The sequence below is a fragment of the Lacerta agilis genome, chromosome 6, assembly GCF_009819535.1.
Source record: "Lacerta agilis isolate rLacAgi1 chromosome 6, rLacAgi1.pri, whole genome shotgun sequence".
NCBI lineage: Eukaryota > Metazoa > Chordata > Lepidosauria > Squamata > Lacertidae > Lacerta > Lacerta agilis.
The window spans coordinates 59,066,054-59,208,464 of record NC_046317.1 but is presented as its reverse complement, the minus strand read 5'-3'; the positions used below and the strand labels follow the sequence as shown (position 1 = coordinate 59,208,464).

Below are 142,411 nucleotides of genomic sequence, written 5' to 3'. Positions count from 1 at the left end.
GTATAAACTTGAGTGTACATGTATAGGTCCCTGTGCAAATGAAACCAAGATATATGAAAGTCAGGAGAGGTGCCAGTGTGGACATGATACTTATCTCTCCAGGGATGGTTTTTCTGGGTCACAAAGATTCTGATCCGTGCTGTCAAGCGGCATGTTTGTTTTCTGTAAAGCAGCTGATGAAACAGTAAACCTAATATGAACCTAAACATTGTCTCTATAACAAGCACTTCATCAGAGGCAGGCAAAGAGCAAATGCAGGAACCGCGCGGAAAGAATATAGAACTCATCAATAATGTAAAATGATGAGATGGAGTCGAGAGAAGAGCGATCTGGAGGTGTAATTCAGGCTGTTTCTCAGCTTGATCTCTGCCCTCCCTTTGAACTCCGTCTGGAGGTTACTCTGGAAGCTAGGTAGCTGATGGTTTAAGAATGTCTAGAACCTCTCTGTTGCAATTCAACATACTATCTGAAAAACGGAGGTGTCGTTTAGCCTTACCAGCTTATAGCTCTTGACAGGGGTACCCTTCATGAAATTGTTCTGTCCTTCCTCAAAGCCTTCTGAGCTGGTAGCCATCAGAACCCCCTTGTTCTGTGTTAAATGTGCACTTGGTCAGGGGTCATCAAGACAGCATCTTGGGGCACCAGAACCAGTGTGCCCACCAGAATCTCCTGTGTCACCTGTGAGGGTATTTGCAAACATCCCCTCAGAAATCCGCTGTGCATGAGAGACTGTTTGCTCTCTCTGCTCAATTTCTCTTTGCACTGGTTTAGCCTCTCCTTAAACATGCCCACATTTCATTGGATGGAAGAGGGGCACAGAGCTTCTCCCTGGGAGTGAGCACTGCACTAGCTGATATAAGTGCTTTTTCCAACACGCCTGTACCATTTTGTGGCCACCTCTTTTTCTACCCTTTAAGATATGGCAGCCATTTTGAGACTGGCACAAACACTCCAAATGTACCAACTGCATTAGGGCAGTTTAATGTGTGTTTGCAGGCACAGGAGTGCACAGCGGGCCAGTAAAAAAGGTGACACCCTTATTTATAATCCTGGTGTGGATCATTTCTTAGTTCCCATGACTTCATCCCAAGTGTGTGTGTGTGTGTGTGTGTGTGTTTCTGGGAGGTTTGTTGCCCATGTCATTTCTTATGGGCACATTACTAGTTGCCGCAGGCTTTGAAAAGGGTTGACAAGACAGCTTGTTAGTTAATCTGGAAAATATGTCTTGTTAGGAAACACCCAATATTTTTCACCTCTGTGAGCAGCTTTAATGTATACAGGAAGGCTGAGAACCATTTTCTTTGCAGTTAGGTCCTATGGAGCACTTTGAAAACAGAAACAGAAAAATAGTTAAAATTTGGATTTATTTTATTTTATTTTTGCTTTATTTATCTCCTTTATTAGCCGATGTATATCTCAGTGTTTCTTAACCGGCGTGACTCAGCATTATTTTTGCTATCTGAGCATGGTTCCAGTTGGGCGCATGTGAGGGAAGCATAAGGTACACATGCCTCTCAGCTTACGGTCTTTGAAATAATTCTTCAGAACGTTAAAATCATGGCATGCTATTCTAAAGAGTGTAAGTTTTCTACTAGAGCTAGGGTGGGGGAAAGTTTGCAACCCAAGAAGCTATTTCCCTTCCGGTCCACTTTGCAAGGGCTGCATGCCAGTGATGGCAAAGCAGCTGGGACATCAAATTTAAAAATTGCATTTATATAGTAGACTTGTTTCGAGAGTTGCCAGGTCAGGAGCACCCCAGCCTCTGAAAGTTCAGGGCTGAAACCTGAGGTCTTGGGATGGTCCCTGGAGACAGAGGTTAATTGGAATGGAAGAGTGTCTGTGCTATAATTTGAAGCAAACTCCTGCTGGACTGAGGTGTGCAAGCTGCACACTTGGTCTTCTTAATTATTTTTATTTTTTATTTCAGGCACCCTTGCCCACCTAGAGATTCAAGCACTCCATTAGCCACCTGGATTTAAAAAATAGGCAGAAAGTATGGTAACTGGCCATTTGCTCTGGTATAGCATGCCCTCTGATACTGTCAAAAATAGGGGCATGCTTGCAATAATTCTATTTTCATAACAGCGACTGCTCCCTGACACCCATTATTAGACATTGCTGGAGGTTCTGCTGTAGCCTGATTTAAAATATGCTGGTGTTTGTTCTTTTAGCTCAACAAACAGTCAAAAAGCAGAACTGTCCCACAACAGTTGGTAGTACCCTCACAGCTGCAGTATGTGAAGTTGCGGATTGTGCTTAAGTGCCCATGTACATACATTTTCTTGCACCAGAGAACAGACGAATCCTTCTCATAAAAACATTATGCTACATGCCACCCCAAACTCCAAGTGGTGAGACTCCAGGGATACCAGCACTTTCCTGGGGCTCAGGTTCCTTGGAAAGACAGCAGAGACTATGGTCTCTTTGAGTTATATGGTTTTATTTACACATATATACAACCTGAGCATAGGATGCAGGGTCTTATAGCCCCAAAAGATCTTGCTTCCCCATTAGTCACAGCTTTGGATTCATTACAGAGCAAGACATATGTATGTCCCGAATTCTTGTAGCATCTCCCCTCCAATTTTCAGCTCACTCACATTGCAATTCTCTAGCCCAGGCCCATTTTTTTTGCTCTTTTGGTTGTTGCAGCTATTGCAACCCAGCTCACCCCTTTGGAAATCCCATCGGGGCATTATGTGGCCAGTTGGTCTTCATCTCCAAATAAACTTTATTGACTGGTTGCCCAGCTTCCTCCAAACACAGTACTTATTTCGGGGGGGGGGGGTTTACTCCGTACCAGCATCTCTTTTCTGTTGTTAAAAAGGGTGGCACTTACTGTAACAACTTCATGGCTTTGTAGAGAAAAAGCACTGCCCAAATGTATAACAATAAGAATAGGCCTGTTAAATCCGGCCAGTGACCAGTCTAGTCCAGTATCCTGTTCTCACAGTGGCCAACCAGGTGTCCATGTCACTCTCCCCTCCAACCATTTCCAACAACTGGAATTCAGAAGCAGAATGTCTCCCAACAGTGCAAGTAGAACATAGGCATCATGTTTAGTAGCAATCTCCAAACTTAATGATTAAATTTTGGGGGACTTGGGCAGTAACACTGAAGAACAACTGCTCTTAGCATCTCACACTAAAAACAAATCCCAGTGGAGCATTTCTGAAAAGGCAAATAGGGACAAAACAGCCAGTGATTCGGTTTCTCAGACACAGGTGCCACAAAAGAGGGTTTGTCTCAAAATAAAAATAGGAGCATCTGATGTGTTTTGATAGACAATGAAGCCCTGCTAGGATAGCTGGTTATATTGTGAGTGCATTTTTTGTGAAAGTGAAGAGCTTCCTTGCAAGAAGAAATCTGGATCCTATGTATCTGTTGCTTGATAAACCATTTATCTGAAAAAGGCTGAAGGCTCTGTCCCCCCCGCTTGGAAGAAACTGTTGGTTATTTCATTGCACTGACTCCTTTGGCGTCATAGACATTCAGTGATTTACATGAATGGTTGCCGATTCCCCTTGTTACAGGATTAATAGCTTTACAAGCCAGTGGACAGAGCCAGATCTAGAGGCCTAAAATAATGCAGCCTAATGGGCTCAGAGCATCATGGAAAGTAGAAAACGCGTTAACAGAGTTTAAAAATAAGCTCAAGTGCCGTCAAGAGTTTAAACAGGATAATCGACACCGATTTCCATTCAACAATTACCTGGAGCACGGGTGTCACTGGCAATAAATAAAGTAGCTATATTGGAACTAACTGGTTAAGTAACAATTAAAAAATAGTTCTCACACAAATATTTCTCTCCAAATGGCTGGCACTAATAGAACCGGCACTTGAATTGAAGAAAGAGACAATTGGGTTATAGAATTGCTGGCTATTATTGATTATTTAAAAATCATGTATGCTTATGCACACTTGTCATCAGAGGAATTTCTGTACCTTCAGTTTGGAAAGATGCATTTTCTTCTATTATCTCTATTCTTTTTGTTGATGTTAAGTTCAAAATGCTTTTAAATCTTCATCTAATTCAATTGGATATGAATTCAGGATTGGGCCAGGGGAGAGGCGTTGATTTGTGGGGAGGGGGCAATTAGATACCGGGGGGGGGGGAGCCCTCATGCAGTTCCCTTTATAACAAATTGACTTAACGTGTCCTCCTTCCATGTGGCTTTTATCTCCACAGACCAAACCATCCATGAAACCCAAAGTATGTATCTTGTGCCTGCAAGATGTCACAGGAGAAGAATGCAGCTAAAGCTGCTGCGAACAAGCACCCGAAGCCGTTCCCAGTAGCTCTGGGCTACAAGGTGGAGCAGGCTTTAGTTTCTCAGTATGTCCCTGTTGTCCTCCACCCTGGGGGGCACAAGCGTGAGTCTCTCAGATATGCTTTCTACAACCCTAACTACTCCAACACGTACACACCATTTTACACTTTGCAAAAACCTACCTGCGGTTACCGGTATTGTCGAGACACAGACCACACGAGGAAGGTGATGGATGTGGAAAGAGTGGATTTCTCAAAGTGGAAACCCATTTTTGGGAAGAAGCCAGGCTTGTCTGCAGCAGGCTCAAAACACTGAAATCGCCATGCGGTTATCCCAGGACTTCCGTTCAGAGGCTTGAGCTCACTCATTTTCTAAGGCCACTCAGAAGGAGATGCTGTAGGAACTTCAGAAGAACTTCAGATCTGCCTTAACAAGAGCTTCTGGGATAAAATGCAACACAGTCACCCAAGTGCCACCATAGAGCAGGTACCAAAACCAGGTTTTAGTTGGCACTTTAAGCCAAGGCTCATCCTGGAGAGAAACAATAAAGGCAGCTAGCTGGCTTTCCACCTTTTGATGTGGGTCAGCAGAATGCGAAAGGTAGCAAAGCAGATGATCAAAAACTGTGAATAAAACACCAAAATGCAAAGCCTGTTGCTCTGTGTTTTTGTTCCCCGCAGTAATGGTAAGGGCAGAAGCAGAAATTATTTATGCTGTGCTTTCCTCAGTTTTGCTGTAACATGGGGTGTCAGTGGGGGCTTTTGGATCTCACGCATGGAGAGTTCTGTCTTCTGAGTTTCAAACAGCCTCTGGAACAGGGAAGGTTGATACACAACTCTGTTATACCTTCTCCACTTTGGTGTAGCATGTGAATGGACTTTCATGCTCTGAAGATGTCACTTCTAAGGCAGGCGAAGGAGGTAGGCAGCCAGTTTAACGATCTGGGAATTTGCTGCGGGCAAAGGTGTTAAGATGGTGGGTGGAAGCACGAGAAGGAAACACGGTACTGTAGTCTAAGTAAGCCGACGGGTCATTTCTACAGCAGGGTTGTGTATCTCCACAGCTTCGTGCTATAAGAACTACCCACCCTTCTCTTGAAACCTGGACTGCACCTGCTGTACTCTTGTGACATGTTGAGAGCACTGGACTTCACACAACCTATTTGTGTGTATCAGAAACATCTTTGTTATCTAGGATGTTAATTGAGGAGCAGAATCAGTATGTGCTTATCACATTTGGATGTAAGTGAAATGATGCAGAGTACCATATGAAGAGATTTTGTGTGAGTGTGTGTGTGTGTGAGAGAGAGAGAGAGAGAGCGTTAATCCCAGAGTCTAAAATTATCTGTGGGCCCACACAAGTAGGACATCTTAAGTACTGCAGGGAGGAAGAAAATACAACAACACAAATGCCTGGGACCTCTAGGTGTGCACTCATTTTGCAAGGATGAGACTAGAGTCAGGATGACTCCTGCTGGGGAAGTCTCCAGCTTCTATCCTCTTGCAAATGCTGAGCTATTTATTTTTCTGTTTGTTTTACAGTATGTGTGTTTTCCATCTGCTTTAACAAGGTTGAAGATATTTTAGATGATATGCTGATGCTGCATTTCCTTCATGCAGATGTCACAGGGCTCCCACATATCCCTGTTTGCAAGGAGGAAGGAGCACGAGAAAGCACCCATAGTTGGTTGCAATTGATCCAGGTCCAGTTATTTTAAGAAGTTCCACAAGGGCTGCCTGCTGCACACACTATAAAGTATGCATATCAGTACTGATACTTTATCTGCATGGACATAGGCACAGGGGCGTAGAAAGGGGGGGCGGGGAGGCGGGCCGCCCCAGGTTCCATAATGGAGGGGTTGACAAATTATCAAGGAACAATTTTGGGGGGGGGATTTTGGGGGATTTTTATTTTATTTTATTTTTTAAAATTTTCTTTTTGAAAATGCCTTCTCCGAAGGTCTTATCCTACTATACTAGGGATTATATAGCTATATATGAAATTTCATGCATATCAGTTAATATCTTGACCGTCCTCCACCAAAATAGCTGTTTACTTGGCTGTTTTCCTATGTCATGAAGGCTGAAATTTGAGTTCAGTGGAGCACTTACTGTTCCCAACCCTAACCCTGTGGAAAGCCATCTAATTACCGTAGACTTTAATTTGATTTTGAGATGTTTTTAGGAGGTAATTTAATTATTGTTTGATTTTATACCAATGTTATGTATCTGATGTTAGCCACCCTGAGTCCGACTTCAGCTGGGGAGGGTGGGATATAAATAAAAGTTTTTCATTATTATTTCCTGTTATTATTCCTTTGTAAGAAAATATGAAATAACGTAAAACCATTTTTGCGGGGGGGGGGGAGGAATCAAGGTGGGGGGGTTGACAAGAAATTTTCCACACCTGGTACCACCTGACCTTCCCATGCCTCTGGGGGGGGGACAAAATTTTTTGCCCCCCCCCGATACCAATTTACCTTGCTATGCCCCTGCATAGGCAAGTTACACTCATGCATTGCTAACCATTCCACCACAGCTCAGGAATCTTACTAAGTTCATTTTATGCCAATATAACACCAGGCTAGGTTATGCAAGTGACCATTGCTGCTATAATATTTATTTTAGGAAAACTGAAATAACCCCAAAGCAAAAGGAAAAAAAAAACCCCAACCCCAGTTGCACTCATTCCATGGGGCAAAATTTAAAACTGTCCCCATCTCTGAAAGAACAGGCTAAATGCCAAGGGGCTTTCTGAAAGAGATGAAGACAGCCCAGGAAGACCAGAATTAAATCCTTAGATGTGTCAATGCAGAGTAGCTTCTAGCAAAAGCCAAATTTAGGTCAGTGCTGAATTTCAACACTTAGCGGGTCTGCAGCAGATTGGAGGGAATCCCCTGAAATCCTCTAATTGCGTAGGGGCTATCCCTGGTGCTTAGCAGACATGGTATTTCCTCTGCTATAAACAGGTGTTTCCTCCTTGTCCTTAATATTAATCCACTTACACAAGCTGCAGAAGTGTGTCATGAACTGCCTTGCACTGTGCTGAAACTGATTCCTTGATCTGACTTGCTCTTTCCAAAGACACAGTTTCTAGAAACATATAGAACAAACAACTGAGATCCAGGGTTTTGTGGGGAGTGGGGGGTGGGGGGAAGTGGAAAGACTCACAGAATTTAGAACTGCGTTGTTTTGCTCTGGCGACCCGGAAACTTCTTGGCAAAAGTTAGCTTCAGTTCTCATGAATTCCTGCAAGACCTGTTAGCTGAGATCTTCTATAATTTTATGTATTTGTCTCTTAACTTCTATGGGGGGCTGCTGGAAAAGCATTCCATGTGGGCATATATGGCAATAAATGAAATAATGTGATCATTGGAAAATGTGGGTGACTTAATGGCACAATCCTATACATGTATACGCAGAACTAAAGCCCACGAGTCTCATAAAAGTGTACATAGGATTGCTCTTAAAGGTAAAGGTAAAGGACCCCTGACAGTTAAGTCCAGTCGCGGATGACTCTGGGGTTGCGGCGCTCATCTCGCTTTACAGGCCGAGGGAGCCGGTGTTTGTCCGCAGACAGTTTTTCCAGGTCTTGTGGCCAGCATGACTAAGCCGCTTCTGGCGAAACAGGAACAGCACACGGAAATGCCGTTTACCTTCCCACCGGAGTGGAACCTATTTATCTACTTGCGCTTTTTGGTGTGCTTTTGAACTGCTAGGTTGGCAGGAGCAGGGACCGAGCAACAGGAGCTCACCCTGTCGCGGGGATTCAAACCACCAACCTTCTGATCGGCAAGCCCAAGAGGCTCAGTGGTTTAGACCACAGCGCCACCCGCGTCGCTTCTGGGATTGCTCTTAGGGTTGCTATTTTAATAATATTTCAATCAGATTCAGGGCAGGAGTTTTTCTAGGCACTTCAAGGATCCCGGCATAGGCCAGTGACACCAATGTGCATATAGTTAGCATGTGTTAGTGCATAAGTGAACCAATTCAGATCGCAGGTGCCAGGGCCTCACCAGCATTGGGCTTTTAAAAATGGAGAAAAATCAGGCAGGAGACTGGGCTGGTGCAAAAGATTCAGAGCTCAGACCTGCTAGGCCACCCCTTGAAGCATTCCTGATTCAGGGTAAACTGCAATGGAGTGAAGATGGAGACAAATGGGAAAGGGTTCTAAAATGAGCAATGGAGACAAGTTTGGGAAGTAAAACTCTGTGCTCTTTTTCTAAAAAAAATTTTTTTTAGGGGTACTCTAATTTTCCTACTCATATTGAAATACTGCCCCTCAATGAGGCCAAACTTAGATTCACAAAATGTACACACTAGTAGCTTAAAATACAGCAAGGTCAACCCCCCACCACTGTGTTTCAAGTCTATTTGCATGTTGCAGAGAGGGGGCTGGGATGTCTTCGCCAGATGAACATTCCCTGTTTGATTTTCCCATCACTGAAGAGGAAGAAAACCCTACCAACTCCTATTCGTGAAGATATCACATGCTGTCATCCATGTATATACCATGGCTGTCTCAAATGTACACACCTCAGCTTAACTGCGAAATGAATGTGGCTTGTGTTTTCTTTTTGGATTGGAGCTGGCTTGAGGGAAAACACATCAAATGATAGTATTTCTCAAGAAAGTTGACAAGACGGAGGTGACATGATAGAAGTTCATAAAATTACTCATGGCATGGAGGAAATGGACAAAGTAAAGTCTCTCTCTCTCTCTCTCTCTCTCTCTCTCTCTCTCTCTCTCTCTCTCTCTCTCTCATAACTTGTGGACACCCAATGATGCTGAATGTTAGAAGATTCAGGACAGATAAAGTACTTGTTCACACAGCACATAGTCAAAGTATGGAGCTCATTATGTCCTGTATGCCATATCTGCACATGGCTGATAGAATCAAAAGAGAAGTGGATTAGAAGCTTACGATGTCTTCAGGTAAATCCTGCCATTTTAATCCCCTACTGGGTCCCATAATCTGCAAGACGCTTTCCCATTTTACCACCTTTCTATTTTTTGCCCTGAACTTCCCATGCCCCTTTTGGGATCCCATCATAGGGCTCTTCTCTCATTGGCTGGAGGAGGATTTAGTGGGTACTTAAACATCAGGTGCTTCTTTGAAGAGGCTTTTGCAATTTTAAAACTCCATCAGAGAGTGTGAAATTTTCTCTGGAAGCTCCCCCAATCATCCCTGCTCTTTAGCAAGCCTTAGGAGGTTTGCTGTTTTCTTTCCCTTTCAAATCCCACACCGCCTGCTTCTGAATTGTAACAAGGGGAAGCCTCTAGAAGTCCTCCGCTGTTTTTGAGAGACGTGTTCACCTCTTTTGCTTTACAATGGGGAACATGGATGGAAAGTCTGTTGAGGAACTGAGCGCCACCGAGTGCCACCAGTGGTACAAGAAATTCATGACAGAGTGTCCCTCTGGTCAGCTGACCTTGCATGAGTTCAAGCAGTTTTTTGGTTTGAAAAACCTGACTCCAGCATCAAATGAATACATCGAGCAGATGTTTGAAACATTCGACTTTAATAAGGTGGGTATTCAGCTGCGGTCAGACAACATTCTGTTTACAAATGTAATGCCCATACATATAAGAACATGTGGTTCTTATCTAAAATACTATGAAATAACATCTATGAATAATCCTCACGATATTGATCTTTGCCGTTTATACTTTGCTTGATATAGAACAGTAATTTCTGTCTGTCTGTTATGATATTGCAGACTTTCTATTTTTTTTTTAATGCAATGTGCCTTTCTCAGTTTTGAATTGCTGCTTATGAACGTGCTATATGTGTTGGATCTTTTTCAGAAGTAGTCTGGTCATTATGGCTAGTTTAATCATTTACCTTTACTGTTGGGTTAGATGGAAATTTCAAAGCCTGCCGTTTTCAAAGTCCTGCACCCAGAACGCCGTCACATGAGCATTTCTGAACATTTGGAACAAAAAAAAAAACTCTGTTACCTGCACGTGCAAAGCAATTTTCCTATTACAGTGGTACCTCTAGTTACGTACTTAACTCGTTCCGGAGGTCCGTTCTTAACCTGAAACTGTTCTTAACCTGAAGCACCACTTTAGCTAATGGGACCTCCCGCTGCCGCTGCACCGCCAGAGCACGATTTCTGTTCTTATCCTGAAGCGTTATTTCTGGGTTAGCGGAGTCTGTAACCTGAAGCGTATGTAACCTGAAGTGTATGTAACCTGAGGTACCACTGTACTGCTGATGCTCTACAAGAATATTCTGATCATGCAACACTGCTTAGGAGCTTTTAGTCTGGTGATCTTCTCCAAGCCTTTTTCAGGGGGAGCTGGAATATTGGTTACTCCTGCCCCATGAAAAATACTGCTATTCTGATTATATGCCGACAGTGACCTGTTTAACATCAGTGGAGTTGATACAGGGTCATAACATGTGGTGTGCTGGCAAACCAGGAGCAAAGCTGTATAAGAAGCTTTCGGGACCTAGGGGCATGTAAAGCTTATTTTCTAGGTAAAAGGCCCTAGGGTCAAATCCTGCTGTCAGCCAGCAGGTGCTAAGTATAGAATTGATCTGCAGATGTCAAAGGAGGCAGCCCTGTCTTTACTCTTGCATCAGATGTGTTCTAGATCTGTTTAACAGGGGAGCTGCAAGGAACCCAAATCTTTTTCTAAGTGCCCCAAGTATTTCTGGGTATAAAATGAATCTGGGGGAAATTGTGTTGTGGGGTGATCTGGGTTGGGGAAATCATTTAAGATGACTTCATCTGGAGATAATTTGGGGGATAATGAATGGGGTTCAGGCATGGCGTGTCAGGTGGGGTGCCACATTTCATCTGCCCTGTCTGGCAGGGAAGCACTGGGTTCATGGCAGCAAAGGCATACCCTACAACATTTTGCTGATGAAAATAGGGACATCCTATTTAATGATGATGATATTATTTATAGCCTGTCCATCTGACTGGGTTTTCTCAGCCACTCTGGGTTGCTTCCAACATATATAAAAACATAACAAAACATTAAATATTTAAAAAACTTCCCTATACAGGGCAGCCTTCAGATATCTTCTAAAAGTTGTGTAGTTACTTATTTCCTTGGCTTGGGGGCTGCATACTCTCCAACATTTACCTGATGAAAACAGAGACATCCTACCACACCCTCCAATATTTCTTTGATGAAAATAGGGACATCCTAAGGAAAAGTGGGACACTCCAGGATCAAATCAGAAACCAGAACGGCTTCTGTAAATGCAGGGTTGTCCCTGGAAAATAGGGACACTTGGCGCGTCTGCAAGTCATTACAGTATATGCCAAAATGACATATAATGACTGAACCAATAACTGAGCCAGAGAAGTGAAGGTTAGTTATAGAGGCATGGATTATGATTGGTTATTCAGTAGCTCATTAAATTCTGAACCACAGAGTCTGTAAGTATTTTCTATACCTCTCTGCACCACCCTAGTTATTTTAGAAAAATAGGGCAACAATGTTCAGCGGTGTTCAACTGTGAAATATTTAGGACAAATATTAAATGATATATTGTAAACATCCTGTGCTTGCAGAAAGTCATAGTTATTAGATAGTATTTCATAGCGGGGAGTGGGAGTGGGAAAGAGAACTTTGTCAGAAAAGTATCACCAGAGACAATGGATAAAGAGATTATTTAACTGACCCCAAATGCTTCATACCTGTACAAGAAAGGCTGCCCCAGATATTAGTCTTCCCACAGTTAGACTAAAAAGATGGAAAAGATGTAGACTGTGAGAGTGATCCAGCCAAAATTGAGTACTTTATAGTCTTACTCATTTTATTGTAAAATACTTTAAGTAAGTGCTTAACTTTCCCACTGCCATCACTATGCAGCTAAAAGTGCCCAACTTTGGCTGAACCTGTGTGTGAACTTAAAATGTGTGTTAAGTGTGCATCCTTGTGTTAATTATAAAAGTGAGTGTTAAGCGTGTGCTTCTGTGAAGTGTGTGTCTGGGGTGTGCGTGTGTGTGTGTTTTCTCTGTAGTCATTAAAAAATTGCTGTTTGGCACTTAAGCAGTCATCCCTTGTGTTTGTGTGTAGGTAAGTATGATCATGTTTGTGAGACTGTGAGTGTTTCTGGTTCTGTCTACTTTGGGGCCAGGGCCACAAACCTCTGGAATGCAACCTCCAATTACTTTCCACCAGAGGACTGTAGCTCTCCGCCTGAAAATGCATAACATCTATTCACTGTCCACAGTCATTTGAAAATATTAGGATTTGAGCTATTTCATACTACAGAAGTCAACAGAGCAAAACTGACCTTACTTCAACTACTTTAGGCTAAAGGGTGCTGCTAAGGGCACATAATATCAGAGATGCAAAACCAAAGTTCTGCCTTCCACCTCTCATTGTCTGCAGCCACTATGGCTAGTTGTCAAGGTTAATAGGAGCCATAGTCCAACAATAGCTAGAGGGCAACAGGTTCCTCATCTTTGCCTAATATTTCCCGTTGAGGAGATCGGGTATTTAGTTTCAACAATTGGGGAATGTCCCAGGAAGGCAATGTTTTGTTCCATCTGCCTCCCATGAAAACAGAAAGTCACACCAAATGAAAATCATCCCATACTTTCTCTTTAGACCCTCAATTGAGTTTTAACTTCAAAGCAAAATGATTCAATGATATATTGTCTCATTTTGTTGCTGTAAGAGCTTGTCAGACATTGCTTCTAATAGAAACAGATTTTAATCATGACATTTCAAATTGGAAAAATGGTTTTATCCAGTTCACCTTTTGGCTCAGAATGATCAATTACAAATATTCAAACCGACAATGATAATTTTGTTTAAAAGAATGCCCTTATCAGTAATTCCTGCTTCAGTTTTCACACAAAGCAACAATAAATTTTAATCAGGCATTTATTCTACTTGTGTCTAAGCAGAGATGGATGAGAAATTTCATTCTGTTTTCATTTTAATGTGAACCTAGCTAATTTGCACTTTATAAATGTGCATATTAGGACAAAGGCATGCTAAAAGGCTGAAGAATTTTCAGGTGAATGTTAAAAAAAGTGCAACTAATGTGGAAATGTGGCAAATTGAATTTAAGATTTTTTTTAAAAAAAATGAGAAACTGAAACTGACACAGATTTGTCCATATCTAGGAACAGGGAAATCTGTTAGTCTCTGTTTCTCTCAGTTCCTCCTCTTTACAATCTTAAATTCTATTCTCCAAATTTCCATATGTTTGTGATCTAAAAAATAATAATTCTCAGGAAGATGCATCAGTGCAGATTTCTCTTCAGATACATTTGTTTTCATGCAATTTTGCCTATTAAACATAGCGATTTCCCCAATATAATCCATTATTCCAAAGCAATTTCCCCAATATAATGCATTTTTGTATGTTATTTTCACAAATATATTAATTTTATGCACATTTGCCCCTAATATATGCATTTTTATATTGCACTGGAAAATTCAGAGAAGTTTCAATTCTTGTGTTGTTTCAGTCAGTGCAAATTAGGTAGATTCACCTTTAAATGCAAAATGAATTGCATTTCTCCTCCACCTCTGTTCATCCCTACATGTGAGCAAACATGTGAGGGTGAGGAGGGGGGGGATTCTTCTAAGCCTCACCTTTCTACTATGTCACTGTCCTCTGGTTTACTGCCCTCATGGGTTTGTGGTAGATGGTCTGAAATGGGGAGCTTCAGCAATTTATGAAGGTTCCTTGTGTGATATAGACCCCAGCACAATCATTTGAGGAATTTTTGTTTCAGCATAGAGCTTTTCCTAAATTGCAGGACTTCATTTGGAAATGAAGCAGGTTAATATCCCGTTTTGTATCCAACATTTGGCATTTTGCTTATTTTAGTAATGGTCTCCATTATTCTTGACAACAACTATATATCTTACAGGGCCAACAATAATTTACAAATGCCCAAAATTTATCACTCACCCTCTGCATATCTGAGAATTTACCGTATGTATGCACTGAATTGAGTATTCAGGATTATCTAATCCACAGTGTTTGATAAAACTTTCATTAGATGCTATCACTTACAACTACCAAATTGAGCAAGAATTTGTGGAATAGAGCTTTTGTTTGACTTGTTGTATAATGGGTCAAACTAATGCCTTCTAAGAAGCATGATCTTAAGCATATTTACATACTGTAGAAGTCCCACACAGTTCAAAGGGAAATAATCTCTGTTGGTACATTTAAGACTACAACCATAATTCCATATCAGATTATTTGTGTTTATGATTAAAGGATGCACGACTTGGTCTTTATTAATTTAATAAACTCCTAGGATTTGATGGATTAAGGAAGTGTTTGTGTCAAGCCATTGAGCACACATTCATGTGAATTTAGTTTCCACCCATGATTTCCTCAATGGGTGTCTGCAGATTTTTCACACTCTTAAGGTTCATTGAACTAAATTGGACATAAAATGTATAGCTGGTTATAAAATAGTATAATCCCATTATTTTGAGAGAAGTTGCAATGGAAATTCTTGGAGGCAAGGGTTAGACAGTTGATCAAAATCAGGATTTATTTCCTGTTCTTACATAAGAATTAATCATGAATGACTGTGGTTGAAATGAGAAAATAACCAGTTTTTTCCATATGAACGCTTCCTCATGCAGTGACACCTGCCTGTGATTAAACATTTGCACTCTGCCTGCATTGCCACGTGCAGTAATTTAATTATGCTTTCAGCATGGGGCAGTTTCATAACCATAGATCCAGCCTCCTACTCACAACGTCATAGGAATAATCAGCCTTGCAACTCACATTTAGAGTTACCAGATCTTTAATCTTGCCAAAGCAAAAATTCCATATAAAGCAAGTCTTGATTTCTCAATAAGTCTTTAAGATAAGAGAGAATTATGATGAGAAGAAATAATAATAATAATAATTTATTTTTTCCCCCAGCCACTCTAGGAGGCTCCCAACACCAGGGCTGCCTTCAGATGTCTTCTAGAAGTCAGATAGTTGTTTATTTCCCTGACATCTGATAAGAGGGCATTCTACAGGGCGGGTGCCGCTACCGAGAAGGCCCTCTGCCTAGTTCCCTGTAACTTTGCTTCTCGCAGTGAGGGAACCGTCAGAAGGCCCTCAGTGCTGGACCTAGTGAAAGGCATGACTAACATGCATACTCAAACATGGATATTTGTATGAAAATAAATTCCATGGCTTTTAATTTACTCCTTACCAATAATTGCCGACTTAGGTTTCTGTTAGCCAAAGTTTTGTTTCTCCCTTTCAACAGATTAGAAGAAGAAGAAATGCAAGAAGTGTGCCAGGTTGACCCAAAATACACTAAATAAACTTTTAATGTGGGATCCAGAGCTGCTTTGTGCTTTGCACAGTGGGATTATTATTTTTTACCCTTCTCCTTAATGAACAGCAGATGCCACCCCCATGCCATATCACCATCTTACAGTATTTGGAAAGTCTCCTTGGTTACAAATGTGGCTATGGCATGTGGGATAAAGAACTGCTGTTTGAGCAATGCAAGTTGAAAGCCCCCTTGGGTTTGTGCAATTTAGCTGCATGGTTCTTTGAATCCCAGCCCTGATGAACAAATCAACATGCAGGAAATCCAATCCGGTAATTGGGTTCAGTGTTGTTAAACCCTAATCTGACTTTTGCGCCTGTAGAATAAATCAGATTAGCTGTTTGTGATCCAGAGGGAAATAGTTTGAGTTGCTGTAAGAGAACATCCCACAGGAATCTATATTCCCCTTCAAATTGTACTGTTCTGTCATTGAAACATAGAGATGAAACCATACAACTATCCAGTGTAGTGGTTGTTGTTGTTGTTGTTGTTGTTGTTGTTGTTGTTGTTGTTGTTTAGTTTTTAGCAGGTCTATACAGACATGATTTGAGCAGACTATTGCAGAAGCACCTGCACTTGCATCTTAGGTGTATAATGCATGCAAACGTACATTAATCCTGACACATAGCTTCTTAAAAAGCACCTGAATCTCTAGGTAGCATGGCAACAGACAATCACAAAACAAAATGAAGCACAAGGACGAAGATACAGATAATCGGGGCTCAAAATGAAATTAATTTCCATGGAGACAAATCTGGACAAATAATTTGGCTTGTCAAGTTCTTCTTGCCAAGGATTGCAGCCTTAGGTTTCGGTTAGCAAGTGTATATACATTTGAGATCTGCACAAAAGTCGCACTAGAAGGCAGCAGCCGTATGAATTTCAAAAGCACTATTCTCTAGCATCCATCTATACATTCCTAATTGACATTGTGTTCCAAAATGCCATTGCACCAGTGATATTTAGCAGTGAATGGACCTATGAAACAGAAATAGAGGATCCTGCAATTATTTTTTACCGTTTACCACTGCAGAAAAACTTGAAGAAGTATGTAAATACAATAAATCTATTTGTTACTTTGGAAGGTTTTTCTCCAACAGGGTCTCTCCCCCCCCCCACACACACACCCATTTTTACATCAGCTGTTTTGTAGTAGAAATACATAGAAATACAATCATTCCCTTAACTTTTCAGGGATTTGTCAACATTATTTTAACAGCAGCTTGAGAATCACAGAGGTACAGAGAATATACACAAGCAGTCAATGAGCCCATGAAAGGCAATTCTCTAGGAAATCTTTGTTCCTATATAAAAGGAGGACACCAGAAAGTAGGTTCATCTGAGGTGGCAAAACTATCAGAGGCTTCATTCTTTTGGTGTGGTGCTTATTTGCGTGTTTTGAGACATCACTGGTAGTTGATGTCTAAAAGTACCACCTCTTTTATCTCCCAACACTTCAGAGGAACTGTGAAAGGCAGCAAGCTGCGATATTTCTATTTGTCAGAGAGCATCATAAAATTAATATAAACAAAAACCATGTGGGAAAGGATGCCATACACAAGATCAGCTTTTGGCTTAATTCATTGGAGAACTGGTGCTTGTGAGCTAAGGGACCCCGTTTCAGTTTATTTTCCTACTGTAAGTGTTCTGTGTAACGCTGCAAACATTGACTAATACCTCTGTCCGACTTTAAAGCAGGGTTGTAATTGTACTTGCATTACAAAAGTTGAGATACTTACTTGATTGTGACAGAAACAGTGCCTATGGGAAGCAATGGTAGATGTTACAAGGGAGGTGTGCAGAAAAAGGATCGCGGATGAATGGTAGGATGAGGCTAAGGTCCCCAAGAGTGTGTTTTGGTAAGAGCAGTTCTCTTTGATGATTTTCATGCAAATGCATTTTGCCAGGCTGTTTGTGTGCACCCTGTGGTTGTTCCAATGTTGAAGGCCCGGAAGCATTCAGCAAGAATGGCTGTGGCTTACTCATAGCATCTGACAAGCTGCCTCTTGTATTTCAACAGGATGGCTACATTGATTTTATGGAGTATGTGGCAGCTCTAAGCTTGGTCCTGAAGGGGAAAGTGGAACAGAAGCTGAGATGGTACTTCAAACTGTATGATGTGGATGGAAACGGCTGTATCGACAGGGATGAGTTGCTAAACATCATTAAGGTGAGTTATTTTCCTTGGCCAATTGTTGTATTGATGGTGTTTGGCAGAAGCTTGTGGAAGATTTCATGACACAGTTGCCCTTTACTGTTTTAATACAGGAAGCAACCATTTTGCACGTGTCCAATTGACGCATGACGACTGACATGCGGGGGTCTAAAGAGTGCAGGGTGAGGGTAGCCGTAATGGAGCAAAGTGGACTTATGTGTGCTCCACTGAAGCACATAGGGGCAATGGGGGGATTAATTCATCCACTGTATACAAATACATAACTCTGCAACTTGAGCTCATTAAATGTTCTCCATCTCAATTTCCTGCAGGCGATTCGCACCATCAACCCATGCAATGAAGTAATGTCAGCTGAGGAATTCACAAACATGGTGTTTGATAAAATCGATATAAATGGAGATGGTAAGAATTTCTCTCTATGCACTGACATTTATAGGCCAAAAATATAGGCTGGGACCTACCAGTGTGTGGTCATAAGACTCTTGTGTGAAGGTTTCAGATTGACATCAGTTTGCACTAGAGAAAATTCAGTGCAGGAGGGATGGCTGCCAGGGTTAAATGCTAAAATTGATCAAAGAGGGGTGGGGTACTACCTCACATTCCTTTGGTAGGAAGAAATTAAATAAATAAATAAATAAATAAATAAATAAGACTACTTCTTTTCGGTTGGCCCTCTGACCATTATGCTTTTAAGGCAGACATAACTGACATTCCATTCCATTCCAAACATTCCACTTCCTTTTCTGAATCTTTGAAACTATCCTCCCCTCACACTCCACTGCAAGTTGGTCCTGAGAAATGCAACAAAATGTTAATGTGAGAGGGGAACAAACCTCCAATGCAGGTCTATAGAAAGACTGTGGAGTTAAAGTCAGTTAACTAAGCCTGAGGTCTGCAAATCATGTACTCCTGTGAGATGCTTAAGACATTTTGCTTCTTCAGGAGAAGAAATAATTTAACCAGGGTTGAGATTAGTCAAAAAGAGAGAACTCATCAATTGAGTTGAGAGATTTTAAATAGGAATTTAAAGGGGTGAAGATAACGGAGTCAAATCTGATATGCTATAGACCTTGAAAGTAGGTTGATCAGCTATTGTGACATCTTGATGTAAAGAAAGGATGGGTTCTCTCTTCTTTGGAAGTGAAACAAAATCCTGCAACTCCGACTTGGGCAGAAATGGTGGGCATGACGCAGAAATAGCCAATTCAGTTTCCATGTCATCCCTTTGAAAATCAGATACCACACCATCCATTACAGTAGGCTATACAGTACATGAATTGAGACCTTTTCTGCTTTTGTAGGTGAGCTGTCTCTGGAGGAGTTCATGGACGGAGTACAGAAAGATGAGGTTCTACTTGACATCCTGACCCGTAGCTTGGACCTGACGCACATTGTTCGAATGATCCAGAATGATGGAAAGAATCCCGAGGAAGCGGCAGGAGCTGCTGAATAGACAATTTGTTTTTAATTTTTCAAGGGGAAAGGAAAAATGCTAAATATATGTAACACTGCATAAACAAAAATCAGGGATACAAATTGGAAAGGGGTCCAGGGGGCTCTGTTTTAGAATAGTACCCTAAAGAGAAAAAAAAAGTATCAGCTTTTAACCTTATTTCTGTGTAATCAGAAGACGTCATCTGTTGTGATCACAATGAGTAATGGTTACTGGTACTTTATAAAGATGTCCAGGTTGCTTGGGAAGTAGAGGCAACTGGCAACACATCTGCTGAAGGGAATGTGTTAAAATGTAAAAAGAAGCTCCTTTGTTGGCTGAACCCTCCAGGATCAGTGTCAGAGGAGGAGGCCAGCATGATGGAAATTTCTGAATGGTGCCACAAGAATCCCAGTGCCATCTTGACTGCCTCTGAAGGCTGTACGTTCTAGTGAGGGATACAATCTAGCTGGGAGAGAGCTGGATCATGTAAGACTGAAAAATATAACTTGGAAAATGCCTAGGTGCTGACCTCCTTAGATGCAATGGAGCTCAATGATATCCAATATCTTCTACTTGTTCCTGAGAATCTAAACTTGGTTCCACTGAAGTCAGAGACCAAAGTCTCATGGACTCAAATGGTTCTATGGTCTAGTGATGACCCTTTCTGTATGTCAGACTTTGCATAATTGTTTTGGTCCCATCGATGGCAAGTGGGAGCCTGGAAAATGCAGGTAAGGCACATAACGATTTGCCCCCAAATCAAAAGAAACACAAAATAACTCATGTGTTATTTTAGTGAACCAGGCTGGTTGCCATTCAGTCTTTCAAAAATATATTTCACAGAATTCTGTTTCTAGTCTGATGCAGAGTTCTGCATAAGCAATAGATGCAAAGATTTGCAGATAAGGTTTGGTCCAATGAAAATATTATCTCTCTCTTTCGTTTGGAAATCATCAGGCAAAGCTAAATATCTAGCTACAGTATTTCAGTTAAGAAAATTGAGACAATTTAAGAATGTGTCTGAAGCAAACGGGCACTAAAATTCAGCCACACAGAGAAAAGCCATGGAGGCTTAATTCCTTCACAAAAGTATTACCGGTAAGCCACATTTACTTAGGATATCTGTATTAATGATGCATTTTGAACATACCTTCAGAAAGTATCCAACGTTAATTTTAGTAAAGAAGATTTTGAAATTTGTTTAACTTTAAAATGTTTATATATATTTTTTGCAAAGAGAAACAAAATGTAAGCACCAGTATACACACATAGATTGGTTACACACTTGATAAAATGGTTTGTTGTCAAAATGCCGCTAATCAGTGCTGATCAGATTTCACAAAATATTTGTGGCAGTGGCCGGGGGTGGGGAGCCAAGCTATGCTGAGTTCGGCTTGCAGCCACTGGCCAACCATTTCAGCATGGGACACTATGGCTGCAAGACTTCTGCACAAAATGAATCAAAACTGCATATCTCAAGAGGTTTGGGAGAATGGGCCCAAAGGCTCACTCCACATGAAAAAGCTAAGAACCAAGCGTGCATTTCACTGGGTTTGATAGTAGCCCCATTTTTTGTGGGAGAAATTGCAACTCTTTAAGCAACAGTCATAAAATATGCAACGGGGTATGAAAAGTATTTCAAGACAGTTGCTCAGAGTCAGAAATGCACAATATTGTCTGCATTCATTGATGAGATTCATAGTAACGGTGACACTGTTCACGTTTGAAAAAAATCACAGGCCCCAATGCCAGAGCTAGAGAAACTGAAAAACAATACCACTGACAACAGTGTTATTTTCTCCCTCTTCCTTTCAAGTATTCAGCATGTGCCTTTTAACATGTACCAGCCTAATCAAAGTGGTTTCTGTGGGAGCCTCTTGTTGTTGCAGGAAGAATCTCTAAATGGCAACACTGACATATTATGGCTCAAGAAGTTTTAGTAGAATATTTTCTGTACGTAACAAGAGCACTAGCTTCTTTTTTTTATTTGCTGGTCTTGAAAGATTGTAAACTAATAGCTATTTTTGTAAATTTAGAAAGTGTGTTTTCTTTTTTTAAAAAAATAGGCATTCGTGCTACCTGCATTATTCTCTGACAAGTGAATATATAAAGCTGCAGTCCTGTACATGCTTATTTGGAAGAAGCCCAAATGAACTCTATGGGACTTCACTTCTGAAGTAGATTTCTATAAAATTATACTGTTAGAGTGTGATTTGTAGCATAGAGGATTTTTTTGACTATTTTATTTCACAAGATCACATTAACCAAATACCTGCAAAAAGAAAATTAAAAAACCTTTCCTTTGGTAGGATTTCTTTTTTTTTTTAACTACAAGTTGAGCTTTTTAAATGCTGGTACATTTTCACATAATCATGGTGGCCAAAAATTTTAGGTCCATTATGACTTATGATAATTAAATGATGAAAAGTTAAGGCTTTGTATTGTGGTCTAGAGCAGGGGTAGGCAACCTAAGGCCCATGGGCCAGATGTGGCCCAATTGCCTTCTCAATCCGGCCCATGGATGGTCCGGGAATCAGCATGTTTTTACATGAGTTGAATATGTCCTTTTGTTTAAAATGCATCTCTGGGTTATTTGTGGGGCATAGGAATTCGTTTATCCCCCCCCCATATAGTCCGGCCTGCTACATGGTCTGAGGGATGGTGGACCGGCCCACGGCTGAAAAAGGTTGCTGACCCCTGGTCTAGAGGGACATACATTACAATTTTCCATAAGAAAGCTGCACTTTAACTCCAATGATCACACATTTTCCTGAAAACACAAACAGCTCTGTGTTGATGATTGTTCGTTTCACTGATGAAAGTGGATTATATATTTTATTAGTGTCATTAGCTCAACCATGCATATGGCTGTGATGTTTTGCAGGAACTCTGCAATATGTTCAGGTCCTCCATACCTCTACATCCCTGCCCATTTGCACAACTACACACTCCCTATCTCAGTTAGTGATTACTGAATTAATTTTCCCCTAACCTGACAGGGACAGGAGACAGGTATGAGAGAGAGTCAGGTGATACTGGAAGCAATAACTTTATCAGCTTTTATCTATTGCACATTAGACATTTTCCATGTACACACTCTTTTTTATTTTCTGAAAATGTATATTTCCGTTCAAATGTAAACTTGTAAGTTTTATACTTTGGATGTTACAATGTAATCAAAGGGCAAATTAAAGATAGTATTTTACAAAGCCAGCTTTCTTTGGTATTTTTATTTACCTGTTTGTATAAATGCATACCTGTATCTTAGTTTTCCAGAATGCTTGGCTTTAAAGAAAGATGGTGGCTGCTTCAGCAGCCAACGAATGAGTTTCAGAACCCACGGCAGGGCGTAATAACGCCTTTTTGCAGTCATATGCCCAAATGTGAAAGAGATTCAGGATTTCTATCGATCAACAGCTAGACTGTAATGCAAGCAAAGATAAAAGAGGAATCCCTAGTATGTATATCACATATCTGTGTTGTGCTATTCTGGGTCCCCATATGTGGCTGGACTACAATTCCCATCACCCTAAGCTGGGCCTGGGGACCCAAGGTTGAAGAACACTTGTTCTAGGCAACTGCTGTTTTCGTCATCGCACGTACAACTACTCACTCAGGCGCAGAGCTAGACTTACCATGAAACAAAAACGAGATTCTAGTGGAGGCAGCATTCTTTCTGTGTGTTTCATTAAAAGCCATCTTCCATCCAGAATGAGGGTGGAGATGTGAGACTTACTTTGACGTTGCACTCATGCAAAAAATAAATAAAAAGTTACTCAGTCTGTGATGAAGAGAGAAAATTGACTTGTTTTTCATCTTACGAATTTTAAAGGTGAGTGCACAGAACGCATTCCACCTCTGGATCTGAATGTACTCTGTGTCAGTATCTGAGCATGAGCAGATAGTCATGTCCGCAAGCTCACAAACAAGAAGTTACTTATTTGGGGAATGAAAAAAAGAAAGGCAAAAAGATCAGAAATATTTCACAGATCAAATACTGTAGCCTATCTGTTTTGTGTAGTCACCGCTTGTAAATGATACGGGCCGGAATTAAGAGTTTAAGAGAAAAGGTTCTGTTCTTTGAAAACCTTCTTTGTTGTTGTTGCTCTTGCCAGTTCTTCACCTGAGCACTGGTGCTCCAGGAAGCAATTAAATTCTCAGGTCCAATTTCTCATGAACATTATTCAAAATAAATTAATGAAGATTAATTACTACTTAGCATAACTTAGCTGCCTTTATAGTCATGCAAGCAACTGCTTGGTAGCTAAAAAATCTTTGCACTGATGGAACATGCTACAGTATTTGAATACTGCCCCGTTGCTTGTACCTCACAAACCTACAACTCTCAGCACCCTTAGCAAACTACAGTTCTCAGTATCCTTTTTGGGGGGGTGTATTCAAATGTATGGTCTGTACGCAGCCACTCCTGCTGCCCCTGGCTTCCAGATAAATAGGGTTGGTCAAATAACTGTGATGGGAAAAGGATGGAAAGGATAAACTGTTGGGGTGGTGACGACCACAAAGTTGTTTTCAAAGAGCACAACTCTGTTCTCTAGGTCTCCACTTCACGCAGCAAAAGTGTTGTGGGACCATGCTTTTAGTCGCACTCACACGGTGCACAATCAGGGTTTCAGGATCCAGGGATGCCTCTGCGCAGCAGGACTTTTTTATCATATAAAGTACAAGAGAAATCCCACCAGTGCCCTTTTAATTCTGCTTGGCCCTAGTTTGGGGGAAAGAAAATGCAGATTATGGGAGGGGAGAGTGCTCTCGTGCTCATACTGTATTCTGCTTGCTTGTTTCCCACAGACCTCTGGCTGTCCATTGTGAGAACAGGATGCTGGACTAGATGAGCCATTGGCCTGATCCAGCACGCTCCTCTTATGTTGTCAGGATTTGCCACCCTGTTTATGCTACCCATATGGCTAAATTAGACCTGTTGCTTTCAGTAGATTCAAGGCTGTCAAACTCTTGAATGCAGACTGGGGCGTGGAGTGGGAGAGGCATGAGAGAGGAGAGGGAGACTTCCAGGGCTTTGGAAGCCATTTTGACTAAGATATTCAGGAATGGAATTCAGGGCAGGCCCTGCCTGCCTAGCTATTTTAAAGGGTGAGCCCTATTTACTTAATTATTATTATCCTGGGGTCTCTCAAATTCGTATGGAGGGCGGGGCATACTTAAAATAAATTTGTGAGTGTTTTTAATTATAACTGTTGTTTCCGGAATATAATAGAAATAGTGAGTCAGGAATTCCATTTCCTATCTGGCTGCCCTGCTGAGTCTCTTCCCCTTGTTGGGAAGTAAAATACAGCAATGCTTGCAATAAGCTACCTGAATGAGGCAGGTAGCTTATTCTCCTTACAGATTCTTTTAGCAACTACTTATTGGTAAAGTAGATTACTGTACTTCCTTTCAGCCTTTTCCTCCTTCCTGTTTCTTTGCAAAGTTCCCTATGACTAGGAGCTAGCTAGCATGTGCTGGCGTTAACTTACTGGCTCCACGCTGGCCGCATGTGAAACCTATACTTAGAATGGCTAGTTCAGTTGCTGGTTGAAAGGATAAAGTTTAAACCTTACCTTTTCATTATCCTTTCAGCCAGCAGGCTCCGTAACTGACAGTCTAATGGCCGGTTAAGGGTCACATCAGACAGAGGACAATACTTGCCTGAAGGGAAACCATTTCCAGTTAGCGTACCTCAACAAAGATGGGGCTCTGCATGACAAAGTGTGAAGCCATGACGGCATAAGGGTTTTCATGATGGTTCAGGGCATTGGAGACTATGATAATCAGTGCCAGATTTACGTATAAGCTAAACAAGTTATAGCTTAGGGCCCTACTCTCTTGGGGGCCCAAAAATTATTTAAAGGAAAATAAAAACTGGATGTACGTTTCCAAAAAATAAGATAAAAAACAAATAAAATAATACCTACATACAGCAACAGTGTTTTGTGTTGTGTAGGCTCCTATGATGTAAGTAATGGGCCCCGCCTGCTAGCCTGCTCCCTAAAATATCACTGGCCAATATTGCAGTTCAAAAGCACGTCAAAGTGCAAGTAGATAAATAGGTACCGCTCTGGCGGGAAGGTAAATGGCATTTCTGTGTGCTGCTGTGGTTCGCCAGAAGCGGCTTAGTCATGCTGGCCACATGACCCGGAAGCTGTACGCCGGCTCCCTTGGCCAGTAAAGCAAGATGAGCACCGCAACCCCAGAGTCATCCTCAACTGGACCTAATGGTCAGGAGTCCCTTTACCTTTACATTCTTCATGGACACGGGTGGCGCTGTGGTCTAAACCACTGAGCCTCTTGGGCTTGCCAATTAGAAGGTCAGCGGTTCGAATCCCCGCGACAGGGTGAGCTCCCGTTGCTCGGTCCAAGCTCCTGCCAACCTAGCAGTTTGAAAGCATGACAAAAAGTGCAAGCAGATAAATAGGTACTGCTCCAGTGGGAAGGTAAACGGTGTTTCTGTGCACTGCTCTGGTCTCGGTGTTCTTTTATACCAGAAGCGGCTTAGTCATGCTGGCCACATGACCCGGAAAAACTGTCTGCGGACAAACGCCGGCTCCCTCGGCCTGTAAAGCGAGATGAGCGCCGCAACCCCAGAGTCGTCTGTGACTGGACTTAACTGTCAGGGGTCCTTTACCTTTACATCCTGCATAGACTGGTTGCATGGCAACATGTGCAAATAGCTTTAGAGACCTATTAGGTCCATAATTAATCATAGCATATATTCAACACACAAAAAAGTGACAATTTGTTGTTGACAAATGACAGCTGGACATATAAAGGGCCCCATTACCTTCAGTAGCTTAGCGCCTCATCAAACTTAAATCCAGCCCTGATTATAATGTAGTAGTCAGCTGGATCAGGCCAATGGCCCATCTAGTCCAGCATCCTGTTCTCACAGTGGCCAACCAGAGGCCTGTGGGAAACCAGCAAGCAGGATTTGAGCACAAGCGCACTTTCCCCCTTCTGCAGTTTCCGGCAACTACTTATTCAGAAGCATTGCTACCTCTGACTGTAGATAGAGCATAGCTATCAGGCTAGTAGGTATTGACAGCCCTCTCTTCCATGAATTTGTCAAAGCCCATTTTAAAGCCATCCAAGTTGGTAACCAACCATTCCCTCCTGGGGGAGTGAGTTTCGTAGTTTGACTATGTACTGCATGAAGAGCCAGTGTGGTGTAGTGGTTAAGAGCAGTGGACTCGTAATCTGGTGAACCGGGTTCGCTGTCCCCGCTCCTCCACATGCAGCTGCTGGTGAACTTGGGCGTGTCACTCTCTTTGAAGTCTCTCAGCCCCACTCACCTCACAGAGTGTTTCTTGTGGGGAGGAAGGGAAAGGAGAATGTTAGCCGCTTTGAGACTCCTTCGGGTAGTGATAAGCGGGATATCAAATCCAAACTCTCTTCTTCTTGTATCTGTCCTGAATCTGCAATATTCAGCTTCATTAGATGTCCATGAATTCTAGCGTTATGAGAAAGGTTGAAAAAACCTTTCACTATCCACTTTCCTCCAACGCTTGTGGCAACTGATACTACTTCACAAATGTTTTTAGGATGGATGCCATTGACTGCAGGGCGGTCACGATGTTAAAAAACTTCATTTATAATGGGTCATCAGCAACTGTGTTTTGATTAAAGGTTGCCACATTGGTCCAGAGACAATATGGCATTGTGTTCAGGCATTGTGTTCTAGATCTAGCCAGGGGAGAATCATAGCAGCTATCAAATTATATAAAAATACAAGATGCTACAATCCATGACTTTTTACAGGATTAGCAGATTAACGCCATATGAATCTCTAGTGGAACTATGAGCCCTTATAAACTACATTTCCTAACATTCCTTGAGACCAGCTATGCAAACTATGCATCAATATAAGTATATGCCATAATTACATGTTCAAGTCTCTGTTATCTCAGACTCACCAATACCAATTTGTTCATTGCCAATTATAATGCAATATTAATGTGCATTCACCATTTTGTTAAGAGAGTAGAAACAGGAGGGAGAAGAATACAAGAACCAAAGCTTGTTTCCTGGGTACATGTGTTATATTTGGTAGAGTGTCACAATTCAAATTTAGACTGCAATCCTAAACACATTTACTTGGGAGCAAGACCCATTAAACAGTGGGAGTTACTTCTAAGTAGACATGAACAGGATTGAGCTGCAAGTAACAATTCCTAACCCAATGTAGCTTTCCTGGGCCTGTTCACATAAAGGGCCCTGGTGCCAAGACAGTAAACTTGCCAGTTCAGCCCAATTCTGCCCATACACGACGCAAGGAAATTTAACTCCTAATATAGGTGTGAGCATCCTAGAATAGCTGTGTGTGTGTGTCCTACATTACTCCACATTGTTGATATAGGATTATAGGTGCTCCTATAGTTAAGGCAAGTTGAAAAAACTGGCAGTTTCTTATGTTCCCACTCCCTATATTACAGTTTCCATAATTTTTTATATAACTTGAATTTGAGTTGTGGAACCATAACCAGGAATGAGAAAAATGTTTTTGTTTTGTTTTTAAGAGATGATAAATCTGACTTTCTCCAAGTTTTATAAATCTAGCATGCCACCATCTGGCCATTGCTGTAGTTACACTTATTGTCTTAGCACTCTGCTGAGCAGGCTATTGTGTAATTCCATCTTTTTAATGCAAAGCGTGTTTTACAAGCTGAAAATATGCACTTAGAAGTAAGCACCTCTGAATTCAGCTGAGCCTACTCCCAGGTAACCATGAACAGGATCACATCCATGCCACGTGACTGATCAGGATTGTGAACCCAGCTCTTCCCAGCCAAATTCCAGGCTCTAACAGCCTACACCAGAGGTGAGGAACCTCTGGCCAATGTGCCAAAGGAGACCTGAAAGGCCTTGCAGTTGGTTTGCCACATGCCCTTTTGGGAGTCTTTGTTCTTGCTTATGATTCTCCCTTATGAGTTCACAGCTTTAACTCAAGCCAGGCTGCAAAGGAAAAAATCTTCCTTTGCAGATGTGGCTCATATTCAAGCAGGAGATGCTAGGGAACATATTTCCTTTGCTTGACTTCAAGATGGGCTGAAAAGGAAGAAAAGAATTAGGAACACCTTACAGTTTTTCATTCTATAATTCTATTAACTGTTGTTAATTCCTCATTTTAAATTGTTGTGACCTACCTTGGGACCTGCTAATGAAGGGCAGGTAAAATAATGTTAATAATAATAATAATAATAATATAATAATATAATAATAATATCCACAGCAGTAATTAGAGGAGAAATGACCACTGGAAGGAATGTAGAGAGAGTTTTCTAGCACAAAACTTTGGCATAAAACCAGAATTGGGGGTTGTAGTCAAAGAGCTTCAGACTACAATTGGTTGCATGGCATGTCTCTTCAGACAAAAAAAATTAATGTGTAAGGAGCCCTTCCTTCAATCAGTTTGGAAGTTCTGTGGGAAAGACATGTGTTTGTTCAGTATCCAACACAACACAGAACTTTTACATATTCCTATGAAACACTATTACTGCACATTCTCATCTCAATGCAGCAGTCCATAATACTGTGCTCTAGGAGGTGTACTGGGTCTCCTCCTTCTTTCCCCATGAATCTATCTTCAATCCTCTCTTATTTGGGGCAACATCACAAAGAAGCACCAGCTATGATCAGCTCATAGCCTCAACTGGGATTTGCTCCTCCTAAGCTTTTGATGCCCACCTCCCAGTTTCCGAAATTAGCCTGATGAGAAATCGGATCAAGTCAATCCAATCTTAATTAGGCTGTAGGTCTGGAAAAATGGATTACAGAAAGTTTCTGACATTGTAAGTAGCACAGGGGTTAAATCAAATTGGAGGGAGGGGGGTCAGTTTCCTTCTTAGAGAACTAATGGCAAGATTCAATAAGAAGAAAACATATCTGAAAAGTGCACCCATAGATTCTTTTTTTTATTTTTTTTGCAGAATCCCTGTTTCATAAACGAATTTAAAAAGCTTTCAGCTGAGGCCCTTTCTTCTCTATTTTTAAATTTTATTTTATCCCACTTCAAAATGTCTTATGCCCCAATTCTGAGTTTCTCAAACACCTATGGAGAAGCATTATTTTACAGTACTTGTTTCACTCCCAACAAACCACCATTTGTAGGCAAGGTTTGTTCTTCCTTTACTCACGGTAGATTTTGAATCAAATGAAGCTATAATCTCTGGTTTGGATGTAACGCAGAGGCAGGGATCACAGGCTGCTTCCTCTGCATGGGAGCTGCAAAGAGTGGAGAGGACCCACTCCTTGGGCACAATTTCACTTGTGCATGGTGAACCTCAGGGCCTCCAAATCCCTCTGTCTGGCCGTCAGGACTCTCCTCAGGCCACACCTCTATCTCTCTAGGCCACACCCCTGACTACCCGGTTCTGCAACCTCCTTGAGTGATTTTGCTTGGCTGGAAAGTTTCCATGAACTATGATGGTGTATTTTACTTCTTTGGATGAAGGATGACGAGAGAGGTGTATAGAAACTGACTTTTGTGTTGCTGGAATGAAACCTCCTGCACAAAGTGAAGAGCCACATCCACTGCTCTGACCACTTTTGCCTCTGGCCTCACCTGAAACTGGAACGCGGCCCCTGGAAGGTTGTCCATGAGGGAATGTAGCCCTCAGACGACAAAGCCAAGTTTATGGTTTACTATGAAGTGTGGACATGGCCTTAGTGTCCTTCAAGGATATCCAGCTTCTTTTGTGCATTCCTCACTCCAGTGTAGCTGAACAAGGAGCTATTCCCAGGCACAGAAGAAATAGGTCCTTTTGTCCCATATGTGCCCACTCGGCCACTTTGATCAGAGGAATTGGCACTTTTATAGGTGCCACATAAAACCTGCACCGCATCTGTAAGGACTCAGTTATCTAGGACAGTGACACCGACACTTTGGAACTCCCTGCCTATTGATATCAGGCAGGCATCTTCACTGCACAATCGTACCTTGCAAGTCGAACAGAATCCATTCCGGAAGTCTGTTCGACTTGCAAAACATTCGGAAAGCAAAGCACAGCTTCTGGTTGGCTGCGGGAAGCTCCTGCAGCCAAGTGGAAACTGCAGAATCTGTGCTGGCCGTTTGGCTTCCAAAAATTGTTCGAAAACCAGAACACTCACTTCCGGGTTTTGATCATTCGGGAGCCGATTTGTTCGAAAGCCAAGGCATTGGGGATCCAAGGTACGACTGTATCCTTTTTGGTGCCTGCTGTGGACATTCTTATTTAAACAAACCTACCCAGTTGTTCAGAGAGTTTGCATGTGTTTTATTTTAGTCTACTCTATTGTGGTTTTAACTTTATGTTTTAATTAATGCTTGTAAATCTTTAGTGATAGTTATATTGTTTTATCATTTGTGTAAATCACTTTGAGGGTCCCACCCTACACTGAAGCAGTATAGAAGTTGTATGTAACAAACAAACAAACAAACAAACAAACAAACAAACAAAATGCCATTGCAAAAATCCCATATTTGAAAAAGTTTGTTTGGTTGCAAGTGAATGAAGATGAAGAAAGTTAAGCTTGCCTCTACTATCAAAGAAAACATATCTTTTATGAAAAGTGTCACTAAAGGTGTTATTATGTATAACACCTTTAGTGACACTTTTCATAAAATAAAATGCCCCTAAATGATAGTAGAGGCAAGCTTATTAGAATGTAGAGACATGTCAATCACACTTGTACTGGATTGCTGAAAACACTGGTTTTATTTCACCCACCCATGTACCAACCCAATGCCCCTAAATGTAAGAAAGCAAACCAAGTATGTAAAACTCAAACACTAAAGAGAAGCAAAGGGTTTATAACAAAAGGCCACAGAAATATATATACATATTATTCCAACCTTGTACAGAGCGGATTTTGTCTTATGAGTCTGAAGAATAAGAAAATGGCAAATATAATACATTCAAGGTGAGGTGAGAAAATTATTCTTTGGCTGGTTTAGTTTAGCATTTGGGTCTTCTTATTGTATTACACAATTCTACCAGAATATGATATCTCTGATAAATGTAACAGACACCCCCCCATAATTACATAATCAAAAATATTGCCTATATGAATTTATTTCTGGTGTTTCCACATGCTTTACAAATTGAATGTGTAGCCAAACAGTTATGTGAAAATGGGGCTATTGAGTGATCATGAGTACGATGGGTCTGTTGTGTGCATTGGGCCAGACCATTCCATGCTATTGCTATACCGTCCAATGACTGGGCTCAACACCACCAGGCCATTGCTAAGGGCCTGAGCCCTCACTGAGGAAGCACCATGCACCCTGTCAGCAACCCCAATTCTGATTTGGCCACTCAGGCCTGGTGGTCCTCTCAGCACTGGCTCCCGCATGGCTGTGGGTGGCTCCTGTCATTTTAACCCCCCTCAGTGTCTCTGGGGCTCCAATATAGCATCGCTTGCTGGCTGGACCAGCTTCTTCTGTTGCTGTGCCTGCAGGTTATGAAGGCAAGAAGGGCACCTGTGCAGTGCCAAGTGCCCCACTAAACCTGGCACTGATCATGGCTTGTAGTCTCTGGAAAGCTTGAATGTAATACAGGCCACTCCAAAAAAAAATGAGTTCTCCTGTATATGGAGGATTTTAATAAATATAATACAATGTCACCTATTTGCTAATGAGCACTTATACCTAGTATTCACAATGTGCAATAGGCTCAGCAAATGGAGCCTCACCTTATTTGTTCACTAATTCATCTGCAAATGTTTAGTGCAAATGTGACAAATCTGCACTGCTTATTTCAAAATTAGCATCATTTCTCACCAGAACATGCTGCCCTGCCACCATTCTCAAATTCAGGCCTGGGCAGACATCATGATCTAGTACTCCAAACCATGGTTTGGAAGTTTGGGAAGGTACCAAGTGTTCTTGCACTTTCTCTTCCCCCTCTCACATCCATTGATGCACACTGAGCCACTCCATTATCAGGTTTCCACTAACCATAGTTTGTCGTGATGTCCAAAAGAAGGCAAACTAAGGGTAATACTTGCCTGCAAACTATGCCTTGAGACCATAGGCTTGGAAAGGAGTGGGAAGAAAATGGAAGAGGGAGACAGCTACTGTATCTGTAAATTATGTCACGTTTCTGATTTTTCAAACCATAGTCTGGAGGATCATCTTAACCAGACCAAAGTTTCCTCAATGACACTAAAATGCCTAGAAATGGGTTTCAAAGAAGGATCTACCATGTAGAGGAATCTGCCCTAAGACAATCAGCGAGTTGACAGAGGGAAATAGACTCAGAACACAATAGGTGTATGATGCAACAAGTCCAGTATTCATAATATTCTGCACTTGGTCTAGTAAGAACCTGCACTCCTCGCAGTCTCATTGCAATGCATATAGTAAATAGGTTCTTTTCCTGTTTCCAATTCCATATATGCTTGGCTGTGCGTTTGCAATGTTACAAAAAGCTGGAACATCTCACTTGCGATGAAACAGCCTCCAAATGGTTTAGGTTAGCAGCAGAATATTAACATCAAGTAAAACCCTTGGAACACACAAACTCAGAATCAGAACAGACTAACCAGCCATATTCTCAAAATCTGTTACCAAAGAACTTCCTTTGTTCCAGCCAGTTCATCTCTTTCTCCTCAGACATAAAATAGCAGACATACACCTACAAAGAAAGCATTGTGACTCACTAATCAGTCCCTTTGTGCACCTGAGCATCAAATGACAATCAGTGTTCACTTTTGAGACTCTTCTAAGTCAGTCCCTTTTGATACCTGAACCAGCAAACAGGACAATATTTATGCATATGGTTATTTCCTAGCATGACTGGCCAGCCATGGCTCACATAGGTTAGTACCCTGTGGTACTTTCAATACACGTGCTTCACGGAGTTGCTGGATAATGCTTTTGGTTATGCAAATGATTCTAGAATGAAAGGAAGCACTCTCCGTTTGGTTACAACTGGAAATGCAACACACTCAACCAGCCGCTGCCCCACATCACATCCTCCCGGTCACAGAGATTTCCTCCTCTGCTCAGCAATCCATCCTCCTGGGTTCACATCCATTTGTAGCATCTTCATCACCCACTTGTCCTTCCGGGCCCCGTCAATGAATTCATCCAGAGAAAGCTGCCCTAAAGAATCAATGCAAGAGAGACATTTATCAAAGATGGAGGTAAACAAAGGAAGCAAGACCTACCTATTCTGTAGATCTGCATGCCAGCACTTGGATCACTACACCTCTTTGCCAACATGTGCTATCAGAGAGTCTCCTGCCACCTACCACCTGCCATTTTCGTTGTGGGGAGAGAAGGGAATGGGTATCCTCATGCTAGTGGGTCCCAAATGGTGCTTCTGCACTTATTCAGTGTAGGAAAACAAGTTATCAGAATGTTCCAATACAGTCGCTTCAGATTCTTACCAACGAGGACTATGAGTGTTGAGAGCATTTACTGTAAGTCAGCCAGAATCTCCTTAAGAGAGTTTCACTTTCAGATACATTATTTGCTGTGTTCCCCCCCACACACTCCACCCCACATGCTCTTCAAACATTTTCAAGGGAGTCATGAAGTGCCTGAGCAAGTCTAAAAAGGGAAAGCCAAGAGAAGCTGCTCAGGTGCAAATCAAACATTCAGATTTGGCTCAGCACCAGCAATGATTGGATATGATGGTCCACAGAAAATCTGAGTAAAGGTTCAAAAATGTAGAAGCTTTTATGTAGACCAAGGTTGGGGGGGGGAGGAATCTGTGGCACTTTGGATATTGTTGGACTCCCAGCTCCAACAATCAAAAGAAGATCAGTCTTAGCCAGCATGGTCAAGGGGCAGAGATGATAGGAGTTGTAGTCAAGCAATGTCTGGAGGGCCACAGGATCCCCAACCCTGATCCAGAAAATAATAAAATCATAAAACTGTAGAGTTGGAAGGAACCATGAGGGTCATCTAGTCCAGCCCCTGGAATGTAGGAATATTTTGCCCAACATGAGACTTGAACACACAACCCTGAGATCAAAAGCCTCATGCTCTACCAAATGAGCTACCCAATGCCCTTACATTTTAAATGAGTTTACTTGGGCTGTACTAAAATGCATACAATGCTCCTTCCAATGAGTTTTGGTGTAACCATTAATCATTGGAATGGCATAAGTATAACAGATCCAGACAAAAATATCACCCAAGGTGTAAATTTCTTACCATCTCCATTCTCATCCACTAACTGAAATATCCTGTCCACAACTTCTTCTGGAGTAAGACGAGGTGCCCCTCGATCTTCATCAGGCTGGCATACTTGCTTAAGCCTGTAAATAGACTGGAAGACAGAAAAACAACCATGGTTTTTAAAAACAAACAAACAAGCACTTGCTGGTAAGAGAAGACCAGAAAAGAAAGCAATTTAAGCCTCTGAGACAGAGATGCAGAAAAATCTAATGAATATTTTGCTCACATTTGTAATCTGGGGATATAATCTGTGCATGTCAGGATCTGAGACATCAGAAAATGACACAGCAAGAGGCAGCATGTCAGGTGGGTTGAACATACACCTCCACCTCCTGAATTTCCTTTAGGTAAGTTTTGTTCATGGTCACTGAGTCAGAACCACCTTGAGGATTAGCATGTAAAGTTTCCCTGTCTGCTTTGCTGGGACTTCAGTGCAGTGTACCTTGCTTTCTCCTGTTGGTTGCACAAGGAAACATGCACCCAGGATGCTCTGAACAGAAAAAAACAGCTGGGAGGTACTATTTGTAGAAGGAAGGGAGTGGGCAGGGAGAGAGGTTAAGGATTTCCCCCTTCTCTGTCCATAGGTGCCCTTCCCAAAATGACTTTTCCAGGTCTTTTTTTAAAAAAGACCATTAGGCTATTATGACATGCAATCACATGTAATGTACACCATTTGGTCCATGCTGGTCTAAACTATGATCTAAACAAAATGCATTGCAATGCTGTTCCTGAGCTCCTTTATTCATTGCACTAGGAAGGAAACAAACCAAAGACTTGCTTGCCATTATGTGCAAACCAATGCTCATGATTTGTTTTTCTCCCAACCGGCTGCAATGGAAAGCTATGGCTTGTTTTAGGCTTACCATCATGGTATGTTAAGAAAGAAACAAACTATGAGTGCTGGTTCACGCACAACAGCAAGCCAGTCTCTGTTTTTCTTCTTCCCCAGCACACGGAAGAAAGGAGCAGAGGGGAGTAGTGTTATGGTACACCAGCATGCTGCTCATTCACATTAAACCACAACTTAATTTAAGCAGTACAGTACTTTAATGTGGTGTGCAGATTGTTCTTTGCAAACATGACAAATTGATGGAGCTGTTGTGTGATTAAGGACTAAGCTCAATGGCCTTTGGTCGCTTCCCACTCTGTAATCATCCATCCTCCTCTAAACCACATATTCTCTTTTTGAACACTACTTTTTCTTAGCCTTGTGCTTAGGATAGCAGTTCCATTAAAATGTAAGTGAAAATATAACTTCTGTATAAAATAGAAATGGAATGTGTCATGTGACAAAGAGGTCAGTCAAGATAGTGAGGAGCTTGGGGAACAAAAACTAAAAGGAAAGGTTGAAGGGGTTAGGTATGTTTAGCCCATGAAAGAGATGATTAAGAGGCTTTATGATGATCGTCATCAAATATTTGAAGGGCTATTGCACAGATGATAGAGCAAATTTGTACTCTCTTGCTCCAGAGAGTATGAGCAGGTTCAAATTTAAATAAGGGATTTAGACTAAACATCATATGTTGTTCAAAAGTGGGACAAACTGTCTTAGAAAGTGCTGGGTTCTTCTTTGTTAGTGGTTTTTACAGCCAAGGTTGGGTGCAGGGCCGTCTTAAGCCTTAAGTCCTTCAAACTTCATGATTCTACATTCTGAAGGGTTTGTGTTTTTTGCACTTTTGGGGATTCTGAGTCATGGCCTCTCTTTTCCCTTCAGGCTTAAGAATTAGAATTCTCTTCTCCCCTCCTTGGTTTTCTTTAAATCTTTCAACAAGGGCCAGGCATCTCACTAGACAGTGGATTAGCCAGGGCATGACCCAGCTATGGCCAATTCTCTGCCGACCTTAAAACTGGGACTGTGAATCTGCCTAAAGCAGACCTCTTTGTTGGCACAGGTCATTGGCTGCTTATCTTCCTGATGCTTATGACTCACCAAAGGAATTATGGCTTTGTTTTACTTGAAGCAATTAACTACTGGATGCAGTTGGTCTTGGAAACAGGAAAGAAAGAATGGCTGGTGTGATAAGTGCAATGGCTTAGTCCTGATTTGTCTTACATCTTTTAATACTAGCTGAAGCAAGAAATCTTTCCAATAAATTTCCAACCACTCCTTTACACTGTTCGCTCTTTGTTATGTATGTTATGTTATGTATGCCGTGTGTATAAAAAGAGCTCCTCAGATCACATAGCATTGTTTTTCTTTTCTGGTATATATTACCAGGGCCGTCTCAAAGGGATCATGCGCCCTGGCGCAACGATCCCTCGGCGCCCCCGGTGGGCCGCCTCTCCGCCCACCTCCCTCCCGCGCTGGCCGCCCCTCGGGAGGGGGGGTGGGCGAGCGGGGGATGGGGGCGTGGCGCTGCAAGCCGGCCACCCTCCGGAGCCCCAGCTGGAGTGCTGGGAAGGGCGCGCAAAGCCCCGCGCTGCTCCAGCGCCACGTCCATCATCCCCCGAGGGGCGGCCAGCGCGGGAGGGAGGCGGGCGAGCGGGGGATGAGGGGCGTGGCGCTGGAGCAGCGCGGAGCTTTGCGCGCCCTTCCCAGCACTCCAGCTGGGGCTCCGGAGGGTGGCCGGCTTGCAGCGCCACGCCCCTCACCCCCCACTCGTCCACCTCCCTCCCGCGCTGGCCGCCCCTCGGGGGATGATGGACGTGGCGCTGGAGCAGCGCGGGGCTTTGCGCGCCCTTCCCAGCGCTCCAGCTGGGGCTCCGGAGGGTGGCCGGCTTGCAGTGCCAGGCCCCTCATCCCCCGCCCCATAGGGGCGGGGGCAGGTTGGGGAGGGGGCGCCCGGTATGCCGGCGGGCTCGCGGGGGCGCCCCTGGGGGGCCTGGCGCCCTGGTGCACCGCGCCACCTGCCCCTATGAATGAGACGGCTCTGTATATTACAAGAAAAAGAGCAACCTAGCTGCATTTTCTCCATTTGGATTGACACTGTTCTAATCTCCAGGGACCTTTACTTGTTCACTGTGAACATAAGAGAGTGCTGAATCAGGCCAATGGCCCATCTAGTCCAGCATCCTGTTCTCACCGTGGTCAACCAGATGCCTATGGGAAGCCCACAAGCAGGATCTGAGCACAACAGCACTCTTCCCACTTGTGAATGGAAACCCATTACCATCTCCCACACTCTGTTCCTTCAGACTGTCTGGAATCTACTGCTATCTCTCAAGATTGTGTTGCCACCTTGTTCAAATACAGTTTGAATACCTTGGTTTGCAACCATTTTGGATTACAACCACGTCAAACCTGGAAGTGCGTGTCCCTTTTTTTTTTGTTTAGAACCCATTTTTTTATTACAACCATTTTTTTGGGGGGAGGCCCCATTGGCCCCTGGGTTACAACCTGTTTTGGTTTACAATCGGACCTCTGGAATGGATTATGGTTGTAAACCAAAGTACCACTGTACTTTCATCATGATCAGAAGTATTATAGGAAGGCCACTGCATCACACCCAACTTGTCACTCTTTCATAATTTAGAAGAAGCTGGATCCTTTCCTTGATATTGAAGCCCATTCCTTGTCACTACTCTTTCTGGCCATGCACATAAAGTTAAGAAAGCATGGCATGTGCATATTCACATGATAGGCAAAAAAGTTAAGATTTTTACTCTTTACTGTCAATAACATCATTTGGGAAACCTCAGTGAAAGTGAACAGAGCAGAACAAAGGCACCATTAAAAAAAAACAGATTTCAAAATCCCAGTCCGTTTCCAGGTCCAGCTCCAGTTAAAGTGCCAGTTTTAACCTTAAAGCCCTAAATGGGGTTGTCCAAACTACCACATTCTCCCGTGTGTATCTTCTCAAAAGCTTAACATTTTCATTGGAGGCTTTGCTCCTCCAGTGAGGGCCTTTTCGGTTGTGGTACCCTAGCTCTATAGTTTTTCCAGGGAGCCTTTCTGGCACCATCTTTGTGGGCTTTGGGGCACAAGAGGAGGATCGTTTTGTTCACCCAGGTATTTAAAATAATTTATGTAGCCTGGGCCAGGCTGAAATTCATACCCTGGGTGCTCCTACTGCAGCTTAATGGTGTGATGGGGTCATTGAGGCATCTGCAGCCCTGATACTCCCATGATGGGAGGAGGCAGGCAAGTTGCTTTGGGTGATTGTATGATGGCTCTCCTTGGGAGTCCTCCGGGCAGCTACTGCTGCCGCCCCTGATCTCTAAGATTCCTTCCACCCCTGCTCCAAAGAGAGGCCTGGGAAGAGGATACCCCCAGCCTTAGTGGGCCAATGGAGAATAGCCAAAAGTGAACATGAGGCCAGCACCTTACATTGGGAGGCAGCAGTGGGCACTCATTTCCCAGGCAGGCCTTGCACACAGCAAGCACAAGAAAGGCCAGAGCAGCGCTTATCTGCCCAGCCTCCCACTAGTCTGTCCATGCCCACTTGCTTGCTTACTCTGAGGACGCCTCAGCTTCTGGTAACCAGCACCCCATGGCCAGCCCCAGAGGCACCATTCGCTTGCAGAGTTTGTAGCCAGGGCTGCTGCAACCAACAGCTGTGCAAGCCTTTGGGAGGCAGAGACGTGAGAGGGCATCAGAGGAGGGAGGGAAAGAAAGAAAGAGGGGCAGAGGCCAGTGTTGCCCACGGCACCGCTGACCATCCTTCAAGGCACCCCAGGGTGCCACGGCACACTGGTTGAAAACCACTGCTGTAGGCAAAGACTGGCAGAATCAGGTGAAGGGATACCCCCCTCCTAGCTAAATGGGATTTGGATTATGGTGCCCATTTTTCAATCTGTGTGTTAACTTTGAGGGTATTTCTTTATATGTACTTTTTGTTTTTATGATTTTATGTCCTAGGTTGCATTTAAATTGTTTTGTCTTGTCTTATGTATTGTAAAAAAAAAAAGATACGTTATAAAAATGCTACAAATAAATGAAACAATTTAAGAGGGAAGGTGAGTGATCAACATCATAGGTCTCTCACTCACAGCACCAGATCTAGTGTCATGGCACTCAGGACCGGTGCTAGGGCTTCTTGCGTCCTAGGCGACGAGACCACCTTCTGGCGCCCCCCGCCAAAGCCTGCTTTAGCGGGAGGTGGGGGTGGTGGAGAGGCAAGTGGCAGTTTCTCCGCTGTAGCGGAGAATCTGCTGCTCGCCCATCCCGCCCCCTGCCCCTGCCAAAGCCTGCTTTAGCGGGAGCCGGGGGGTGGTGTAGGGGGCAAGCAGCACCTCTCTGCTACAGCGGAGAAGCTGCTGCTAGCCCGCCCCCCCGCCCAAGCCTGGCCAGCGCCCCCTCCATTTTGGCGCCCTAGGCAATCGCCTAGTTCGCCTTAATGGACGTGCCAGCCCTGATGGCACTGCCGAAAACTAGGTTTCCCATATCTCTATAGAAGGCTGAAATGTCCCATTTTTGAGAAACCCTGCAGCACTTCTTCAAGCAGGACTGGGTTTACAGAAGCTTCCAAACTCGAGTTATGAAATCAGACAGAGTGTCTGGCAGCAAATACTAAATTCCTACTCACCTCAACTATTTCTAAGAGCTCAGGTTTGTCTATGCAGCCGTTGCCATCCTTATCGTATATTTTGAACGTCCACCTCAGTTTGTGTTCCAACTTCCCTCGTAAAACAAGATTCAGAGCAGCCACATATTCTAGGAAATCAATGGTGTTGTCCTGTGGATTAAAAAACATGCAGGGGTTAATTTGGAAAGAGTGAAGCAAAATGTAGAGCAAACTTGTCAAAAAGATCTGAAACTAATGGAAATGGAGTTAGAACGATGGCTGCATGCCATAATTTCAATTCCCTGATGAAATATAAAGTAGTGATTATGATATTTACTCATGTGCTATCTACTTTTGTTTTCTGCTAATCTTAAAATCTCTTAGATGATCATTACCAACCAGTTGTGCCTTACGTCAGGTTTCTATATTTCCAAAAGGAATCCATTCCTCACTTAGTGCTTTGTCCCAGGAAGCATTTGTGCACCTTGAATCCTAATTGCAAGAAGTCTTCGTGGCAAAGTCCTTCCTGAGGCCACATCCCATCTCCATTTCTGGAGGCAGCAGCTGCCAAACGTTTTGTAACAGAAATACAGCTTATGTTATCAAGCACACTACCTTGTGTTATCAAATGAAGTTATCAAGCACACTTCTTTATGCTTGGTACCGTGTGTCTACATGCACACATTTATCCACACACCAGGTCTTATTATTGTGTCTAGCATATGTTATCTTCTGGCTTGTTTTCAGTCTTAGGATAGAGGGAGAAAGCTGGAACCCTTCACTACATTAAATGCAGGCTGTAGCAGTAGGCTTTACTTGAGTTATTTGTAAAGGTCTCCAAGAGAGAGCTTATGTGCATAAAGAAGCATCTGTGGTCACCACCCCTGGTGTAACGTAAAAGATCATTCACATTTGAATCAGGATGTCTTCTTACTTTGTGTGTGTGTACTATATTACAAACGATCAGCATGGCTACAAATACTTTGTTAGCTATTTAATGGCTGACAGAAGGCAATATTTATTGCCTCCCTACTGTGTTTCCTACTGAGAAGAGAAGACTCCCTGGAAAAGACCCTGGTGTTGGGAAAGATGGAGGGCACAAGGAGAAGGGGACGGCAGAGGATGAGATGGTTGGACAGTGTTCTCAAAGCTACCAACATGAGTTTGACCAAACTGCGGGAGGCAGTGGAAGACAGGAGTGCCTGGCGTGCACTGGTCCATGGGGTCACAACTAAACAACACTATGTTTCACTCTCACAAGCTTCATTCTTGCCTAATGGTTTTTGTTGTTGTTAAAGACTATATATTGTTTGAAAACTTACTTTAAAAGGGGGGGAACCTTTGGAGTTGAAAGAGTAGTTTCTACTTTCTACTCTTCCCAGTGATCCTGTGATACAACCTATTTCAGGATAATCTAGTCTAAAGAGTTCCTTGGGTGTGGCAGTAACCCTACAATGGGTGATCTAATGTCTAAGTATTTAAGTTTTAGATTTTAACAAGGATAACTTGAAGATCTTTTAAAATAGATGCTTATCACAAAACTCAGCTAATAAAAAGTGACTTTAGGTAAAGGTAAAGGACCCCTGACCGTTACCGTAGGTCCAGTCATGGATGACTCTGGGATTGCGCGCTCATCTCTCCCTATAGGCCGAGGGAGCCGGCGTTTGTTCGCAGACAGCTTCTGGGTCATGTGGCCAGCATGACTAAGCCGCTTCTGGTGAACCAGAGCAGCACACGGAAACACCGTTTACCTTCCCGCTGGAGTGGTACCTATTTATCTACTTGCACTTTGAAGTGCTTTCGAACTGCTAGGTTGGCAGGAGCTGGGACCGAACAACGGGAGCTCACCCCGTCATGGGGATTCAAACTGCCGACCTTCCAATTGGCAAGCCCTAGGCTCAGTGATTTAGACCACAGTGCCACCCGCGTCCCTTAAAAAGTGACTTTAATTACATCTGAATTTTGACAATAGTTGAGGATTAGACCTTTAATCTCAGAACAAAGCAGAGACTAGTGGTTTCTGTGGAAGTGTGCAACGATTCCAGATGGTGCAACCATCTTTTGTATGTTTGAAACAACAGATGTGGACTTGGGCTATGTGAAAACTATACTTTAAAAGCACATTTGAGCACATTCTTTCCATTAAAGAATCCTGGGCATTACAGTTTTCTCTCACAGAGTGAAAATTCCTTGCAACCCTTAACTAACTACGATGCTTAGATTTCTTTGAGTGAGGGTGTGAGGGATGTGCTTTAAAAGTTTAGTGTGTGGTACACAAACTTAGCATTTCTATACTACATTGTCACTGTCATTCTGTCCTCATTGCTCCTGTGTGGCTGTGCTGAGGTCATGTTTCCCTTGTTTATCTAATCCTATATGAAGCATATAATCCCTGTTTACACTTTTGACTCTCCTTTCCTTACTTAGCATATCTACTTGACTTTTGACCCTGTACTATTGACACCAAGTTTCCTTGATCTAGATACTCCTGATTTGACTTCACTATCTTGACCCTCTTCTGGTGCTGATACACAACTTTGCTTCCCATGTGTGACTTTCTGGGTCCTATTTTGATGTCAGTTTCCACATCCCTCTCCCTACTCAAGAGTACCAGACACCTGACACCATATTCTATATTGACAAGTACATGAACTGTCTGCATGGATTAGTTGTCCTGAATGGCTACATGAATGGAGAGTTATTCTCAAGAATCTTCTCCACCAAAGGTTCCATTCAGACAGCAACTGAATTGGCTAATTCAGATGGCAACTGTGCCATACATGCTGAGTGACCCAGAAAAAGGGGCACCCCATTTTTTAAAGCAAGATTGAGTGCTGATCTCTCTTGCCCTGAAAAAGCAGTTTTTTCAGGGCAAGATTATGATGCAGGTCATGTGACTCACCTGGGAGCATGTCACAGAAGACGCGTGTCCTGGTTTTAGAAACACTTCATACAATTATTTGTTTGTATTAATATGTTAGATAGAAATCACAGATTGCATATGCTATATTAAAAACCACATGTTCTGCCATTGGAGGACACTATGTAAATACAGAATATAGTGCATTTTTCTTTGGTTTTAAAGGAGCACTGGAAGTTTGAAAACAAATGTATTTTTGCTTATTCTAAATCTTAATTGGCCCTCTGCTTGTCAGCTTCAAATGTAGCCTCCATTTTTGTTTGCCTTAATCCGGCCCCAAGCATTGGGAAAATATTGTAGAACTAATGATGAATCAAAATGAATCCACCACTAATGCACTATTATTTTGTCAAGAATATGTAATAAAACTCCTAAAGATAGGAGGTGCCTACAATCTCTATGTCTGGCTTTCCTATCCTTGTCCTGCATACCATTTAACTATACTGAACAGGAACAATGGACAGTATCCACCTTCTCAAAGCCAGTCTTTGGCATCCTGACTGAAGGAAATCAGAATCAGGCTTTGTAAGATAAGGATTGAAGCTCAACATAAAAAAAAAACTAAGATCATGGCCACTGGTCCCATCACCTCCTGGCAAATAGGAGGGGAAGAAATGGAGGCAGTGAGAGATTTCACTTTCTTGGGTTCCATGATCACTGCAGATGGTGACAGCAGTCACGAAATTAGAAGACGCCTGCTTCTTGGGAGAAAAGCAATGACAAACCTAGACAGCATCTTAAAAAGCAAAGACATCACCTTGCCGACAAAGGTCCGTACAGTTAAAGCTATGGTTTTCCCAGTAGTAATGTACGGAAGTGAGAGCTGGACCATAAAGAAGGCTGATCGCCGAAGAATTGATGCTTTTGAATTATGGTGCTGGAGGAGACTCTTGAGAGTCCCATGGACTGCAAGAAGATCAAACCTATCCATTCTCAAGGAAATCAGCCCTGAGTGCTCACTAGAAGGACAGATCCTGAAGTTGAGGCTCCAGTACTTTGGCCACCTCATGAGAAGAGAAGACTCCCTAGAAAAGACCCTGATGTTGGGAAAGATGGAGGGCACAAGGAGAAGGGGACGACAGAGGATGAGATGACTGGACAGTGTTCTCGAAGCTACTAACATGAGTTTGGCCAAACTGCGAGAGGCAGTGAAGGATAGGCGTGCCTGGCGTGCTCTGGTCCATGGGGTCACGAAGAGTCGGACACGACTGAACGACTGAACAACAACAACAACAACAAGATAAGGATTAGAATAAGTAGGGTAGGCAGTGTAGCACCTTCCATAACTACTCTTCAGACAGCTTTTGGTTTTAGTTTTTCATTACATCCACTCAGCTCTCTGTATAGCACAATCTTTATTTAAATTTGTATATGGTCAAATCTGATTGAAGCCAACTTCCCTCAAGAAGAAAAGTTATAGAAGCTTGCTTTTCCAGTTCTTAAGCGCTGTAGGAGCTTGCTCTTCCAGTTTCTTAATTGTGAGCCATGCAGTGATAGGTCTACTATAGCTTCAATTAGCTGGGCTTGATCTTCCTGCCATTAAGATATATCTGAACTGACCTCAGGGCTGAACATATACTTATGCTAAGTAGACCATGATGTCCTGTCAATCATACAATGTTCTCAAAATTGGAGCATACACGTATGACAGTTGGGATTTTGCCAAACCCCTGGAGTTTCTATTTACTATGAGAAATAGCAGAAATAGGCCACTAACACCCTTAAGTTTCTTTACAAAGCTTAAAGTGATTGCCAGCCCAGTCTAATGGGTAAGGCTTAAGCTAGAGGGGTGCAAGCAATAAATTCCTCTGCAGTCCCTAAGTGCATTTCATCACATTTCTTCACATAGAATGCACTGCTTTCATTGCTGTCAGCTTTGGGAAGTGCAGCTCTGTGCTCTTCTTGATTCCTATGGGAATTTTTCTGCCTCTGTTCCCCAAGCCAGTGGCTCACGTCCGGCCCAGAAGCACTTAATACAGAAGACTGTATGGAAACTCTTGCATGGCAAGCCAGTTTGAGCTGATACCAACACTGAAACAACCAGATCAAATTCTACTACTCTTAAGAGTAGAGCACTTTTTCACAGGATTCTAGACTAGATGGGCCTTTGGCCTGATCCAGCAGGCTCTTCTTATTGTCTTAACTTCTTCTTCCTCTCCTCCAGCCCTTGTGCACCCTCGAAATCATCTCTGGAGAACTGGGGGCAACTAAGGAGCAACTCCTGCAGCCAAGCTGGTGCCAAACGTATTGCTCTGCTTTCCTTTGGAGCACATCAGCAAGGCCAAGAGGTGGGAGTCTTGTTGTCTGGGCAGCCCAGGACCTCTACACACACTGCCCAGGCTTGTGCTGCAGGGAGGTCACTTTGGTGCTGCTAATATAGCAAAAACAATGCAGGAGGCAGCAGTTATGAATTACCAGTCTCTGTCAGCCACATCAGGTGCTGTGATTCTCCAGTGGTTTGACTTCACCCCGGAGGCACACTCCATTGTTTCCTGAGAAGGACGGATGCCAGCAAGAACAATCTATGCTATCCAACTGCATATGCATCTTCCCTTTCCCTCTGCTGTTACCCTTGTTGTGAATTACTGGTAGTTAAAGCTTGCATTTAGTATATGCTGTTGTACAATGTCAAACTAAAAACCACCCAACATACAAAATGCAAATCCTAGAATATTCTTCCTAAGGACATTTACCTCTCAACTTTGTTATCCATTTGTAGCCTGTTGCCCTGAATTAGTGCTTTCCTGCTGGAAATTTCCTTTGCCATCAAAGCACGTGATAATTATTTGTTGGAACTAACTGGAGTTGGGTGTGGTCTCCCACTAAGCTTTACTCAGCAAGTAGACCCATTTAAATTAATGAACATGGCTAAGTTAGACCTATTAATTTCAGCAAGTCTACCCTGAGTAGAACTTAGTTGATGACTACACCTCATTTTTAATTAATTGAGCTGGTTTTGTGATTAGTTTAATTCACTCCCACACTGCAACTCAGCCCATCTAAGTTGAAACTTCTCAGAATGTGTTGAGTCACAACTTGGATACAAGCTGAATCTTTCATATGTCCAGTTCAACACAATGCACTCCTTCTATGTCTATATAATGGTATTTTGGTTTAAGAACAGCTTACTTTATGAGCAACTTGTATTAAGAACACTGCAAACCCAGAAGTAGCTGTTTTGATTTGTGAACTTTGCCTTGGAAGCAGAACATGTTCCGCTTCCTGTTGAGTGTGTTCCATTTGTAAATTGAGTCCCCCGTTGCTATGGGAAAGCACGCCTTGGTTTAAGAACGCTTTGGTTTAAGAACGGACTTCCGGAATGGATTAAGTTTGTAAACCAAGGTACCACTGTATAGTGCTTCTCTTCCTGGAACAGGGAACATGAAGTTAAACTGATATGAATTACCATGACAATTACAAGAAGCGTGTAAGATAGGTATGGAGGTTGGCTAAAAAATATCTTCGATATTTGATCTGTACTTGAACAATAATACATATGTGGCATTCCACTGTTATTTACAGGAATGTCAACAACAAAATGATGTTCTGGCTACCGATTCTTTGTTAGTTACAAAGCGACTTGTCTTAGTGGTGCAGCAATAAAACCATTAGCAGATCTACAAAGCTAAGCAGGGTCCAGTATGATTTCAAATTGGATTGGGGGGGCGGGGCTGCATGTTGATATTCCTGCATTGCAGGGGGTTGGACTAGATAACCCATGGGGTCCCTTCCAACTCTACAATTCTATGATTTTATGATCTAAGGCCACTAAGTCAGCAGAGTTCCTTCCTCTCACTTAGAACATAGTTTAGAACATAGTCAAGTGCCATCTTATGTAACAATAGTCAGTGTGACCTTGCAGTGGCTGCTATAAATCAGTGCACCAAAACCACTCTCCTTCCACTGTGCAGTAACAACAGGCTGTTTCATCAGAAAATTATTTCACTATCCAGATAAATGATTATCATAAAAATATTAAAGTTATATTAATGGCTACAATTGAGAGAACCCCTTTAGATATGCCCAGCTTTGTTTTTCTGGTTACAAGTAGGTAGCCATGTTGGTCTGCCATAGTCAAAACAAAATAAAAAATAAAAAAATTCCTTCCAGTAGCACCTTAGAGACCAACTAACGTCTTGAATCTGATGTACATTTCACAAGTCTTTAGACAAGAGTGTAAAATGTAAGTTCCTACAATTTGACAGATAAATCTAAGGGTCAAAGAACCCAATTTTGGGGTGGTGTTGGGCTGGAGGGAATTTTGAACAAAATTAGATTTTATTAGTTAGCTCACTGTGAAGTTCTGGAAATTATTACCCACCTCCTGCAAGTTTAGCACATCAGTAACTCCTCTGAACAAATAACACTTAACAAATAAGGTCTAGTCCAAAGGAAAAACCCACATTTAAGGTGCTTGCAGAGTGTTGCAATTTTGGGGTGGGATGCAATCACATACCAGAAAATTCAGCTCGTGCAATTAAAGTTGATTTGGAGGTCTTGCGCAACATATCCACTTCCTAAAATCATCCGGAAAGTGACAGGCAAACAAAATGGGGAGTGTGGAGTAACCCATGTGTGGTGCAATGAATGCTCAGTAAATATCCAACATTGTTTAACCTCCCTGAAAACAAATCCAGAAGATGGTTCAATAAGCGGGTTGTCTGGAAGCTGCCTCAGAAAAGAATGGAGAGTGACTTTTCTTCTTTCAAATGTAAATCTAAATTAAATCAAAAGCTTTTTAAAACAGCAAATGCTGGAATAATGCTTACCCCATTCTTATCAAAAGCTCTGAACATGTTCTCCACGTATTCCGCTGCCTCCTGGTTATTCTGTACTCCGAAGAATCGTTTGAATTCATGCATGAAAAGAGTCCCGCTTGGACATTCCACCACAAACTTCTTATACCATTCCTGCAGTTCAGCCACATCAATCTCAACTTGTTCCCCCTCCTCATTTGTTAAGCGTTGTCCCATGTTGTTCACGAAATGGGAAAAGGTGGGATTTTTTCCCGTCTTCCTCTTTCAGCTTGGTATTTTCTTTCTTGAATAACTTTAAAAAAAAAAAAAACTTACGATGTGAGTTTTCTTTTTCTTGCTTTGGTGAATATTGTACAATTATGCTGGGCTGCTTCTCCTTATCATATTTCCTCTTATTTTACCTGTCTGCAGTGCAGCCGCTACTCAGCCTTCCAGTGTCATTCTCATACAAGCGCAACTGGGAGTGGATCCCCTGAGTTAATCCAGCACAAGATAAGAACATTAGGAGAATCCCCCATACACGTCACAGAGACCTTCAGAGGTCTCAGGGCAATGTCTCATTTAGAAGTGCTTCCCAAGTAAGGTCACTGGGGTCTCTGATGCCAGTCTAAAGACCTGAGCTCCCCTGTTAAGAGCTATTTATAACACCTTTCTGAATGATTCTGCGTTTGGAACATATTGAACCTATTGCAGCTGTTCTCAGCTGTCGGCACAAATACAGGTGAATGGGGTTGCTTCTCTCAAATCATATGAAACAACAACAAAGAATGATTAAATGTAAATCACAATTATCTATACAGGGACCCAACATTTCTGTGGATGCAAATTTATAGTGTATATCCTACTGTCTCCGGTATGCACTTCTGAAAATCAATTGTCATTTTCAAATGTATGCAAATCCCTCTTCGAGTGTATGTAAGTCCCTCAACTAAATGAAAGAAAAAAACAAATCACCTTGCATTCTTCTTACAAATTAGCATTTTGCTTTGAGCTCCTTAGTAGAACTTCAGGGCTAAAAGTATTATCATACCTGACAGGTCTTTGGATACAGAAAAGACTCCCCTTTCCCATAAAATCGCCTATATGCCTGAGTGAAACAAATCATTGTCAAAGTGAAATCTGAAAGGCTATATTTTATAGGAAAGAAAAATAAAACCTTTATAGGGAAATATTATAAGTACACATTCACTCTTTTATTTATTCAGTATTTTTCATGTCATCCTTCCTCCCAGGAGTATAGCCTCCATGGCCCTCCTAATTTATTCTGATAACAACCCTGTAATAGCTTGGCTGGCACTGTTTGCTTGGTGGTTGAACAAGGATTCAGACTCAGGTCTCCGCAGTCCATGCCCAACACTCTTTCCAATACACCATAGTTGCTGTAAGTCCTTAACAACACATATCTTTCCTCCACTCTTTCCAGACATGACCCACAACTTAAAGCTCTGTGTCTCCATTTTGAGGAGCTTTCCCCACAAAAACCTGCTCTTAAAAGCTCACGTGGAGCAAACGACAATCCAAGGAATCCTTGAATTGGTGTTTGCTTCGATTCAGCTTTAAAGGGCGGGTTTTCGCAGGGAAAGCTCAGGGCAAAAAGAAAATCACTTGGGCACAGAGCGTTAAAGCCCAGACCTGTGTCTGGAAAGAGCAGGGCAAAAGGTAAGTGTGGATAAGCCCCAAGTCTGTGCAACTCTCCGACAACCTTTTGCGGCATTTTGCATCTGTTCGTTTGAGTGAAATACTTCTGCACAGCTTCTGCTCAGTTGTGTCTGTTCTGCTCCCAAATTCCTGAGGGGAAGCCACATCAGATTTATAAAGACAATGATGACCAGGAACATGATTATTATTACTGTTATGAGTTTGTGGGTGGAGTAGGTTGAGATCCTTCTAACCCAGGTATCAGCAAACCTTTTCAGCAGGGGGCCGGTCCACTGTCCCTCGGACCTTGTGGGGGGCCGGACTATATTTTGAAGGAGAAAAAATGAATGAATTCCTTTGCCCCACATATAACCCAGAGATGCATTTTAAATAAAAGCACACATTCTACTCATGTAGGCTCCACAAATAACCCAGAGATGCATTTTAAATAAAAGGACACATTCTACTCATGTAAAAACACACTGATTCCTGGACTGTCCGCAGGCTGGATTTAGAAGGCGATTGGGCTGGATCCGACCCACAGGCCTTAATTTGCCTACCCATGTTCTAACCCCTGGATCCAGCAAGTGTTAAAATAAATGAGATTTGCATATAAAATTGTAGATTTATCAAACACATTTTTATCATTAAGTTCATTATTACTGTTACAAAGTGCTTAATATGGTCAAAGTCATGGGTATTTGTGGGGTGTGCCTGGTGTTTTTATATTAGAATTTGTGATTTTATTTCAAATGCATCTCTGGGTTATTTGTGGGGCATAGGAATTCGTTCATTTTTCCCCTCCAAAATATAGTCCGGCCCCCAAGGTCTGAGGGACAGGGGACTGTTCCCCTGCTGATAAAGTTTGCTGACCCCTGGTCTAAGTGCTGTACAGATATTAAAAGAATCCTAATAATATGAACCTTAATACAGAGAAATTTCAGAAATGAAAACAAAAAATGTGCAGTACAGTATTAGTTCAAAGGAAACACCCCTGTTTCTATAAATGACCCTTTAAAAAAAAGCCATTGTTACTCTGGGTTATCCAAGACCAAATCCATGTTGTCATCTTATCTGGAAACAAATGACCTGTGGCTATAAATGTGCTTGATCTCTTCTGATAAGCAGACAGGATTCCATTCTAAGAGGATTGGTACAGTGTTAATAGGAAACAATAGTCTCTGCTGTAATAATAGTAAGGCACTGGTGATTAAAAGGGGTCATCTACAGAGCAGGTCATTTTACACAAAAACAATTTAATAAAAAACACCCTCTACAATCAATCAATCAATCAATCAATCAATCATATCTACACAAATATGTGGCTAGTTAGATTATGTAAGTATCAGGTAGCCGTGTTGGTCTGACACAGTCAAAATATATCAAAAAAATTAAAAAAAAATGTCCAGTAGCACCTTAGAGACCAACTAAGTTTGTTCTTGGTATGAGCTTTCGTGCGCATGTAAGTGGGTATCTGAAGAAGTGTGCATGCACACAAAAGCTTATACCAAGAACAAACTTAGTTGGTCTCTAAGATGCTACTGGACAATTTTTTTATTTTTATTTTATATATTTCATCAGTATTAGGCATTTGCCTTTTATAAATCATGTTAAACACAAACTGGAAAGGTGGGTGGTACGGATACTTTAAAATAAATAAATACTTAAACCAATTCTGCTCCTCCTGTTTTGTTCAGTTCTTTCTCCCTTCTCTACTCCTTCCTTCTTTGGGAGGAAAAGCGGGATAGAAATGTAATAATAAAGAAATTAAAACCCAGCATATAAAGCTTGCTTGCTTGAGAATGTCCCTGGTGCTATCAGTGGAGAGCCTTCCTGTTCCCCAGTGCTGTGCTTCCTTCTCCCTTTTTAAGCTACCTGCTCTGATTCACTTCAGAGAGCCAACTCTGCCTTTTAAAGATCTGTGTCTGTGCAAATGATCCAAATGAGATGGGTCACACACATGCCTTCATGACCCACTCTCATGCAGATATGACCACAGCGTTAATACACTAATGTAGTATTATTTGAAGCCTATCCACTGTTTTACTAGTAGTATAGCATTTGTTTAGTATTTTTATTATCTTTACAAAACAGTGCACTGTAATTACATCGAGACTTCTTTGTAAGTGGATGGGATCAAAAATAGGGAGAGAGCGTACTGAGATCTGTTACGTTCTGCTGTTCTGTTGTCTGTGAAGCTGCTGTGTTTTGAAATTTAGCTACTAAGAATGTGCAGCAAGATTCCACATGCCCAGATTCTTATCGCATCACTTTGTTTTGCACCTTTCGGATTCTAGTTATTTCTTCCCAGGTAGGCAGAAGAGCGCAGCTGCATTCACTTTGAAAAATGTATCAGAAGGAATGAATTGGGTTTCCTGTATCAGGCGGCTGGTCCTTTTAAATACGTGTGTAGGCATTAGATTGAACATTCTTGCAGTTACTAGTTGGGATCCTTTATCCTGTGAACGTTTTTTCCTCCCTACAGCTTTGTAGAACAGTTTTGGATTATGATAATCCACTGAATTTGTTCCACTGTCATTTCAGTGCAGGAACTAGATGTAAAAAGAAGTCACCATCAGGACAGATGCACATATAACAAAACAAAAATGGGGGACTGGAATGTAAAATGTTTATCATTTCCTTGTAGTGGAGATTCTCCAATCCCATGATTCAAGTAAATAGGAGCTGCAGAAGGAGAAGCTGCAGTAAAAGGAAGATTAGCTACAGTGAGTAGTGAGCCTTGTTCTTTAGCTTGCTTACCTGTTTGTGGCAGCCCTACAGAAGACGTTTTTGCTCAGAAAGCTCCTACTGAGAGGTCTGTTGCTGACCTGACTCCAACAGCCCTGCTTCACTGGACTTTTGTTCATTGGTTGCTGCTAGCATGTTCTTTTGAGAAGCTTAGAAGCTGAGGACACCCCACTCAAGTCATAACTATTTCAGATATCTGAAGAACCATATGGGAAGCAGCGAGAACATCCGGGGGTGCATTGTGCAGAAAGGGGCCTATGAAGCCATGCCCCATGTAAGGCGAAAAACAGTGCAGTCCTTCGTATGTTTACTCAGAAGTAAATCATATTATTTGCCTTTACTGTATTCCAAAAAGAATATATGCCATATGCCAAGCACCACTGGATCAAACCAGAGGCCCTTCTAGCCCAGCAGTCTGCTCTTACAGCAGCCAACCAGATGCCCAAGGAAAACCTACAAGCAGGACCTGAGTGCAACAGCACTCCCCCATTGGTGGTTTCCAGCAACTGGTATTCAGAGGCACTGCCTCCAAAACTGGAGGTAGTAGATAGCCATCGTGGCTAGTAGCTATTGATAACCTAATCCTTCCTGAAGGTGTTCTTAAGATTGCAACCTACAGGGCAATCCAACATGTTTAATGAAAAGCAAGCTTCATTGAGTTCAGTGGGGTTTAGGTTGCTTCCGGATGACCTGTTTATCAAGCAATCATTCTGATTTGTTTGCAGGGAGATTAGATGACATCATGTCAAGTAAGTGTTATTCCACACTTTCAAGCGCATTTCTCGATCACTTTCCTTATTGCAAAAAGCCCAATTATTTTGGGGATGTGTGTTTGCTGTGCAAGAGCTTTAATTGCTCAATCTGAATTTGCCAGTGTGCGACTGAAACTCAGCCCAAAATAGCAATGGTCTGGAAGTACCCTTAGTCCTATATAAGGATTGCATCCAGAGTCACTGTGGAAAGAGTTACAGCCTTGGATTCACTTTCTTCTATACACCAGACTTCACGTGTCACCTAATGCCATATGTGCTTCTTTAAGTTTCTCTGAAATAGTGCTAGTGCTGTAATTTCCCGATATAACACTGTTTTATGAAGCCAAATATATTAATTAATCTGTATGAGAGCCTGATGTTAGTCAATCAAGTAAGGAAGCATGTTAGACAGATGCCACAGGGAGAACTACTTGGGTAACCAAGGTACAAAGGAACAGATTACATTCAATAATATGCTCTGCTCGGTGAGTCATATTATTAACAGTGATGAGAGCAAAGATATTTCCAAGCTGACAGCCTGGGAGGATTCAGCAATACAGATTACTCATTTTCCTTCAGACTGCTTATGGAGCATGTTCCCACATGCCAGCTATATTGAAGCCCGAAGGAAATTCAGAAAGTAGCTGCAGCAAGGACAGAATAATCTGCTTGGGATCTGCATTAACTGGTAGGTTCGCTTTTGCTGGGCATAAAAACAGGCAAATGAAGAGGATTCCACTCCGGATTCCATGTCTGTGGCCTGACAGCATCTAGCAAAGGTTAAGGATGAAATGTTTAACAGTGTCAAAAACTTAAGACCATGTGACACATATGCTACTTAAACTAGCTGGGTTGGGTTTTTTTTTAAGGAATGTCCTGCAGCTGAGAAGCATCCTTACTTAGACTGCCCCTGAAGAAGAAAATTGTATTTCTGAGATGCATTAGAATTCAATAAATGTTGGCTCTTTTGAAAAGCTGTTTCGCCTTTGCCTTCCTTTCATACACAGTGCCTTCCCTCTCTTTTCTCTCCTGCACATTATTGTAACAGGAAAAGAATGGCATGTTCCTTTCTTGGGGCTTCCTGTTTCCAGCAGTGAGAAATGGCTGACTCCCACACGATTGGACCTCAGCCATGACAGTAATTCAGGGTTGATATGGGGGGTAATCATCCCCGGCAGACTCCCCAGGGTGGGGGAGGACTGTCTTGTAGACCCACAGATCATCCAAGATTGTCAGCTGGCATCAAGGTGCAAGCGGCAGGATGCTGGGTCCCAGAGCACGGCACGGCTGGCACTCTCCGAAGTCACTCTCACAAGCCGGAAATATCTGTTTGATAAAATAATTAGATTTGGACAATAAACAGACATAGTCTGGACTGAAGAAAACAGAGAAAAAATCTGCAGAATTGCCTAGTGAGTATGGATTGACTTCTATTTATAATTAAGTATTCAACTGTGCAGCTTTATTTAGACTTGATAAAGATAAAAGAAGAAACAAGATGGTGCTTGTTAGTATGATGCAGCATGGAAAAATGAGAATTCCTCCCTTTTTCGAGGGAAGTGGGAAATACTTGTTAGCTGACTTTATAATGACTTGAGATAACAACTTGGGATAACACACAGTGCATCTGTTTGCAGAATTTATTCATTATGAGCAAGAGAGAAGGCTAAGTGGATGTCTAGCAACCCCCCTTCTAGGGCCCGGGGGGTGGTTTGTGTGGTCTCTGGGAAAGCTGATTGATCACCAAATGACTTATATCTGTGGAATACAGTTCATTTACATTGCAATATTGCAAACAGTATGCTTAACAGTTACAGGTAGGTAGCCGTGTTGGTCTGCCATAGTCAAAACAAAATAAAATAAAAAATTCATTCCAGTAGCACCTTAGAGACCAACTAAGTTTGTTCTTGGTATGAGCTTTCGTGTGCATGCACACTTCTATGCTTAACAATTTAACATTGGGAAATTATCGTGAACAGTAACAATTTAACAACTTGGGAGTTACTGCGACAGCCTGGTTTGGAAGACTGGAATGAAGACAGGAAAAGCTGTGCTGGCAAATAGACAGTTGAAAACAGGATAGAGTGTTTTTTATGTATGCCACAACAGCTGCTAGAATTTTACTTGCAAGAAACTGGAAAGGTGAAGAGATCCCGACAGTGGAAGAATGGCAGATGAAGTTGATGGACTTTATGGAACTTGCTGAACTGACCGCGAGACTCCGAGACCAGAGGAAGGAGAAGGTGCAACAGGAATGGAAGAAGTTTAAGGACTATTTAAAAAATCGTGAAAAGTTAGATATTTGAAGCAGAATTGGCTTGTTTAAATGGCTTTTGCTAGCTGATGTTAGAGGAAAATACCGTAGTAAAGGAGAAGTAATGTTTTGAATGGATTAGAATATTAAAAAATGCTTAAGGATATGTTTTTAAGTAATGAATTATATAAGAATAGTTAGTATTTTAAAGATTATTAAGAATAATAGTGAATGTTAAGAAAATAGTTACAAAGTTACCAAAGTATATTAATATTGAACGCAGTGGAGAGATCGGGGGAAGTCCCATTAAAGAAGATTGAAACTAGAATTAAACTATGACAATTTATTGTTCCAGTGTTGGTGTGTAGGTACCGGTATGTATAAGTTTTCTTTTATTTTTTGTTGTTTTCAATGTTTTTATTATGTTTTTCTTTTTTAAATTGTATTTGTGTGATGTATTGTGTATTTGTTGTTTAATGTGGAAATTAATAAAATATTTAAAAAAAGAATATATATATATATATACACAAATAAAGCTGTACCTGATGGATGAAAGGATATATGATTTTTGACATGATTGAGAATCGCACAGCCAGGGACGGGGAACTTTAAAGTGTCAAGATCGGAATGTGGAAAATATGAGAACAAGAAGAAGGAGGCAGAAATGAAAATATTGGAGATATACTTCAGAGGTTCAGAGTATGGGAAGCCCGGAAGAAATTAATAATTAATAATTTGGATTGTTATTTGGCTGCTTTTTATTTTATTTTATTATTTTTAATTGGATTATGATTTGATGTTAATTGGATGTTTTTATTGGAAAACTAATAAAAATTATTTAAAAAAGAAGAAGGGCATGTTCCTTTCTCAAGTGTGCTTTGATCAATACCCACCCATTTTGTATACCTTTTTTTTTTCCTTTTCCAAATTTTAATCTGAAAAGGAGTTTTTTGAAGGCATTGGATGCTATCCAAAACAGAGTTAGGGAGGCTTAATCTCAGTGAAATCAAGTATACCTAATGTGTGTGTGTGTGTGTGTGTGTGTGTGTGTGTGTGTGTGTTTATCTAACATCGAAATACAATCCTACTTTAAAAACAAACCAGCGTGAAAGTATGGCTACATCTATAACATTGTATGGCTACAAGCTATAACATGTAGCTTCCTGCAGAAGCTACATACACAATAATGTTATGGTGATGGGATACATTGTGAGCTGCCCTGAGATCTTTTGATGAAGGCTAGTATATTTTACACACACACACACACACACACACACACACAGCTTAATGATATTGATTCAAGGCTAGCAGGAAATAACAATGGGGGGAGGGGGACATCCAGGCTTTAAAATCTTCCAGAAATGCCTTATAACTAATTTTGAGTTTGTGGTTTTGAACCTTGCACAAGCCCGTCTTTCCAAAATTAGCAACACCTTGGAAGCAGACTACTGTCTGTGTGGGTAGAAGCAAAAAAGGGAAATGCTTTCCTTTTTCCTGATTCATCTCCATAGAATTACAGTGTATTACTTACTCTCTCGAAACCAAGATTTGTTGAGTCATAGATCCCCACCTTAGTCTAAGGTAATGTGAGTGAAGGATCGTATCAAGAACAGACTAGAGAAGACTTTGTTGGAGAGAAGAATATGCTGTCCAGAAATTACAAGCAAAGGTAAGCTTCTTCGTACCAGAGGATGGCACTAAGGAATACTGTATTGGCATACTGTTTCATTCTGAAATAAGGAATTTAAGTGTTGTAGGCCTGCAATGTCCAAGTTTTGTTTTTGTAAAGAACTACTACAAAAGATAATACTGTTTATTTACTATATTTGAACTGGAATATTTCACTGTAAGGTGCTTCCAAAGCATTTTGTGGGTAGGGAAAATAAAAATAAAATGCAGGGCCAAATTAGGAAGAGAATTAAAGGACAAGAGGAGACCCAAACATTTTGTCCAGTCATATGTGTGCCTGCCTGGACTTCGAGATCTTCTGTGGAAGCCACTAAGTGGCTGTTGTGGCAGGGTCTTCTGAGGGTAGGTGTTGTGCTTTTTTTCTTTCTTTCTTCATTGTCGTGCTTTTTAATGGTTTTAAGTGTTCAAATTCAGTGGTGTTTTAATATGGCAACTTATTTTTAAAAATAAATATTTATATTGATTGGTATGTTTCCAGTTCCATCTGTTTCAGTGCAAGTTTTGAGCCACCTTGGGTCCTCTACTGGGAGAAAGGCGGGATATAAATAAAATAAGAATAAATAAGAATATAAGAAGAGCCTGTTGGATCTGGCCCATGGCTCATCTAGCCCAGAACCTTGTATTTGAACACATCTGTAAGACTGTTCTATGACATTTTCAGATTATAGTACTATATGCTGCATGAAAAGAGTAAAAATGAACAAAAGGTTTCTCCAAAAAGGTGACAGTAAAAACGCCAGAAACGAAAGGGTTGCTGCTTGAAAAAGTAAAAAATCTAAATCAAATATTTAATTTATTACAATCTCTTCTTACCATATTCTTCAGTCTGAACACCTTCAGAATGGCTTGCATCAATTTAAAACAGTGAGAGATAGCCAACTAAGCCATAGTCATAGCCCACCCACTGAAATCAATTGACTCAAGTTACGCAAATCCACTAATTACAGTGAGTCTGCTCTGCGAATGACTAACATTGGGTATCATGCAGTAACAATAAACCATGTAGTGTATCATGTGGCTGGCTCTCTGATCTACTGATGGTGCTGAAACCAAAAGAAATAATTGAGTTTATTTATTTGTGGATCAAGGCTACCTGGCATTCGCCCAACTAAAACGGATGGTGTTTAAAGGAGACTAAGAATTAGCAGCTAACATATCACAACTGTGAGTGTGAACACTTCCCCCCTCTCTTTTTTCATATTGACACTTATAGGCTGTGTAAACAGACCCTGCCTCCAGTATGTCCCTACTGCTGGTTTGGGAAGCAAGTTTACCCACAATCCATTTTGAACCTGTATCTATCCTGTCATTTCTTATGAAATACTGCATTTTTATGTATTTCCCCCCAAAGCAGCTTCAACCCAAATTGAGAAAAAGAATGACATTGAAGCTGGTAATGTGCATACAGCAATGTATCCTCAGAGAGAATTTTATTTGTTTTTAAATTTTTGTTTGTCTCTTTATCTTGCCCAAGGAAACCGGAAGCAATTTTGGTATTTTGTTGTATTCGGTTGACATCATAGTCACAAACAACCAAGGCTTTTGGGGCACCACAAACATTAACCCATTTACAGCACATTCTTACAGCATGGCCCCCAAAACGAAGTCTCACTATATTCCAGGAGACTTATGTTCAAGCAAGCATGCATAGCATTGCAATCACACTGTTGTCTGAGCTATTGCAGGCAAGGGACTACTTCATCAGTTGTATGGAGCGGAGGGAAAATGTGTGCGCGCATATATGTATGTGCCCAAGTCTTGTGCAGGGAAAAACTAATATATTCTTATTATCCTCCTTGTATGTGTGGGGGAGAAGCTATTTATTTTTGTAAAAAAATTATAGCCTGTTGTTCATCGCATACTGATACCAGGGTGGAGTACAACATAAAACTAATGACACAACTCACACACACCACCCCCAGGTACATCTTTACTTGTTATTGAAATGATAACAGGATCAGCACCTGACATACCAGTCCGGAAACGGAACTCAACAAAGGAGGCCCTACTCCACATCAGCACCTGAATGAGCCTCCCCAAACAGTGGGGTGTGAAAGAGAACTAGGAGATGGAGGCCATTTTGTGTGGGGAAGTGGCTAATGGGAGGGGAAGGGTTCAGCTGTGGTCCAGTTCTGGGGGCCTTCTGGCAGTTCCCTCACTGCGAGAAGTGAGGTTACAGGGAACCAGGCAGAGGGCCTTCTCGGTGGTGGCGCCCACCCTGTGGAACGCCTTGCCATCAGATGTCAAGGAAATAAACAACCACAGTATCTGATTTAAGACATCTGAAGGCAGCCCTGTTTAGGGAAGCTTTTAACGTTTGATGTTTTATCGTATTTTTAATATGCTGTTGTGAGCTGGCCAGAGTGGCTGGGGAAACCCAGCCAGATGGGTGGGGTATGTATAAATAAATAATAATTATTATATTATATTATATTATATTATATTATATTATATTATATTATATTATAATTAGGCCTGTTATTCAGCAGCTCCTCTCTCCAAGCTTGGTGCTTCTCACAGTTGCTTTTCATTCAAGAACAGGACAAAATCCAACAGCATTGGGAGACAATTACGCATATCTACTGGATGACATCTATCTTGACCCTCACAATTTCAGCAGTAGAATTTCCCTCCAGCGTGGCTGATGGGTGTATTTCACTGGAATACCCATCGGAGAATTGCTCATCAGCAATTCTCTTATGATGCGTTGGTAACGCCGCGCTTAACTTTCAAAGAAACTGATAAGTTTTGAGCAATTTAAGTACAAGTAGCAGCGGCAGACAGAGTTCTGCAACTCAAATCAAGTTTTAAACCCGCAAGGCAGAAAAGCAAAAGAGACACCTGATATTGGAGAAGGGGGAGTGGGGGCGTACTGGTTAAACCAGTTGCACCGACACCATCACTTTCCCATGAAAACGAGAGGATTTTTTTTTTAAAGCTTCAAATACACTACATCCTTTTACCTCTGTTGTGGGAGAGGGGAGAAAGAATGAAGATGGTCAGCTTGTGCTTATGCCGCGGCCACAGAGAAGAGCACTCTGTCCATGCGCATGGACCACTTGTTTTACAGTCCTCCTAGGCAAGCTCAACGACGACGTGCCTCTCTGCAAAGCGGCCCGTTTCTTTGTCCCGCCTCTCCTCGCCCCTTTCGCCTCCTACTCCCTTGCTCCCCGCCCGCGCCCTCCTCCTCCTCCTTCCTGCAGGGGCGGAGCCGGCAGCGCCTGCGCCCGGCAGCACCTGGCTCAGGTGAGCGCGCCGCGGAGCCGAGCCGCAGCCCAGGTGAGGAGCGCCCGAGCGGTGAGTGTCGCGGGAGGGGGGCGAAAACGCCGAGAAGGAAGCTTCCCCCTCCCGACCCGTCTCTTGCAGGTAGGCTCCGTCCCCTCCTGGGGGACCGCCGATGGTCATTCCCGCTCCAGAAACCTGCCCGGCCCTTTGGCGGGTGCAGCTTCCGTCCCTCGTGCGCTTTGATTATCCCCCGGTCTCCGCGCTCCCTTCTCGCCCATGTGTTCCCTCCTTGCCTGGCCCTCTGTGGAGTATTATTACCTCTTGCCCTTCCCCCCCTCACTCTTCCAAAGCATTTTTTTAAGGGCTGGTGTTTGTTTTGTTAACAGTTTCTGTTTCCCAGAGTTCTCATTTCTCTCCAAACTTCGCCCTCGTTGCCCTGGGCTCGAAACTAATGGAGGCTTCCTTGCAAATAATGGCTTGGTAGTAGAGGACGCTGCGAAAGCCTGAGGGACTATAGCCTTTGACTATAGCCTTGGGTTGGAAGAAAAGTTTCTGCTCTGGGGCTGTCCACACAAGCAGGAGTTGCTTTACTTGGGGCAAGTAAATAACCTCTTGGGATTTAAATCAGTGGACAATCTACACAGGACTGTTGTGATACACGACTCTGGCGTGTTTACTGTGAAGTAGATGGGAAAGGCCAGGGCCCTGCTGCACTAGATAATACTGAACTTGGTAGGAGCTGCTCTTTAATGCATGTAGCTCCTGCTGCTGGAATGTGCCTGAGCCTAAAATTTCCAGGTGATTTGGGGAACATTGGAAGTTGCCTTGTGCCCAGATTTTTGTCAGCTCAATATTGTCTACAGAGCCCCCTTCCTCTGGCCTGGATTTCAGACAGGAGACTTTCCCAGCCCTACCTGGAGCTGCCAGGGCTTCGAATGGGAACCTATGTATGCAAAGCATGGGCTTTGCTATGGAGCTACTTGTCCTTGTAGTTCACCTGTATGCTGTGACACACAACTGGAGCAGAGTTGGCTGGGAACTGAACTTCCTGCCTACTCCTGTGAACAAAGTAACTGGGTCCAGTTAAATGGATCCAGGAAGGATCTACCATGCTTACAACTAAGTCTGAGGATAATAGGCTATCCTCAGTCCCATTTTTCTTGTGGGTTATTTGAGTTAAAACAGACCTTTTGTCATGGTAACTGAAGTGTTTGATGCAGGTTGGTTAACTTAGTTTGGCATTGTTATGCAAATTTTCCTCAGGTTTCAGATCTGAGATTAAAGCCTTCATTTATAGCAGGCCTCGTGCAGCTGCACCAGAGAGGAGTTGTAAGGTTACGCCATCATGTGCATTTCTAGAATGACCACTTTTCTTGTGCCTCATCAAAGGACAGGGTTTAATAATATTTAATATAAGGGCTTAACTTTGTGGTATTTGGTCTAAAAAGCCAGATAGCCTAGTTACAATATAGTGGGGAGCTTTATCTCTGTGGATGACACTTGGTGATATTCAGTGTGGAATAATAAAACTGAAAGCAGAGCTTTAAAGTTTAATAGTTTATTATGTTAAAAATTAGTAATGGAGGTACGACCATGCAAAGCAGGGGTGAGGAGCCTCAGCCCCAGGGTCCTTCAGGCCTCTCTGTCTGGCATGTGGTCCTCTCCCCAGACTGTACCTCCTTCTCAGCCACAACTCCTTCCCTAGCCTTTCTTCATACCCCTCCTTGAGTGTTTTTGCCTCTCTGAAGTATTTCCTTCAACTCTGAGTGCCTCTTAGTTGGTTGGGGAGGGGGGAGTACAGCTTAAAGATAAAATTTGCATTTGTTTCTTCATTTTTGCTTTTGGCTCTGCCTGTCACTATCTTGTGGCCTAGAAATGTAGCCCTCATTCTGAAAAAGGTTCCCCACTCCAGATGTTTAGAGAAGCATTTATTTATTAAACTTCTATCCCGTCCTTCCTCGCAAATGAGCTGGGTAAGGAGCTGGACATCGAAGTGGTAAGACAGTACTATTTAAAATAAAATACAAACACATTTAAAACATCACAAAACATTCAGAACACCCAAAAATATATAAAATGGTTGCATTCCCTCGCAGCTAATATTTCAAAATTGCCAAGAACTATGTCTTTCAGCTATCAAATATATATGTGAAATACTGTAGAATGTTCTTAAAGGTAAAGGGACCTCTGACTGTTAGGTCCAGTCGCAGACAACTCTGGGGTTGCGGCGCTCATCTCGCTTTATTGGTTTAAGTTGCTTCTAAAACTTAATAATGATAAATTAATAACAATAAGTATGCCACTTCTTTCCAACCTAGTTCATCGACATAAATATGCTGCAGATAAGGGCTAATGGGTAGGATGTTGGTCCCTGTCAACAATTTTGAAGATAGGGTTGTGATCTTCTTACGTGATGTCCCCATATGGTGAAATATCCCTAACATTGTATCTTTGTGCATGGAAATTCTGCACCTAATGAATTTCTGCCTGCCTGCTAAAGGCACTGTATCTCAGTTGGGAGTGGGGTGGAGGGGAATGAAGCAGTCCTATTTTGATATCTGCTGGTCCTGACAAAGTTTTTAACCTTTGAGGATGGAACACTGAAATAGTGTTGGTCTGTTTTCCAGCTGTCATTCTTCGAAGTTTAGTTCCCTAGGAGACAAATATGACTGGGGAATGCATCTTGTTTCTAGTGCACATGCATATAAGAATGTGCACATGAATGCAAATGTGTCCATGTGCTACACAGGCTGCTATTTGACACACCGTAGGCGAGAACAAGAATATTGGAAGCATGTCTGTATTTTTCTTTGTGGAATGTTTGAGGGGGTGTACTTGAGACATCTTAAGGAAAACAAAACTGCACTTGAGATTGGTGAATTAAGATATACTGAATGTGCAGCAATGACTTCACAGGGTCAGAAAAGTGTTGGGAAGGTTTATTCAACTTATTTAGGAACTTAAGGATAAGAATTGCATAAAACAATTTTGAGCAGCATGTCTTCAAGCTACCAGCATGGGGCATACAAATAGCCTGCAGTAGTATCTGAAGAGCATTCTTAGATAACTGTCTGCCTAGTTTGCCGACATACAAGTCTGTGAAAGCAAGAAGTTAAGGTTTCCCTAATTTGGTTGTGCCAGAGCCCTGCCTAATGTTAAGTGACTGCAGCACTTTGGATACTGCTCTACAGTACAGTAGTTCCTTAGCTCTCATGAGGAAGTTTTCTTTTCTTTTATGATAGGGCTTGTGATCACTTGTCGTTTTCAGATAAATACGCTTCAGCCTATATTTGGTTTCACTGTAATAATGGAAATCACCTTTTAAAAAGGCTGGGACAAATTTGCATATGGTCATATTTTCTCTGGGCTAAAATAAGCAATAACTGACTATTACAGAAATACCTTTTTTCTTTAAAAAATGGTATTTGAGCAGGAGGGACAGAGGATGCCTTTTATCTTCAGGCACAGTTATGCATATATAAATTATGTCTTCGTCATTGTGCCATACAAGCAAAAACCTTTAAAGGGAGATCCCAGCACACAGCTGTAGGAATTCATTTACAAGACTGAAACTATCAGATTTGGGTTCATATACAAGACTGGGAGTGGCTAGCTCCCTACAGAAAATTGTTGTCCCTATTTAGGTGCTTATACGTGTGATTAATCTTCCTTTGCCAATTTATCACCAGTTGAGAGTAAGTCACGCCTACTATGATTTCATCTCTTCGTCTGGCCGGATCACCTTTTCATTTGTACTCTGCATGGTAATCTTTTGCATTGTTTGGCTTCACATTCCTTCCTGCCCCTGTTTTTTCCCTTCTCTCATGGTATAACTGACGCTGACATTAACACATGCTTCTGATGAAGTGGCTCACGAAAGCTTGTATGAAAGCAATATATCTGTTAGACTGTTGCAGGAAAAATGAGGAGTTGTGTGTCAACCCCTCTGGCTGGTTTCTTGCAAGGTGTTTGGCCAGCACTGCCTACAAATACAGTGTTTTGTGTCTTGATCTGTAGTTAACTTGTGCACTCCATTTCACTTACCGGTATACTGCATGTAGTTGGAGAAGTTGTATTTGCTGCTGCACACGCCTGCTGTAAAGGTTTGCAGTCAGTTTCTTGAATGCCTCTGTTTGTTTTGTATTGATTGTCATATTTCCTACTGTGGCTAACAGAATAACAAATATTGTTAAATGTAACAATATTTAAATTTATACACATCCCATCTTTTTGCAGAAAGCGGGTCTCTGAAGCACCTGACAATAAGTGAAAACAATCAATAAACACAAGGTTCTTTTTAAAGATAGTGGTGGGGAGAGTAATGGAAAATATCCTCTCTCCATGTCTTATGGCATCATAGAATTGTAGAGTTGGAAGTGATCCCAAAGGTCATCTAATCCAACCCCCTGCAATGTAGGAATCTCAACTAAAGCATCCATGACAGATGGCCATGCAACCTCTGCTTAGAAACCCCACAACTCCACCACCTTCTGAGGGAGTCCATTCCATTGTTAAACAGCTCTTACCAACAAAAAGTTCTTCCTGATGTTTAGTCGGAATACTTTCTTGTAACTTGAAGCCATTAGTTCTTTACCTACCCTATGAAGCTAGAGAAAATAAGCTTGCTCCATCTTCCATGTGACTGCCCTTTAGATATTTGAAGATGGCTGTTATATCTCCTCTGTCTTCTCTTATCGAAGCTAAACTCCCTCAACCATTCCTCACAAGGCTTGGTTTCCAGACCGTTTATCATCTTGGTCACCCTCCTCTGCATGCATTCCAGCTTGTCAATATCCTTCTTAAATTGTGGTGCCCAGAATTGGACACAGTATTCCAGGTGGGAGTCTGACCGAGGCAGAGTACAATGGTACTATTACTTCCCTTAATCTGGACACCATACTTCTGTTGATGCCGCCTAGAGGAGCATTAGCTTTTCTTGCTGCTTGATTGCACTGTTGACTCATGCTAAGCTTGTGGTCTACTAAATCTCCTAGATCATTTTCACATGTACTGCTAGTAAGTCAGATGTTCCCCATCTTATTTTCATACAGCTGGTTCTTCCAGTCTAAGTGTAGAACCTTACATACCGGTATATCCCTGTTGAAATTCATTCTGTTAGTTTTTGTCCAGCTCTGCAATCCATTAAGGTAATCTTGAATCCTGATTCTGTCTTCTGTGTCGTTAGCTACAGTTTGGTGTCATCTGCAGATTTGATGAGCATCCTATCAGTTCCTTCATCCAGTTGTGATGAAAAGACCACTTGTGCCCCAAGTCTCTTCAGGAACTAGGAACACAATTCACATCAATTCAGTGTCCTCAAGGCATTAAATGGGATTTGTAAACACTCCAATGTTGCCCCCCTTTCCCCCCCCTCCTGGCCTCTGTGTGGCTCAGCCTTTCTTCTCTTCGCCAGGTTCCTCTTATGCTGCTACTTTCCCGGGGGGGGGGGGAAACCGCTCTTTAGTGGTCAGTCGGAGCAAACAGCAATTGGGTTTTCCGTGGATTGCAGTTTGTTCTGACTTAAAGCTAGAGAGCGGGTTTATCCTGGGGAAGGAGCGGGGCAAGGGGAAAACTGGACCTGTTCTTTCTAGACACCGGATGAGCAGAAGTTGGGGCAAGGCCTGAGATGTTTCTGCTGCTGGTGTGACTATTCCAGCTGCTGTTGTTCAAAGATTCTCTAGCGATCATAGTCACAAATAATGACTATACTGTAATGTTGGTACTATTTGTCATGTGTTGGATGCTTTGTCTTTGCACCATGGCCAGCAGCCTCATGTGGAAGCTGCCCTTCTTTCTCTTCTGTCTCTTGTCCTTTTTAACCATCCCTCTTCACCACTGCTCCCTTTATTTTTCCTCTTGTCTGTCACGTTTGCTGTTGCATTAGTTTTCTGTTCCTATAGGATTGTTTTTTTATTGGGGAATGAGCTTTGTTCTGTGTGCGTGTTCTCTGTTTCCTTATTGCTTTTATGTGTGTTTGGGCTATGATGTCACCTGCTGATGTACCACTCTACCTAAGCAGTTGCCGGGATTCATTACTGTGTGACTGGGTGTCTGTCCACTGATTCCTTATGATTTTGCAATGGTGGGTGGTGTCTTTGCCTTGGATCTTCAGTCTTCTGTGTTGGCACATGAAGTCTAAATACTCAGTCATAAGGCCCTACTTTTGCACTTGAGTGTAAGGCATTGCTACTTGGTAGTTCTGTTTGTGTGGCTCCACTTTTTCGATGATGGAGCTGTTGACTTGCTGTGGATCACAGATTCCTCCCCTGCTGTGTAGCATCATGCTCCGGTGATGGGTGCTTTAGTTGACTGCATTGATGAGTATTTAATATTATGATCACTAATTCTGAAGAAAAAGGAAGCTGTAAGAACAAACAGAAAAAAAATGTATTGGTTCTGGTTTTTAAAATTCGTTTTATCTATGAGGAGCACTTCCAGAAGTATAATATTGAATGAAAATGTTTCAAGCATGTGCTGAAAAAACAAAACAAAACAAAATTAATACATGAGGAGATGTGGTGGTGGTGGTGTGATGATTTGCTGGATATGGGAGGAGCAGAAAAAGCAGGAGGGCCAGAGGGCATCTTAGAAAACGAAGGTTGAAACAGGGGGTGCTGCAGAAGAGAAGAGATTAGACCTAGGGAAATGAAGGAAACTGAAAAGAGTGAGGAAGTTTGCAGCAACTTGAAATAATCAGCTGTATCCATTGGTGTAGATCTCTTAACATTATTGTGACATCACTCTGGTTATATTTATGTTGATTGTTTATTTCATAGCTGAAAGCTAACCCAAGGCCAAGTAAGCATGTTATTGCAGCTGCCTGTGCTGCGGTGCCCTTTCTGGCTAATTCGTTTTATTTAAAAGCATTTCTAAACCACTTAATATTTAAAAATCTTTATAAACAGTATACAAAAATAAAACATTAAAAAAGGAACATAGAAACAGAGACACAATCTATGGCATATTTCTAAGGAGTACTGTATACACATTTATTAGGCCAGAGGTGGGGAGGCAGTGTTCCTCCATATGTTGTTGAACTTTGACTCCCATTGGTTGCAGATTATGGGAGTTATATAGTCCAGCAACATTTGGAGGACCTCAGGTTCCTCATCCCTGTATTAGACCTATTATTATTATTATTATTATTATTAAGATTTCTTCTTGGAGCAAAATAAGGCTGGGATTACATGTGTCCTAGATAGAAGGGCCGAGTAGTAGGCCAGATACTTCACATGCAGAAGATCCCAGTTTGAACCCCACAGCATCCCTAGGTAGGTCTAGTAAAGCCGCCTCTATCTAGAACCCTAGAGAACTCCAGTGTTGACAAGATAGACCAATGCTCTTACTGATTAGCCTGGTTTACAAGCCACAGTAAGCAATACAAAGACTTACTGGGATTGTACAAATATGCTGGCTTCTGGTGAGAAGCTTGCAGCTGCTTTGTTCCTTCCTGGTCCCCCCCCCCGCAAGCTTACCCAAGGTTTGGCTTACCGTGCTGTCTGAACCTGGGCTCTCTTCTAGCTAGCCATATGACCTGTACCTTGGATCATGTTTGGATGAGCCTGGTTTGGATGAAACGCTTCACCAAACCTTTACTTAGCTCAGTGCGGTGCAGGAGTAAAAAAGACCACAAAGGAACAAGGTGAATTTAAGCTACTCTCTGGAATCCTACATCTTTGTGCAGTACTGGTAAACCATAGTTATCCTGATGTGTGAACCAAGCCACATGTAATGTACAGAGGAACTGCCATTTCAAAGCAAGTCAACTTCAGACCATGATCTATGAAGCTGATGGGTTTAACCAGAGTTTGTTTTAAGCCAGGATTCCTGATTCATACTATTTAATGAGCTGTCTGGGGGAGCCCAGTGCTTTGTTCTACCATGGCTTAGCATTAATTTATCAGCATGGGTAGTATAAACCTTTTCCTGTGTTCCTTTGTGTGGCTGCTGCTTTCAAATGGTCTGTTTCAGAGACATGCCACACACTGTGATGCAGTGACAAAAGTAAAGTGTCCTAGATGTTACTGGTAGGAAGAAAGAAACAGAGACAATTTTGGAGGGGCAAGAGGCCACAGATATGTTGCAGTATCTAGTTGTGGTCTTGTTAGTTAAAAACTAAAACTCTACCATATAACTTGGTCCCATTTGTTCAGCTGTTCTATCCCATCTTAGAATTGGTGCCCTCAGTGTATTAAAAATTGATAAAGACTGAGATTTAAAATTAGAATTCTTATTTATATTTTTGGGGGCTATGCTCACCTTAGTTCAGCTAGTATTTCCAAGCTTATCTTGATAAGTTTTAAGTTGACTGGATTCTCCCCTCCCACACCTTCAACAAAACTCAGAGAGTTGGCATGGTGTTTAAAGCAGCCACAATTGGTTTCAATTGCTTTGTTATCTAGACAATGAAATGGTATTTGCGTTTGCTCCCCCCCTCCAGATAATGGCGTTACATCCACGGAGAGTTCGATTGAAACCCTGGCTGGTAGCTCAGGTGGACAGTGGTATGTATCCTGGTCTCATATGGCTCAACAGGGTTGCAAAGCGATTTCAGATCCCTTGGAAGCATGCAACTCGGCACAGCCCTCAACATGAAGAGGAGAACACAATTTTTAAGGTAATGAAATAATTCCATTCCATTTTGGAGAGCCAGTGTGGTGCAGTAGATGAACTGGTAGTCCTGGACTGGTGGAATCCAGATTCATGTTCAGCCATGAACTAGCCTTGGTCAGTCATTATACTGTCTCACGGAGTTATTACAGGGATAACACAGAAAGAAAACCGCCGCCCTTATTTGCCACCCTGAGCTCCTTAGAGGAAGGGTGGGATGCAAATGTAATAAATCGTATTACAGGTGGCTTGCAACAGCTAAGACCATTGTTTGCCAGCACCTTCTGCTTCATACTCCAGGATGAGCATTTCCCAATACTCAAAATGAATATTCATTTGCCTCCACTTCTTCAGTTTAGAAAGCTAATGCATTTCCTAGTGTTCATTTGTTTTGTTCATGTGATAGCAATTGCTTTAAACTTGGACATCATGACATGCCACTGTATTCTGTTATTGAATGGTGTTCTAGTTACCATGGGATCAAATTGGTCAGTTGTGCTTTTAAAGCAAATATGATCCTAGAGCTGTGAAGAGGAGATCTGCAGCACCATGAATGTGTGCTCTGATCCTAATGTGACTTGTTCTGGGAAATACTGTGGCAAAGCAATGTGAAAGGGGCTGTTCTATTTATATCATTCATCTTTCAAGTACTTGTGGAATACGGCTTCCTCCCTCCCAGTCAGATGCTTTTTGCCTTATCATCACTCTGTGTACTCTGTGCTCCTGCAGAGTTGATTTTCCTGACCTTTATCTGGTTGTTGACTGTTTCTCTTTGAAGGTAGCTCTTTAGTGGCTTCCCTTCTGAGAATCAAGGTTCTAGTTATCTACTTCTTAAGTCTTCATCTCTTCTCAAGTTAAGAGTCCTGTAGCATGCCAGCTGAGTCCAGTAAACCTGCATAGACTTGCACTGCACAAGGCTCTTCTAGTTTATTGCTGTTGCTTTTTGACCTTGTTCTGATGAACTGTTTTTATGTTGGTTCTCAAACTGAACTGAATTTGATGCACAAATTATTTTAGATCATTTTATACGTTCTGGAAGCAAACTCCTGGGCATTAGCAATGGCTACTGTTTTAATGAGAATTTTACAAGCTTTCTGTGTTAAGAGATTTTGCTAGAAGATTCTTGAGCAAAGCCATGCTTTTGTGGTGGCTCTCTACCTGTGAAATGCTCTTCCTGTGGAGGCTTGCCTCGCACCTTCCTTACATATTTTTAGGTACCAGACAAAAGCATTCCTCTTGTTTGTTACTCTGTTATGTATTTTTATGTTTTTAGATTGTAAACTGCCCTGTGATCCTCAGATGAAGGGTGGTATAGAAAATTAATTAATTAATAATGTTACCAGGATAAATCTGGGACCTTAATTCCACATACAAATAAATAAATAAATGAGAGCCTGGTTTGCCATTAGGTTGGCTTCCTTTAGACACAATTGGGTGGCCTCTATTGGAATGGTCTGTCCATACCATACAGAGGAAAAAATGGTTTGGATAATCCTAAAATGATTTGTGCTGCTTTCGCCTGTTTGCGTTGGGGAAGGGAAAAACAGTGCCAGTCATGTCTGGCTGACTAGCTACTGCACTAAGTATTTACTGCCTAGACTTATGTGATAAATGAGAGTTTGTTTGGTAGCATGATTCAACATTAGCTGGCATGATGACAGTACTTAACTGAGCATGATGTACTTTGCTCCCAGGCCTGGGCTGTGGAAACAGGAAAGTATCAGGAAGGAGTTGATGATCCTGACCCTGCGAAATGGAAAGCCCAGCTCCGGTGTGCTCTCAATAAAAGCCGGGAATTCAACCTGATGTACGATGGCACCAAAGAGGTGCCGATGAATCCTATAAAAATTTATGAGGTGTGTGACATTCCACAATCCCAGGGAGCAATAATTAATCCAGGTGAGATGCACAGTGACTCTGTTGGTTGTTAAGGAAGTCTGGTGACAGGAAGTCTTCTATATGCCATGATGCTATGTTGTTAGTTAATCCTGCTGGGTAACTCGTTTTTAATTGAGTAAGCATTTCACCTTATCATTTGTGCAACGTAACTAACACAAAGTGAACTGTAGGTGACCATTCTGCCTAGTCAAGGTTGCTTTCTGCTCACCCACAAATTCAACACATGTATGTCATTATATCCAGAATTGTTCAGCTTTCTGTTTTGTTTTTAATCAAGTCTAAAAGAGAAAAGATTTCAGGGGAAAGCTTTGAAGATCAGGTGCATGCTACTAAAGGATAGAAGCAAGAGGGAAAGGGGCAGGGTGTCTGGGCTTAAGGGCTTTCAGTTCTTCATGGCCTTCCTTTCCCTTGTTCCCTCTTTTGTACATTGTCCCTAAGCAAGTATTCTAATAAGATGGCAGTCTTTAAAATTCCATTCTTCCAGAAATGAGTGTTTCATTAAATGAAATTCACTGGGAATTTCTCCTGCATGTTTACCATTGAAAGAAATGGGCCTCACTGGGTACGTGTATGTGTGCCTGGAAGAAACATTTTTGGAGTTAGCTGTTGGATGCAGAAGGCTAGCAGTTTTTGGGCTCAGGTAAATGTTCTTCTGGCCCTTTGTGCACCTTTGTGCAAACCAGCTTAGAGGTAGGATGAGGCAGTTTGTGGGCACTGGCGGAGGAAGAGGAGTGCAGGGGGGAGCGCACCGCCCCCAGCAGCGCGATCCCGGTGGGGTGCCATCGCGGCTGCCCCCCACCCGTGCTGGGCACCACGCCCCCACAGACGTCGTGCCACGCCCCTGCAGGCGTTGCGCCAGCCCCGCCTCCGCCTGCTCTCCACCCCCCAGTTCCGCCACTGGTTGTGGGATTCTGGTTGGATAGTACAAGGTCTGGGAGAGAGTTGCTTCATGCTATCATGCCTTCCGTGCATAAGCTGAGAAGCGTGAAAAGACTATTGGCTCTGGTGCTGTTTCTGGCGCTATGAAGCAAACCAAACAGTACTTGGAATAAAAATCCCTAGGAAAGAGATGATTATACACAGTGCTACTAGTAGAATTTTTCTGTGTAACTTCTGTGCGTCACACAAATGTCCATTCCACTTCTTTATTCTCTTCAGTTGATAAAATTCCATATTGCTAATTCTCTAACTTGCACTTTTCCTACAGGTTCTACTGGTTCAGCTCCATGGGATGAGAAGGATAATGAGCTTGATGATGAAGATGAGGATGAATTAAACCAGCCTCAATCTCATGTAGCTATTCAGGATACCTTTCCGTTTCTTAATATCAATGGTTAGTAGATAGATAGCATAGAGTGCACATCAAACCCTATCTTTTAAATTGCATTTTCCTCTTTTTTTATTACAATATGAAACAACCATGCTTTCAGTAAACAGTCTTTTAAAAATCTCTGGATTGCAGCTCAGCTAGCAATTGCTTGAACAGTACGCTGCAGAAAATGGCAAAAGGAGAAAGGCAAAGTCTGCACTATATGAGAAGTACAAGATTAGTCTGAACTGAAATATCCTTATTGTTCTGTGTCAAGATGTTCATACACATGTTTAGTGTGGTCTAGCCTGTCCTAAAGCTAGCTAGGTGTGAAGGAAAAGGCCATTCCCATGAAATCTGTGCTGTTGTCATGGGTTGAACTGGGCCGTCGAGAGTTGTGTGGAGAGAAATTTGTGCCTTCCCCTTGGTTCCAATGATGCTGTTCCAAGTGGGGCAACAGGCTGTTGCAGCAATAACAACAACAACAACAATATTATTATTATTATTATTATTATTATTATTATTATTATTATTACCACCCCGCCCATCTGGGCGGCTCCCAACAGAATATTAAAAACAGAATCAAACATTAAAAACTTCCCTAAACAGGGCTGCCTTCAGATGTCTGGGCTGAACGATGGGGGTGGAGTTGCTCCTTCAGGTATACTGGGCCACGGCTGTTTAGGGCTTTAAAGGTCAACACCAACACTTTGAATTGTGCTCGGAAACATACTGGGAGCCAATATAGGTCTTTCAGGATTGGTGTTATATGGCCTCGGCAGCCACTCCCAGTCACCAGTCTGGCTGCTGCATTCTGGATTAGTTGTAGTTTCCGGGTCACCTTCAAAGGTAGCCCCACATAGAGCTCATTGCAGTAATCCAAGCAGCAGATAACTAGAAGATGCACCACTCTGGTGAGACAGTCTGCGGGCAGGTAGGGTCTCAGCCTGCGTACCAGATGGAGCTGGTAGACAGCTGCCCTGGACACAGAATTGACCTGCGCCTCCATGGACAACTGTGAGTCCAAAATGACTCCCAGGCTGCGCACCTGGTCCTTCAGGGTCACAGTTACCCCATTCAGTACCAGGGAGTCCTCCCACACCAGCCCAAAAAACAGTACTTCTGTGTTGTCAGGATTCAACCTCAACCTGTTAGCCGCCATGTCAAGACCTCACAAGTCACTGTGACAGTCACTTAGCTAGCATTCTAATAAGAGGGTTAATTCCCACATTGTAGCAAGAGCAGACACACCTTTTTGCCCAGTGTGTAGCCTATAATGATGATGCAGCTTTGTAAGTCTTTTCCTTGGAGTGGTGTGGTTCTGGTTTAACAGGTTTTAACAGTAGGCCTAATATTGTCTCAGCAGACACATTTGCATGGATTTCTCATGCACCAGCCTTGTTTAAAGTTATATTTTGAAGGTGATGTATTTTGAAATAATATTAATAACCCACAAGTGGCCTTTATTATGGTACATTTTATAGTATGCACTTTTCATTCAATGAACCTTTTAAAAATGTTCATTTTCTCTTGCAATCTAATTGTCTGGTGCATCTCTACCAATATTAATTCTCTGATCTCACAGTGGGGATCATATTTTACTATCTAGTAAACTGTTCAGTTATAAGCGATAGGCGAGTTCACTTATTATTGCGTAGGGTGGAGTTTCCCTTCAGTAAGTTTGCAAAGGGCCTAGAGACTGATCTTTCTTTTTCTGTGTACTCTTTGAAAGACATTTTAGGTCAAGTTGGGACATGTTGGCTGTGATGTTAGAATTACACTGGAGAAATCTGAGAGCACTGACCATTGTGTTCAGTACAGGAAAGTGTTTCTGATTAACCTTGCCAATTATTTCCAAGTTACTATACTTTTTACAGCAGGAATGCCAGGCATAAGTTGTTGAGTATATTTTGTACAGAAAGATGGGGTAAATTATTAAGTGAGATAACTCCTGTGGCCATATCAGGACTTTAGGGGGCCCCATTGTGTCTTCTAGCAGTTCTTCCATGCTCCATACATTATTAAGTTAACTTCAGAACTGGGAAGTTGATGCCTTTCCCAGGCAAAGCACCTTAACCACTCAGAGCTGCTGTTGGATGCCGTAGCAGTGGGTAGAATCCAACATTGTGCAAGTGGCTTTCTTCAACTTCACTGTCCTCTCCTCTCCCTTCACCCTCAAATGTGCTCTGCAGGATCCAGGGGGCTGCATCAGGGAGGATTAGGTTATATCCCCTTTCCTATGTATCTTTATAAGTATTGCATTTTTTTTTTGTTATGTTCATATTATAAATGGTTAAACATAGGTAACTTACCCAATCTGCAGGGGGCTCTTTAAAATTGTTCCCAGTGCTAATGTCTACTTGAGGTTAATTGATAGTTCGATGTTAAGGTCAGTTGGAATTAGCATTTTTAGTGACCAGTTATAACCTGGCCCTAGGACATCTGCTGGATAGGGGATTTTGTTCTCCAGTCCTTTGGGCTGTGACACTCTTGCTTTATAAATGCAACTGGGAGGAAAGGAGGAAGAGCTGGTGTTTCTGCCCAATTTAATTTATAAACTGAGTTCCTAGATATCCTCACTACAATTTACGGAAGTATGAGCCAAGGATACCACCTGCCCATTCTTGGCATAGCAGTTTCACCAGCTTGATCACCAGTGCTTTTCAAGTCATTTGTTAAAAACCTGGGAAATGAACTGTCTAGAGTGGTCTTCAACTCATGGGTTGGGACCTATTGCTGGGTCACAGTTTGACCCGGTGTGCAGCAGCACAACCACCATTCAAATGTATGGCAAAAAATTAAGTGGATCCCCAATTGCATGTGTGGGCTAAAGGTGAAGCCTTGGTTGGAAAAGATTAAAGTCTATTGATTGAGAGTGTACATTTAGTGCTGATATCATGTCATTACTGTGCTTGAAGCTAGATAATGCAAGCTGCATTCTTGCTTCTTACCAAGATATTATACTGGGAAAAGAAAGTTGTAACCATTGGTGTTCCTTTGCTGATTGAAGGCACTTTGATCCAGTGGAGGCTTCCAGCAGCAGAACAAAGAACACTATTTCTGTTGGTTCTTCCTTTCTCCTGCAACTCCTTTGACCACCAGCTCCAAACTGCTTCAGAGGGTTGTGGGACCTTTTAGAGCAGTGTGAGAGGTGCTGCAGAGGGAGTCTAAAGGAACAAAAGTTGCCTCCCTCTCCATTCAGCTGATGGAAAGCTCTGGACACAAGCCAGAGTATCCAAGCTTTCAAATTCTTTTTTTGTCAGACTAAATGAAAGGGAAGATAAATTACCATTGGTAGAAGGTTAAATTCTTCGCCACATAAAGTAGTCGAGCTATGCTTGCCATTCCAGTATGAGAAGTGTCCGAGTGACTTCTTGAACTGTAATTTTAAAAATGTCAGCTGTCCCTCTGGATATATAACACTTAAAGGCATTTAAAATGTACTACTTATGCTTAGATTCCCCAATGGCACCCACCAGTGTGGAGACCTGCAGCCCTGAAGCTGCATGGCCAAAGAATGAACCTGAAGACATAGAGATGCCTATGCCTCCTCCGGTTATGCCCCATGATATGTTCAGCTCTCCTGAAGTCTGGATTAATTCTCTTCCAAGTAAGTCTTTTTGTTGACTATGTCGTTAGATACATCTAGATTGTTGTGTGCATGTAAAGTCCACATAGGGAGTATGCTACATATTGCAAAAACATGCTGAACATGCATGCACAGTTTCCCCCCTGCAGTTATTTCTGTTTAGATTGCTGTAGCCCAGAGAGCCTTCTGTGTCTGAAAATGTAATGTACTCATTGACATCAGCAGATGAACAAAAGAAACCCAGCTGGAAATTGCTGTTGAATTTGGAATAGGGCCATTTTAGCCAGCTTGTGACAGAAGTAATTTCTTACACAAGAAGTTTGTGTAAGAAGCTTGAGGTAGTAGTGATCAGACATACTGACTGATAAGTTTGTGTCTACTGATCAGTGCTGCATTCGTGTGAAGAGCAAGACTCCCTGCGTTAGATTGAAAATTGAAGTATTGCTGCTGTTACTTGGTGTTTTCTTCTGATCAACCTGACTTTGGGAGTTGGCTCTTGGTTTCCTTGGCACTTGTAAGGAAGACTAATAATTCTGCCCCTATTCTGTGCAAATTTCATTCAGCCCTAAAAAAGAGCCATGATAACCGGAAGAATAAGAAATCAAGACAACAAACGTTTTATAAAAGAATGGAAATGGTTTATTGAAAATTTACAGATAAATTGCAAACAGATAAAAATGTTGGCAGGATTATTGTAATAACCTGCAGTTTCATAAGAGTTTATATTTAAAGTAGATAATTAAATGAGCAAATTAAATTAATTTGGATATGCAGAAGATATTTAAAAATACATTTAAGGAACCACAGAAAGAAGGGGAAGGAAGTCAAACTTTGAAATGTTAAAAGGATTGCAAAATTAATGAAATGTATACATTTGAAAAGTATAAATAAAAACATTTTTGTTTTAAAAAAGGGCTATTATAGACAATGCAGGTTGTTGGAATTGTGGATCCTGTTGTAGTGTCTGATATTCTAACAATATATCCTTCTAATCAAGTGACAGACCTTGAAATCAAGTTTGAGTATCGAGGCAAAGAGTTTGGGCCAACAATGACTGTGAGCAACCCCCAGGGCTGCAGACTTTTCTATGGAGAACTGGGTCCAATGCCAGATCAAGAAGAACTCTTTGGTCCTATTAATTTGGAGCAAGTAAAGTTTCCAGGACCGGAACAGATCACCAATGAAAAGCAAAAGCTCTTCACAAGCCGTCTTCTTGATGTCATGGACAGGGGGCTGATCCTGGAAGTCAGTGGCCATGCTATTTATGCTATCAGGCTTTGCCAGTGCAAAGTGTATTGGTCTGGACCATGTGCACCTTCTGGCACCACACCAAACTTGATTGAAAGACAAAAAAAAGTCAAGGTGTTCTGCTTGGAAACATTCTTGAGTGGTGAGTAATTATAATGTTCTTGGTTCACCATCACAGAGTAGCCAATATGTTCTTTTTAATCCCTGTAACATTTGTACACCTGATTATGGTACTGCAGCCCATTGGGATTGGGTCCCAACCAGTTAAGTAACCTGGTGTTACTGGTATGGTGCAGATAACAATTTGTACAGAACTTGCTGGGCTCACAATGTGCACCTTACAGTGTTTGCATGCAGGCATTAGTGAATGGGCATTGATTCGATGTATTGTTGTGCTCTAACATAGCTGGTTGAACAGCACACGGAAATGCCGTTTACCTTCCCACCGGAGCGGTACCTATTTATCTACTTGCACTTTGACATGCTTTCGAACTGCTAGGTAGGCAGGAGCTGGGACCGAGCAATGGGAGCTCACCCCGTCATGGGGATTGGAACCGCCGACCTTCCAATCGGCAAGCCCTAGGCTTAGTGGTTTAGACCACAGCGCCACCCGCGTCCCTCATTTGTTATAGTATACAGGGTCAAAGGGAAAACAGCATTGATAGCTAATATCATTATGGCACCTCTAGACAAAAAGATGATGGGAGAGAAGATAGAAAAGAGAGTAGGATAATTGGGTTTTGAACTAGAAGAGGCAATATGGCATGTGGCATGGCAGTATGTGTTGCATCTACTAGTGTATCGTTGTACATCACAAGCTTTGCTTTCCCTCCCGCTTAGAACTGATTGCTCATCAGAAAGGACAGATTGCTAAACAACCCCCATTTGAGATCTACTTTTGTTTTGGGGAAGAATGGCCAGATGGAAAATCCAAAGACCGAAAACTGATTGTTGTTCAGGTAAGAGAACAATGAATTGCTAAGGAGTGTTAATTGTCAGAACTTACTGTGAGAACATTTAGTTGACTCCTAGTTATCACAATATATAACTATGTGCCAATTTATAACCCAGAAACCTTAATTCAGCAGCCTATGTAAATGTACACATTAGCATGCATTCTGCTTCTATCAGGCATGGACAATGCAAAGAAGTGTGTGACGTGAGAGCCCTGGCCACTGGAAACCCATTGTCTACAAACATTTAAGACTTGGAGGGGCCTTGATATTTGAAAGCTGTACCAGTACCACTTTCAGCACTTGTATATTCATCCACAACATAGACACACTTATTTGCAATATTTATAGACCACCTTTCCGATGAAAACTGTGCACAAGGTTTTACAGCACTTTACAAATAAAAACCATTCATACGAAACAGGGGGAAATATAACTGAACTAATAGCAGTTTAAAACTACCTAAAAGCATGAGTCTCTCCACTAATGCCCAAGAGAATAAAAAATGATCAGTGAAGAGAATGTGGATGTCCCCGGGGAGAGCCATTTGACCACTTGGAACATCTGTGTAAATAGCCTCAGTCTGATAGACAACAACTTTGCCTTCCTCAAAGAAAGATCTTGAGGTCGGAACTCATGAGTATGGCCCTGTGGGGTGTGTATCTGCATGCGTTTGCGGTGCTCATCTCGCTTTACTGGCCGAGGAAGCTGGCGTACAGCTTCTGGGTCATGTGGCCAGCATGACTAAGCCGCTTCTGGTGAACCAGAGCAGCACATGGAAATGTCGTTTACCTTCCCGCCGGAGCGGTACCTGTTTATCTACTTGAACTTTGACGTGCTTCCTACTGCTAGGTTGGCAGGAGCAGGGACCGAGCAACGGGAGCTCACTCCGTCGCAGGGATTCGAACCGCCAACCTTCTGATCGGCAAGCCCTAGGCTCTGTGGTTTAGACCACAGCGCCACCCACGTTGCTTTGTTCAAGACAAAACCACAAAAAACTGGCACCTTTGAATTCTGCCCTGAAACCAACTAGTTTCAATGTAGGTGTTATGGAATAGGTATAATTTGTTTGTGCCAACCCATCCATGTCAACAGATGGACAGTGACCATAGCTGCCACCTGAGAATCTAGGAGTAACGACAGGTCCAGGAGCACCCCCAGGCTAGAACCTGCCCATGAAGGAAGAGTGTGATTCTATCAGTGATAGGCATTTTCTTAGCTAACAGGTCAACTGGGTCCCCAGCTACCATAAGAATAATTGAATTAGTTGAGTTTGTGCAGTAGTTCACACTACTGCTCTTTCATCTTGACTGCATTAGCATCCTATCTGTCTGCAACCAATTCTACTTGAAAGGCAGTGCAGACCACGTGGGCCAAATGTTTTACTTGAGGCCTGGATTTTTACAGATGATTGAAGCTAACGTCCTGAATTGGTAGGCATTTCAGAATAGTTACCAGTGCATCTACTCTGCTCGCATTGTGAGAACATATGTTCTTTTATGTATCTTGCATTCTTATCCTATCTTTCTTGTATCATGACTAATAATGACTCAAAATGAGAATGAATGCAATAGTGAATTTTTGTTTGTGTGTGTTGCTGGTATACCTTCTACTTGAGCTTTTAGCTTATTCTTTCTTTTCGAATGCAATTGAAAATCGCATCTGGATTGACGCTGCATAATTTCTTTCCAAACAGGTAATTCCAGTTGTAGCTCGCATAATCTATGAGATGTTCTCTGGTGACTTCACCCGCTCCTTTGACAGTGGCAGTGTACGGCTTGAGATTTCTACCCCTGATATCAAGGACAACATAGTTGCTCAGCTGAAGCAACTCTACCGCCTCTTGCAAAATCACAATGAAGGCTGGCCAATGCAGCCACCAAGCATGGAGATGGCCCCACCCCTTGCAGCACAGTGATGACCTGGTTTTACCTAAATGAGGAATTATCTGGATTAATGGATTGTGTGTTTTTATTTCAATTAATTTTAAATGTCTTTTGAGTAAGTGCAACAGGAATGTATTATGTACAACATAATCTGTTTGAAATTTATACTTTGCAAAAACTGCTCTGGATTAATGCATGTAGACAAGAACATCATTTTTCTCTTCAATTAATGTAAATATATCAAATGACATTTGTGCCTTAATTTGTGTGTTAAATGTTACACACAGTTTTCTCTGTATATGTGATCAGCGTTCAAGTGCTCTTTTTAAAAAGTAGTTTCACAAGGCTAATGAAAACACTTTCACCCTAGTTTTCTCTTTCCCACTGGCTTGATAATACAGTCAAATTTATTACATAAATTGCATGTTTCTGTATATTTTTTAATATAAAAAATATCCAGTGCTGTTGGCACACATGTGAAATGTTAGAACTAATGCAAAACATTTTTTAGTGGCCATAATTCTAACTGTTCAGTAAAACTGCTTTGCAAAGTAGTAGTAGACTGAGAAGTTATCTGGATTTTCTACTGCTATTTGATAGTATTTCCTGTCTGTATACACTACAGAAGAATAGTGTGAAATAATGACTTAAGTCTTAAAAGGCATAGTTCTTATTAAAGTGACTTTACAATCAGTTCAGCTAAGGTATTTGGATGATAATAAATTGTTAACTGGAAATCCAAGAAGCTGCTTTTATTGCAGTTCCACGTTGCCTGCTACATTGCTCAGTACAGCAACTGGTGGCGCCTTCTGTTGGACTAACCCTTGCTAACCTTGATTTGTCCAAAAACTCTCCATTGTTTGTAAGTATATCAGATTGCTAGAAGATAGGGAAAAGCACCAAAGCCCTCTGCTTGCTCTGTGCAGGAACTGTTTGACATAGATGTAAGAAGACTGTGGAACCTAGGAAATTTGAATACTGTTTGAGATGTAATATAGCTGGCTTTAAATATGACAGTGCTTTCAATGCTAAGCTTTGTTCTGAATTGGTTAAATGGCTGCATTTTTGTGTGTTTCTTTCCTCTGCTGGAAAATGCCTTAAAGTGTACCATAATAAACTTTCTGGTTAACTATAACCACGTTTTCATGTCTCTCTATTTAACTTGCGCATCCAAGAAAACTAGCATTCAGCTATGTCCTACGTAGCATTTTGTTTGAAACGTCTTTAATTGAATTGAAGGAAAACAACGCAAATGTTTCCCTATGGTGGAATTCAGTGCTATGCTATTACACATTCCACCTGCACAAGAATTTCAGCTTGCCAGATGGAATGATCCCCCTTAATGTGCTGCTCTGGGAGTTCTCCCAGCCCTCTGAGCCAATTGCAGGAGACGCATGGGGAGTGTGAAGAATTTTAAATTGTGTGCAGTTCTGGATAAAATGTAATTATTTTGTGGTGGAAACAAGGGAATGCAGAACTGTGGTTGGTATTTAAATACCTGTGTTGATGCAAGAATGCAACAGGGCTCCCAGCCTCCCCTGTGTACCCCACACCATCCCCAAAGCTACCCTAGAGGGTCAGAATAATGTTGTGTTGTGCAGGAAAAAATCCTTACACTGACATACTGTTCTCCGTAGTGCTACTTTGTAATTTTTTCTTGATTTTAGGTTGCTATCTTTTCGTAAACCGCTTTTGAGTTCTTTTACAATAAATTTTATTTAAAAAAATACTTTGAATACAATCCTGAAACTATTCTATACTAATTACTTTAGGAGAGAGAAGGTGAAGGGGTGGATCACCTGCTTAAAGCTGCTTTGCTGGTATGATGCTATAGCAACAAAAAATGCTACAAAAAAAGCTACGGTTAAATGTTTAGTTTCAGCCCTGCAATCAGGAGAGCCTGGTGAGTGGGACACTGTCCAAAGAGGGCACCAGAAATGCTTCTTAACATTATAGTAGTCTTATTTTAATAGTTATTGAATGACTTCATATTTGCTCTAGATTCAATAAATATATATTTTTAAATATGAGGCCCGAAGTGCTCCCCTTATGCGATGGCAGTCATCTAGTAGTCCAACCCCCTGCAATGCAGGAATCTCAGCTAAAGGCATCCATGACATGTGGCCATCCTGCTTAACATTGTATGGCTTTTTAAACGTGTTTGCAGGAGCGGGCATTATTTATTGGTTCTTTATTGGTTTTGTTTTATTATGCATTTTGTCTTCTCATCTTGTATTTTTCTGTTGTGAATTGCCCCTGGATCAAGGGCATTATTATTACTCCAGTTAAAGGTAGGTAGCAGTGTTGGTCTGCCATTGTTATGGTTGTAATCGTTGTTGTTATTGACTAGCCCACTGCATTCAATGAGATGTAGTTCCAAGTACATCTGCATAAGTTTGCAGCCTTAAAAGTAGTCGATGTGGGGCAGATGGCCTTAGTTAAGCCACTATTATCTATGGGACGACCTACTACCGGCCTTGCCTTATGGGGCTGCTGTAAGGTGATGTGTGCGAAAGTCTTTGAACACACTGACTGACATACTGTACTTTGTAAATGCTAGAAGAGAAACCATGCAGAAACCCGAGAGCCTGCGAGAAAGAACTTAGTTGCCATTCCCTATACTGTACCAAAGAAACGCAATAAATAGGTAGATAACATTTCATTTCGTAGACAACAGGGCGATGAAGAAGATCAGCCTGTCCCCAAGCCAGTGGAACTTGCAGCAGCCATGAAAAGGGTGAGAAAACTGGTCCTCTACCGCAGTTGCTGCCGGACTCCAACTCCCATCAGCCCCAGTCACGCCCAGGATGATGGGAGTCGCAGTCCAGCAACGCTTCGGAGGCCACGTTTCCCATCGCCGGCCGATCGCTATCCAGGGAGAGCGACTCCCACCCCTCCCCGGCCAACCTTCGCAGGTGGAGCCTGCCGGCAGAAGCTCCCCTTGGTTTCTCCTAACTCCCGACTGGCTGGATCTGCGCAGCTGCTTGCCGGCGGACTCGACCCGGGCAGGTGTGCGAGACCGGCGCTCTGCACATGCCCCGGCAGCGCGTCGACCCGCGGGATGCTGCCTCTTTAAGAGCCGCCGCCGCCGCCGCCGCCGCCTACGCGGACGGTGCCCCTTCGCGCGAACTCAGCGTCCGCCTCCTCCGCTCAGGCGAGGGAAGCGGAAACGCCGCCCGCCCGCTCAGGCGCATGCTCGGGCTGGAACGGGACGAGAGGTGAGTGAGGCGCGTGCAGAGGGCGGAGAGGCGGGAGCCCGGGAGGAGGAGTTGGCCGGCTGCCCGGCGTCGCTTCATGCTCCGGTAGGGGATCCTCCTGAGCACCTGAACTCCGACCCCGGTTGCTCAGGGTACCGATGGAGATGCAGCATCCCTGTGCAGATAACACGCATAGCCGGATGCTTCATAAACACACTCATTCACACGTGCACACTCCCGCCGGGCGGGGAAGGAGGGCTGAGAGCACGTTCTGATAAGAGCCCCGAATTTCAGAATTAAGAAATTACATTCAGTCGTGGTAGCGACTTCAAATTCTTGCAGCTTTTCTCCTTTGCTACAGAAGTTTTATCTTTGGAGATTGCTGGTAAATTCAACTCCAAGAAGAGGTCGCTTAACTCTGAAAGGTGTTGGGTCTAAATAAAATAGTTTGGCTTAATGCACAAGGAGACAAAGTCCTGCATTGCAATTTGGCTGCTGCTAGTGCATGCCTCTCTCTAGCTGTGGCTTCTCCTCCCAGGTAACTTTAAAAATTAGAATATAATAGGGCATTAGAACTGAGGCCATATACTTTAATAATAATAATAATAATAATAATAATAATAATAATAATAATAAAAAATATTTGTATGCTGTCCATCTGCCTGAGTTGCCATCCGTGTGGCTCTCAACAGAATATTAACATGATAAAACACAAAACATTAAAAACTTCCCTAAACAATCTAGTCCAACCCCCTGCAACACAGGAATCTTTAACCCAGTGTGGGGCTTGAACCCATGACCCGGAGATTAAGAGTTTCATACTCCAGCGACTGAGCTATCTGGCCTGTAAAAACACTATTCATTTAAGTGTTTCAGAATTAGAAACATGAACCGACCCGGACCCTGTGATGATCTGAAGCCCTTCTTCATAGCGTCCCTCATGAGAGGTCTGGAGAGTGGCAGCAAGAGAAGAGACATTTGCTGTGGTGGCTTCCTACTTGCAGAATGCTCTCCCCTGGGAGGTTCATCGGGTGCCTTCGTTACATAACTTTAGGTGCCAAGCAAAAACATTGCTCTTCTTGCAGGCCTTTGGCTAACTAACCAATCTATGGCCTGTTGAACTATGTGTGTGGCAGGGGTATTGTTATTGTTTGTTACTATGTGCTTTTGTGTTTTGATACCACCCTATGATCCACCAGGGGACCCAGGTGGCGCTGTGGGTTAAACCACAGAGTCTAGGGCTTGCTGATCAGAAGGTCAGTGGTTTGAATCCCTGCGACGGGGTGAGCTCCTGTTGCTCGGTCCCAGCTCCTGCCCACCTAGCAGTTCGAAAGCATGTCAAAGTGCAAGTAGATAAATAGGAGCCGCTCCAGCGGGAAGGTAAACGGCATTTCTGTGCACTGCTCTGGTTCACCAGAAGCTGCTTAGTCATGCTGGCCACATGACCTGGAAGCTCTCTGCGGACAAACGCCGGCTCCCTCGGCCTATAGAGCGAGATGAGTGCCGCAACCCCAGAGTCGGACACGACTGGACCTGATGGTCAGGGGTCCCTTTATCTTTACTTTATGATCCTCATATGAAGGGCAGTATAGTTAAAAGATCTAGTTAAAAAGCAAATGAAAGTGCACGTGCCCTGTTTTATATATGTTATGTGCACTAATTTATTTGTTTTCACAAGTCATTATTAACTCTTGAATAGCTAACAATAGTGGATGTGGCATACTTACCTCTTCCATTGCTGAGACACCTGACCTCATATTAACAGAGTCTCCCCTGCCTTCCCTCCGTCTGTGTCACATGCATATATAATACACGCAGACGGATGTTAATATTTAATGTTTAATGAAGTAGGCTCTGCTCTAGGAAAGCTTGTTGGTCTTTCAGGTGCCACCACACATCTTTCTGCAGGGGAGGTGAACCTGGAGAATTCAGGTTTTAATGGTGAGATGCCTGTCTACGTGGTTGATCTTACGTTGAAGTGGTGAATATTTTTATTGGTTGTTGGAAGGTGGGCTGTTTTGCTAGTCCTTGGTGCTGAAGTGGTGCAGAGAGCCTGTGGATGTGGTTTAGTCCTCAACCCCTTTTACAGTGGTACCTCAGGTTACAGACGCTTCAGGTTACAGACTCTGCTAACCCAGAAATAACACTTCAGGTTAAGAACTTTGCTTCAGGATAAGAACAGAAATTGTGCTCTGGCGGCACAGCGGCAGCAGGAGGCCCCATTAGCTAAAGTGGTGCTTCAGGTTAAGAACAGTTTCAGGTTAAGAACGGATCTCCGGAACGAATTAAGTTCTTAACCCGAGGTACCACTGTATAGCCCTTGTTACAGCAAGGCTGATTGATCTGTTTTCATTTTTTGTAATACCTGTTTTCCACTTCCAAGATGCAACAACTGTGGCTTAAATGAGGCCACATATTCATGAAGCCTGAGTTCTTCCATAGTTTGATCAAGTCACTCCCCCCCCCCAAAAAAAGATAAAAAGTGCACTGGTTGTTGTTATTCTTTTAGCAATATTGATTACTGTGATTTTTATTCCTAGAGCTCAGTTGAAGCAGCTGATGGTTAAAGGCCCGATGGCAATGAGGTGATTCAGTTCCCTGAGCAAACCCAGTCTAGGACTTCTACCTGCAGGGTTAAGAATGGCCGAGCCCTTCCCTCAACTCCTCATTGCTGCCGCCCGCCAACACCTCAGAATCGGGAAGAAGAAGGTCTTATCCCGCTCAGCCTCCTTGAACCTCGCTGGTGAGATACTGGCTGTAGCCGCCGGCTTGAAGCCAGCTTTCCTGTACGATTACAATTCTGCTGGGACTTCTCAGATCCTAAGCTACGTTCAGCAGCTTCAGACCATCAATCCGCTTGGATGCCAGCTACACATTCTGAGCATAGCTGAAAATGTTCTGATTGTCAACTTGGGGCTGATGCTGCGGTGGTTGGAGACAATCCTGCTTAAGGACAACATCCCCTTTGTTGACGTTTCTGCTTCCAGGACATGCCCCAGCCTTTGTGACCTGGAAGACGTGGGTCTCATCAAAGGCCACCTGTCGGAGATACTGAATCATATTAAAGCCCAGGCAGCAGACACATCTCAGATGCTTTCCTCCAGTGCAGTCTTTTGCTCAAAGTGGAATCTGTGCACTCTCTTTGGTGTCTTGCTGGGCTATCCGGCTGCTTACAGTTTCCCTGTTCAGAAGAGCTTTGACAACTGCCTTTCTCTGACCCCACTGAGGGTGTTCACTGTCCAAGCCACATTCTGTAGGATAAGCAACGATTTTAGAGTACGCTTTTACTCCTTCAGCATCCCAGAGCTCTTGTACCCTGTCATGAAAATGGGTCTTGACGTGTGGTGCGAAAATCTCAAGGATGCTTTTAAAGCTCAGAAAGACTTTGCAGATCTTTGTATTACAAATGAAGTCGTTGCTCTGGCAGCAGTGGCCTTGTAAATGTGGGCTGCCATCCAGAGGCATGCAGCAATTTTTCCTCACGCCATGTTTGAGAAGTATTTTGGGGAGTATGACTCAGTGCTTAAGAAAAGGAAGTGGGAAAATGGTGCCGCTCTTATGCTATTGGAGTCAGGGGTAGCCAACACGGTGCCCTCCAGATATTGATGGAATAAAGCTCCCATCTTCCTTGACAGGAGGCTCTCACTTGCAAATTTCTGTGGGTGTCTATACCCAGACTCAGTGTATATATAGAAGCAGCATTTTGAAAGCCATCCTGCATTCAGTCTTCTCAAAATGAAGCCTTGTTAACCCCAGCAACAAATATTTCAGCTGTTTCTTTGTTTTTACCAGTCCCCAACTCCTAGGCTTGTCCATCTCCCAGCCAGTGTGTAGGCTACAGTCAAACCTCGGTTGTCGAATGTAATCTGTTCCAGAAGCCCGTTTGGCTTCTGAAATGTTCAACAATCGTGGCATGGCTTCCGATTGGTTGCAAGAGCTTCCTGCACTTAAGTGGAAGCCATGTCAGAAATTCGTCTACCAAAAAACATTAGAAAACTGGAGCATTTACTTCTGGATTTTCGGTGTTCGGGAGCTGAAACGTTCCAAAATGGAGGTGTTTGGGAGCCGAGGTTTGACTGTACAGCATGATGGAAGTTGTAGGGACATGGGTTCTCCAGCCTTGTCCTACATGGTCAGACAGCACATAGCTGGATTGTGGGTTTTGAGGTTTCCAAAGCTATGGGACAATTGTGTGACGTTCCCATTCAAAACCCTCTAGAGGGTTGATGCATCAGGCATACACTGTACTTTTTGTATTGTAGCCTTTAATTTTATTTTATTTTTAATAATACAACAGCCAAATGAAGCAACATACAAAGCCAAACAGTCCAACAAACGCCTTTAGGAGACAGCAAAGTTCAAAATTCTGTAAGATATTAAAAAGATGTTTGATACAAAAATAGTCACTCTCTGTAGACAACTCAGAATGCCCAAATACAAAAACAGTAACATAAGCAAAACTAAAGGTAGAGTGTACTCAGGGTACAAAATTTAATAAGTAGGATACTACAGCTGTGGCCATCACTACCAGTAGGAGAGGAATCCAGTGATCCTGCCATCTCTGGGGGGAAAAAGAGAGAGAAATATAATAAGATAAACAAACTAGGGTATAATGTGTCTCCCTAATTCCTCCCTCTATTCGATCAGCTACACATAAGTCTCTCCTACACTTCCCTTTCGTATTTTATTCCAACGAAGTCTGTGGTTCTATTTGCATGGAACGGTGATATTAGTGAATTTTACTTTGCAAAGAAAACAAATGAGACTCACTGCATATAGATGCTGAAGACTGATTAATTCGGAACTCATCATAAACAAAATACAAGAACTGCCAAAACCCACCACTCTAGTGAACCTGAAAGAGTTGCACTTTCCTGTATCTCGCTCGTCCACGATGGTTGTCCAAGCATTACTGTTTGAGTTTGTGCTGAAATCTAAGACCACTGACTCACATTTTGACCTGACATCCTGGGTGTAGCTGGGATGGGGGGCAGCCCCCCCATCAATAAAAATAAGAATACATTGCTGAGGTTCTGCCCCCCCCCCACAAAAGGCCTGCCTCCCCTAACAAACATCCTTGCTACGCCCATGCCTGACATGGCATGCTCTATCAACAGACTATATCAACAGTATGAGGTAGCACAAAAGGGGCATTCAGAGTGAATTCCTACTTGGGTCTTTTTGCTCTGAGGGTGATTGATCTCATCTCGGCACTGCTGTAACTTGGCAAGGCAGCGGCGGTACTCGTCACTCAGAACCTCTAGCTCACAACGGAGATCTCTGCACTGGGCAAGAAAGCAAATGAGTGTTTAGTATGAAGGTTGTTCATTCTGTTTTTTTTTCAAACTGGTTTTGAGGGCAGCAATTACCAATAAATTTAGTGTGGTGGTGGTGGCGGCACCTTGAGCATCCCTGAACCTGAACCAGACTGGATAGTTCTACTGTCCAAAACCTGGCTTTCTCTCCCACCTTCCTTCACAGCACATCTAGGGCATCTTTCACTAAAAACTTCCTTCTTGTTTTAAGCTATGAATAAGTATATTGATACAAGTCTTCCTATCCTGATGAACAGACATGGGGTTGAATTCCACAGAGTCATTGCACAAGCAGAACAACTTCCACAAGTAAACTTTCCCCTGTAAACACCTGCCTGTTTTCTCCCCCAACCCTCCAGAGCAAGTATGGGGTCCGTGTGCAGGAAGAGGGGAGAGTTTGCATTGCATGAGCAGAAACCATTCCATTTGTACAATCACTTTTTGAGATTCAATCCATGGTCTTCAAAAAGCATTCATTGTCAGCTGCTATTCATACAATTTCCCCCAAGAAAGAAATGGTATCCGGTCTCTCCTCCTGTCTCCAAGGCCTAGCAAACAGTGGGGTTTGCTGTTTCTACATTAATATTTGAACATGCATAGTGTGAAGATGGTTCATGCGCCTTTGACATCACATTTAGTTCAGAATATTGGAGAATATCATGCATGTGCACCTATCTAGAAACTTTGGTTTGAAAAATCTGGAGTTTCTTGTTATTGTGAAACCTTTATTTTTAATAGCCTGGGTCCGTCCCTTTTTTTTTTTTAAGCTCTCAAAGCCAATTCATACAGACATTCAAAGTAGGCACCAGAGAGTCACTTGAACAAACTGTTATCTGCTGGCTGTCCACAACCAGCTAGTCAATAGTGTTCAGCTGCCGTCTTGGGCAATGTTTTTGCATGTTGTGTGCAGGATTTCAAAATGATTACAGATGGTCACATGAATCAGCAGTGATTTGTTTTCTTCAAGCTGACATGTGTCCTAGGGAATCACAATTTGGAAGATGTTTGCCTACTTTTTTTGTTTGGTTGCTGTTCCATACATGTCCAGGAGGATGCTTCTTCCAAAACAGAAAGAAAACGTACACTGGATGTGGGTCATTAGGATGAGCTCTGACTGATAGGAACATTGCTATGAATATTCATTTCACTGGATAGCTCAGTTGATTAGAGTGTGGTGTTATTAACACCAAGGTTGCAGGTTTGATCCCCATATGGGACAGCTGCATATTCCTGCATTGCATGGGGTTGGACTAGATGATCCTCAGGGTCCCTTCCAACTCCTCAATTCTATGATGTCCATAAACCACAGAAACAACAATAACCTCTAAAAGCATCCAAGTCACCTTTCAAATGTCCCTTCTGCTCTCTTGTCATTCAGGTTGCATGTACTCAGAAAATACTCTGTTCCAGAAGGAAGCAATGTTCTCATGAAGAAAATGTTCAGGACATGTAAAGACTCTTGAGAATGACTCTTGGCAGGATACGGAATATTTGCCAACAACCATAAAATCTAACAAGGGCTAGAATGTCCATTGTTCATATGCCTACAGCCTGTAATTAAAACTCTCACCTTTTGTGTGCCATAGATTTACACTGCTAATAAAGTATTTTACAATTGTGAACAGATCCTTATAAGAATATTTTAATAAAATTGTAAACTTGTATATTTTTTGTTTCCTTGAATTATGGAATGCAAGCTGTTTCAAAACTCTGGATATGCAGGTAACAGGCTTACCTGTGTCCCCCTTGCCTTTTGGCATGTTGCTTAGAGCAGTGTTAGAAACTGAGATATAAAAGCTAGGAGCTAAATGGCACCTTAAACCTAGGTTATGGGCACAATAATGGAATGTATAGGCAGACTTTTTTTTAATAACAATACAAAGCTGAAAATGAATGTACTGCAGCTAAAATATTATGTTCACCTTTTACATGGTCTAGTCCTTCCCCTGCGCACCCCCCCTAATATTTGTATGAGGCTTCAGAGAGGAGCTGTAAGTGGGGAGGCAGAGAAAGGTCCTCCTTTCCTTCCATTCTGCAGTTTTAACCTGAAATATTGGGCTCAGTACTGCACCCAGAGCTCAGAAACTACTCGTGCTAATGAAATTCCCTGTCGCAGTGTGCCTAGAACAATGGGAGTTTCAAATACTGGCTTAGAGCTAAACTAGACATGAGTGCAGTAGATTTAAATATGTTTAAATCTGGGGTGTCCAATCGCAAGAGCAAAAGGAGGATGGAGGTAACGTGTGTTAAATCCTCATGTACCTGCAGCACAATCCATGTAGTCTGCATACTCCCAATGCTTTTCAACTAACCACAGGTGAGTCTGGCTGGGAGAAAGGTGCTAGAGGGGAAAGGCAATGGGGGTTGGGGGGTACAGCAAGCAGAGGGAAGGCTCTTACTTGATACCCGAGTGCTTCTTGCTGATAAACCCAGAATGCCACCACCTTGGGTTGCATTCAACTAAGTTATACTCTAAGTAGCTCCAATGAAATAAACCAATGTTAAGTCATTCCATTAACTTCAATGGACTTTCTCTGGCATTGAGTAGTACAGTGATTTAACACAGAGGTTTGTCACTACCACGTCCAGTTCAAATGGGGACAGGAAAACCTGAGGCCTGAAGGCCAAATTTGGGTTATAGGTTGGGGAAAGTCCTGCAGATTGGGTATACGAGAGAGACATTGCACACTTGTAATTCAAGAAAATCTTTAATAGAAAAAAGAAAAGGCCTTAGGGCTGCGCTCAGCCTCTCGGGCCTGAGGTTCCTTCTCCCTGCACTAAACCATAGTTCAGTGTTAATGTCTGAATGCAGATGCAACCAATGGTAAAAAAAATGGCTGAAAGCAAACCTTTCAAATCAATGTGCTTATTTTTTTAAAAGAGTTTTCAGCAGTCTGGTTATCAGGTATGCACACTGAAATGATGCACACATAGCAGGTATCTGTTGCCATCCATAGCTTTTGGATCTGCATTGGAAGGCATTTGAAAATAGCAGTTAATCTCCCAATGAGATCCTTTAATCTCATTAGCTGCTTGAGTCACCTCCTCACCTCTTTTTCCTTAGCTGCAAGCTGGGATGTCCTCTTTTGCAGCTGGTCCTCCAGGCTGCTTTCTATCTCCCCTTCATGGTCTTTGGACTGTTTGGTTCTGGCTGAGCTGAGTCCAGACCTGCTAGCTACAGAACAAAATGGATACTTTCACAATTCTCTGAGCTATCTGGGAATTTCAACAGGCATCACAGCACCAGTGTGCTCTCCTCTGTTTATACTTCATGGTTTAATTTTTTAAATAAAAAAAATCAGCAATGTGGTAAAATCAACAATGCCGGACATCTCTCCCCAAACCTTATGCTGTACTGTATAAAACATTAATGTTTCACACTGAATGTAACTGATCTGGAGAAAAAACTCTGCGACCTGAAAATAGAGACAATGCACGTACTTTTGTAACCCAAGAAAATCTTTAATAAAAACTACTTTGAAAAACAAAAACGAAGTGGACATCAACGTTTGAGCAAAAATCATTTATTGTACAAGAAGCTTGCTCCAATAGATACAGCTTCATGCCGACGGAGGCGAAAACTTCTAACAGTTTGATATATATTTCAAGCAGCCTTTTGCTGATCAGTAATAATACACACTTATGTGGAATGCTTCTATTTGTGGTTCTTAATCTGAGAGCACACATAAAACTAGAGTCTAGATCCAGTCCTATTGTGCGAGAAGTGGTTCTTAGAGTACCAGTCACAAAATCTCAGATGCCCAGAAGTCCCTCTACTAGTTTAGATGAGTTCTTTGCATCTCATCTTTCTGAACTGGACTGATTCTGCATCCCATCTGCAAATGGAAGAAACCAGAGCAGATCATAATGCAGAATGCTTGCATGAATCAATTGCTTCTCTCTTTCCACACTGCTTTTCTGTCTCCAACACTCGATTCAGTTTTTCACGAACAAGTCAAACAGTTGCATAGGGGTTGCAAACAGTTGCAGACTGCATAGACTGTACTGGTGCTGCAACGACCCCTACTTAGTCAAAAGAACAAGCAGCGGACAAGCACACACTGAAACAACCTGTGCACTTATTATGGTGGGTTAGGTGCACATCCTTAAATAACTTGCCACTTTATCTTGCCAGTAGGTATTTTGGACTTGACTTGGGACTGAAAAAAATGCCCATCAGTTGCTCCAGAGGTAGGTCTGTTGAAAACCTGAGCAATACTGTCCCTTTTATTCTTTTGGTACTTCAAGTAACCACGGAGTTCTGAGAAATTAAATAAAACCTCTTGATCTTTAGTAGTTTGAATCATCAAATATGTGCACTTCACAAGTTATGTTTGGGGACAGCTGGCTCCTTTGCAAGTAGGAGTTAACGTGGGAGCACAAATCTCAGCTATTTTTGCAAAGATCAATGCATACAACATTGTCCTGCCTGTGCACATGTTCAAATGCTCCATGTGGTATACATGAGAAGTACATGTTATTTGCCATCATGGAAGTTGTGGCCATATGCAAAAATCCTCTTGCACAAAGCAGCCTTCATGATGTCATCCCTTACTGGGCACCCTTTCAATGACACAACCTATTATTAAACATAATCAGAAAACTATTGCCACATTGAGATGTACAGCTGGCAACACCTCCTCTTCCTGTCCCTCTCCACATGTGACTGTAGCAAAGGAAAACAGCTGTAAAAATTGAAGTATGCAGTAATTATCTCTGTACTCTCAAATATTTACACTTTTATAGGAACCAAATGAATTATACCCAGAGGGATTTTAAATAGGGCTATTATACTATGAAGCACAATGTGTGAACGCTCTGTTTGTGGTCCTGCATGTTCACTGTCAATTTCTTTGGATCGCTATGGTTTACTTACTGTGCAAATGTTTAATTGTTGCCTCCAGCTGTAGCTTATCTCTTTCTTCACTTCGCAGCTTGCCTGAAATTAACAAAACCATTCAGGAACAACACAGTTGACTCCATGCAGGGCTTTTCTTTCTCCCAAACAGCAGTATTTGCCACCACAGGTGAGAGTTGTATTCAGGTGGGACTCATGCTCTAGCCCACTGAAATTAAGGGGTCAGCACTACACTGTGGTTTTGCAATTTGTAAATGTTTTTCTCTTACTGAAACTATAGGAATCAAAAATGTGTTATTGCCACTGCTCATATGGGGAAAACAGATCTACACATTTTATAACTTGTTTGGTATTCCTCAAGTAGCTCCCAGCACAAACAGAAATAGGATCCACGTTTCCAAAAAGTTTATTTTTTTTCTGAGGAATTGACCTGACTTTGACTTCTTGTACATTGCCTGAATATATTTTACATGGCAGGCTGTATATGCATATTCAAAACAAAAAAATAAATACCCAAATGTTCAGGGAGGTATGCAGTACAATCGTCCATATGACTGAATGTATACAGAGAATTGCTTGCTCACAAGCATCTCTATCCCAGCATGTAGAAAGCTAGCACTTTTGGAAAGAAGTATCCTCAGTCTAGTTTGCAAGCTAGACGTTAGAATCATCTTTCAGACAAGCAATCTACTTTGCCCATTCAGAGGAGGTACAGCTGTAAATGAGGGTTGTGCCACTTGCTTCTCACCAACATCTGAATCAGCTCCTTCCCCCTAAAAATAACTGACTGAAACCTAACAGTTGACACTATGCTCAAAACAGTATGTTAGTTCTAAGAGTCATGTATTTTATTTTTTGAAACCTGTAACTTTTCATTTTCTTGCTCTAAGACCAGATCAGTCAGCATCCAATCTCCTGTTTCCTCTACAAATGCTTTACCTTCCACTACACTGAGACACTCAATTGTGACCTTGTAGTCTTCTTGCAGATTGTTAATTCTGGAATAGAGCTGGGCACGTTCAGTCTCAGAGCTCTGCAGGGCTTGGTGCAGCTGAAAGTTCTGGTTGTCGGACCACTGTAGGTAGCAAACAGCCGCAATAACAAGGAACTGGTTAGCAAAGAAATACAGTGGTACCTCGGGTTAAGAACTTAATTTGTTCTGGAGGTCTGTTCCTAACCTGAAGCTGTTCTTAACCTGAAGCACCACTTTAGAAAGGCTTGTGGGAATTCTTGTGGTGTGGTGAGGCGGAGGCACTTACCTGACATTCCAGCAGGTGAGCAGCTGCTGCTCACCAGGAGGGAGATGAGAAAAGGAGCAAGGTGGCGAGTGGGGGGATGGTGTGGTGCAAGTGCTGTCAACTTTCCCCTTTTTTAAAAGGGAAATTCCCTTATTCCGAATAGGATTCCTTGCAAGAAACGGGAAAAGTTGACAGTTATGAACAGGAGCCCTGAACTGGCCTCCTGTACTGGCATAATGAGTCACTATTCTCAGCACAGCAACTATGAACTGGACCATCAGGTTCAAGATGAGGTCTAACATGGGCCCAGGATGCTTAAATGATCATTGTCTCCCATCCTTCATCCTATCTGCTCCATAACTTCAGAAGGAGAGGCCATTCTCTGTGTCGCAACTAGGATGCAGGTATGGTTGATGTCAAGAGGTAAGGCCTTTTCAGGGACTACTGCACTGACACTTTGGAATACCATAAAATGCAGATGGCCCCTTCTCTAGTTGTTGTCTTAGGATGGTGATTAATTTTGTGTGTGTGTGTGATGCTTTTGCCTGCTAAGCAGAGCTTTGTTTCAGCTTGAACACACCTCTCTAGGCTGCTGTGGCTGCGGTGGGCTCTTCCTCTAAAAGAAAAGGCCAACAAGTTCCTGCACCTCTTTTTCTAGAAAAAAAGTCCTGTCGCTAAGTATTATCTGAGGCCATTTTTATCAGGGATCACTGTCTCTGTTGTTCTTAAAGGTAAAGGGACCCCTGACCATTAGGTCCAGTCGCAGACGACTCTGAGGTTGCGTCACTCATCTCGCTTTATTGGCTGAGGGAGCTGGTGTACAGCTTCTGGGTCATGTGGCCAGCATGTCTAAGCCGCTTCTGACGAACCAGAGCAGCCCATGGAAATGCCGTTTACCTTCCCGCTGGAGTGGTACCTATTTATCTACTTGCACTTTGACATGCTTTCGAACTGCTAGGTTGGCAGGAGCTGGGACGCGGGGATTGAAACCGCCAACCTTCTAATCAGCAAGCCCCAGACTCGCTGCATATTTTATGTATTTATGCTGTTGTTCTTACTATTTTATGTATTTTTATTGTATTGTGATTTTTAATGGTTGTAAGCTGTCTTGACAGGTGCATGGGCATTAAAAGGGCAGGACAGGGGTAATATAAGTTGAGCAGTAAATGTGTATAACAACTATCCATTGCACATATTCAGGCCTCTAGCACATAATCTGCCTGTGAATAAAGAATTGTGCACCTTTCCCAGTCATTATACATAGTCACCACAGGTCTTGAGAAATGTACATATTGTTTTATAATGGAACATTTTTCAATAAAATATCAATATTACTTTTTTAAAAAAAAAACAAAAAACCATGTATCAACTGAGTTTTGTACACTCTCCATTCATTATGCAGAATATCAACAGGCCCTGGGAAATATGCATATCTGCACTGAATTTTGTATATTCTCCAGCCAACACGCATAATCCCCAACAGGCTTTGGGGGGAGTGCATTTCTCAGCGGCAATTTGTTCATTCTCTGGCCATGACTCACCCTCTCAAGAATCCTGTGATGTTAGCCACTATGATTCCCATTTTAAATTCTGACTTTGAGAACTGATCACCAGATTTGCTGCTGTGCAAGGAAAGGTGGTCTCACAGAAGGACAAGGAAGCTACCTGAAGTTTGTTCTCCAGGACATGAAGATTGTTTTCCAGTTCAATGTGCTTGTCAGCCAGCTGGCTCCAGTCTTCGTTTAATGTGTTGTAGTGTTCTTTCCAGAGGGCACAATCTTTTTCTGCAACAGCTAGGGCTCTCTAGGAGGAACATGGTCGCATGTAAGGGTGAAAGTCGACAAGCATGCCTTCTTGAGAGCAACAAGTGACAAAGGGAGCTGGTGGCGTGGATAAAGCAAGCTGTAATCTCCATGATTTGGGATGGGAACTCAAGAGGTCAGCTGTGTCAGGTGGCAGGACTAAAGCCAACAGGTGGAGTTGGCATGGAAATGAAACTCCCTAAGAGTTGTTTGACAGTGGAACACAGTGCCCCAGGAGGAGCTGGGTTCTCTCCTTCGTTGAGGGAATTTAAGCAGAGGTTAGGAGGCTCTCAGGCATGCTAGTTCCAAGCTAGCCGAGAGTCTAAGGGCCACACTGTCTCATTCCGGTCCCACCACAGGCCACAGGTTAGCAGTGGGGGCGGCCACAAAGTGTATGTGGCTAACTCACAGTCTTGTGCATACATGCCCAGAGCACAAGTCTCTCACACGCAGAGTCAGGCACAAAGCTCCTCCGCTGATTGATACAGATCAACAGAGAAGCAGGGGAAAGCTTTCCTTCCCATCACAGCACCACAATATCACCAGCCACAGATTCCACTACTGCAGGCAAAATTGGTGGCTGTATGGGAACAGACCAAGCCCACAGACCTACTAATGTAGGAGTGCATTGAGCAGGGATTCTGTGATTCAACCTGATACAGATGGAAAACATCCCATTCATTATAACACAATGGAACTTCCCTTCCATCTCTTTTGCCACTCCCAAAAATTGTTCCTGGGGTTTCCCAAGAGGGCAGAGAAGTTCTGGCATGCAACTCAATTTTCATCTTCTTTCTGTCTGCATTTATTTGCTTGTGCCACAATAACTGATCTGTCCCTGAGATTCATGGATGCTGCTACCTTAAATGGTAAAGGGACCCCTGAACGTTAAGTCCAGTCACGGACGACTCTGGAGTTGTGGCACTCATCTCGCTTTACTGGCCGCAGACAGCTTCCGGGTCATGCTACCTTAAGCTAACCTTAATCCTCTCCCCACAGCTGTTTTCCTTCAAAATGTGTGCTACTAAAGAGAGCTTCAGGCATTTGCTATTTTCAGTTTACTTCCAGAAATACTATCTGGTAACCTCAGAAGCAAAAGGGGAATCATCATCATCAGGCACATTGTCCCCATTCCTCTGCAACAAAGCAGCAGTTGATATTTCTGCCTGAAGGAGGGCTGAATGAAACAAAGCTCAAACATTTCCGTCAACAGATCTTGCTCCACTAGCTCTCCACTAGCTAGCAATCTTCTATTTTATGCCACATAGCTTTCCATATGGTGCCATCTAGTGGGGATGTGAAGGGCCAATCCAGATAATACATTTAATATTTGATCACATTTATGTATCCTTCATTCTTTCCAAAAACAAATAGCAGAAGCAGGTCCCCAAATTTGGACTAGGGCAATGTGGAGGAAGGAAGCCAAGTCTTCCCTTATAGCAGGGGTAGCCAATGTGGTTCTCTCCACTTATTTTTTTCTTGGACTATAACTCCCATCAGCCAATCATGGGCAATGGTAGAGAGTGATGGGAGTGGTAGTCCAGAAAATAAAACACTGGAGGGAACCATATTACAACCCCTGCTCTATATGATACTTTCCCAATGAAAAATTACCCTCTAAAACTGCTGTAGAAAATAGCCGCTCCAAAGGGCAGGAGGGATGAGGCCTTTTTCTCTTTGTGAGATGGTGCATGAGGAATAGGTAACTCTCTTCCCCATGTGGCTGCTGGACAACCAGTTTTCAGAGACATTAAATAAAAGGCCTGTAATGTGGCCAGTCACTGTGCACATGTGTGTTTGTGTTAGTTATTATGTGGGGCTCTGTTTGGGATCTGTAGAATACTGAAGCTTTGCTGAAAATTAATTCAAATGATTGATAAATGCATTCATTTATTAATGTGGGATTTTATTTAGAGCTTTTCTCTCCTTTGTGCAGTATTGTATACTGCTAACAGAACATTTAAAAATAAGTAAGATGCCTTGGTTGTGTTCACAGTCCTGTTTACTGTGTACACGTCATTCCAAGCGCTGGGTTTTTAATCCATGCTCACACCAAGTTATCCAAAATGCATTTGCATCCTGTACAGTGGTACCTCGGAAGTTGAACAGAATCCGTTCTGGAAGTCCATTCAACTTCTAAAATGTTTGGGTTTGTGGCGTTTGGGAGACAAAATGTTTGACTTGCAAGGCATTCGGGATCCAAGGTACAACTGTAACTCGTTTAATATATGCTTGTGTTTGATGCATTGTTTCTCAAACCAGATTCACAATGACTGGAGTTCTTAAGCCTATGAAATACACCCAAAAACCCAAACAACTTAAGTACACTCTAAGGAGGTAATGTGAACACACCCCTTGTTGGAGCTTTAGGCAGAGAAAGTGTAGCAGAGGTGAGATCCGAGCCAGAGAATGCCTGATTGGCTCAAGTCTTTTAGCAGGTATACTGCATCAGCTTAATACTTTCTGAAGGCACATAATTAACCACCCACCACAGAAAGACATGTGGCTGCTTTGCAGAGTTGTTACACTTATTTGCATGTTACCTGAAATAACCCCCTTGTACATGGCGTGGGGTAATAACATGCTTAGTGGGGTAAAGCAAAGCTTGTGGAATACCTGACCACAATGGTGTAGCTAAGTGGTTATTGCCAGCAACCATGCTCCAAAAACACACCTCTCACATTGCTCTGGAGCTTCAGCCTTGTACTTGAATGTACAACAAAATTCCCACATGCATGTAAAGATGGAGCATGTTGTGTAAATTGCTTCCCAATCCTGTCCTTGTTCCTGGCTGAAATTCCACACCTACCTGGGCATTCTGGAGTTGCCCTTCCACCTGCAGTTTCTCCTCAAGGAGTTTCTGAAGAGACTCTTTCGCTTTCAGCTCATAGTTCTGCTTTTGATCTTCCATCTCCAGCAGAATCCTCTTTAAGCTCCGCTTTGAGTGACTCTAAACAAATAAACCGAGAACTGAAGGAAAATGCCCGATTTCAAAATATTAAAACCAATACGGCCCATAGTTCACCAAAGCAGACAACATGCCCTGGAATTTTTTCACACTGGGAAATTATTAAACCCATTTGCTAAGAGAATGTGGCTGTGTACACACTCCCATTTACACCGCCATTAACAAGCAGAGGTTCTCCATTTAATTGGATCTTTAATTGGTTTTAAAGTACAGTGGACCCTCGAGTTACGTACTGCTCTGGATACGTAACTTTCGGGTTGCGAGCGTGGCAAACCCGGAAGTGTACACTTCCGGGTTTTGCTGTGGATGCATGTGCAGAAACTCACTGCACGCCATGTTTGTGTGCATGCACGCAGATGCGTCGCCTCCAGTTATGGACTTTTCAGGTTAAGTATGGACCCCTGGAACGAATTTAATTCACATCCGAAAGGTCCACTGTACCAGCACATGATGGAAAAGGGTTGCAACAACATACAGTACTGAGGAATATAACAGTTACATGGATCAAAGGTTTGAATTGAGATAAGATTTTCTTTGGCCTGAGACGGTTGGGGAGAGGGAAACCCATGGTTTGTTTATTCTAAGCTTCTTTTATATATTTATGATTCAGCAACCCTCTCAACTACTGGTTTTCCCAGTAGTAATGTACGGAAGTGAGAGCTGGACCATAAAGAAGGCTGATCGCCGTAGAATTGATGCTTTTGAATTATGGTGCTGGAGGAGACTCTTGAGAGTCCCGTGGACTGCAAGAAGATCAAACCTATCCATTCTCAAAGAAATCAGCCCTGAGTACTCACTAGAAGGACAGATCCTGAAGTTGAGGCTCCAGTACTTTGGCCACCTCATGAGAAGAGAAGACTCCCTAGAAAAGACCCTGATGTTGGGAAAGATGGAGGGCACAAGGAGAAGGGGACGACAGAGGATGAGATGGTTGGACAGTGTTCTTGAAGCTACTAACATGAGTTTGGCTAAACTGCGAGAGGCAGTGAAGGATAGGCGTGCCTGGCGTACTCTGGTCCATGGGGTCACGAAGAGTCGGACACGACTGAACGACTGAACAACAACAACAACAACAACCCTCTCCGGAATATAATATAAAAAGATATTTATAAGTGAGGATGTTGGAGTAATATTAACAAGAATAAGTGGAAACTGTGTGTGATCTGAAATGAAGGAGCGGGAGGGGAAGCTCAAGTATGACTATGTTGGAAAGACCAAGTAATTCCCCTCACCTCCGTTTAAAAACAATAGACAAGGTGAAAGAGACTAAGATTTGTGTGTGCTACTGATGGAATATAATCTAAGATAAAGTTTAATTGGGCCATAAAACTCTTGCTGGAAGGAAAAGAATTTGGGGGCTGTGATTAGAACGCCATAGAGATTGGAAAGTTGGAAAGGAGATTTGCAACATGTTTTGCTAGTAAGATAGAATGGTTTCTAGCAGACAGTTGCCTGTTCCGAGACATCAAAGCAAGGGACGGAGAGATAAGACCTCTGAGAAACTTCTGAGATTCAGTTCTGCCCCAAGCCATGATGGGAGAAAACAACAGCTAGGAAGTGAAAGAGACAACACCATATATGGACAGAAGGAATCTCCAAGGACATAACAGTTTTCACACACAGGGCAGAATAAAATATAATAGTTTGAGTTCCTCACTTGAAGCTTTATAAATTTATATATTGTAACATCATGAACGGAAATCGTTAATTATGTAGTAGCTGTTGACTACTTGGAATCTCCATGAGGGAGTCAAGTAGGTCACGCCCAAGCACTCATCTCTGAAACACAGAGCAGCCCCAAGAATACAAAGACTGGCCATTCCTGGCATAATTATGAAAATTCTCTCAGAGGGGAGAAACAGGCCTTCTTTTCTGAGCCAAAGACGATTACATTATATTACAATTATTATCTATTTATTTATACCCCACCTTCCCTGAAAGCAACTCAATGAGACTGACATATAAAACAGGAAAAGCTAAAAACATTTTTAAATGTTTAAAAAACAACAACAAAAACAACCAAACATTTATAGAATTGAAACAATGTTAAAACTATTAAGAATATGTTACCTGGGTGCAAGTCTGCAATTGATTCTCCAGGGCACCCAGCCTGCACTTGAGTTTGTCTTCATTTAGCTGACTCTAAGAGGAAGGTGGGGGAAAGGTTGGAATTTTACATCATCAGCTTGCAAAGATTTGTCTAACAAACAAACTAACAAGAAAGAAAAAGAACCCACCTCCCCATATCCCTGTGCCCTGGTTCACTCATGTTTTCCAGAGTTGTTGTAGTTGTTGTTTTTTTTGCAGAATATGAGCAGTTCAGCTGAAATAATGGCAGTCTGAAAGTGCCTCTCATCTCCAGCACTCCCTAGTTATTTGTATCTATGCATTTTATCACTGTCTTATTTATAGTGACTTGGTGCATCACAGAACAGGGTTCCTGGACTTTTCGTAGTTGGGTGGAAGCCATCTCTTGTGCCAAGGAGAACATTTCAATAGGCACAGCTTTCCTCACCACTGCAGAGCTCTGTCATGACAAGGCGTACCTTCCAGAATCAACTCTTCTAGGCATCTACCTAGAAAAGTACTGCACATCAAACCTGACTGGAGCATTTCTTAATATGCTTGCGATTAAGCACAAAAACAATGGCTCAGATCCCTAGGAAATACCCCTGTGAATTAATCCAATGTGCAAAATGGCAAATCTGCTTTCCGAAGAGCAATGCTCAAAATTAATGGAGCTGGTGCCTAGGACTGCAAATCCCATCATTCCTGACCATTAGGTTCATTGGGGCTGATAGGAGCTGGAGTCCAACAACATCTGGTGGGCACCACATTGGACACCCTTGGAATCTATTATTCCAGTTGTGGGACCACAGTGGAAACAAAGGGGTGAAAGCTTCCCCTCACTTACACAACTGATCCTGACTCTGTGCCAACTGCTTATTTCTTTAAAAATCAAACATGGCAGAGCAAACTACAAGACAGGCATCACGTCAAGTTTGCTCCTTAGACATTTTGAGGCACTGAAAATGTTAGATGCCACCTACGGTTTTAAAGAGGCTCTTATTTTTTAATTAACTCATCTCTCATCTGACATTTGCTGTGCCAAATCTCAAAGCTTCCAATCTGTGTTTGTTTTTGAAATCCCAGCAGCAGGCTATTTGTTCCTCTCCAGAGGTAAGCTGTGAGGGAAAAGGCTGCAGTGGAAACACCACTGCTGAGAGGCGAAGTGCAAACCCACCTGTTGCTAAGCTGAGGTTTCAGAGAGACTTCCTGCCAGTGAGGGTGTCAAGCATTTTTTTCCTCACTCCTCTTGAAGCTTGACTGAAGTCTTTCACAGAGGAAGTCTCAAACCACAAAAGCATCAAACTGTACATATTATTTGGTGTTTCTCTTCTGACAGAGCTCTTGCTGGTCTTATTTTTGGGCAAACTACTTTGCATTGCTTTTCTTGTTTTTAAACTGCCTGCAGCATTTTAAGGGCTTAACTTTCAATGCTGCCTACCTGTCTACCTGTGAAAAGCTGTTTAGGCAGTAGAGAGGACCTAACATTTTGTGGGGTTTGGGGGCAGTACAATAAGACCATTCTTGCTAACAACCCAAACGCATTTCTTCCATCCCATAAAAGGATGTGCTTTTACTGGTCTGGTGGTTTTTCAATATGATCCCTGTTGAATCCATGAAAACTTAATTCCTCCTCTCAAAAGGAGTATGGCTCCTATAGGCACCTATTTCCAAGTGGCCTATGATATTGCAGAAAAAACACATGCACTGCAATAGCCCAGTACAGAAATGGCCTGCTATTTAAAGATCGTTCCCTTGTTTTGGTAAACCGTTTTCCCCGCACCTCAACAGAGTGAGTTCCCACTTCTAGTAGACCTACTAACACTGACCTAAAATTTAAAAACTTGATATAAAATGAGCACAAATGTTCTCCTGCCCTCTGCCCCACATGAAGGCACTCCAGCGTGGAGCAAGACTCCTACTCTCTGGTTATCTAGTCTGATCATAGTGAAACAGGGACTGGAGTCATCGAAGTGATACTGGGCAAAGTCACTCTCAGGATGTGAGACTTCTCTGCAATACTGAAGTGTCACTGAAAGGCTCCAATTACAATCTCCTTTTTTGTGAGCCTTGTTTACACACTTTGGACAAATGTGGTGGCACATGAAGCACTTGAGTGGACAGACTAATACAAGCCTCAAGCACTTAAAAAATGCATTTTCTAATTTTCAGGGTGCTACTCCACCACCCTGAAATAAATGGTAATAAAAATGGGGTGTTTTAAATTAAGTTTTTCAAACAGAATAAAAGCCAGGTAAGAAGGAAGCAGAGAAGGTGGGATAGGAAGGAATAAACCACAATCCTGATATTCTGTCAGTTTGAACCATGCTTATAGTTTCTAAGTCCATGGCTTTTATCTGAAACACCTGATGCTTTTATGCATTTCGAGCTTTGTTCTATGGAAAGCAGATAAGCCGTCTTTGCACACAAGGTCAAGTTGAACATTGGTGCATATGACTGCATGGCTAAATCTTAAGCATAAAGGTAAAGGTAAAGGGACCCCTGACCGTTAGGTTCAGTCGTGGACGACTCTGGGTTGCGGAGCACATCTCACTTTACTGGCCAAGGGAGCCGGCGTACAGCTTCCGGGTCATGTGGCCAGCATGACTAAGCCACTTCTGGCGAACCAGAACAGAGCACGAAAACACCATTTACCTTCCCGCCGGAGCAGTACCTATTTATCTACTTGCACTTTACGTGCTTCCGAACTGCTAGGTGGGCAGGAGCTGGGACCGAGCAACGGGAGCTCACCCCATCGTGGGGATTCGAACCACTGACCTTTGATCGGCAAGCCCTAGGCTCTGTGGTTTAGACCACAGTGCCACCCGCAGAAATCTTAAGCGTACTTACCAGGAAATGTTCAACTCATATTTGGAATGTGGTACTTTTGTTGTCCCTCTTGTAGATGCCTAGAAAGGGAGATTCTGACAAGCACACCTTGTTACAACAGAGCACTGCACCTATTGAAATGGTCTCTTCTGCACAAGGAATGTCCTGGGCCTAAGAATGAAAGGTCCATGAACCATCTGCATCTGATCACTCTGGGTAAGACAGTGATAACATTGTGTAGGTGCCTTGTCCCTACTACTCTACCTCCTGGTAAACAGCAGCATTACGGCAAATCAAGAGATAAGGTGAGTGTCACCACCCCACCCTGTCACCTGCTATAATCTCAGCATGGCTAATCAGTACCTTCCAAGACTTTTCTGCCGCTTGCAGCAACGTGGCAAGAAGTTCCTGTAAGATGGCCATCTTCTGCTTCAGCAGTAGCTCCCGATGAAGTGCCTCCTGAAAAAAGGAAAGGAGGAATCAGGCCCAGCAAAGTGTGCAAAAGGTGTACTTATTCCCCAATGCACCCACACTATACATTTGAAGCACATGGCTTCCCCCAAAGAATCCCAGGAACTACAGTTTGTCCCCAACAGAGCTATAATTCCCAGCACCTTTCTCAAACAACAGTTCCCAGGATTCCTTGGGGTAAGCCATGTGCTTTAAATGACCCAGAAACTCCAGCGGGTGCAGAATGCCGCGGCGAAGCTCCTTACCGGGTCTTTGCCGCGGGACCACATTCATCCAGTGTTTTACCAGCTGCACTGGCTCCCGGTGGAGTACAGGATCAGGTTTAAGGTGCTGGTTTTGACCTTTAAAGCCCTATGCGGTTTGGGACCCTCGTATTTAAGGGACCGCCTCTCCTGGTATGTCCCATGTAGGACCTTAAGGTCCTCAAGTGATAATCTTTTGGAGGTCCCGAGCAACAAAGACGTTAGGTTGGCCTCAACTAGGGCCAGGGCCTTCTCAATATTGGCCCCGACTTGGTGGAACAGCCTATCACGGGAGACCAGGGCCCTGCGGGATTTGCCATCTTTCCGCAGGACCTGCAAGACGGAGCTGTTCCACCTGGCCTTTGGGTTGGTTTCTGTTTAATATTTATGCTTCATCTTTTATTGGTGGGTTATTTTGAAATTGAGACCTGCAGTTTTAATTGAATTTTAAATTTGTATTTTAATCTGTTATTTTAAATTGATCGTTTTTATGTTTTTTGTTGTGATTTTAATTGATGTTAGCCGCCCTGAGCCCGGTTCTCTGGCTGGGAAGGGCGGGGTATAAATAAAATTATTATTATTATTATTATTATTATTATTATTATTATTATTATTATTATTATTATTAAATGTATGGTGTGGATGTCACACCCATCTGCTGTGTCAGTAATGAGGTTTCCCTTAATCTCCCAGTAGAAATTGCTGCTAGGCTGGTTCAGAACAGCTTGACTGCTTCACACAAAAGAGGTACCCTGCATTTGCCAAATCTCTTATGGGGCTCTGATTCTGCACATGCTTTCACACTTGCTTCCTGTAAGCCGGCTTATCAACCTGCACTTGTTGACCCTGTTGCTCGCAAGGGGCCACCTTTAAACAGCAAATCTTCTCCTCTATCTTCACTTATCTGTGCCTGAGATGCTATTTCCTGCACACCACTGTTATCATTCCTGTTAGGCTTTCGGAAGGAAATCCCAGTGTTGGGTTAAGATCAGACCACTGGTCCCTCTAGCTTGCCCTTTCCAATGACTGTCAGAAGCTTTCTAGGTTTTCAGACCTTTCCCCACCTCCAAGGACTAAGGCTGCTGCTCAACAGAGCAACTCGTAGACTTCAATCCTATTCAAGGTTACATGTGAATAAGTCCCACTGAACTCAAAAGGTTTCACTTCTGAGTAGATACATACACAATCATACTGCTCGGCAATAAATTGAATGGCATTTTAATGACTGGTTGATGAAACCTGTGCAAAACTGCAGATGATGATGATGATGATGATGATTATAAAATGTGGTTTTGCACTAGCAGAAAGCACTTACTCGCAACTAAAGTTAAAGGGACCCCTGACTGTTAGGTCTAGTTGCGGACGACTCTGGGGTTGCAGCGCTCATCTCGCTTTGCTGGCCGAGGGAGCCAGCGTACAGCTCCTGGGTCATGTGGCCAGCATGACTAAGCCGCTTCTGGTGAACCAGAGCAGCACATGGAAATGTCGTTTACCTTCCCGCCGGAGCGGTACCTGTTTATCTACTTGAACTTTGACGTGCTTCCTACTGCTAGGTTGGCAGGAGCTGGGACCAAGCAACGGGAGCTCACCGTCGTGGGGATTCGAACCGCCGACTTTCCAATTGGCAAGCCCTAGGCTCTGTGGTTTAGACCACAGCACCACCCGCATCCCCTTGCAACTAGTTATTGCTAATCAATCCCTGCAACTCTCCATGTACTACAGCTTCCTATGCCCTCTACAAAGATGCTTCTGATGGTAGGGGGACCTTCTGGAACAGCAAAGGATATTGCAAGAAGTGATGCAGTAGGCAGGGAGAAGTTGGCTTTGCATGAATAGAACATCTAGCTCGGCATTGTCTACATTGCCTGCCTGGCAGGGACTTTCCAGGCATTCAGCCTCACCTCACCTAAAGATGCTAGGGATTGAACCAGGTATGTACTGTAGGCAAAGCAATTAATTCCATTTTAAATAATTTAAACTTTCTTTTTTAAACCTGCTGCTTGAATCATGTGGGGTGGGATTTTTTTAAAAAAAAATACTTTAAAATATTATTAATCCATTAATCTAACTGTCTGTTTTTATACTTAACACTATTCGTGATCCAATGTCCAGGAAAATGGGTGGCAGCTTACCTAGTGAAAATATGCACAAGGCCTCAAGCCACACACTAACTTTTCTCCATTGGTATTGCCTTCAAGGTGTCTGCTAAGGCACCAAATGTGAGGAAATGTTTGACTCTAAATAATGCTTTCGTGAAGACTCTGAGAGCAAAAGCAAAATCTGTCCACAGAAAATCTGAGGTAATTTTCCTAATTGGTGCATGTCTCATTTACAGTTATGGTCCTATCTGAAGGACTGAAGTCCTTTCAGAAGAAACAAAGAAGTCCTGGCAAAACCCTTCTTGAAAAATGTCCCAAATTAGTGTTACCGTAATTACTCACCTTGAGGTAGTTAGAAAGTTGAATAATCTCCTGAAATCGAAATAAATGGATTTAAAGTTCTACTTGAGTTGAACATGGCAATGTTAGCGTATGTCAAGGAAATTAAACAGACACTATCAATCTGCAAGCCTCGAAACGAAGCTTGTAGTCTTGGCAAGATAACAGTCAGACCAAACATTTAGTGTGTTTAGGCTATGGATACTGGTGGGCATTGCAAAGTTAAGGGTACTTGATAAGAAGGATTCAAGGCAAAGCCTTCTATGATACAAAGACTACTGGGAAAGGCAGCTCTTCCCAGCCTGGTGTGCTTCAGATGTTTTGGACTACATCTCCCATCAGTCTGGTGGGAATTGTATCCCAAAACATCTGGAGAGGAGGCTGACTTGGAGAATAATCCACAATTGGCTGCAGCACAGTGATATGACCTGGCCAGGTTTATCCAAGATACAAGACACTGCATGGGCTCAGTGGCCCTTAACAATTGCCTACCCTGCGACTGTTTTGAAGTCCCAGACAGGCAGCAGAGAAGGAAAGTCTCATTATATGTTTAAAAAGCTCACAAGGAAGGGATCTAGAGGTCACCCAGCTCAACCCCAACCCCATCAAAATATAATATAAGCTGTTTTGTTTGAGAAGCTTTCCAGAGCTTAGTCAGTATTTTTAAAGGATTCCCAAAACCCAGTTTCAAATTGGTATGATGCCGCTGAGGTTGTTTTGCAATCCCAAGCAGGCAGCAGAAAAGGAAAATATTACTATAAGCTAAAGTGGAAACACATGTACAGAGGTGATTGCATGGTTTGTTTAGGGCAGCCTATCGTCTTTACCACCAAATATATTTTATCTCTAGGATCTGGTTTGTGCTACTACACAGAGTATATCAATCATTAATGTCTTAAAACAATAGGTTTCACGTTTCTTGTATTCCATACCTTATCTAAAACTGCTGTTCCACAACTGAAAAAGAAAAAAAGGAGAGGACTGTGTCAAAAGAGGATCTGTGGCGGAGCTTCAAGCTCCGGCGGGTGGGGGGGGATGGCAGAGAGTAGGCGGGGGCAGGGCTGGCGTGCGTTCCGGGGGCGTGGCGTGCCACCTACAGGGGCATGGCGCCCAGCGTGGGGGGAGGGCAGCCACGATGGCACCGCACCAGGAGTGTGCCACCGAGGGAGGTACGCTCCTGCTGCACGCCTGTTCCTCCACCAGTGAAGAGGATGTGCCACTATTGCAAAGAATGATACCGTAGGAAAGTGGTAAATAATCAAAAGTGTCTAGTGAATAGTATAGGTAATCATCAAATGTGTCTATACAAAAAACAAACAATGTGCTTCCTTACTCTGTCTGTTGGCCTGAGCTTTTCTTTACTGTACTCGACTCATCTGTGGTTTGGGTACCTGTAAAAACACAAAATGAAGAAATAACTCCTTTCAACAATGGAAAGTTAAATATGATTGGACACTTTGGATAAATTTATTCTTATTTTTGGAAGTAGCTAGTGAAGTGTGGCACAAACTTTCAGTTTTTAGGTTTAAAAGGAAACACACAGTTGGCCAATCAATTTGTTTCCCACCACCTTTTTTGTTTATGTATGCTGTTTATTTATGAAAGCAACAGCAGAGGGGAAAAAATACTCCCATTCCAGTCTTTGAAATGGAAGTGTTTGCATCTTAATGGCAACATTTTAATCATGTTTATGGGAAATAAATCCCATTGTGTTCAGTGAGGCTTTTTCCTACCTAAGTAAGTGGACATTTGAAGTCTTGCCATTATCTGAAAGAATGTCCAACCAGTTCAAACAGAATTATGTATACAGTGGTGCCTCGCAAGACGAAATTAATTCATTCTGCGAGTCGCTTCGTATTGCAAAAAATTCGTCTTGCGAAGCACGACCATAGGAATGCATAGGAATTTAATTCCCATAGGAATGCACTGAAATTTTCGTCTTGCGAAGCATGACCATAGAAAAATTCGTCTTGCGAGTCACCCTTTCGTTAGCGAATGCCTTTCGTCTAGCGAGTTTTTCGTTGTGCGAGGCATTCGTCTTGCGAGGTACCACTGTAATTTAGAAATAAGTTGCATACTAAAGGTAAAGGGACCCCTGACTGTTAGGTCCAGTCGTGAACGACTCAGGGTTGCGGTGCACATCTCACTTTATTGGCCGAGGGAGCCGTCCGGGTCATGTGGCCAGCATGACTAAGCCACTTCTGGCAAACCAGAGCAGCACATGGAAATGCCGTTTACCTTACTGCTGGAGTGGTACCTATTTATCTACTCGTACTCTGACGTGCTTTCGAACTGCTAGGTTGGCAGGAGCAGGGACCGAGCAATGGGAGCTCACCCGTTTCGAACCGCCAACCTTCTGATCGGCAAGCCCTAGGCTCAGTGGTTTAGACCACAGCGCCACCCGCGTCCCTAGTTGCATACTAGTTTTTGCTAAACTGATTTCAAAGTTTGTGGAGTCTCACCTTTACAGGTTGTGTAAACTTTCACAGTGAACATGTTTTCAGGAGAGGAGTTCAAGTTGCCATGTGCAAAAGTGTCAGTGAAGCTATGCTGCACAGATTTGGTATGAAGCTGAGAGGTACAGTTATCCCAAGACTCCTGAAACAAAAAAAAAGAACATGTCTCTCTTCAACATATTGGTCTCAAGCTTGAGTAATGATGTCATGTCTTAGCCACACTGAAAACAAGTTGGGTGGCATTAGTGCCAAATCACGGTACCTCTAAATTGCCCCAGTATCACATTGTCTGCCCGTGGAAGGGTGGGACTTAAATGGTTCGCTTCCTCTCATTATTTTATTTTTTAAGTGACAAAATAGCACTACTTTGCTATTAACGAAAACAAAACACTGTCGTCGTCATCACCGGTAATTGAAGCTTTCTGACTACAAGAAAAGAAACTGACCCTGGGGTAATTTATGAAAGCTAATCAGGGACTAATTTTTTTATTTGAAAGATTTGTTTTGATTCTTTTATTTCCAAAATGTGAAAACAAAGAAGAACGGCAGAGTTACATCTTGTAATTACTAACAGGAAGTAGTACATTTAATATAGATTCCCTCTTAAGTAGTAAGCCCTGTGTGTAATATCCATTGGCAACTTGGAGATTTACAGTCATCACCATATTATAGTTTGCACTTAAGTCTCTTTCCCATAATCTGAATAAAGGCTTTGATAAATAGCTGTTTGATTTGTGTATGAGGTAAAATCATACCACACTATATAAAAATCAAATATTTTAGCTTTGCCCTTAGCTAAATCGAGTTGGCAAGTCATTTTTTTCTGCCATGGTTGTTTGAAACATTTGTAAATGCCACCATTTATCCAAAGATTTCTAAGCAGTTTAACAAAAGATAAAACCAGAGGCTATTCATGAGTAATCCTCCAGCCTTGATCAACAGGAAGTTATAAAACACCAGGAGCTGCCTCAGTTAGAACTTTGATACAGCTAACTCAGGTATGTTCACACTGATGGGCAATGGCTCTCCAGCAGGGTTCGAAATAGGAGATATTCCCAGTCCTATCTGGCGATGCCGAGGAATGAATCTGGGACTTTCTGCATGCAAAGCACACACTCTACCACTGAGATGCAGCTGTTTCTCAAGGAAAATGGGCCACTAAAGCCACATGTGTATCATTCATTTAAAGCACTATTATACCACCTTAACAACCATGGCTTCACACAAAGAATCCTGTGAACAATAGTTTGCGATAGATGCTGAGAAAGACCCCCATCATCTCATGGAGCTACAATTCTCTGAGTTGTAACAATCAATCTCTCTTCACAGGGAATTCTGGGAATTGTAGCCCTGTGCAGGGAGAAAGCCCCATTGCCCTCATTTTCGGATATTACCTGGTTAGCAGGCAATGATCTCAGATATGCTGATCTCTCCCACAAATCTCCAGGTCTCTTCTCAGGAACCAGGGAAATGTCTGTGTTAGGAGTCAAATGCACTTCCTTCCTTCCTGGCCCTTCCATTATTAAATTTCTTCTTCTGAGGATCACTTTTTCTCGGCATCTTTGAAGTAGCTCCTTGACCTCTTTGCTCTGGCGTTTATCCATGAGACGGCATGTGGTCCTGTTCCTCCTCCTGCACAGGTTTTCTCGCTTTTCTTGCCGGCGTTCATATTTTTCTTCATAACTTTCATGCCTGGGGCCACGCCCGCCATGGGATTTGAAAATCTCTTTTATCATACTGATGGCACAAGACGCGGAAGTGCAGAACACTTTCCAAATACACTTGAGAGTCACCTTCCTGGGGAAACCGTGAGAACAGAAGTTAGCAGGATGTTAGGCTGTGGGAGATTTCTGTATACAATAATACACACAATATATCTATGGAATAGGATGCAATTGACTCTAAAATGAAAACGTTTTTTCGTAAAATCAAATATGCTGTCATGAGGGCAGGGTAACTAAATTCTGAGCTTCTGGAAGATGAAGCAAACTGTACTGTTCAAATCATATTGCATATTATGGAAATTTTACTGCTTCACTTGAGCAGGGTTATTTTAAAAGCTACAGACCTTACTGTTCTCCTGCTATTCAAGTCTTTTGTGATTTCAACAACATGTGGGAAAATCCTAGAATGATATTTTAAAAGAGGATCATTCATCTAATTAACCTTCCCACTCACCCTCACCCCCCCCAAAAAAAGTTTTATGCTGGACCAAAATGCAAATTCCATACGGTTTTTTTAAAAAATGCATGTGATTTTTAAAAATTGCTTAATTTTTTTTCAATGAAACTAAAATTAATGTATACTAAAATGCAAAAGAAATCCAACGTAGTGCCCAATATTTTGAGTATTTTTTTTTATCTCCCTGAAGCTTTGTAAAGCTTTTGAACTAGGAAAATCACTGGTTAATGCACAGATATCTGCAATAGTTGCAGTTTTTGAAAGTGGGTGTCTTCTTCCAAATGCATTTTACATATCACCTTCTGCTTAGATTTAAGGGCTGCAGAGAGTGTGCTTTGCAGATTGCTTGGCAGTCATCAAAGGAACAGCTAAAGATGATAAATTCTGAAGGCAAAGCTCATTGTAACAATGAGCAGGCATGCCACTGTTCCTTTAAAAAACTCCGCCACCACTTACCTCTTGTAGTAGCTTTACTTTCTCCATTCTCCACACTGTCCAAAGGCTGTTGGATTAGGGATGCCATGTTCTATTGTTTAATGCTATACAGTTAAATATATTTATGTTCACTTTGAAGAAGGCTTACAAACTAAAGCCCGAAAACTGCAGCTAAAGGCAGTTTTCTATCAGACTTAATCCAAGTTACATAGGCAGGTTGTGCCAGAATTCAGCCAGAAGAATGAATGCCTTTGTTTTGGCATTACCTTGTTACCCTGTGCCTATATGAAGAGTGAGTTATTAACCTCCTCCTTCCCTCATTAAAATCTTGATGGCTCATATGTTACAAGTACGTATGTAATTTGTCCTAGGGAGTCAACTATATGAAACAATTCGGACGTTTGCTTTTCCATCAGAAACAGAAAACGGGGTAATGAGGGTGGGGGAAGGAGAACTCAACAAACTTCAAAAACAAAACAAAACACCCTTATCCATCCCTTAAGCCAGTGGGATAATCCCTGTGCATATTCTAAGAATGGTGGCTGAAAGGAGGATCATGTGAGCATGCGAGGCATTCAGGAAAGAAGGTTAGAACAGAGTTGGCCTTACGCTACAATTTAGTGGCTAGCAGAGCTTTATTTCTGTCCATACCCTCCCCAGTTTAACAGTTATCTAGCTGCAACAGTATGCTTGACCATGCGGACTAGGAAGCTGGAACTGGTTTAAAATGCAACAGCCAGGATTTTAAGTGGAATGGCTTGCTGGGAGCGTAACTTGACAGTTTTGAGAAATGTGCACTGTTAGCCAGTTCACTTCCAAGTCCAATTCAAGGTGCTGCTTTTGATGCTTACAGCACTTCAAGCTTTAGGTCCCAGGTACTTTATAAGGGCTGTCTAGTCTCATATCTACCTAACTGTCTCAGTTTTGCAATACTAAGCCTAGCTTAGTTAGCAACATGGCAGAAAGCAGCAATGTGGGCATGGGAGAAAAAAACCAAGAGTAAAAGTGGACCAATGTGTGGCACCCAAGATGAAGAAGGAATCATAATCAGGGAAACAGGAGCAAAGGGCTCAAAAAGTTTATTGCAGAAGGTTCTGCAGATTCCAAGTATCTCACAGGTTCAGTGTGTGTTTCATATGATCTGGTCCAATTCTTCCTGCGACCTACCTCTTTCTTGGAGTCTTGATTTCTGGGTTTGACCAATGTGGAGGAAGGTTTCCGTGAACTGCGGAGGCTTCACCTACTGGGAATTAAACACATGGCAATCAAGGTGACTGTTGTTTTATTTTGATCATTGGAAGAGTTATATTACTTACAACTCAGCAGCTTGCCAAGGGCAGGGAAGCACTCTCAACAGATGCTCTGTGCTGCAGTTTGAAGAAGGCAAGCAGAAACCAGGATGTATGGGTGTGGTTGCATTCTTTGGAACCATCTTTACAGTGATGCTCAAGTAATACCAACATTATTATCCTTTTGGCACCAAGAGAAAATCTTTTTATTCTTCCCGACTTTTAGCATATCTATTGGGTCTGGCTTTTACACTGCTTTAAACTGCTGCTCTTGCTGTTTTGGGCTGTATTTTATTTTATATTGATGTTTTATTGTGTCATTGAAGGGTGATACAGAGGGATTGATTGTTAAATCACTCTGGAAACTATATGTGAGGGGAATAGGTTTCTTAAAACCTCTTAGCAACCTTAAAAACTACAGTTCCCAACATTCTTTTGGGAGAAGTTCTGAATAAGGCCAGGACCCAAAGAACTACGAAGCTAGCTTTTGTAAGCCCAAGGGTTTACAGAACTTGCTTTTTTCAAGCAGCTGCTGCATGTAAAACTGCTTGTAAAACTGAGGGGTGTTTCAAAAGCAGTTCGTGAGAGACGATAAGGGAGGGGATCATCTGTTCTGTTCAATGAAAAGTTAAAAGTTGTTTTTTTTAAATCCATTAGTATAGTGTAATGGCTCTTTTGTGAACTTAAGTTGCTTTTTAGATTCTGACCTAACATGCCCAGACTTCCAGAAATAATGGCCAGTTTTTTTGCTTTTTAAAATTCTGCTTTTTTTGCTTTTTTAAATTCTGACCCCGAAAGTATTCTGGAAGCTCCTGTTTTCGTTCTTCCCTGTCCCTGTAGAGTAGGGGTCAGCAAGGGGCCGATCCGGTGGTATTGATCACTTGGGACTGTGTGTGTTCATCACGCGAAGTTGCGGTGGCCATTTTAAGTGAGGGCACTGACCACTTTATGGAGGCCTACTGCGGGCCTTGCTCTGGGTTTTTTTTTACTGTAAAAGCGCAACCCCCCACAAACACCCCCTCCTCACAATTAACTGGCCCCATGCTCTACGCCATTAAAAAGAGCATTCTCCCCCATCCCAGTCCCAAAATTACTCACCCCAGCGACAAAATCCCCTCAGAGCCGGTCTTACTCACTGCGACCTCAGGCAGCCTTCGGCTTATTTTGCTCCCGCATTTTTTTCCTCCCCCCTCTCTTCCGCAACTGCCCTGCCTCCTGCTCCGTCTTATTTCCACAATTCCCCCTAAGCAGTTTATGTCAGAAAGTCCTTGGGTGCTTACAGATGGCAGTTATAAAATGGTGGACGGGGTTTTCTTTTTGGCGCAGGTCTGATGACGTCAACAGGCAATCCGCCTTTCTATTGGATGCTGTTGGAGTCTTCAGTTCTGTTGCTGGTGACACGTAATGTGTGCGTCAATTTTTTTTGGCTTTATTCTATATTTTAGGCATGATAGGTGGGTGTGATTCCAACTGGAGGAGGGGGTCTAAATCCTCCTTTTCCCCATGCCATGGTCCTGCTCCAGCTCAGCCCCACCCCAAGGTATGAGTTAAAAACATAAAACTAGCCAAACCCTGTAACTAACACCACCTGTAGCTTAGCTCTTACAGAGAAAGGCAAAAATGCAATGTTCTCACACAAGCCAGGTACTCAATTATAAGTACAAATCAAATGTTTGCATTGAAATTTACATTTCATTTTAAATCAATTATCCTTATTTTAAAAATAAATAATCACCTTAAAAAACTGCTATATTTATATACACACACACAGAGAGAGATAAACACAATCCCTACCTACAGTCTCACCACACTGCAATAAAATAAGCACTGTTACCTCTTTGATGCACAGCTGGAAGGTGTGTAAGGGAACGTAATTGGTGTCCATTGCACTCAGCTGCTTAAAAAGTGGCCCCTCTCCCAGCTGATGCCTTTATCTCTGGCTGCAGCATTTTGATCTGGCTACTCGGCAATGTCCTCCATCCAAGTCTGTGCTCTGGGCCTCCAGCTTACTAGGCTTTAGGACTCCTAGGCCTGCTCCACCAGGATAGCTTCTCTTTAGGTCAAAACCCCCATCACAGACAGATGGGAGTCTGTCCCCTTGGCAGATGAAGCGATTCTCACCTCACTTCCAAACTGGAGGTAAGAGCCCCATGTAAACACCACAGCAGAATGAATGTGGGGTGCAGCCCTGTTTGGCTTCAAAATGGGCTGTACCATTCCAAGTTGCTGGTGAATTGCCTCCTGTTAAAAAAATGTCACTGGGGCTTGCTTTTCTATTTTTTATGAATGCCATTTTTCTAAAAATATATATATACCGGTATGCAGTTTTGCTTACGGCCTTAAATAAGTTGCTTGGAGACCTTTGGTGTCTTTTACAAGCAACCGACAATTTATAATAGTGCTGAAAATGATGATAATGTGGGGATGGGATAAAAAAATGGGACAGTCCCCACAGTCTGAAATGGTACAGACCACTCTACCAACTCCATTATTTCATTTCATTTATACCCTGCCCTTTCATATTTAATGCCCAGGGCTATAATACTATATTTGGGAGGAAATATCTTCCACACTCAGTGTAGGGGTGGAGTATGTGCATTTACAATTTATTTAAAACATTTGTATACAGTTCAAAAATTCTCAGTTTACTGTAGCTAACAAATATAAAAAAGCAGCAAAATGAAATTGCCCTAGAAAAAGAATCGCCTTGATTTGAATGTGTTAGGCAGTGCTTTTTTTCTTTTTTCTTTTCTTTTTAAAAATGTTTAGGGGTACTCATATGGAAATACTGCCCAATGAGGCCAAACTGAGATTCAGAAAATGTTTAGGGGCATGTGTCCCCTGCGCCCCTCCAGGAAAAAGCCTTGGTGTTAAGTGAACATTATTTTAGGGGTTTCCTTCCATCTTGAATTGGCTTTTTGGTTGTGATTATGATTGCTAGCATTCCTTGGTCAGGAGCATCCCAGAACCTGAGACCTGGAGGCAGCCCCTGATGGTGTCATAAGGGTGAGCCCTGGAGATGGAGATTAATTGGGAGAAGGGAGGAGAGGAGGGCCGACACCTCAGAGCATCAATACTGGCATTTGCAGCCAGGCCCTGCCAGGTTGAATATTATTTATTATTATTAGTAGTAGTAGTACTCTTGCACTCCACCTGGAGACTTCAGATCAGACTTGATTGTCTAGCAACCCATAGCACATAGCAATTACAGAGCTAATTAAAAAACCACTTGTGGATATAAAATACCCTAGATAATTTACAACATTACACAATATGGCTTTATAGGCTAAAAACCAAACAAAAGCCCAAATCAACAGAGGATTTTGCAAGCTTAAGAGCAGCACCATCTTTTCTTAAAGGCAGATTTTTTTTCCTAAGAGAAAGACAACAACTTCAAAAATACTTTATCCACCTTTTTGTAATAACACCATTAGCCCATACGTATATATATATATAGACTTGCAGTTTCAGAACATATGAATCATCTGCTTCCCTTAACATGCAACCAGGAAGTAGAGACAAAGTGCTGCAGCAATATGTGGAGGGATAGGTTGTGTCACACCATAGCAGCACAACTGGTTAATGACTGTGGGTGAAGTAAGAGCAGTTGCAGAGTGTGACAGAGCTAGCCACAGGCCTCTGTGCTGCTGCACTTCAAGCGTACTGTGCTTTATTTAGCACGTTATAAGAAACTGACAAATTTCCCAGCATTAAGCACTTGGTAAATTGCCCACCTTCATTCCCTCATCGCTTGCCAGTCGAAAGGTCAACTCAAATACAGCCGCAACACGTGGCTAATAAGTTTGGTAAATGTATTACTAGTAAGTATCCCATTTACCTGAATGGATAATTTATTAGAAATTATTTGGTATGTATTCTGTGGGAATACGTTTTTGGGACTTCCCGCGCTTTGCCGCTTCACAAAAACCTTCCGCGCTAATGCACGAAAGAAAAGAGATCCGGCTGGTAACTGCTGCCTGGATCCCTCTACGCCTGCTAGAAAGTGCGCCAGGAAGCTTCTCAGTAACGGCCGAAAGCTGTTTCCTGCCCAGAAACACAGATTAATGCAATGTTATGATTGGTTTATGCAAACGTTGTTCAGTTTATCAATAAATGGCCCCTGCTCTCTGTTAGCGATGACGAGTGCGCTCAGAAAACACAAGAGAGAGGACGCGAGACAAGCACAGAGAGAAACGAAAGAGAAACTAAGGAAAGCACAGAGTGTAGTTGGGAGAGCGCACCCCAACCATTGACTGCAGTCTCTTTATTTATTATTTTTATTTTGGCCGCACCTTTTGCTATTCTTTTCGCTGCCTATCCTCTCCTCTTCGGAACCTTCAGAAACCTTCGTAACAACCTTCAGAACTCCAGAAAACATCTCACAACCTTCAGTAAAACCTCATAACCAGCGGACCCATCATCATAGCTGTCAACTTTCGGATTTGAAAATAAGGGATCAGAAGCAAAAGTGGGCGGAGCCTGGCCGGAGTGACGAAAGAGGAGGGGTGGGGCGAAGCCGCCTCACTATCTGGCAGGAAGGGTCGCAAGGGCTCCTCCCCCCGCTGCTGTTGTTAGTGGCACACTATCTGGCAGCGCCCCTCTATTGCCCTCATTGATTCTCCTGTGCCTGCCCTCTCCTAAGCCGAGAGGTGCCACCAACGTCAGTCCAAGTTTGAATCCTCCCTGCCCCCACCTCCCCCCTCGAAATAGCGGGGTGGAGGGAAGAGGGAGAGGATTGTGGCTGGGGGGGTGGGGGAACCCTTATGTAGAGAAGACAGGGAGTCTGGCTACGGAGTCGGCCCGAGGGGAATCTCCCCCATAGCCTCCTGGAGCAAGTCTCCTCCGCACCCCCTGCACCATGGGGTCCAGGGGCAGCTCCAGCTCCCTGCTAGGAGGCGGCGAACAGGAGGTAGAAGCAGCAGCATCAAGCCAACTCTCCTTCTGCAGGGAGGAAGTGGGGGGGGGGATTAGAAACCCCATAGCAGCGCTTATGCTGTCAGCAGTTAATAGAAATGCCCTGGAGCGGCGAGAGCCCTGGATCGCTGTCCGTCTCAGGTGCAGAGCAGGATTGGGGGGGGCTTGCGGTGTGCGCAGCGCTCCGCGCCGCCCTTCCTTCTAACACCCCCACCGGCAGCAGCAGCAGAATGGGGGGGGGTGTCGCTTCATTTTCCCAAGCAGGGGCAACAGCGGCAGCAGCAGCGGGAGGCAGCGGCGGAGGAAGAAGCCGTTTCGTCAGCGCTGACATCAGGCCCCGGTAAAATGGCGGCTGAGGCAGGGCACCAGCTGCGCATCCCTTGCAAGGGCAGGATGATGAAGATGTTGGGGCTGGGGGGTTAAAGGGGAGAGGCAGCAGGAGATGTGGTGGGTCCCCCTTCAGGCACGCCTGTTTCTGCAGCGGGAGAGCATCTTCCTCCGGCTCGGAGCTGGCAGATCAATCATTCACAGCAGCAGCAGCAGCAGCAGCGAGGCGGGAGGAGAAAGAGGAGGAGGAGTGGCGGTGGTCGATAGCAGCAGAGCCCCCTCGCGCCCCTCTCTGCAGCAGCGGGGTCACAGCGAAACAAGCTGTTGAGTGGGGGGGCACGTTTCTTGGGGCGCTGCCCCAAAGCACCCCATCCATTTTCTCACACAACCCGGGAATATACGGGGTTTTGAGTCATCTGGGACAGCAGCGGGAAACGCGTTTAAAAACGGGGGAATCCCGGCCAATACGGGATACTTGACAGCTATGCCCATCATAACCAGTGGGAGCAGGCTCTCCAGGATTACTGGTTATCCCAGAAGTTGGTTATCCCCACAGTATTCCACATTTGTTCATTTTTTAATTTATTATCTAATGTGCAGGTTGGTCACTTTTATTTTTGTTTTCATACACTGTATGTAATGTATTTAATTTTATTATTAGCTGACCAAGATTCACAGTTGACTTAATCTGGAAACACTGTTCTGCTTGTTTGCTGTTCATTATTGAATTCTACACATTGGAGCACCCACCACTACAATAAAGTTGGACATTATCTATTGAAAGGCATTCTGCCTGCATTGTGGTATTCCCTGACAGCAATTCATCACGTTGACTATTTCTTGTCTATGGACTTATACATACATTATATAATGATGTTTATGATTCGTAAATTTTGGATTATATTCTAACTATTACTAAAAATACATTTACCATACTTATTAGCCACGTGTTGTGGCTGAATTTGAGCAGATTATTCTGTATTGCAACACGGGTTTTGTTTTAGTCGAAAGGTCAGTGCATATTGGATGCTAGGCACAGCTGTATACCCATTGAACATCCAGGGCCAAACTACACTTTGAGAATGGATTTCCTGAGGCATGGATTTTCTCTTTAAAAAAACAACCCAGTCTCTTCTCCTCTAATAGGACTGGAGAAATAATGCTGGGGAAGTAGTTTTCCCCAACCTCAGCTGCTCCCTCCTCAAGCTGCTGTTTTCTCTACTGAGGAAAAAATAGAGGCACCCACAGTGCATGCTGGAATGTGTACTTTGCTTAACTAATATTATTCAAAGCAAGCTTCACTCTCTGGATTTAGAAGAGACATGATTGCGGCCTACCAAAGAAGACAGCTGCCACACATTCACATACTGGATCCAATATCCCAGACCCTCCAAGTGTCCCTATTTTCCAGGGACTTCCCTGATTTAGAGAAGCCGTCCTGGTTTCTGATTTGATCCTGGAATGTCCCACGTTTCCATAGGATGTCCCTATTTTCATTGGTGATATGTTGGAGGGTATGGAATTATCTGACCCCTGAGCCTTCTGAAGGCAATCCTGTATGGGGAAGGATTTACTATGTTTTTATATATGTTGGAAGCTGCCCAGAGTGGCTGGGAGAACCCAGTAAGATGTGTGGCGTATAAATAGTAAAATAATCATTATGAAATGGGACGTCCCAATTTTCATTGGAGAAATGTTGGAGGGCATGTTATTCAGGCCACTTCTGGCAGGAGCCAGTGAAATTAGGAAAATTCTATGATGAATGTACAGTGGTGCCCTGCTAGACGAAAATAATTCGTTCTACGAGTGTCTTTGTAGAGCGAATTTTTCGTCTAGCGAAGCGGCAATGCAGCACGGAGGTTTTCGCGCTAAAAAAAAATTGTCTTGCGAGGCAGCCCCATTGACTTTTGCGTCTTGCGGGGCAGCTTCCGCTAGACGAATGCCGTTCATCTAGCGAGTTTTTCGTCTAGCGAGGCATTCGTCTAGCGGGACACCACTGTATATGTGATTGTGCATGTGTGATCTCAAAAAGCAAAGTCGTTCCTCCCCATTATGTATCTCCTGTTTCGATGTGCAATGCAATCTCTGTTTAAAAATAAGTATATGGTTGACTTCATTTTCATTCTTTCTCTTGTAAAAGTATTTCCTTCTTAGATGGGAATAGTCTCTTAAAACAATTGAAAGAGTTAACACAAAGGGTGGATAATTTATACATGACTTGAAACATTCATCTAGCCAACCACAGAAATGCAGGCTCACAGGATGACTTTCAAATGAATCATTTCTCAAAGTATGAGAGATGTGCAACAGTTTTTACGTTTAGTGCTTAGGGAGATAGTTAGTTGGATGCTTTTTTAATGCCCCTTTTGAATGCAATGACTTCAGAAACATGGGAGATAGTTAGGCCCTGAGTGGGTTGTAGGTATCAAGCACATATTATGTGGTTGGATAGCTCACCAGTCTAAATCCATCTTCAGTCCTTTAGTACCTGACTTATCTCACATTTCATGACAATCTGAAATTATCAGGATCAGTATTGCTGGAATGATCTAAAAGGAAGACTGTAGTGCAGAAGAAGTGCCCTCCAGGTATTATTGGACTCCAACTCCCATCATGCCCTTCCAGCATAGCCAGTGTTCACAGATGATGAGAGTTGTAGTACAGCAGTATCTGGAGGGACATTACATTGGCTAGACTTGCTGAGGGCTATGCTGTTCATGCACATAACCCTACCGGCTACATTGCTGTAGCGCAAAGCTTTCCAAACTTTTCATGTTGGCAACACACTTTTCAGACATGCATAATTTCATGACATGGTACAGTAATTCAGTTTTACTAGCAAACCGGAAGTTAAACTGACCCCTTTCCAGCCCCAGGAAAAGCGCGGGAGCGTTCGTGCGACACACCTACACACTGCAGCCGACACACTAATGTGTTGTGACACACAGTTTGGAAAGCTCTGCTGTAGTATAAACTCTATCCAATATATATTATCAGTCCCTATTTCCCAGTTTAGCACTTCAGGAAATCTGCCTCCAGTGCATTGAGAAACTGGAGGCAGATTGCACCTAGCAAAATTCATCGTGCTTGGAACGCCAATCTGCATAGGGTCTATACCAAAACCTTTGTTGCTTATTGCTAGTCCAATGAGATAACATGAAGAATAGCAAGATTAGTGAAAAAGCTTCTATCAAGGAGCCACAATAAGCAGTATGTTTTGCCTTTTTAAATTTGATTTGGTAGGATTAATTTTACTTGTATTCTTAATAGCCTTTTTGTCAAAAACCATTCAGGAATTGGTTCTTCATTTTCAACTCTATCTCCCACTCACAGCCTGAGCACCTATCTTCTTCCCATACTGAACAATGTCATTGGCCTACTGGATAGCCTTATAAAGGTAAATGGATTAATACTAATACTAATAATAATTTATACCATGCCCATCTGGCTGGGTTTCCTCAGCCACCCTGGGTGGCTCCCAACAGAATATTAAAAGCACAATGTATACAGACAGGGTTAAGTAGAAAGTCAAGGCATATGTTTGCGATAAACCTTCCTTCATAGGATTTATATCCTAAAAGGCAGGATAGAAATAATTATAGGATATAATAAAGTATTAATTTAAATAACAGAAAGCTGCAAAATCTGAACAAGTATCTGTCCTTGCTGGCCAGCTTCTTATCCACAATTCTGTTGTTATGACACGAGGCAGCCAATTAGTGGGGACTGCAATACGTGTTCCATAAGTTGTTCATTTATTGCCACCATATTTGATGTTCACAAATGATTAGATAAAATGGTAGAAATAAGCAATTCAGGTTTCGTCTCCCTGCCACTAAAATTTAATTGTTTCTTTTTTTTGCACGCACACAAAATATATTCACGTTTGCATTTGCCACATGGTTGTTAGACAGGCAACACTGTGCTAAAGCTCCTGCTTGAGGGCATAAATTGGTTTGTTTTGCAATTTCCTTGCTTTTTTTCTTGTATTCAGATTGTCTTTGTACATCCCCCCTCCCTTCATCTGATTTTTCTGTGTTTTTTATGAGCCAAATACCAGGGCTGGACCAAGACATTTTGCTGTTTAAGGTAAAGTACAGGATGTCCTTCCCTGAGCATTCCAAGCCTAGAAGCTTGGCAGCTAAATCTTTATTCAGTGTCCTGCACAACATGTGTGGCAGCAAGCCGCTTCAGAGAGGCAAAGGCATGCCATGTAGCAAACACAGCTCTGTCCTCCAACAGAGGGGAATGGCCAGGCTTGTCTTAGGAGGAACAACCAAGGGCTGCTGCCGCCGTCCCCCGGTATCTGCTACCTGAGGCAGGTGCATCTCATTTCCTACTGGTGGGGGTGGCCCTGCAAAATTCTCAGGTGGGATGTCCTAATGAGGAATTGCTACTGAATGAGATACGTTACATTATTATTATTAACATTATAATCACCATTAAATTAAATTTGTATACCACCCTATACCCAAAGGTCTAGTTATTTAGCTGACACGTTATTTCATCTTCATTCTCTTTCACTGGTTCCATGCCACCTTTCCCCTCTTCTATTTTCTGCTATGTCCAGTTTAGATTGAGAGACAGCATGAAAAGTTGCTATTTCTCCTTGCTTGAATTAATAAAAGCTGTGTGCCGTAAGTGTTTAACTGCCATAAAGGGGGGGGGGGAGAAAAGTATGGCGATCACTACCTCACTACCTCTTAATGCCCACCACCACTGCAGTCATAGTTTGTTTGGTTTTTCCTGCGAGTTCCTTTTAAAAAGTGGAAGGTTCACACATATCATGTAATTTTATACTAAAAATAACCAGTTCTTTATTTTCAAAATCAATCCATTTCAAAGTCTAAAACTAGACAATATTTTAAACAAGGATTTTGAAGCCCATTCAGCCTAGTATATGAATTACTTCTGTACCCCAAAAAACTTATGCAAAAAGTCCCCCCCCCCAACAGAGAGCATAGCAACTACCTACCTTCTCCAGACGCCATTACTTTATTTTGTAGCTGCTTGGGGAAAAAAGCTTAGATTCAAACCATACTATGAAGGTGAGAAGTACTCTCTTTATTTAACTCACAAAACTGGGCACATTGCTGAGGCCTTTTAATCACATTATTGGTTTCCTTCTTCCATTCTTGGCCAAAGTATTTGCCTCGGATGAACACAGATGCCCTTTATCTTTCCCTTGCAGGCATGGTCGCATACACACCAGTTTAATCAGGGGAAATTATGCCTGCTCATGTTATGGCTGCACGTTGTCAATTGTGTTGCCAGAGGCTCAAAGCAAAATGTTCCTTTTTGTAGATTACGTTTGCTTTCTATAATCCACAAACGAAAATGGAAGGTCATTACGAACAAGGGAAGTCCTTACCTTTGCTTTTCCATGGTGGGCCTGAGTGAACTCGACAAGATCCGAGAAGCCTGGCTCTTCACTTGCTGAGGCACAAACGAGAAGATGCCCGTTTAGCTATCAAGTACTAACATGCTGCAACTGTCATTTTCATTCGGACGGCTTCACTTTGCTGCTCTGTTGAAAAAAACCAAAAAACAAAACAAAACAGGAAATATAAGCCACAACACTTTACCCTAGTTCCTCTCTTTCTCTGTCTCTCATTCTGTCTTACTCTGATATGACAAGGGAGGAGACAGGAAGCCCAGAACTCTGCAAGCAGGTTCATGGTATAATAGTTTGACCTCATTGTGGTTGGGCAGTCAATGTATTTCTTTCACTGTCGTTGAGACTGCAGCAACAGTTCTTTGCTGAATTTCTGTTATCAGTTTTGGCGCCTTGAGCCTGTACTTCATTCCAAGGGACTGTGGTTTGCACCCCGGGACTGAGTCAACCATGATATAACGGCATCAGCCATGATACCTTTTGGATTAAGAACTCCTTGACTTGAGAAGAAATTAACGTTCATCCATTCTCAAGCATTGTGACAGTCAAGCTTTTAAGGTGGCAGTAGAATAGAGGTTTCTTTTGTAAGCTTTCAACCAGGAAGTCCTCCATCATTCTGAGTTCTGCCAACAATTCAATTTTTTTTAAAAAAAGATGTGCCCTTAGACTAGTCACTGTGGCCCATTGCCCCCACCCTGTATCTTTAATACCGTGAGCAACTTAAAGCACACTATAAACTTCCAACTTAGGCTGCAATGGTGTTCACACTTTCCTGGGAGTGAGCTGCATTTAATACAGCAGGATTTACTTTTTCCTCTTCCCCTGCAGGTTGTTGGCAACACTGAAGATGGTGTCTGTGTTATGCCAAATTCCAGCTTGTTTGTTTAAATATTTATCCCACCTTTACTTACAAACACTCCCACAATTGCTAATGCTAAAAAGAACAATAATGAAATAAAGACAACAAAATTAAAATTTAAAAAACCCGGGTAAAATATAAATCACGGCCATTGGTGCAAAAATTGAAGCCATAGCAGCAGATTAAAACCAATCTTAGTTAATATTTTTAATAAAGGCTTGGGGAAATAAATAGGCCTTTGGTGCTGAAAGGATGTAAGAGCAGATGCTTTGTGAACTGTCCCGAGGAAAGTCAATAACTAGGATGTCACAGTTGAGAGAGAGAAATAGCACAGACAACTGTTTTAGTAGATATTATTTTAATGTATGCCCTTAGTTAGAAGGCACTTTCCTTGGTGTACAATCCTACAGTAGTAGGTTGTGAGAAGTTCTCACAGTCACAGAAGAGCCCAGTTCCCTCCATTGCATAATCCCATCAGTTTAATTGAAAAAATTCTTGGGGACTGATTTGCAAGCTCACACCAACCAGTTCACTATTTAAAGCAATATTCACCCATGGATCCCATTATGTTACCTGTCACTCTTCCTTCTATAAAAACACAATACTGATACTGAAAGAGAGGGTGAGGTCTACTGAAAATAAAGTCTAAGTCCAGTCATGAACACTGGAAAACAAACTCTAGAGACAGAGCTTAGAAATGGCTGGCAAGAGTGGCAAACAAGCAAGGTGATAACATTAGTATTGTAGTATTGTAAATATTAGTACTGTAAAATTTGAAGTGTTCTGAAGTGAAGTGAGTCTTGATTTGACAGCATAAATAGGTGATATGGATGTAGGAATGGGTGAAGATGTTAATCTGGTTTCTCTTAGCTTCTAATTTTCCAATTTTCAGCTCAGTTCTTTACACTTTCAAGTCAATTTGCATTTTTTTTTCAAAATAAGTCCACATGAAAATTCATCAACATTTTTGTGTGAATTTTGCTTAATACAGTGGTACCTCTGGTTACGAACGGGATCTGTTCCGGAGCCCCGTTCGTAACCTGCGATGTCTGTATCATGAAGTGCCGTGTCTGCGCATGTGTGTGACGCGCTTCTGCGCATGACGTCACCACATGCTTCTGCGCATGCATGACGTGGTGAACCCGGAACTAATCGGGTTGCCACGGTGCGTATCCTGAACGTACGCATCCCGCAGCATACGTAACACGAGGCATTACTGTATATGGCTTATCCACACTTCCTCTTTGCCCTGCTCTTTCCAGACACAGGTCCGCACTTAAAAGCTGTGTCTCTGAGCAGAGTTTTTGCTAGGAAAGCTCCGAAACAAACAAACAAAACAACTTCTGCTAATACAATGCATTTTTGTATCTTATTTTCACCAATAAATGCATTGATATTCACACTTTACCCTACTAAGTGCATTTTTGTACACATTACTTAGCTGGAGAACTGCACTGCAAAATTTGGAAAGTGTGAATTTTGAAGCATGCTTGTGTTTTAGTTTGCAAATGGTTTCAGAGAGTGAGAATCAGGTAAGTTTGGCTAATCAGGTTTCTCCTCCATCCCTGTACAGCAGACAAGAGATTTTCCTAGGTTGCCACCAAACTGAGATTTTATTTGTTTTGATGGTGTCAGAAGGCAAAGTATGCCTCTCACCTCTGACCTCACCAATAGGACAAATCATAGTTGTACAGCTTCAAACTTGTATTGATTTTACTGTGCTGGGGGAAAACAGAACAAACCCTTTCATTTTCTAGGCCTTCCCTTCTTCTTTAAAATCCTTCACATTTTGCCATGAACCCATGCATCAATCCCTTTTGAACTGATCCATCTGGCCCTGTGTTCATCTGGGTACAAATAGCAAGTTTTGCCCAACAATTTGTCTTCATTTCACCGCAGTCTCAGTTGGAGAAGCTTAAAATAATTTTGTTTCCTGATGAGGAAAGCTTTCAGGCTGCAAGTCTAACCATTTGCCTAAGCTAAGCCTTTGATACAATTTATAAAATGAGAAGAGCTGTGTTTTCAGTACAGCTCATTTCTCATGCTGAGCTTTTAGGAGAAATGTGACAGAACAAAAACTACTGGATGCCTATTATTTCTGAGAACCAGAAAAGTATGCTCGAAATTTCCCCTTATGGTTCCTGGACTTCACAGTGAGGGTTACATCAATCTTTCTGAATGAGAGATAATCAAAGGCAAAACACCTTGAAATTAGGGGTAAATTAATCAGCATTGCATTTTCTATTCAAATATAATCAAGTAATACTTTAAGGAGCAATGTCAGTCTTTGAATGAGATATTGGTCATTCAGGGGACAGAAACCGGGAGTCCATAGGAGTTACTTCATTTGAATCTCTGAATAGGAAGCCTATTTGCTGGGACAAGAATACTCTGAAATAAGGTGCATTTCCTAATACAGTGGTACCCCGCAAGACGAATGCCTCGCACAACGAAAATCTCGCAAAACGAAAGGGTTTTGCGAGTTTTTAGTTGACTCGCGAGACGAATTCGTCTATGGCTCTTTTTCGCAAGACGAATTCGTCTGGCGAGGTACCACTGTAAGCACCGGAGCCTTGCCCCGCCGTGTTTTAAAGCTGCAGGGAGTGTTGCTGTTCACTCCTTGCAGCTTTAAAATGCTGCGCGACGCGGATCCGGTGCGCGGGGGGCGGCGTCGGATCGCGCACGGCCATCCAAAATGGCGGCGCGATCCCCCCCGCCCCCCGGAGCCTTGCCCCACCGTGTTTTAAAGCTGCAGGGAGTGCTGCTGTTCGCTCCTTGCAGCTTTAAAACGCGGCGCGACGCGGATCCGGTGCGCGGGGGGACGGCGTCGGATCGCGCACGGCCATCCAAAATGGCGGCGCGATCCCACTCCGCCCCCCCGCGCACCGGAGCCTCGCCGTGCCATGTTTTAAAGCTGCAGGGAGCGAACAGAAGCATTGCTGTTCGCTCCCTGCAGCTTTAAAACGCGGCGCCGCGCCATTACAGGGAACTGTAAAGGCTTACCTTTTTCTCCGGTCGGGAGGGGTGTTGTGCATCGCATCCATCTTGGATCGACAAGATGGATGCGATGCACAACACCCCTCCCGACCGGAGAAAAAGGTAAGCCTTTACAGTTCCCTGTAATGGCGCGGCGCCGCGTTTTAAAGCTGCAGGGAGCGAACAGCAATGCTTCTGTTCGCTCCCTGCAGCTTTAAAATGCGGCACGGCGAGGCTCCGGTGCGCGGGGGGGCGGAGTGGGATCGCGCCGCCATTTTGGATGGCCGTGCGCGATCCGACGCCGCCCCCCGCGCACCGGATCCGCGTCGCGCCGCGTTTTAAAGCTGCAAGGAGCGAACAGCAGCACTCCCTGCAGCTTTAAAACACGGCGGGGCAAGGCTCCGGGGGGCGGGGGGGCGGAGTGGGATCGCGCCGCCATTTTGGATGGCCGTGCGCGATCCGACGCCGCCTCTCCCCACCGGAGCCTCATCGCGCCACGTTTTAAAGCTGCAAGGAGCGAACAGCAGTGCTGCTGTTCGCTCCCTGTAGCTTTAAAACACGGCGCGGCGAGGCTCCGGTGACGGTCGGAAGGGGCCCCCGGACTTTTTTCCCCATAGGAACGCATTAATTAAATTTTAATGCGTTCCTATGGGAAACGGTGCCTCGCAAGACGAAATTTCCGCAAGACGAAAAGTCTTGCGGAACGAATTAATTTCGTCTTGCGAGGCACCACTGTACAGTAATGATATTTACTTTCTAGAGAGGAGAGGAGAGGATAGCTTGAGATCAAGATGCCACATGGCTATTTAACAACAGTTAGAGACAAATCTAGACAAAGATAAATCATAGTAACATCAGGAACATTGCCAACTTAAGGAACGGTGGTTAAAATAAGCAGGGCTCAAATACAGGAATCCCTACTGGGAGGGGATTCCAGAGTGGTGGGGGCAGTGGGACAAATAGAGTATTTTCCTCATATTTACAGTTAGGTTTTCCTGAATATTGCTAAACTGTGGTGTAACTTGCTTCCCCCCCCTTCAAATAAACCACCAACAGATTATATAACAGTAGTTTAAAAAGTAGACAATTATTATGCAGAAGCAATATATCAAAACACAGCATGGTTTCAAGAGCTGCCATGCCCTAGTTTCAGCTCGCTGGCATGTGTTCAGATCAATGTGGCGCATGTGAATCTAATCCACCAGATGGGGGAGCCATTGGATGCACACCAAAAAAAAAAAAAGCTTAAAAGGCCATAAATACAAAACCATCCCTTAATATAGTCAGTAGCATAATATGTATGTTATAACTTTAAAGATCAGATTTTTAAAATGAAATAATTTCTTTTTTTTCTGGAGGGAGGAGGGAAAGCAGTATAAAGACATGTTTACATATAGCTTTAATTTTACGTCTCCTTGTACCCATTCTGGGCAGCTAGAGCTAAAATTTTGGAGACAATTTTTTTTGCAAGAAATCAACTTTATATTTCCCTGACACATTTTTTTTTACATCATTTTCAGATATAGATTTAGGTAGTTCAGTGTTTCTTTGTTGGTTTATTTTTTTTAAGTGCAAAACTTCGTGGGATGTATCAATCGTTGTTCCTCAACTGACAACAAGGCTTCCATAAATAATATAGTAAGGAAATCAATTTCCTTCTTTTAATCCCCATGCCTCCCTAAATCTACTCTGAAGGGTCTCACAGCAGATTGGGAGGGGGTGCTGTCATAAAATGCCCTCCCTTCCCTCCTCTGTCAATGGAAGACTCACAGTCAGTTGAGTGACATCTTTGGATACAGACCTATAACTTTACCTTTTTATAAGCAAAACTAGCTCTGTCAAAAATGAACCCCGAAGACTTCAAATTTTCACATTTGATTTTTGTCTGTGGGTGCCAAATCTGAAATTTGGGCAGAGCTTTATTTCCAAGTTCTCAGTGCTCTTAAGTTCTAGGTGCTATTATATTTATTTATACCCCGCCTTTTTCCCTGACAGGGACTCGAATGTGGCTAATATATAAAATAAGAAAAGCTAAAGAGCAGTTAATCTTTCAGTTTTTCCACGTTGTAATTCCTCTGAATGATATAATCCAGGAGATTTGGAGCCCAGTCCCGGATCAATAAAGGGATTCTTGTAGATAAATATTCATAATAAATCTCCCTTTGGCGTAGGGCTCCTCCCTTAATGATTTCCAGTGCACATTCCTCCTTTGGTGCTGCAGAGCTCTGGACCACTCCAGAAACTGCTTTCATGGCCGTTTCTAGGGGAAGAAAAGGAGCTTGAGTTAAGTAGGTACTCTCTGTTCAAGAAGTCAGTCAACAAGTGCCTACTACTGGGCAGAGTGCCTTATACCTGTTTACTTAGAAGTAAACCCCATTAGGTTTAACGGGGCTCAACCTCAGCTAAATGTGTAAAGGATTGCAGCCTTAGTGAAGCTGATAAGAAACTTTGCCTGGCTTTGTTTCCACTAAATAGTGCATCACTGAATTTCCAAGTGTGTGGGGGTGGTATAGTGGTTAAGAGTGGTAGAGCCAGTGTGGTGTAGTGGTTAAGAGTGGTAGACTCGTAATCTGGGGAACCAGGTTCGCGTCTCCGCTCCTCCACATGCAGCTGCTGGGTGACCTTGGGCTAGTCGCACTTCTTTGAAGTCTCTCAGCCCCACTAACCTCACAGAGTGTTTGTTGTGGGGGAGGAAGGGAAAGGAGAATGTTAGCCGCTTTGAGACTCCTTCGGGTAGTGATAAAGCGGGATATCAAATCCAAACTCTTCTTCTTTTCTTCTATATGAGAATCAATGATTTCAGAGGAATTCAGATGACTAATTCCAGTGGCAGTTTCCACATCAGGAATGTATCGTAGCCCATATTTGGCACTGCCTTCATAGGATGAAACATTACAGCTTGCAGTGGTTGCCATCTTGTCATGGTTTTACACAAGTGTATCCATACAACTTGTGCATTAGACAAGTGATTTGTTAGAAATCACTCTTTCAAGTTCTCAGGAATTTTGAGTTACATGCGCTGGCTGTTTCCAATGGTAACTTTTGTGTCTTTGTGCCTTTGCATCTGCATTTGTGTGTTTATGTAAAAGGGTCTATATGTAAAACGAAGTTGAAGAAGCTCACATGGTTTGGAGGGAAGGAAAGCTTACAGTCAGTTCCAGACCTAGAAATGTACTGTTAAGCATTGCCCTCTTCTCTTCAGCACTGTTCCTTCTCTTCTAAATATATGATATATAGAGAAGAACTGAGGAACAATTTTTATATTCTACTGGTGCAAATGGATGCTTTTGAGTTAGAAATAATGCTTCATCATTAATGCAAAAGCTTGCATATTCATTTCAGAAGCAATTTGCATGTGTTATCCACTGGCTTCACTGTCCAAACATAATTTATGGGCAAGCTCTACTTGAGAAAATGTTTCTTGGCAATTTCATGGCATTACAATCTGTGCTGTTTTAGATTAGAAAAAGGGCAATAAACAAATGATCCATATTTACGTTCAAGTTGTTGAAGTTCAGATCTGAAGGATTTTGAGCACAACACAAACCTGCCAATGAAAACCAGGTCCTTATAATCAGGTTTCAAAATGTTAAATTGTACCTGTATCGATGAGTCCAAGGATACAGAGTGTGATGGAAACGTTGGTGTTCTGCATTACAAATTCTTGCCGCAAGGAGCTGAAAAACCCATCCAGGGCAAATTTTGTTGCAGAATAGTAAACAATGAATGGGAATGCAACTTTGCCTGGAAATATAGCAATAGTACAGTCATGGGTTAATTCCACTATAATCCTGCAGGTGGCAAAGTAAAACCAGTGTTGCTTGCATCTCTGAGAGAGAGATTTTCATCCTTCCTGCTTCCATTTGTTTACTTATTATTTTGTTTATAAAATGTTTCCCAGTTATGTAAGCACTCAAAAACCTGAACTTGTGGCATAACTGGACCTTGTAAGAATTTTAAAAAAGATATTGCATATCTTTCAAAGCACTCAAGATGAACTGTTTCCCCCTCTCCGCCCCCTCTATAGGGCTGTATTGTATATTAGCAATTATACGCAACTCTGATTATAGCCTGTGAAATTTTAAAGCAGAACAGAAACGTTCTGATAGAAATGCAATGAAGAATTGTACAAAACCATACTTATTAAAAGCACAAGGCTGCCGGACTGTGACCCAGAGATCCTGTCAAATGCTTAGGGCACAAGTGGAGAAAGTTTAGTCCTCCAGAGGTTGCTGGACTACAACTCCCGTCATCCCTGTCCCTTAGCCATCCTGACCGGGACCGAAGGTTGATGGGAGTTGTAGTCTAGCAACATCTGGAGGTTGCTAGGGTAAAGCTGCTATGAGGTTTATTATGAATATATGAGATTCAATTGAGATACCAATAGTAGAACACTTGGATACCGTTCCCTGAGCTGTGGCAGGAGACACTCATAAATTAGCCCCTGGCCTGCCTCATAAGCAGAGAGAGAGGAGAAGGGACTAGAGGGCATCCTTGCAGAAGTACCAAAGGAAGAATTGAGTAGACCCATCCATATAATTCACACAGGGTTTGTTTTGCACCCTACAAAGGAGAACAGTCACCAGAGTCACTGTTATGGAGAATTCCTTAGCCTTGCTATTCTTTAACAAGGTGAGCAGCTCAGAGATGGGTTTTTTTCATTAATGGAGCATTTCGGGTACGTTTCCGAGCACAATTCAAAGTGTTGGTGCTGACCTTCAAAGCTCTAAACGGCCTCAGTCCAGTATATCTGAAGGAGCGTCTCCACCCCCATCGATCTACCCGGACACTGAGGTCCAGCGCTGAGGGCCTTCTGGCAGTTCCCTCATTATGAGAAGCCAAGCTACAGGGAACCAGACAGAGGGCCTTCTCGGTAGTGGCACCCACCCTGTGGAATACTCTCCCACCAGATGTCATAGAGAACAACAACTACCAGACTTTTAGAAGACATCTTAAGGCAGCCCTGTTTAGGGAAGCTTTTAATGTCTGATGAATTATTGTATTTTAATATTGTGTTGGAAGCCGCCCAGAGTGGCTGGGGAGGCCCAGCCAGATGGGCGGGGTATAAATAATAAATTATTATTATTATTATTATTATTATACAACACATTAAAGATGTGAGTTGATCACCACATGTGATCTTTTTTGGAGATGGCTGAGGGTATGCACAATTGGAAGCTGCAACCAGCTGAGTGTGCAGTCATATATGTTCGCAGTCATCAACGTGCACGGCTATTGTAGTAGGAAAATCAGAAATGTTTTAAGGAGCTCTAAGGCTCTGAGGGCTGCTGAGAGCTACTTCACACAATTGCTGTTTATACTCACCTGCCAAGGATGAAACCACTACGATGCTTCCTCCGCTGTTCTTAAGCATGGGAAGAGCTGCAGCTGTCATGGTCACATAGCTTAAGAAATTGATATGCAGGACCTTTTGCATATACACAACATCACTATTGAAATAGCTTAAGCCGGAAGGGCTAACATGATTCAGAATAAGCATATCTAGACCTCCTAAAAACAGAAAAGAGTTGTTAGAATAGTTTGTCTTGATCAGCTATCCTAGCAATGCTGTTTAATTTCTAAAATAAGAGATACTTAGATGCCTGGTTCCGACCCATGTGTCTGCATAACTTGAGGTGCCTAACTGAAGGACTCAGCTGTGTCACTGCCATTTTTTCCTGCATTTGGTCCAGAGTTTCTGGACTCAGCTTGTGCTTGCAACAGGCTTGTTATCTCAAGGAAACAATGTTAGAATGACAACCTTGAAGCAATGATTCACATTTCCCTGGGTGTGATCTAGCTCTGATCTGCAGCAGAGGTAAGGCCAGGCAAGGTTTTCTATCAGGCCATCTATATTTCAGTGAGTTATGATGCTCCATACAAGCCTGTGCCTGATTCAGGGCATATAAGGCTGTTAACACTTCACACTGGAGCCAAACTCTTCAGGTAGATTTGGAGTACTTCCAGTTGTGTGCTTCTAGCTAGGGAGGTCCATGGTTCAGTTCCCAGTGTGTCAGCCATGCAATCATGTCACAAAAGCTTCTGCAAAATGGTTTGGTGAGTGTGAGCAACTGGGGTCATACTGGGCCAGAAGGCTCCACATTCCTGATTCACAGAGAGTTGCAGCCCACGAGAATCAAAAACAGAGCTCAAAGCTTTAAGAGTATTTACTAGCATAGCAGAACTCAGACTAGCTTTCTCTATCGGGTGTGGTACATTGGCTTGACAGCCACGGACAAAAAGTCTTTACAGAGGGTGGTGAACACAGCACATGATATCATGGGCTGTCCCCTGAGCCCGCTAGATGACATCGCAAGGGATTGTTGCCTTAGGAGAGCGAGAAAAATTCTCAGGGACGATTCACACCCCAGCAAGCACCTCTTTAATCTTCTACCCTCGGGTAGGAGATATAGAAGTATAATCAGTCATACCACCTGTGGGCTGTTAGGCTGCTGAATGGAAAATAATATAGTGCAACTGACTTTCGGGATTGGTGTGTTGTGCGAAAAGCACACAGAGTGCAATGAGATTGAGTGTTTGGGGTGGGGGGAGGCTCGGTTAATTTCATTGTACACAGGTTGTACATTGACAATAAATGTATTATTATTATTATTTATTTATTTATTTATTTATTTATTGGTTGACCACTGTAGCAAACAGGACCCTGAACTTGATGGGCTTTTGGTCTGATCCAGCACAGCACTTCTGATGTTCTTATAAAGCAAGCATACCCCACAATTCCTCTGCTTTCTTCACCACAGACTGAGCGAATGCCATGTCTTCCATGCTGCCATTTATGTAGCTGGCAGATGCTGCACCCAGCTCCAAGCACCGAGCAACCACCTGAAACAAAGAGGGAAGGAGATTTCTGGAGGCTCGTTGCCCTTTCAGCTCCTTTTGCATCCCAGCAAATTAAATTCCTATGCAGCATTGCAAGGAAACAGCTGGCTAGTTCAGCTTCCCAGAATACTCTGAGCACCACATTTTTTGGGTGGGGGTGGGGTGGGGGGTGGAGGCTGTGTGCTTAATGGGTCTGCATTATTAGTGGGGAATTTCCAATGGAAAAAGCAGCTTCATCAAAGTTTCCAGCTGCAAGAACATTGAGTTTCTCATTTGTAAAAGTCAAAATGAAGCAAAATTGGTTTGAACATTCTTAAAACGAACTTGCAAATTCTGGGTATGGGCTCTGGCTTTAGAACTTTATCCCTTACTGGTGTCACCGCAACAGCTGCCGTCACAGCCATGTCAGGCTTCTAGCTTGCTTTTACAAATGTATTAGAAGTCCTAAAAATGTGTCTGTAATGATGACCATATTTTGTATTGAACAAGAGCTGCACTTTAAAGACTGCAACAAAATTTAGAAGACCATTGGATTTTCTATAATCAAGGCAGGGGGGAAATCTTCTTCATTATCCCAGTTTGACAGACTTGTTTTAAGTGTCACTGGCTCTCTACTACCTAGTTTTTGCATACTTCTTTACAATATAACAAATAATTTAAATATAAAGGCTATTAAAATCTAAGCACAGGTGATGCATAAGTATGTACTAAGCATAGAGTGCTGGCGTAGTTACAGTAGTTAACCCTATCATAGTTTTATTCCTTTTTCTGTTAAGTAATTCAGTCAGTTTACAAAGATAAAGATCCCTAACTTGGACCCACTTCTGCCAAAACTTGCTAGGCTGAAAGTCTGGGGCAGGGTTTCCCAGACTTGGGTCTCTAGCTGTTTTTGAACTACAATTCCCATCATCCACGACCACTGGTCCTGCTAGCTAGGGATGATGGGAGTTGTAGTCGAACAACAGCTGAAGACCCAAGTTTGGGAAACCCTGCTCTGGTGGCTGCTTCTAGTTCATTCACCTCTATTATGAGAAATCTGGTCATCCAAAAGAAACTCTGGGGTCTCTGAAGTACACCAAGGTCTGATTTGATCTCCCTGGCTGATTTTGAAAGACTTCAGTATGTAACATTGCCATCCATTGTTGACAGAGCCATTCTTGCAATAGGTGAAATGAAATCTAGCATCTGTGCTCTGTTTGCCAGACTGTTGCTTCCTCTCTCCCAAACTCGGGGGGGGGGGAAGGGGTATGACTCAGTAATAAGAGTTTATGCTTTGCAAAAGGTCCCAGGCTCCATCCCTGACATCACCTGGTAGAACAGGGAAAGATCCCTGTCTGGAGAACTGCTAGCAGTCAGTGTAGACCAGGGATAGTCAGTGTGCTGCTCCCCCCACAGATGTTGTTGCACTACAGATCCCATCAGTCAGTGTTCAAGAATGATGGGTGTTGTAGTCCATCAGCATCTGGAGGGCTCCATGCTGGCTATCACTGATGGAGATAGTGCTGAGCTAGATGAGCTTCCTGTGTTCCTATGAGTGGCTGGAGGAAAGGCTGTGCGCCAGTGCCAGAAAGAAGCAAGCAAGTGGGCACACCAGCTTCAGGGCTGAAGCGAGATCAATGAAGGAATCACTCCTCCCCTGACCAGCCCTTCTCCCTTGACTTTGCAGTGAGTGATGCAGCATATTGGGCACTGCTGGCAAAGAGCCCCCCCCCCCATGCTGCAAGACTTTGGCTGTACCACCACCATCCTGATAGCTCCAAGCAGGCATTATCTCAGTGCTAACTAATGCACAGATTACACTGGCAATAGGTCCCGGGATTAACCCCCTGTGTCCTTGGCAGTGCTGTCAAGTATCCCGTTTTCCCCGGGCAACTCCCTTATTTCAAGCTGTTTCCCATTGCCATCCCTTATTTTTTTTATATCCCTTTAATTTCCCGTTTTTCAAAGGAAGCAGCTCCTCCCCCTGCTGGCCAGGGACTGGGAAGACCTTGCCTCCTTGCAGCCTCAAAGCAAGCGGGAGCCATTTCCTGCGCTTACATAAGCCCCTATCAGAAGAAGAAGAAGAAGAAGAAGAAGAGTTTGGATTTGATATCCCGCTTTTCACTACCCAAAGGAGTCTCAAAGCGGCTAACATTCTCCTTTCCCTTCCTCCCCCACAACAAACACTCTGCGAGGTGAGTGGGGCTGAGAGACTTCAGAGAAGTGTGACTAGCCCAAGGTCACCCAGCAGCTGCATGTGGAGGAGTGAAGACACGAACCCGGTTCCCCAGATTACGAGTCTGCCGCTCCTAACCACTACACCAAACCGCCGAGCCCCTCAGCTAGACAATAGGGTTAGCTGGGGGGGGGGGGTGGATTCTCACTGGCCTTGCTTCGCAGCCTGTGGTTTTCCCTGGTAGGAATGTGACCTTGAACTCTGATAATTAACGCCTCTTGCTTGAAGGCTTGGCAAACATGTCTGTATGTAGGAACTACTGTACTTGCACAATGTACAAATATGGAGTTTACATTGCTGCTCCGCCCACTTTTGCTTCTGGCTCCACCCACCACTGCCATGTGACTGTCCTCGGGATAGGCTGCTGATCCCTTATTTTCAAATCCGAAAGTTGACAGCTATGGTCCTTGGTGGTTAACACCCCCTGTAAACAGTTGTTCTAGCGCAACTGGGGTGTGGGGAAAATATAGCTACTTGTGGAGCATAAGGGTCCAGGATGTTGTTAAACTTAATGCATCCCAAAAAGGGATAGATTAATGGCGAAGGCAACCAACCAAGAAGCAGGCCAATAGGCATTCCCATCCCGCTCAACCATGCAATCTCAGGACCTCAGATTTTTAGAATTCTACGCTATGGTGGCAGTGTCTGATTGTTGGCCAACTCCATGTCCCATTTCTGGCTTGACAATCTTGCAAAAGTGCATGCTGTCAATTTCCTAACTCTGAAATCAGAAGGGTTTGGTGAGGTCATTAACACTATGGTGCCTTATCTTTAAAGTACTGCTTCTTGCCTGCCACGTCCCAGGATTGGATAATGGCATTGCCGATGCCCTGTCCTCTACTCAGACGGTGCAATTTCATCAGCTTGGCCCAGTGACCAGAAGCGAAGCAGAGGCAATGCCCATTGCTCTGTGTGATCATGGCAGGATGAGCCCAAATGCTCTAAAATATTGGGAGAAATTGCTTGAAAAGATATTAGGCGTCGTTGCATACAGATATTTGTATGTCGGGAGCAATGGGAGCTAAAATGCTCACAAATTTTTGTGAGGACTTAAAAAGAAAAACACAGTGCACAAACTGGTGCAAAAATGTGGAAAACTGAACCTGAACTTAAGAGTGGGGAAATGAGAAACTTGAGAGAAATCAGCAATTGCATTGTCATTTCAGTGGGGGAAAGGAGTTAAGCAGCAGCTTGCCCCATGGTGGGGTTGTGTGGGAAGTAACCCAGAATTGGGACCACTGGTGAGTGCTGATAAGCCTTTATGGTGAAAGTGTGTGATCCTGAGACTTGCCCTAAAGGTCTGTGAGACCCTTGGGCAGGGAAAGGATCCCTTTTGAGGTCTACCTGATGTCAAAATCTAGGGACCTTGGTAGACCTCCCTCAGCCAAACGGTGACTTGCCAGGAGGTGTAGCAGCTATATGCGCTCAGGGCAGGGTTTGCTTCCTCACACAATTCAGGTTAGGAGGGGCAGGCCTTAGGCCTGCACAGCTTCCAGTCCCACTGTGGATTTGTTGTATAAAACATAAATAAAGTTGTGACCCTTAATGAACCTAATACATGCTGCCTCTTCATGCCTGGCTTAGGGTGCAAATAGGAACAAATGGAGTTGAGCTCCAGCAGTTCAAGTCGCTGTGTGGATTGCTATGTCTATAAAACCTCATGGGTTGTTTCTTTTTCCACTATAGGGCAATAATCTCCCCACAGCTGTGCTTCTCACACTGCTGTTTGTCATTATTGACATGCATGGTGACCCTTGGCTGGTTTTTCCTAGTGCCGTGTACTGAACTTTCTGTTCTTCAGGTTCTGAAAAAGTATTCTTCCATTGCAGAAGAGACTTCCACCGTCCTGCCTCTTTCCCACTTTAGAATTTGAGTGGATGAGGGGGTCAGGATTATCTTATCACTGCAAAGTGGCTGTGGGTGTGTCTTGTGTTTTTCTTTCCATGAAATGTTTCTCCAGAGCTCCACAGTCTTCCCAGCAGCCTGCACTTCCTGATCTGGTAAAGGCCCATGGGGGAATGTTACTGCATGATGTCTTCCCCTGAGTTTGAATTGAAACATAGGAAGCCAAGAAGGCTGGCTGCCAAGGCACAGAGAACAGTGTGATTACTGATTTGGTGGTTTGTTTTGTTTTTTGTTTTTTGAAGGAAGTCCTTTAAAAATCATTTTTCAATGGTTTCTTTAAAAGGAAAAATAAAATTAAGATCCTTTACTTTTCAAACAACAACAGCCAATAGCTGCCAGGAGCCTCCCCGCTTTCCCATGCTTACAGAAAAGTGCAGCTAAGGACACCATGGCTTTTTCAGGAAATGCAGGCACCCAGGAATGCTGCAGAGTACAGACCACTGGAGAGAGGATTTGCAGAATGAAAGGGGGGGAAATGCTCAGAAACATCCCATAACCAACCTGAAAGTAATGTAAGCACAAGAAACGGCCTGCATGCAACCCACGAGGAATTCTCCAAATTTTTATCTTTTCTTTCATAATTTTTGAATGCAATCGGGCTTTCCCCTCATAAATTGGTGGAGGTTGCATGGGGTGTGTGTGTGTGGAGGAATGCAGGAGGAAAGTTCCACATAGCCCCAGTTTTCTGTCTTGCTGGCCTCCTCCTTTCCCATAAGTCAATGGAACTTGTATGGAAGAATGGGAGGAGTCTACTATCATATAATTATAAACCGAAGAATGGGATGCTAAACTTGCCCTTATCCCACTTCCTTTTGATCCAAAATCTATTTTGGGAAGGGGCAAATAAAGTTCCTATCCATAGGTCCCCTAGCACTCCTCCAGGTGCTGCTGTTCCCTAAAACTTCTGCTTCCGCTATACAGTATTTATATTTGCCTATTTTCTTTCTGTATACCCACCCACTCTGCCTTAAGCAATCACATTGGACAAAGCTGTCTAGAGAGATGTACAGTGAGAATAAATATGCTCGCCAAGTGTTGAAAAGTTTGGGGTGAAACCGATTTGAGATCACATTCAAAATCATTTGATGCATGTACAAAATAGTCACAAATCTGCATGCACAGATATTCAAGGTTGTACAGTCCTGGTGTAAATAAGTGGTAACAGTTTTGTGTGTGTCTGGTGGGGGCTTGTATTCCTCAGTTTCATCTGAAGCTGCTGCTGTGTTTTTATGAATTATTTTGCCTTGGGTGCTTTTTTTTAGATAAGACAGTTCGACTGTTACATGAAAAAAATACCGTATTTTTCCGTCTATAAGATGCCCCCATGTATAAGATGCCCCCTATTTTTGGGGGCTCAGATTTAAGAAAATGGGAAAAATGGGCCCCATGTATAAGATGCCTCCTAATTTTTGACATTATTTTTTTTAGGAAAAAATCCTAGTCTTATACACGGAAAAATACGGTACTTTTTCAATATATAAGTTGGTGCCATATTGGATGGCGCGGTACCAGCTCATCCCTTATATGAGGATCCCTTTTCCTATGAGGCACACTTCTGCATTCGCACTCAACTGCAAAACCTAAATTGCATCTGGAAATAAAATAAATTTATATAAATCTGAATTTTCGTAAAGTATATGACTCTCCCTTCCTTCCTGCCAGGTTTGGCAATTTATCGTCACCCATATGTGAATGTTCATCCCAATGCACATAAATACAAATTTTACATTCATGGGGTTACACATTATCTGTCACCTGTGTGTGCAGGTGACTCTACAGAAGCATGCCCAGTAGAAGGCATGCATATATGAGTATATGACATTTACTTTCTGGAGCTTGGCTTCTGTTCGTGCAGTGATCAGTATGTGGGAACCCATGCGTGCCAGGTGGTATGCCATCTGCTCACCGATTCCAGTGCTTGCCCCAGTAACAACCACACGCTTCCCTTTCAGCATTTCTGGAGAGCAAGATATAGGGACAGCAGTTTATAAAGATCGCATTAAACACACCATCCAATCCTAAATCAGTCTCTAAAGTGCAAGAAGCTCAAGAAGAGAAACAGCCGTTTCTGCCTGCCCATCAGTTGCCCAGTCCCAACAATCTTCCAGTCTAATCTGCATTCTTTTCCCAAGAAACCAGCAGTCGTAAGAATTGCTAACATTCCAAAAGGATGCAGAATGCCAAGACAGCCATTTATTTTTGTTGTTGTTATTATCTTACTCTAATTAAACATGAGCATGCATTTCTTTTTAAAGCCACTTCATACATTCAGCATTCTTGAAGCTTTTGAAGCAGTTGTACAATTAAGCAACTTTAAAGAAAGACCAATCCTTTTCGAAATAGACAGAATATGAAAGCCTCTTGGAGAATCCAAAATGTCAAGCCTCCTAACCACACCTGTTTGCAGGCAGGAAAAAAAACAGCCCTGCCTGTTGCATGATGTATTTCAAAGGCTTGCCAAGCAAAGCCTTCTATTATCGGCAATGCAAGAAACGCCCAGACATGTTTCATTTTACGCTTGCACCAGTTCCTGTATAAAAACCATTCCAGTGTGACTCCTTTCTCTTTCTCTCCCTCCGTCTTCCCCCTGCTTTTATTTTAAAATGTCTTTACTTTAAAAAAACAAAACAAAAACACAACTTACCCGGTTTAAAGTCTTCATTTCCCGAATAAAAACAGAAGGCCAAGATCAGTCCTACAAAAAGAACCAGAATCTTTTGCAGCAGACCCATCCCACTGCAGAGTCAGGAAATAATCAAGCATGAGAAGCAAAAAGGAGGAGGAAAAAAAGCCCTGCAGAGCTGTTCCAGACAGAGGGAGCAATGCCTATGCTGCAAAAACCTGGTAGCATAGAGGCAGCAACTTGCCCAAATGTCCAACTTTCTGACAATTCAGGGTACTCGTGGTAACAGCTCCATCACAAGCCTCTAATTTACTGTTTGTCAAGAGTTGATAAACTTTGGCCTACGTGATCTTTGGATCCTGGCTGTCCCATTTCATATTTCCTGTCCCTACGTTTAAAATAGAGAAATTTGCACAACACCCTGAAAGAGGTGTGTCTTTGCTGAAAAGCATCAAGTTTCACTTCAGAGAAGATCACAGGCTGCCTACTCCAGGTGGGCTTTTTTTTTAAAAAAAATCATTGTTTAGCATCTGCCAGGCATAGACTCCACACACAGCACAAGGCTCAAGTGCAATAAGCTTATGATTTCCACCCCAAAGAGCTTGCAGAGACTGAAGTGCAGAAGCAGAGGATGTTGTTGTTATAATATCAGGGATTCAGGGCAAATGGGTGGACATGACTAAGTTGCACATGTTTGGGAAGCTGAGCCAACAAACGTGTTGCTGTGAGTTTTCAGATCCTTTTTGGAACTCTTGACAGTCTCGCAGAGTTGTTATCAGTCTCCAAAGTACTTTTATGCCCATAATTAGTAGAATATTTCAAAACTGCATATGCCGTACCATATTTATCATTGGCATTACGTGGTGCTGTTTATGCTTTCTGATACCACAGAGTAAGCCATTCTAAGATATGTTAATCCCCACTTTACAGTGGTGGGCCTCCGACTCTGAATGTATTCTAATGCAGATTTGTGAGCCAGATCCACCCTAATTGTACCAGGTGACGCCCAGGGCCTGCACAGCTATGGATCAGTCAAATATTCAAGCGGCCAATGAACTCAGATCTGCATCCAATGCAATTGTGGTGCCAATGACTGAACCACGTTAGGTTCACTAGCAGCACTGTTGTGTGCCATTTTGTTCTTCCTACAATAGGTGCATGGCTTCCCCAGGAAGAAACTGAAACAACTGGTGATACAGGCCCAGAACATACCACCCCAAAGATTGCTTCCCTTGTACATCTAGTCCACCCCCCTGCAATGCAGGAATCTTTTCAATCTCTGGTTTCTCCACCCACAAAGAT

General features: G+C 42.7%; 6 protein-coding genes and 1 long non-coding RNA gene across 19 annotated transcripts in view; 4 read left to right on the top strand and 3 right to left on the bottom strand.

The window, feature by feature from the left end:
- The window catches only part of LOC117048734, a 3,356-nt gene extending 1,372 nt beyond the window's left edge, over positions 1-1,984 (top strand). The window contains exon 2 of the long non-coding RNA XR_004426879.1: positions 1,928-1,984. This is a non-coding gene — a long non-coding RNA (uncharacterized LOC117048734). The remainder of the gene's footprint in view (positions 1-1,927) is intronic.
- A 7,562-nt stretch (positions 1,985-9,546) lies between these two features.
- Positions 9,547-19,188, top strand: GUCA1A (guanylate cyclase activator 1A). Its single transcript, XM_033152936.1, has 4 exons — positions 9,547-9,800; positions 17,580-17,729; positions 18,047-18,137; positions 19,037-19,188. Exons 1-4 carry the CDS (start codon positions 9,603-9,605, stop codon positions 19,186-19,188), a joined length of 591 nt encoding a protein of 196 aa, XP_033008827.1. The 5' UTR covers positions 9,547-9,602.
- A 13,330-nt stretch (positions 19,189-32,518) lies between these two features.
- Positions 32,519-47,695, bottom strand: GUCA1B (guanylate cyclase activator 1B). Its single transcript, XM_033151026.1, has 4 exons — positions 47,482-47,695; positions 39,814-39,963; positions 34,325-34,439; positions 32,519-33,265 (listed from the first exon to the last, which is right to left on the bottom strand). Exons 1-4 carry the CDS (start codon positions 47,683-47,685, stop codon positions 33,144-33,146), a joined length of 591 nt encoding a protein of 196 aa, XP_033006917.1. The 5' UTR covers positions 47,686-47,695; the 3' UTR covers positions 32,519-33,143.
- A 12,055-nt stretch (positions 47,696-59,750) lies between these two features.
- On the top strand, positions 59,751-79,498 carry IRF6 (interferon regulatory factor 6). 3 transcript variants are annotated; one of them, XM_033152933.1, is made up of 8 exons: positions 59,751-59,916; positions 68,216-68,392; positions 70,080-70,284; positions 71,492-71,617; positions 75,051-75,203; positions 76,180-76,572; positions 77,271-77,389; positions 79,080-79,498. In XM_033152933.1, exons 2-8 carry the CDS (start codon positions 68,219-68,221, stop codon positions 79,299-79,301), a joined length of 1,392 nt encoding a protein of 463 aa, XP_033008824.1. In that variant the 5' UTR covers positions 59,751-59,916; positions 68,216-68,218; the 3' UTR covers positions 79,302-79,498. The 3 variants fall into 3 exon arrangements, with proteins under 3 accessions (XP_033008824.1, XP_033008825.1, XP_033008826.1); XM_033152934.1 differs by having other exon boundaries at positions 59,809-59,829; XM_033152935.1 differs by lacking the exon at positions 59,751-59,916 and adding an exon at positions 60,350-60,371.
- A 2,905-nt stretch (positions 79,499-82,403) lies between these two features.
- C6H1orf74 (chromosome 6 C1orf74 homolog) lies at positions 82,404-86,221 on the top strand. Its single transcript, XM_033152932.1, has 2 exons — positions 82,404-82,487; positions 85,007-86,221. Exon 2 carries the CDS (start codon positions 85,107-85,109, stop codon positions 85,905-85,907), a length of 801 nt encoding a protein of 266 aa, XP_033008823.1. The 5' UTR covers positions 82,404-82,487; positions 85,007-85,106; the 3' UTR covers positions 85,908-86,221.
- Positions 86,222-86,745: 524 nt separating this feature from the next.
- On the bottom strand, positions 86,746-124,313 carry TRAF3IP3 (TRAF3 interacting protein 3). Of its 11 annotated transcripts, XM_033152925.1 has the most exons (17): positions 114,890-115,242; positions 112,934-113,009; positions 111,788-111,833; positions 110,545-110,947; positions 109,157-109,292; positions 108,028-108,085; positions 107,627-107,651; positions 106,698-106,727; positions 103,907-104,002; positions 100,718-100,789; positions 98,489-98,629; positions 95,543-95,680; positions 93,579-93,714; positions 92,658-92,720; positions 90,832-90,956; positions 87,638-87,751; positions 86,747-87,027 (listed from the first exon to the last, which is right to left on the bottom strand). In XM_033152925.1, the coding sequence occupies exons 4-17, from the start codon at positions 110,884-110,886 to the stop codon at positions 86,944-86,946; spliced, it is 1,560 nt and encodes a 519-aa protein (XP_033008816.1). In that variant the 5' UTR covers positions 110,887-110,947; positions 111,788-111,833; positions 112,934-113,009; positions 114,890-115,242; the 3' UTR covers positions 86,747-86,943. The 11 variants fall into 11 exon arrangements, with proteins under 11 accessions (XP_033008811.1, XP_033008816.1, XP_033008815.1 ...); XM_033152920.1 differs by lacking the exon at positions 111,788-111,833 and having other exon boundaries at positions 86,746-87,027; positions 114,850-115,242; XM_033152924.1 differs by lacking the exons at positions 111,788-111,833; positions 114,890-115,242 and adding an exon at positions 123,668-124,313.
- Positions 124,314-128,887: 4,574 nt separating this feature from the next.
- On the bottom strand, positions 128,888-141,714 carry HSD11B1 (hydroxysteroid 11-beta dehydrogenase 1). Its single transcript, XM_033152918.1, has 6 exons — positions 141,131-141,714; positions 140,313-140,443; positions 134,258-134,369; positions 132,852-133,037; positions 131,127-131,270; positions 128,888-129,786 (listed from the first exon to the last, which is right to left on the bottom strand). The coding sequence occupies exons 1-6, from the start codon at positions 141,216-141,218 to the stop codon at positions 129,569-129,571; spliced, it is 879 nt and encodes a 292-aa protein (XP_033008809.1). The 5' UTR covers positions 141,219-141,714; the 3' UTR covers positions 128,888-129,568.
- Between the last annotated feature and the right edge of the window lie 697 nt (positions 141,715-142,411).

What these genes read in the sequence shown, in the direction of transcription:
- GUCA1A (XM_033152936.1), top strand. Translation starts at nt 9,603, where the DNA reads ATGGGGAACATGGATGGAAAGTCTGTTGAGGAACTGAGCGCCACCGAG. An exon ending in AAACATTCGACTTTAATAAG is followed by an intron (nt 9,801 to 17,579) that starts GTGGGTATTCAG and finishes GTATTTCAACAG; the next exon opens with GATGGCTACATTGATTTTAT. An exon ending in AATCGATATAAATGGAGATG is followed by an intron (nt 18,138 to 19,036) that starts GTAAGAATTTCT and finishes CTGCTTTTGTAG; the next exon opens with GTGAGCTGTCTCTGGAGGAG.
- GUCA1B (XM_033151026.1), bottom strand. Translation starts at nt 47,685, where the DNA reads ATGGGACAACGCTTAACAAATGAGGAGGGGGAACAAGTTGAGATTGAT. An exon ending in GAGCTTTTGATAAGAATGGG is followed by an intron (nt 39,964 to 47,481) that starts GTAAGCATTATT and finishes TTTAATCCACAG; the next exon opens with GACAACACCATTGATTTCCT. An exon ending in AGTGGATGAGAATGGAGATG is followed by an intron (nt 33,266 to 34,324) that starts GTAAGAAATTTA and finishes TTGATTCTTTAG; the next exon opens with GGCAGCTTTCTCTGGATGAA.
- IRF6 (XM_033152933.1), top strand. Translation starts at nt 68,219, where the DNA reads ATGGCGTTACATCCACGGAGAGTTCGATTGAAACCCTGGCTGGTAGCT. An exon ending in GGGAGCAATAATTAATCCAG is followed by an intron (nt 70,285 to 71,491) that starts GTGAGATGCACA and finishes CTTTTCCTACAG; the next exon opens with GTTCTACTGGTTCAGCTCCA. An exon ending in GAAAACTGATTGTTGTTCAG is followed by an intron (nt 77,390 to 79,079) that starts GTAAGAGAACAA and finishes CTTTCCAAACAG; the next exon opens with GTAATTCCAGTTGTAGCTCG.
- C6H1orf74 (XM_033152932.1), top strand. Translation starts at nt 85,107, where the DNA reads ATGGCCGAGCCCTTCCCTCAACTCCTCATTGCTGCCGCCCGCCAACAC.
- TRAF3IP3 (XM_033152920.1), bottom strand. Translation starts at nt 114,940, where the DNA reads ATGGACACCAATTACGTTCCCTTACACACCTTCCAGCTGTGCATCAAA. An exon ending in AGCTCAGGCCAACAGACAGA is followed by an intron (nt 107,652 to 108,027) that starts GTAAGGAAGCAC and finishes TTTCTTTTTCAG; the next exon opens with TTGTGGAACAGCAGTTTTAG. An exon ending in TTGCAGCTAAGGAAAAAGAG is followed by an intron (nt 87,752 to 90,831) that starts GTGAGGAGGTGA and finishes TTTCTTGCCCAG; the next exon opens with TGCAGAGATCTCCGTTGTGA.
- HSD11B1 (XM_033152918.1), bottom strand. Translation starts at nt 141,218, where the DNA reads ATGGGTCTGCTGCAAAAGATTCTGGTTCTTTTTGTAGGACTGATCTTG. An exon ending in GAAAGCAGAGGAATTGTGGG is followed by an intron (nt 133,038 to 134,257) that starts GTATGCTTGCTT and finishes TTCTGTTTTTAG; the next exon opens with GAGGTCTAGATATGCTTATT. An exon ending in CCTTGGACTCATCGATACAG is followed by an intron (nt 129,787 to 131,126) that starts GTACAATTTAAC and finishes TTCTTCCCCTAG; the next exon opens with AAACGGCCATGAAAGCAGTT.